The following is a 137,485-nucleotide window of genomic DNA, read 5'->3' as shown; positions in this document are numbered from 1 at the left end:
GTTTTCTAGTACTGGAGTCCAACCTTGGTCTTGACTTTTATGACGTCTTGGCCTTGTCTCTGTCTCTCCATCCTTCTCTGTGTTATCTAACAGTGTAGCTGGATGCAGAAGGTCGCGTCCTGCTGAGAGCCAACTGAAACAGGAAATAACCAAGCCAGGGGGATGAACAGCGACTTGTCTCACTCGCTTGCCTATTTTGACTCTGAGTTGTCTCGGTCTCAGCCACTATTGGATGTTGAATTGACTTTTTCACTCCTATATAAACGTGTAGAAAAAATGGGTAATTTTATTGATGTTGGTTTATTTTCTCCCCAGCACTACAACTAGTATGTAATGGTCCTTCTATTCACTGATTAGTCAATTCCTATGCATTGATTAGTTGGATGTTGAAGGCTGTAGTACAGAGTTTGACTTTGCAGTTAGATCTACATCTCTGTTCATCTTTAAGAAATTCCTTAATCATTATTTTTACATTTGGAAACTATCACCCTTTGGACCTGGTCTTGGAATTGACTTAATGGACTCAACTAATTTGGTTATGACTACAGCCCTGCATACACTCACGATTCCGCACGCGCGCGCACACACACACACACACACGCACACACACACTACTTACGCAAACACACACAGGATTTGACATTCTTATTTAACTGCTTTTTTATCAAATGGGGTAAAGTAAACATGGAATCCTGCCACCACAACCATCACTAACACACACTCTCTCTCTCACACACACACACACACACACACACTCAAAACACACACTGACTGTTAACACACACATTGAAACTGAACAAGTTAACAGTCAAGTTAATGATAACATTTGCTAATGGGCTAGTAGATTCTTGTCCTTAGACTGCAAGGTCACACAGTACACAGCAGCACAGCATTGGCCCAAAGCTATCAGCCTAATGAATATTCACGTGGGAGAGGTTAGCTCATTACCTGCGGTTATAGCAGCTACAACAGGAACATACAGACACTTTACATTGCAGTGTTTATTTTGGTCACTGTTACATCTGAAAGCATTACTACATCATGTGGTTTAATACGTTCTTACAGAGCAACATGACCTTCAGCCGCTTGTGCTTTGTCATGGAAAGACAAAACAGGAGTTGATCATTTACATCGTAAATGCACCGGCTTCTGAGTTTTCCCCGCTGACCACCACAGATTAAGCATTGTCACAGAGGAGTGAAATCAGCAGGCTACAGCAGAGACATAAATGAGTCTCGTTACAGTTACAGAGAGAACTTGACATAGATACGTATAGGCTACAGCTAACTCGCTAGCAACTCTACCAGTCTCTTACAAAGTGTTACAAAGTGATTCATTATTGATTTTTTGTCATTAATTTGTGATAATTCAAGTAATAATCTGACATTTTCATATAAATTAATGCCTGTTTTGCGTCTCTCTATCACATTTGATGACAATACAATAGTGAATCAACCTGTATACAGTTCATGAAAGCTTTTACATTTGCTGTTCTAACCATCAGGTGTCTGGTAGGTCTTTCTCTGGAAAAATCCTCTGGTGCACAGGGAGTAATGCGTTTTTTAGTTAGCATGATGACAAATAGCCAACATGGCTGAACAGACAAAGAAAAGAGCGCCACCTACAGAAACGTAAACTTCAATCCAAGGAAAAAAGATGGCACAATACCGGTTACACTATTTTACAGCACAGCAATGACCGCACCAAAGATGTCACCAAAATCAACAAAACAAAAACAAAGATTTTACCAGTTTAATATAAAAGGCATGACTTTACACCATTGTACATTCTGGAAACAGTTTGTATGACCAGTTCAGGACAAACAGACACATACAAACACAGAGGCATCAATGTCCAGCTGTGGTGTGAATATCTGAATCAGTATGTAAATCCTTCATTCCCTCAGTAAATGAATGGGCTGTATTACACTCAACCTGATGGACTGAGCTCACACAGCTAGCCCAATCCATATTAATAAGGCACTCAGTACACACACAAATAAGCACACAAACAGAGAAGAAACAGTGTTCAGCCAATGATAAGAGAGCATATTGAAGTTGCCGTCTCACCATCACACACCACACAGACAAACACTATAGATTCACATTCAAGCACATCCCTCCATTGGCACCGGCGCACATTAAAACACTACAGCACAACCAGAGCAATCGAGTCCTATTCAAAACCAGGACCAAAATAAACTATAAACAGTGTACATGTCTTTCCAAATGTAAAAAAAAAAAAAAAAAGCTTAAGGAGTTTCTCAAGGACCAGCAGAGATGTAGATCTGTCGGCAGGAGCTCTGCACTAAACCCTTCAACATCCAACTAGCAGAGGGTTTTGACTAATCAATGCGTAGAAGTTTGAGGACCATTACATACTATACACAGGCGTAATGCCTTAAATTGTTTGTAGTGCTGGAGGGAAAATAAACAAAGGTGGACCAGGTGGAGTAAAACTTATCTTTGAAAAATTTTAGATAGGTGGGAAAAAACTAGGCACAAGACTGAGAGAAGTCCAAGATGTCAGAAAAGTGATCTCAAGACCAGACTGAAGACCAAGAGTCAGGTACTACAGTCCTACTGAGAGGAATATTCACACAGACTTGTTCTGTTGCTTTCTTTCTCTCATACACATTTATCATTTACCCCTCCTATAACCTGAAATTAAATTTGTGTCATCAGTGGGCGCTGTTAGTGTCAGCATGTTCATCAAGCACAATCAACATCAAAAAAGTCAGATATAAAGATGAATCTGTCCTCCATACATGAAGTTACCCTCAAGAACTGCAGAATAAATTTGTCATATCGTATCCGTCAATCGTAATCCCCCATCAACGTAAACAGGGGAGCAGCGTTAATTAGGGTGCTGCATTTAAAGATGATGATTGTAGATACAAGCACATGGGAGGGGTGGGAACAGTGTTTATGTCTCTTTTGTCTTCATGCTGGATTACCATCCTCATCTCTCTCTCTCTCTCTCTCTCTTTGTGCCTCTCAGATGTGAAGAAATGAACAAGGAATGGGAGCGATGGAATGATGTCAGTGTGTGTGTGTGTGTGTGTGTGTGTGTGTGTAGGATAGAGGATGTGAGGGAGTCTGAGGGAGGAAGAATGAAAGACAGATAGCGTTGTAGCTGTGCTCAGACGGCGGCACACTACCACGTAACCTCCTGACCTTGTCACAAACTCATGAGCACACACAACCCATCTCATTACCATTACTCACACGGCCCAGTAACCCTGCTTCTCTGGACACACACACACACACACACACACACACACACACCATTCTGCTCTTGGGTTATTACAGCATGCTCCAGACGCATCAGACACATACATCCCCACTGCTACACACATCAAAAGATTTCACTGCTCATCAGAGACTCATGGACGATGCAAATGTTAGCTGACATGCCATCCTGGAGAGACCGCTGGCCTTGAGCCTTGGTATCATAAATAACCTCCGCAGACAACAAACACTCTTGTGCATGTAAGAAATCAAGAAGAAAGTCTTTGTTCTGTTGTACCAATAAGGAAAGTCGAGTTTTCTGGCGTGCACAGCCACAAATACAAACAGATTCCCTCCACATAATAAGACAGTTTCACAATCATTCCCCTATTTCCATTCACAGTAAAAATCAAATGTTGAAATCCACTTTTGCCTGGTTCACTTTCTATTCAAATTACACCAGCAAGTCATACCTGCCAGCGCTCTCATTTTCCCCATGCTTCTTCCATTTTAATGCCCTCTCCCTCTATTTCATTTCTCCCATTAATCTCCTGTATTTCATCAAAATAAATGTCTTTTCACCATGTTTGGACTGGTGAATTATGCATCACATTGTATTTTCCTGTTCCTCACATCGTAAAGAGGAATTAGCTTAATAAAAAAAGTATAAAATGAGTGTTGCACAGTCAGTGGTCTATCTCAGTGATGATTTTGGCTAAACCGCTACGATATAAAGTAACCACCAAGCTGTGATCTATAACAGTGCTGACAAGATCGCTCTCAAATGCAATAAAATGCGTTGATCTGACACATCAGCATGTGCCATAGTAAAACAATAGAATGTTAGCTTCACTGAAATAAGCATGAGTTGATTTAGACTGATTTGAAATACAGCAACACAATTCAACACAACTTGATTAAATATGATGGTTGAAACAGCGATTGAACAATGGTTGAACACACTCACTCACTCACTCACTCACACACACACACACACCCACACACACTCACACATACTCATACACACTCATTCTTATGGGCTCCTGACTCATTTGAGAAATCTGTGTATCTGGGTAGTTTCCAGGTCAAGCAGCAGAGACAGAATCAGACTATCTCTTGTCCTCCAGTTGTGCTTGTCTCATGACATCACTCACTGTCTGTGACACACACACACTTCTCAAATTCACGTCATCCAACCCCATTCAGTAGCTCTCGGGTTTCCACTGTACAGACATGCAGTAAAAGATAGGCCAGACGTTACAGATGTTATACCATAAATGGTCAATATACTGTAAATAAAAAACAGTAAACAACACAAGCAATCTCTTCAATTGATTCTGACAAGTTTTAATGTAGTCTCAGCTAGTTCCACTGTTTAAAATCTCATCCTTACATGTTGTCACATTTTTAAACTGCCAAAGTTGTGTTGAATTAGATTGAAATTGCATCTTCACCATCCACAACACAGCAGATATGAATGGTGATTGAAAAATGTGACACCTACTGTGACAAAATGATTGTTGCCATGAAAGAAAACGAAATACGATTGAAGTTATTTGTCATCTTTCTTGAGAGAGAGAATATTACTAGGGATTAAATCCTCTAAACTGACACTATTATGTAAGTAAAGGGTACTTACATAATAGTATCGGTTTAGAGGATTTAATCACTTGTAATATTTAAAATACTCAGCAAACAGTGTCTTTCCATATGGATGGTACTACAACATCACAGCTTTTAACATAACCACTGCTGTATCTACTCAGTTTTTGCCACTTCAGCCGAAAGTTGACAGAGCCAGCAGAGAGGGAGGAAGAGGGAGGGACGGAGGAGAAAACGGGAGATGAGGTTAAGAGGTTGAGTGTGGAAAAAGGAGGGGGGAGAGGGGTGTAAATGAAGGGGAGAGGGAGATGTGAGAGAGGGAGAGAGGGAAGGAGGGATTAAGGCATCAGAAGGTAGGCTATATTATACAGTGCAACATTAAATAAATGAAGGGTGGTTTTCAGAACAGTGAATTTAACTAAACTCCCACACTGACCTAAATTCACTCTAAACACATTAATAACTACAATTTCTTTCAATGTTGGTGGCATGTGTCACTCATGGTGTCAAGAACCATGTGGGTGATCTGTTCTCCAACTAAGGAGATCTCACAGTTTGAGTTTTGGTAATTCAAAAACACACTCTTGATTCTGACAAAGTAACCAATGGTCACTTATTTCAAGCAGTTTTAATGTTTAATCACTTAAACCTGGGCTATTTTGTTGTTTGGTGGTGTATTTTTTCTGATTCGCAAGGGCTTCTTTCTAGAGCCGCCATTTTGCACCGATGCTCAACAACCATACAGGGACAAATCCATCATAGAAGAGGCAGAGAGACCAATTTCTCCACCAACAGTGGCCTCAATAGACCAGAATGCAACGCAGCCACAAGACATGTTGAGTTTTGAGTAAAGGGTAATTTATACTTCTGCGTCAAAGTACTGCTGTTATATTTATATTGGGTGTATTAACTTTGCAATAGTTTACTGGATGTGACAAACTGAAAGCTTAATATCTCAAACACTGTCAGAAAACAAGCAGCCCCAGTGACTGAAGATTTTACATTTCCAAACTTGCAATTACTCACAGTGTTCCTCTGAAAGATGACGGGCTGGTGGCTGCTTCCACAGGACTGACTGGAGGAGTAATCCCACCAAATGGAAGAGTCTAACAGTCACTGAGAGGGATACACAGAGAGAGACAAATACACACACAGTCTCACTAACATACACACATGTGCCTGCACACACATCCACACGTACAAACACACAAACCATTTCTTGTTACAGAGAACTGAGCAGACGTATACTGAGAAATAACAAACAAATCAGTTGACATTCCTGAACGACTGAAAACTACTGAAAAAATAACAAAATAAATAGAAAACAGAAGATGCATAAACTGATATTTTGTGCAGGAGAAACATTAATTTTAGTGAAGTCCTCATGCATTGTTGATCACAAAAGACAATATGTCTGTTGACTAAATCTAGAAAATGCACAATTTCACACAGGCACACACACACAAACACACACAAACACACACATGTAATTCTGATCCTTGAGCATTATGTCATGCTGCAGACAAATCAAATGCATAGATGCATACAGATATTCCAGACACATACACAGACACACACACACGCATACACACACTGCATGGTAAAACCCCTCAGACTGCAGCAGGGGAAGACATTATGCTGTGGGGTGTCAGGTGTCCCCATCTGACCACTCCGACTCTGAGGCTTTCTATGCACATCAGCAAAACCCGGGGCTGTCCCGTCCCAGTCTGAGATTACATGACGCAGTGGCTGCTAGTCTCCTGCGTCTGCAGCAGATTTGTCCGTGAACTCGTCTGACCCTGCAAACACATCACCGCTCTGGTGAGGATTCTGCTGTGTTCGCTGGCACACAAACAATTAGACGCACATATACAAACAGAGAGCAAGAGACAGACAGCAGGGGAAAGAGAGCGATTGCAGAGAGAAGATGCTGTAGAGAGAGAGATGCTGCTAGTTCAGTGAATCCCACAAAGCCTCGGGACAACCCACAGTTAATCTGGCCAAATCAAATTATAGCTAAACAAGACAAGACATAATAGAATCCCAACATAAATTACACCATTTGATCCGTATTTGATCCGGCAGACTTGGCTGCACGGAGGTGAGGTCAAGACAGCTTCACTTTCTCTGAGCAGTAGCTGCTATTACCAAGTTAGAGCTTTTCTATCACCAATTTTTTTTTTTTTTTAATAAACACATAGTTGCATATAGGTACATACATACATCAAAATGTTATTCTGTCAACCAATGACTTGAGTTACCTATTATCCTTTGAAAAGTTATAGTTGTCCATTTTGTAAGAGTAGGATATCTCATCTTGAAATAAAACATTTGTTATAACATCCAGTCACTCTGTAAATCTTCCCTAAAAACAAAAAAACGACATGATATTGGTTTATTAGTATTCTCTTAGATTCATTCATTTGTCAGTTAATTGATTGAATGTTTATTTGGTGTCTCATTATGTGTTGTCAATAGTATTGCTGGTTATAGGTTTTGGTGAGGTATATGACCAGAATTGTTTGTGTGTCAAATTTGCTTTGTCAATAATCACTTTGGCATTTCAAAGCCCATTTGATATTGAATTAGTGAATTGATTTTCAGTTAGGGAATTTTACATGGAGAATGAATGCCTGATACATGTCTGAATTATTTACCATCATAAATAGAGAATCTATGTCTTCATTCCCACATGCACACACACACACACACACACACACATACACACACACACACGCACACACATATAGCTCTCTCACACACGTACCATCTCAGTCATGTGGGAAGAATCTCATAAGTGACGGCGATCTTTAGGTGGGTTGGGTCAAGCAGAAGACAGTTTTCCTCCATCTCACTAAACACAAACTGAACATGCGCTCCCCTTTACATAACGCTGCTGAGAGGAGATTCCCCATGGAGCTGCTGTCTGTGTGACATCTGTAGATGTGGTTGTTTAGTGTGTGAAATCCACTGTGAGGGTTTTGGTGCATGAAGGTTAGGAGAAGTATGTCTGTGGAAGTGGAAGATAAGGGGCTTGAGACTCTGTGTGTGTGTGTGTGTGTGTGTGTGTGTGTGTGTGTGTGTGTGTGTGTGTGTGTGTGTGTGTGCGTGTGTGTGTGTGTGTGTGTGTGTGTGTTTTCTGAATGGTTGAGAAACTGCCCACCTGATGACCTTTTTCTTTAACTGTTCAAATGAGTGAAGATCTAAACCACAGACCAAGCGTGAAACTGGTTTTACGGTCACAGTCAATGAGCAGCTATTGATCCTGCTAATGAGTGTCAATACAACATCAGAGCAGGTACAATATGGTTCAAGACTGGATAAAACCACACACAAACACAAACACAAACACACATGTGCGCACACACACACACACACACACATGCACACAGCTCAGTGCTTCGCTTTCATTTCATTATTGTCTATCCAATCTTCAATGCACATATACACACACATTACCATACTTGTGAGGACCTTCGTTGATTACATTATTTTCCTAACCCCTATCCCTAACCTTAACCCTCTCCACCACATGCCTACGCTTTACCCCAACTAAACCTAATTCTAACCTTATCCCTAAACCCAAGTAATAACCTGATCCTAATCCTAATCCTAAACCCAAGATCTAACTCTAAACTAGCTCTTTAAAGAAATGATGACTGGGAAAACGTCCTCACTTTGGAGGATTTTCCTCATCTTTCTCTCCTTGTGAGGATATTTGCTAACAGAGACACATATAAATAGAAGAAAACACACACACACACACACACACACAGCTCAATGCCTCACTATCATTTCATCACCATCTATCCAACCTTCTCTCTGTACCTGAAGGTGCTGTTGTCTCGCCTCTTCAGGGCAACACTGGTCTAATTAAAACAGGCTAATTGCTGTCCAGGACTAACAAGACTTGGGGCGCCACGAGTAATTATTATAATAACTTTAAACACCAGCAAGAGCACGCTCACGCCCATGCACACGCACTCACACACACATACACAGGTAGCACCAACTGTGAATACGAAGTACTGGATTACTGGTGAACATCAGCTGGAGAACAAAGGAGAGGCTTGGGAGGAAACATAGACACAGTATACAACATCTGTACAGACAGACTCCATGTTTAAGATGTGCATTTATGGTTTGTTCTTACACGGATAGATAATAAACTTTATTTATATAGCACTTTTCAAAACAAGGTTACAAAGTGCTTTACAAAACAAGATAAATTCACCAACAGAGTAAAAAAATTGTCATAAAACATAAGAGTAAAAAGTAAAATGTAGTTAAAAAAGAAAAATTTAAGAAAGAGAATAAAACAAGGATAAAAGAGAAAATAATATAATAAAATCATGCTATAAATTAATAAAAGAGAAGGAAAACAGTCACTCTAAGAATGCCTTTACATAAAAGTAAGTTTTAAGGAGTGACTTAAAAAATGATACCTATTTTGCTAGCCTGAGATATAACAACAAGAACACATTGCAAGCAACTGTTTATTATGTTGTAGCCACAGTGTATCCATAGTATTGTTGGCTAATGTTAGTTTAAGTGCCAAGGGCACTTAGGCAGTATTGGGCACCATCAGTACTGTGGATGGACCCAGTTACCTTTCCACCATAAGGCAGCCTCTCTAAACAACCTGTCGGCCTAATGACCAATTTTTGGGTATGGGGAAGGAAAGGATATACAGGTGGCAGAGGAGCAAGAAAACTTGCCGTTTTGCTGAATAAATGCCAGTTTTTAACTATGTTTGACCACATCAAGCTGTGCCTTCCTCTTTCAGATAGAATCCCTGAACACACTTTACTTCCCGAATCCTTCTCACAAGTGGATGAATAATTAAGCAAAATGTGGGGTGAATTGTATAATTCGGGTTGGCCAATTCAAAAGAATGCAAAATATGCGCATATTAGTCCAGTCCCAATTTCCTCCTTCATCTCAAACAGCGTGGGGGTCAGAGCCGAGACAGAGACAGGCAGGGGAAAGAAAGGAAAGGAAAAGGAGAGCAGAAGAAAAATCAGAGCAGTGGAGTGAAAGAGTGATGTAAGGAGTGAGAGAGAGAGAGAAGGAGAAGGAGAAGGAGAAGGGCAGGCAGTAATAACATTCTTTCTAGTCTGGCCATGGACACTGTAGAATTTCCATTCTCTCCGAGATAAAAGTGACCCTCTCTCCCTCTTCCACTCCTCCCTTCTCTCCTCCTCCCCTCCCCCAGTCTTCCCTCTCCTCCCCGACAAGGGCGGAGTGTTTGGCGGTATCATTCAGTCTGCTGGGAACCGCAGAACACTTCACACCTGAACGGCACATCTCGCACACACATGAGAGAGTCTTAATGGAAAACACACAAACACACACACACACACACACACACACACACACACACACTCACACACGAATGAAAAAAAAAACATCACAAATGCGTGAGATCGCATGGTGCGGCTATACAAGAAATTGACCTTGCACACAATAATATATGCAAACACACCCACTATAGAATGAACAATATCTCTGGACTGTGATACACCTCTTTCCTTCCTAGGATTTGAGTTGTTTGGCAAAACCAGTTCTCTCTCTTTCTTTCTTTCTCTCTCTCTCTCTGGCTCTCTCTCTCTCTCTCTCTCTCCTTCTCTCTCTTTCTCCTTTTTCTCTGGCTTGAATCTTTGATGTTTTGGTGTTTTTGCTTGTAAACAAAATGCTGCGTATCCCAATTTATGATCCGTTTTGTGATTCTGTTTTGTAAGCTGAAGAGGTCAATAAAGTAGTTTTTCAAATTCAAATTCAAAAATTATCTCTCTCTCTCTCTCTCTCTCTCTCTCTTTCTCTCTCTTTATCTGTCTCTCTGTCTCTCTCTCTCTCTCTCTCTCTCTCTCTCTCTCTCTCTCTCTCTCTCATTCTACCATTTTACCAGGCAGGTCGCTTATGAGCAAATTCGTATTTACACAGACGAACTGGCAAGAGGTTAGATTCTGGGGGAAAAGGGGAGGGGATAAAATAAAAACATACAAACAGTCAACACGGACATCACACTCTCCATCTCTCTCTCTCTCTCTCTCTCTCTCTCTCCATAGATATATCTCTCTATCTTTCACACTACTTCCTCTTTCTGCAACTCCCTGCTAAATATTTGCTTTGATAACATTTGAATGGGGGAATGAATTTACATAACTGTCTGCAGGGCAAAATCTGCATGAACACACTCTGGAGAGTAGAGGGAAGGGAGGAGGGGGGGGGGGGGGGACAATTCAAAACACAGAGGGGTGATGAGGCAGTTCTAATGCTATGCCTTCACTTGCCTGTGATCGCCATATGCGATATGTCTGCCGGTGACCATTCAGAAATTAGACATAGCAGCTTGTGCTACGTCTCTGGAATGCTGCACAAGGTCAGCGTCTGGGCAAGAGACTCGATTTCCAAATATCCACTCATCTCTGTCTCTCTGCCTTCCTTCATTCAGAAATCTACACAACAGCTTGGGTAAAAACCATAGCCATTCAAACCAGAAAAAAACACATAAGCGCGTCGGTGTGTAAAAGTGGGAGAGTTATGGGTCGTGCGGGTTCGGCAGTTTCGCCGAGTTCAAAGGTCAGACCCCCAGACTGCTGTTTGACAACGGATATGAGGGGAAATTGTAATGGGTTAAATAGGCCTGTGAGTCCCTCTGGGGTTATTTCTGCACACAGTGTAGCCCCGTCCTATAGCTACACGTAGCCTGTTCTGAACAAATAGGAGTTCAGAGCAAATAGAAGGGGAGAGTGTTTCAATTCTGAACAAACTGATTGATTTATATCGATTAGCCGTTTAAAAGACGTCTAAATGGTTATAGACGTCTAGGCTAAAATGAGGCTACATAGGGTCGAAAAGTGAAAGTTTAGTAGACTACATCTTAGACTACATCTTCTGGGGTAAATGACAAATTATCTTGCACATAATGGACTTCTCTGGACTTCTCTGGTGCACATTTTACAGCTGTTTATGCATTGTTTAAAAATGTAATCAAGTATTTACCGCTTGGTCTAAAACTGGGCTATACAATATGATGGGAGTGGGTGTTGATTGTTGATTACAGACCTTGTATTGTGTCTGTATTGTTTTTGTACTATTGTCACAGGTTGTGTTTTTATTTGTGTGATGTGTTTGTACCATGTATTGTGTGGTGTTTTTATCTGTGGACCCCAGCAGGAGTAGCTGTTACAATTTGTAACAGCTAATGGGGATCCGAATAAAATAAATTAAAATAAATATGAAAGCTAAAGCATAGACACGATGTTGAAATGACATCTAGTGCTCAGTGGGAGAGGGTGAAATCAGTGGCATAAACATGAGAGGGGAAATGAGCAGAAGAAAAAGGGGAATGGGATATCCGGGGGCTCCGCTCACAAGATCACATGACACGGCGCTGAGGGGTCAGAGGTTAGGTCACAGGGGCCTTGTAATTAGTCTGTCTACCAACCACCCATGTCTCACAGGACGGGCACCATTTATGGCATCTCACCCCTGACCTATGGCTCCTAGTCTCTAAAATATCCCCACAATGTCAGTGGTGGACGGTGCAGCGGAAGGTGAACTTTCACCCCAGAGAATAGAGGAAGGTCGCAGGGGAATAAGCACCAACACCTCAATAGGAGCATTCAGTCTAGAGTGCAGAATCTGTATTCATTCAGAAATGTGTGTGTGTGTGTGTGTGTGTGTGTGTGTGTGTGTGTGTGTGTGTGCATGCAGTTACTGAGATATACTGTAAGCTGCCCAATCCCCAACAAAATGACAGTCGTACCCTGAATCAAACAAACATCCTATGCTCATACAATCTTCCTGGGCCAACCACTGTTATGACTGCAATCTGTTTCCAGCTGTGAAGTGACAGTCACATTCCCCCGATCACATCTGTTCAACAGCTACACACCTAAACGGGTTTTCCATTTTTTTCCCAATGAAAGAGAAATTTTTACATCTCAAAATAAATCACCTATATAGATACAAGATGGGTGGGTGTGCGGTGCGTATATCATGCAGCTGTCAGACAAGTAAAAGCCTGTCCAGAATGATTAGCTGAGGCTGGGCCATACGTCTTCTTCTGCAGCCCCTTGGGGGGGAAAACGGTAGGAAGCCACCTCCAGAAATGTGACCACACTGGTTCTTGTCAGCAGTGTTGTGGAGCGCAAAGCTGGATGCATATAGACAAACACAACCGCCATGAGTGTTCACAGACGAACGTACGCCTACACACACTGACACACACATGCACACACACACACACACACTCATACACTATAGCAATAAAGTGCACTGTTCCCCACTTATGTAACTTGGTCGAAAACAAGAACCTCCACTGCTGAGTCATCTATCACTGAACACCAGAGAACTGTTTTACCTCCCATGGTGTGTGTGTGTGTGTGTGTGTGTGTGTGTGTGTGTGTGTGTTGGATTTCTGTTAATAGCAGGTCTCTTATTCCCTTTCTTTCTAACATACACATGCACACGCATCCGCACATGCACACAATGTGACTTTGTGTCAGTAACAAAAGGACTGAACCCTGTAGGACTGGTTCACCAGCACTTTTGGGAGGAACACACGTTTACCTTACACACACAGTAATTGTGCAATGTAAACCCCAAAGCAACGGCTACTACAGGAAGAATACGCCTCGAGCATCGCCAACCACCGAAAGCTTGGACATGTTGAGACCCAAATGACATCAGCTGAACATATATGCTCCAAGGCATCATATCATAGCTTATTTGTTTTGTGTGGGTTTGACCGATTTTGAAGAGCTATACTGAAGACAATACTTACACAGATGTTTTTGTCGATATTCTTAAATCTTTAAATTTGACCATTTACATGACTAAAAATTCCCAAAAATTCAATTTATTCAGTATTTCCAGCAGAATTAAAATCAGTTCAGGTTAAGATAATATTGACAAATTATGATAAATATGTAATCAATCAAACTGCATCATATCCATCATATCTGAGGTTAATGACACTGACTGGCTGATTTTTAATAAAAGGCCAATATTGAGCCGATATATCAGCAAACTGATAAATTGCACAAACCCTAGTTCATATAAATAACTAGTTAAAGCCAAACTAGTGTTGCTAGTTTAAAACCGTTTACCATCTATCATTTTTTTCCTGTAATGTCAAGAAATGGAGAGCTGATGATCATTCTATTCTATTCTATTCTATTCTATTCTATTCCATTCTAAGCTTCTACTGGCTCCCAATCAGTAGAAGCAGTTTTGTTGGTCTCTCCTGCTGTCATGGCCTCTCCTCCTCTACGGCAGCACCATTGGTAATCTCTATTATTCATCACCTCCACTCCCAGGCTATTTATACCAGCTTTTACAGTCAGTCTGTCTTTACGCTCCACTGGCTGCGTCTGTCCACACTAATACAGCTACTTCAACTCCTATACTAACTTTTGGGCTGCTTATGACTCCCTGGCCTGCAACATATGCACCAACTTCCATGCATAAAGGCCAACAGAAAAGGGAGTGGCTCTACCTTGTAAAAGGTTATACTTATATATCCAAAAGCCTTTATTAAGATATGGAAAGATTAAAACCAACACGTTACGACCACTATGGTCTTCATCAGGGTTATCAGTCATCAATCTTGTCATGTGCTAATAAAGGTTTTTAGATTTTGTATTAATGGCAAGAGTGCCTTGGACTTTCTTTTGATTTTTATAAAGGACAGTAGCTATAACCTTTACAAAGTAGAGCCACTCCTTTTTCTTCAATTGAGGTTGATCTTACCTTTTTTTTTTCTACATTTTTTTACATTTTCTAAAGAGCACCTGCAGATATGAATTCTCCAAATAAGACCAAAACAGCAAATCAGTTTTGCTATTATTTTCTTTTAATCAGTGTTGACATTCTGCTGCCTGACTGCATTCAAAGCCTTCAAAATTTACTGGTAATAGACAACCACTGTGATGACTACACACTAAACTTACCCAATGTAGGCTATCAAGTATAAAACACAAGAACAGAAACGTCCTGCTTGCATATTTATTAACAGATTTCCATGTATCTTGCCATTATAATTATTCCAATGCACATCTTCAATGCTCAACATTCCATCTATGCATTGCGACTGCACACACTCTCTCCTCTGCATTGCTCCCTGAGGCTCTGTCTCCATTGAAGAGCCTCCAATCTCTCATTTCCCCTGGAGAAGAGCGGGGAGTGCCAAGTCACTACACATGGGAGCATCCGCCATTCCCATGAAAAGGAGAGGGCTTTTGGAGCATGTAATTTCAGCAGCCATGCGCTGGCCATCTGTGTGCAAGGGTGTGTATTTGAGTGTATCAGTAAGTGTGTGTGTGTGTGTGTGTTTGTGTTGGCCAGTGCAGGCCACAGCTGTTTAGTCTAATATCATGGATGAAGAGCAGAGACCATGATTCCAATTTCAACCCAAAATTTTCCAATCATAAAACGCTATTTATTTTTCAGTAGGTTGGCCCCAGTGGCCTGTTTGAGATGTTCATGAAATTTCATGTTTTTATGTATGCTCAGTTGCAATGAATATTTAAAAGGAAATAATTCCCTACAAATGTAGTATCATAAGATTTATATGTTCAACACTACCGGATCCACATCCTGCTGCACACTTTCCACAGGGAAATCATGTTAACAGCATTAACTGGAGGACACTGTATCCCCTGCCACATGCTTGCACTGTAATACACCTACAATGTTAAAAATAGCAATGGTTTAAAAACCTGAAGAGAGCATTTCTGTTTTGATATGTGAAGGTGAACGACAAAAATCTGATCAGATCCATCCATACAGACTACCAGAGCCACGCATTTGTTAGTTTGAGTTACAAAGAGTTGCAATGCCCTCTAGAGGAAGATATGGTTTAACACACCATCCATATGAACACCGATCCTCCAGGGGGCCCTGCAGCTCAGCAGCATTTCAAAATATGACTCATTCCCAAGCCACAGCAAATTATCCACATTGATAATAGTCAATATGCAAGGTTCTATATTTTTGAATTGCAATGGCTATTCCATGACACAGAGCACCAATTACTTTGATCAAAAATGATTAGGCACCATCTTAAAATGCTATATCTGGTTTATTGGAAAGCTGATTTTTGTTGAATGTCTGATTTGAATATCTAAGTGTTGGAAGATCTAATAAAATTTGTGCAGCATGTCACTGAGCAAAATCCAACAATTAAATAATTTCCTCAGGAATATGAAACCTTGATGTTGACTAGGCTCTGATTTCTCTTTTACCACTCTTGAGCAGTGTTATCTCCTTCTTCCTGGTGTGTGTGTTTTGCAATATGTGCATTAACAATAAGATTGAGAGAGCTGTATGGTGCGCTTGAAGGACAACAGGATCCAGCCAGAGATCAGTCAGTAAATCATACACTGAGCAGATGAGCATCAATATCTGAAATTGAAAAGCCCTTTACACTTGTATCATAAGGAATTGTGCATCTTATAATTGTCTTTGTATGCCACATTTTCTACTTTTGTCTTTTAATTATATTCCTCCATATGGAAACAGGTTAACAGAATTACCCCACTTAGTTGTAATAAACTTGAATGTCTCCCTAATCTGAGGTTAGATTGCATTTAAGAAAGTTACAAGCAGCCAAGCTCATTTCCAAAACATTTTGGATAGGCATCGTTTTCCATAACTCCTCAAGGCCTGGGAAAGAAGTGTTTAAATTCCATGTCTATTCCATGTTTTCCAGTGGACTGTAAAAAACCCTGTATATACACACGTCATGACTGAACAGAAAAATCACACATCATCCAGATCAGCGAACAATTTATTGGTTAACTCTGTAAATTTGCTTACATCTGTATACAACTTCACTGAGTGCATTACCAATTATTTGGACAAAATAGATAAGCAGACTTACAAACACTCATATAGACAAATGTCCAAGAACGGACAGGGTAAAGCAAGACTCAACTAATCTCTTAAGTGCTTTTTTTCCGGCCTGGTCAATAAAAAGCCAGAGCATTTGAACAAAGGACAAACTGTCACATCAAGTAGCTATATTGGTCTTCTAAGTGTGGGGGGCGACAGTGGTTTCCAGTGCTCCTAGTGCGGCAGATTGGCGGGTGGGAAGGCATGATGGGGTTTACTGGGCGATGCCGATGACTCCACAGGCCAGACGCCCACCAGCATTGCCGGTCTTCAGACTCTCGTCGTTGCCTCCTTTTCCCAGGTCATCAGCCTTCTCATGGATCTACAGACAGGGTCGAGGGGGCAGTCAGAAAGGGTTTCGGGTCACAGCAACAGTCTTTACTTTAAAGAGTGATTAACATTTTGATTCTGAGCTCAACTTCAGTCACCCACCCCCTGTGTGTGTGAATGAACAACATACTGCAAGTACAGCCTACTAAGTGAGAGCAAGAAGACCAATCCCCATGTACAACAATGACACAGCAAAGAAATCCTACTCTGAAGGGTGATAGAAATGGAAAATGACCGGGCCCTTCTTCCTTACCACCATGGTTCTGCCGATGATGGAGAGAGGGCCAGTGAGGGTGAGCATCTTGTCTGTGATGTTTATCTTGGCGACATTATCTGCTCCCGCAGTGACGTTCCCCAGGTCTCCAACATGCCTGTTCACATAGAGAAAATGATTTGCATGAAACAAATAGAGATGAAGTTTGACAAGACTTAATCCTACAGTCTTTTATCTAAACTCACAGAATGCAAAGCTGCTTTCAACATGCATGAAAATTAACAGCTCAACTGACAGCTTTGGGACTGAGGTTCTCTGCTGTAATCAATACACCAGAACAGTTGCACTGAAAAGTACAAACAAAAATGGTTGCCATTGGAAGTTCAAGTCAAGACTAAACTGGCTTCTTTGATTGTGACTTCCACACAAACTGATTTGACCATGTTGTTGCCCCAGGGATGTGCATTTATGGCACTGTGAAAAACCCTCCCCCAACCCTTACAGATTTACGACCTCACCCTTTTGTCTCTCCAATAAACATATTTGGTATAACTGAAAACATCCACTTATCTTTAATTTGAACTTTGTTATATTTCTGTCTGATGAACAGTTGTCACTGAATCTCATGAAGTGCCTTCCCCTCACTTGCCCATTTTTTTTTTTAGGGCTGCAGCATTAATAATGTATTATAATCATATTGTTTTTATTTTCCACAATTAATATGTAAACATGCAATTTTAAGAATTCAGACTGTACTATTAAATCAAGTGTCTCATGAATGTTCCTCTGCTATTCACAATGAGTACTGAGACCAGTCACATCTTATGAGTGCACAGCATGTTTGTTTCTGTGTATATCCACAGTTGCACATGGCTTGAACAAGCAAGGACAAAACAGAAAGAAATGCAATTTGAATGTTGCTGGGAGGAGAAGCAAGCAGCCTTGTGCTTGACCCTCCAAGAGGTGAACAGCTAAAACTGAATGATTAACTAATTTTGGTCTAAAGGTCAGGTAAGAATGGATAAACCCAGAGAAGCAAATCTGTCCTTCAAACGTAAACAAAATCATATTAGTAGCCACAAAAGAATCATCTGTCATTTGAAAATATTGCCGTTACCAACCAGATGACATCAAAAAGAGGCACAGATACTATGCGGCCTTTGCCTTACAGTTGTTGCTGAACCTCAAAGTAATACGACTGATCTATTCAACCACAAAGAACGATCCTAAAATCCAGTGCAACGAGTGCAAGAGGGCCATGGTTGCTGCAGCATCCCATCCTTGTCCCCTCCCTGCTACACAAAAATCTATAACACCAGACTGCGAGCCTCCCATTTTGTTCCCAAATTCACTGCAGCCAATAATCGTGATCACAGTATTAGTCAAAAATGAAAATTATTGTTTGTGTAAGTGTTCTGCGATCCTCTTGGAATATTTCTTACAGTACTACAATGATTCAACACAATTATAAGTGTCCTTTAAGTGTCCTTTAGTCTCATGCAAGGGAACTTTAAATCTACAACCTAATCAATGATTTATTCTGATTTAGTTTTCACTATCTGAGACAACCTTTACAAATAAGGGGACTATAGGGCACAATGAATTGCTGAAGATTATAACGCTTCATAAGACTAAAGGTGAGCTTTTATTCAGACTGGACTCACCTCTCTTCATCCTTAGGACCAGCATGAGTCTTGTTGTGGGGGTTGAAGTGAGGGCCTGCACTGATGCACCCTGGGAAATAAAGAAATTAAGACACCTATGTTATGAAATGCTTACGATAGATAGTCTATGAACACAGCAGTGGGGAATGGTTATCCAACAAACACATTAGGTAAGCTAAGACCCAGCAATGCAGTGGAGGCTTAATTTGCCAAAGCCTGCAATTTGAGGACTCTGATAGGCCTACATTCACACACACAACTTCTGTCAGATGCTCACCATTAGTGTTGTCCCCAAAAGCATGGACATGGAAACCATGTTCTCCAGGAGTAAGTCCTGCGATTTCTCCTGTCAGCTTCACTGGGTCCGAGCCACTCTAGTAGATCAAGATAACATAAATAATGTTAACACAATTTAAGAGGAAAACACACACACCTACACACACACAAAGACACATGAAAGACCTGTCAAAGCCATGTGGAAAGAAGGACTTTAGGATTATATCTGTCCCGTTCTGCATCCCTAGGCAGAGTCACTCTAGAAGACTGACACAAGATAAAACATGCATAAAACACACCTTTGTACAGCTGTAACTTGCAGTTAGCCTACATTCTCTAGCCACTAAACGTCAAGCCGAAAATGAGACATTTCTTATCAGGCTCAGGAAATTGCTTTATCATGCCTGTAGAGGCCAAAATATTGCTGTCAAGTATCTGTGAATGCATCTACCTGTCAACACAAGATGGAAAATATTAAGTTGCATAACTGTTAACCTTAGCTCATTCAGTCAAACCCATTTGAGTGGCCACATTCTTTAGGTGGGAAATAATGCGCCATGGGCAGGTTTATTCCAACCAAACACTACACCAGATGACTTCACTGATTAGGTCCTCCGTGTCTGGCTGAAGGTGTGCCAATCAGAAATCACCTGGTGTAGTATTTGGTTGGAATGAAAACCTGCATACTCCTAGTCAGTAGACCAGTCCTGATAATCATCAGTCGTTGGTTGCAAGGCCAAATTCGAAGAAATGGCAACAAGAGCTGGAGCAGGCAATGACTCAGCAAAGATATGTAATCAGGGGCCAGCGTCTGGCTCACGAGGTTTAAATTCTGTCAACTTCTGTACATTTTTTTTGGCTGCATGCTACTGTATGTAGCCAGTAAACGCTAAAATAGTTGCTAGCTACAAGCAGAAATATTCCATGGCCATAGGCTGGCAAGGCTTGTTAGCTCGGTTGAAAGTTAGCTCGCTGTCACTACGCAACAGGCGTGTTCAAACCATGAACTGTTGACAACTACGCGCTGTCGATTATTAACGAATCGGATCAAGGGTGTATGCACAGTCGTAAATGTTCAAAGGTTACGACTTTATTGTCAAAAACGATAGACATTAAATCAGGCAAGCTAACGTTAGGCGGTTAAAGGACCACACGCTAATATTAGCCGTTTGTTTGAATGAAATCGCTAACAGTTAACAGTGGCTGCTTGCACTTGCTAAAGCTAATTGATGGAGTTTTGTAACGTGCTAGCAGCATCATACGTAAGGTGTTTAAAAGAAGTGGATTGTTCGAGTGGGCATCCTTGTCGATTTTAGTTCATTTGCAAATTTAGATCTAGTTCACGGCTACAATACAAACAAATTGCATATAGCTGCTTATGTCTTTGCTGAAAGCGACTAAACTGGTTTGTCTTATGAATGGAGAACTTAGCTTAGCGTAGCGGGGAGCTACCGCTCCCGGAAAGGTGCGTGCAAAGTCGGTACAGAAAACGTGTTACGAGGATTTTGATGAGGTAATTATTTTCTCGTCTGAAAGTAAGATGAGACACATTACCTCCTGCTCAAAAAATACTGTCCCGCTGACATCTCCCTTCAACACGCAGACTGCTTTCAGCACCATTTTTGCAGCAGTTTGACAGGACACCCAAGTTTCTGTCTTGCTGGAGAGACAACCAACACTACGATTATGTGACTGCTGGGTGGGCGGGCTTAGAGTTTCGCTATCCAATCAGTGCCAACGACAACTAAATACTCGGGGTTTGATTGGCCACTGACCACTTACGGTACACAGCAGCCCGCCCATCAGGTCAAATTACAACAAACAGTCAACTTCGCCCACATCAAATATTCTCTGCCCTCATATCCAAAACAAAGAGACAATCAGGGAATAGCACTAACTCATAATTCAAATACAGAGAGGAAAAGTGACAGCTAGCGCCCCTTCTAGTCTCGTTCATGCTAGACAAAATGCCCATTCAGTGTTCCCTTTGAGAATGCAAATTTGTTTTTCATCAATTATTAACTTAGGGATTTTAGTGATTTTAAGGTTTTAAATATTTCTGCACCGCACGTTAGGCTCATGTAACCATGTAAAACAAATCATCTACAGCTGCACCCATAGAAGTCAATATAATTCTTTGTATATGGAAGTGAAATTAAATGGATGCAACAGAATTACTGTTGGAACACATTTCATCATATCCATCAGACTCCTTGACATTTACTATAGGCCTATGTGGTATTTTGGACAATGCAGTGTATATGTGCAGTCTAATGTTCACTGTGTTGTGTTTGAGTATATGTGGACTCTTTTTCTACACTGTGTATTTTGTAATCATTTCATAAAGTGAATATCTGTGCCTGTGGACCAATTAAGTATTTTATTCTAATAGGCTACCCAGTATCCAATAATGGGCAGGCCAGAATTACACAGTCTTAACTTAATTTTTGATGTTGTTAGTTTAATTAGAACACAACGTGATGCAACTAGTTCTATTCCTACCAATAAAATTGCATCACCTTGACTAAATATTATCTGGCTATATTGTTGGATTTGATGCCATGCCAAATACAGAAAACCCAGCTCAGTTTCCTTTCTTGCATATTCTGTAGAGCTCATAATTTACCCAATATGTACAAACACAATTTGAAGCTCGAAGCATCAAACTGGCTTTTTATATGAATGTGAACAATTCAGTAAACAAAAACAAATTGTGTAGGCACATTAGGGCAGTGGAGACAGTGGGACAGCAGTTGGACTGGGAGATGTGAGCAGACATTAAACCAGCAACTTACAGTCCCACAAGAGATAGTCAGCACCAGACATGATCTAGTGTTGTGGTTCAATACTCAAGTTTGATTACTTTATAGAACTCACTGTGGCATGGAAAGATGCAACAGACGAAATATATGAAATAAAGAAGCTTAGATACACCAAGATAGCAGCTACAGCTCTACTGAGGGAGTTAGGGGTTCATGGTCAGGGATTACAGCAGGCCACAGAGACAGCTTCAGAAGCAGCCAGAAAGAGCAGCTATTGGCTCTGGCTGAAAAGAACGTATGCCAGTCTAAAATGTGTACATCTGCTCCATAAGACACAAGGTATACACCATATGATTGCATGGCTATGGTAGCAGGAGTGTGTTGTATATTGTTATACATTGTTGTTAAGCTCTTTGTACAATTGTCATAAATAAGCTTAGTTTGTTGATTAACTGAACCCTTTTCCTCCAATATCCAAACTAGGTTTCTACTCTTCCAGAGTGGGACGAGGGATAGTAAGTAGAAAATCCCCTGTACTGTAAATGTTACTGTCTAAATGACACCGTAACTACATAAATAAGGCAGATGGAATTTAAATTGCTACCATTATAGGCAATGTGTACCAGATAATAATGTACCATCTTTATCTTGCAGCATCTGGCTGGCAGTTGAAAACGGGTTAAACACTGAACATAACTACATGCAAAAGGATTTGGTACAAAAATAGTTTATTAAAAACAATTTCCTATAGTTGAAATATTGAAGATTTCATGTCCATGTCTTTTGTATTTTTAACAAATCATAGAAACATCTCTCAACTTTCAAACCATTAGGAGTTAAAAACATTAAAGCAAAGGGCCTCTTGGTTGTTCCTTCCAAGTCAATTTGTTTCTCTTTGATAAATGAACAAGGGGTTATAAACAACAATTATCATTACACCTTGGAGTCTTCAGTGACAAAAGCATATTTACAGCAGTGTGTGTCAAGCAACACTCTTCCATTTCATCACGTTACTTTTGCTCTTTCAAGCACCAGAGCGGGGCTTGTAGAATTTGGGCATCATAAGATATTAACTTGATTCATATCAGCCAGTTACAGTACGTTTTCAGTGAAATGTGCACTATACTTTTGCAAGCTGTGTGTATCAGAGAAAATGTCAGTTGCAATTTGAATTCAGCTACAGGGTTAAATTCCATACTTGGATGGGGCAAGGCGATTTGAATCTGAATTTGACTGGCTTACATGACATGAAACAGGACTAATTCAGCCTCTTCTTCATGACTCTGAGCCAAGACAGTGTCCCCTTCAATTAGTAAACACTGGCAACAGAAAGACCACCATAAACATAACGCTTATCTAGTCTGCCTGTTAGTTTGTGTTGTACGGACGCTCAAAAAAAAAAAAAAAAAAGCCCTGTACCCAGCGCTACCATGGCTTTTTCTGTGGTATAAAATATTTTTGAAATGCATTTGTTTGGGATTTTTGTGTTGGATCTATACAAGGTACTCTATTCTTTCTAACTGCAAAGGATATTCTACATATTTATGTGAAGGTGTAAACATCAAATAACAATAAGAATCAAGTTTGTAAAGGTATACACACATCCTTGTTTGATTTGAAATAAATTGAAATTTGTTCCAGATTTCACATCAATTTAGGATATTGTTTTTAAGAGTTTTGTAATTTTCCTTTCAAAACTGTTAGCAGAAATGCACCCTAGCGCACAGAGAAAGGTAACACTTTTGCACTTCTTGAACAGCTGGTTCTCATCTGAGTACAAGTTTAATTTCTTCACAAATGGAAGTAGCAAACGACGCTACACTCAGTAGCTTGTTAACTACATCAGTTAAGCTCAGTAGCTCCATTTCTCGTGCATGATGTACGTCCCTTTATTTTGGTGGCCACAACAATGCAGACTTCCATAACATTATAAAATTTTATGACAGCCTTCCTAAGTGGACCAAGGAGATCTACCATGATACACCAGGAAGTGCCCCTTCTTTCCATTCTTAAATTTTGTGCACATGTAATGTTATGATGGATAATGTCACATTTGAAATGCCTCTTGGCCTATCAGTCAGAGCTTTTGTAAAAAAAAAAAAAAAAAAAAAAAAATAATATTTCTGTAACCAAAGAGTTATATGCACACACAAAGAATTAAAAAGAACAACTTTTTTCCACAGTTGACAACTTTACTCCAAAGTAAATTCTGGAAGAGTATAGTATGATCAAAGAATGCAATGCTGTCTTGATTTTCTGAATCATATTAGAATCACAGGGAGTGTTACAGGTTTTTTTTTCCACAAGCAAGGGGCTTTAATGGCTATTATCAGTAAAATATGGCTACCAATTATCCCAGTTAGATTTAGAAAACTTGTGAGAATGAGTTCAACTAATAATCACTATTGTGGCTATAAATCCCAGTGCTAGTGAAATACATAATTTTTTATGAACTCTAACTTCTGTAATACTGAACATAGAGGGTGGATTTTTTTAAGGACATTAGGCATTGGCCAGTAAATGTTTGTGCAAGTCTCACTGATTTATCAGTTGCTGCACCAAGGTTTAGGCGGAATAAAGTCAATATTTTCTTAGCCTCCTGCATTTTTGATAAACGAGTATGGTTCAAAATGGTGTGAATTCAGGACTTACAATGAACAAAGGAAAGCGCAGCAATATTTTGTGAGCAAATGAGTAATTCTAGGTGATATTTTCACCCGAATTCAGAGGGATGTATTTTCTTCATTTTTGTTTAAAGGAAAAATCAGATGCCTTCCCTTCAACCACCTAAAAAAACAAAACTTGACAGCATTAGAGAGTTTCTGGCAATTCATACTGCTTAAAAAAACACATCATCACTTATGGATTTCAAGGCCACATTAGTCCTTACGAAGCTCTGCCTTGTTGGCTGCGATACTGCAGTACAACAGGCCATGAGGAGCCTACATGAAACATGAGATGAGATGAAAAAACAAAAATTAAGGGGGACCTAAGGCTTCTGGATATCATACCGCAAATGAATCGAGCATAAATGTTTGGGAAGATATTCAATGTTGGACATGGGATTTTGGCGCATTTCTAAAATGTATTAAAATGGACAGATTTACCTTGTTGGAATATTGGGGAGTACCTATCCCCCTGCCATACCACAGATGGGGCCATTGAGTAAAAAAAGAATTTTCTCTCTCAATAAAGTATTCTCTCCATCTGCAAACCAACTCGACAGTGAAAACGGAACTAAAAGGTAACCTCGATTCAGGGACAGACCTAAGTAACATGCATGCATTCCATTCATCCATCCATTCATTCGTGCCCAGCTATAGCTTAGCTTACAGGAGGGAGACGGGCTCCAGTTGACAGCTGATATTTATCTACTGCCATTTTTCCCCAACTCTGATTTTCATATGATCATGTTTCTTGATGCAGATACAATGCCTAATTCAACAATAGGCTGTGTAGCCTGTAAACAATTATTTTTCTTCTGCTAGACAATGTCTGGAGGCTGTTAATTTTCCAGACTTGTTGTTTTAACTGGCCAGGAACCATCAATTATCACATGCCAAGCCTCTGAATCTGCCAGGGGTTGAGGCTACAGTAGTGAATATTGTCTGTTTTATCTTTCATCTGTGGTTCAGAGCAGTCTCTGGCTGAAGGAGGAGTGAGTCTGCCTATGACTCTGTCTCCTTTGTCGTTTCTGTGGGGTCACTTTGAGCTGGACGTGGCGGCTCAGGGGGCGCAGGCTCTGCCGCAGCAGTAGTTACTTCACGGGGCGGAGCTAAAGGTTCTGATTCTGCCTTCTGTCGGGAAGGTTCTGTACTGGGTTCTTTACTGGTTTCCTCGGCAACAGCAGGAGCCAGACAAGGTTGTTCCGCGCTGTCAGAGGTCCGCAATCTGTCCATGTTTTCCAATTCCGCCAATCGGTCATCCCTGTCCCACCGCGTGCTCCTCTCCCGTCTTTCTGACCGCCTCGGCCTGTCCCCTTCTTTCCCTTCGGCTCCTCTCCCTCTTTCTCTGCTCCCTCCCTCTCCCCTCCCTCTTTCTCCTCCCTCCCCCCTCCCTCTTTCTCCTCCCTCTCCCCTCCCTCGTTCTCCTCCCTCTCCCCTCCCTCGTTCTCCTCCCTCCCCCCTTCCTCGCTCCCTCTCCCCGTCCTCGCCCCTCCCTCGTTCCCGGTCGCCCTCCAGGCTGCTTCGCCTCTCCCTCCAGTCCCGTCTGTCTCTGTCTCTCTCCCGGTCACGGTCGCGGTCTCTGTCTCGGTCCCTGTCTCTGTCTCTCTCCCATCCTCCTCCCCGATGTTCGCCCCCGTCTTCCTGCCAGCCTCCGAGCCGGTCCCTCCCGTCCATTCTATCACTGCCTCCTCCTCCTCCTCCTCCTCTCCCTCCGTCACCAAACGGACGCCTCCCTCCTCCAAAACCTCGATCCCTCTCTCTATCCCTGTCTCGGTCCCAGTCTCTGTCCCTCTCTGGGTCTCGGTCCCTGAATCCAGGTCTGTCTTCCCTGAATCCGGGCCTATCTCCCCTGAACGGCCTGCCATCCATTTCCTCCGGCGCCTCCTGTCCCCGAGGGCCCCCTGGTCTGATGAAAGGGGGAGGAGGGCCGGGAGGAGGAGGACCATGCCCATGTGGAGGGAAAGGACCCCTCAGAGTGTGGGGAGGGGGCATCCCAAAGCCTGCTGGAGGTGGAGGGGGTTCATGGTGCATCATTTGAGGGTGCGGTCCCCTGTGTAGCATCTGCGGGGACATAGGGGTCATGTTGGGGTGCGGGGGTCGTGGGCCGTGGGGCGGAGGGAAACGCTGCATGTGTGGAGGGGGGAGAACCGGAGGACGCTGGAGGGGGATTATGCCGGGCCGGGCCCCAAGCAGGCCACCAGACGGGGGCTGGATGTTTCCTGGAGGACCCCCTGGAGGTCCACCCACCTGGTTACCTGGAGGGGAAACAAATATGAAGTACAGCCTTAATTTTACACATTTGAGATTTCTCCTTAATCAGGTAAAAGTCAAAATAGACAGAGTACGTATAATTTATCATGGCACCTAAATAGCCATTTAAGCAATATTAATTATAACTGTAATTTCTAACATTTCATTTCAATATTACTGAAACTACACACCAAATGGAGGCCTGATGCCTTAATTGCAATCGTCCCCTGGTTCTACACAGACTGTTGCATTGCACTGACAACATTTTTGTCTCTTGACATCTATATTTATTTATATTTTCTTCATATTGACTGACTTGACTTCATATTGGCATAGCGTGTTTAGTAAAGTAATAACAGTTCAAGACTACAATTTGCTCAATTCACAGCCAGACCCTCTAATTTTGGATTCTTGGTAATGACCACCTGAACACAGTCATTCTACCATGGACAGGGCAGATCAAGACACTACAGATGTTAGGAAGCACATTATTGGCATGGTGAAAAGTCAGGAGAGGGTGATAAACTGACCCATAGGTCCCATCTGGCTGTTGAAGAGGTTGGGCCCCTCTGGGACCTCGTCATTTTTTCTGTTACCCAGACCTGCTGGGTCCAGAGACGGGTCCTCAACACCAGCTTTGGAAGGAGGTGGAGGGCCCAGTGGCATGGCACCTGGGGGAGGGAAACCTGGGAGGATGGGGAGAGAGAGAGAATGAGTTATTTTGTTTGTGTACAATAATGATGGACAGCCATCAAGAATGGGCAGAGTATGAAATTGAGAATAATGTAGGAAAGGCAATGCAATTTCTGATCTTTTTTGTCTCTGACAAGTCTGTGCAGAGAAAGAGGGAGAGAAAGACAGAGTGAGAAGTGGTTTAAGACTGCCTGACAGCAGTTGTGGGAGGTGTTACCTGGTGGCATCTGCATGGGGTTGAAGCCAGGTCTCATGAAGGGCGGAGGGGGGACGCCAGGGGGGAAGGAAGGCGGAGGCAAGCCCATAGGACCAGGGAAGACCGGAGGCTGGAGAGAACCGACACCAACCATTGGCTGCTGCATTGGAGGAACCTGGGGAGAAGATTTACAAGGCACATGTCAAATGAGCAAGCAGAGAGCAGGTAAGTGCTACATGCATGTGGCACTACAGTGACACTCCCTGACACACTGATTAAGATATAACCATCATCAAATAACATTAAAATCATCTTCTCATATCTGAGATGAATCCTCTATTCTAATCTAGGAGTGGGCCAGGCGGTTGGGAGAGAGAGTTATCGAGATAACGCATTATCATGAAATTGTGGCATCCTTTTGGCTGGCTTTCATAGATGTTGTGGCGGACTCAGGGGGCCAGTGGAGGAAGGCTGCCACCTGCCCGCTCGCTGGCTCCCTCAAGGGGATGCAGGAGGAAGTAGCAGCAGCTTACCTGGCCCCGCCCCTTAACCATATTCCCCTGGTTACCTGCCTTCTCAGAGTTGGAGCTGGGCTAGGTGGAGTGAAAGTCTCGTAAAAGGACTTGTTGAAAACTGACTCTCATGAGATGTAAGACTTCTCAGGACAAAATGGTTTACACTGGATTCTGAAGACTTCTCTCTACTGTACTGTTATCTGCCAGGACCTAAGCCTCAGCCTTGTTCTCTCTCTGTTTGGATCCAGCCAGTGCTTGGCCCAGAGACAGACCAGCTTGTCATGTTGTTTTATGTTGCCTCCCTCCTTATCCTTCTGACTGTTCCACAGGCCCACTGTACACAGGCACACACATTTACACTGAGCCCTGGAAGAGCAGCCAACACTTTGTGTGGGAGAGGAGAGAGGAAGATACAGATCTCATCAAACATAAAAAGTGTCTCATTTTGAAAGGTTTAATTTATAATTTCCATGTTAGCGGGACACCTTTGTTAGTCTTCCTCCAGTAAGCTTGAAAATCAAAGTAAACCACCAGTGAAGACAGAGCAATTACACAATTTAGTTTTCATCTATTCACATTATCCCAGTTGAAACTTGCAGGATGTAGAAATAAACTGTGCTTAGTAGCTAGTGTTACACAAAACAATGCACTCTGCAGCCACTGTGGCTTCAACCAGTCATAAAAAATCAAAATTTAAAAAAAAACACTATCCAGGGATCTGAACTGGTGACCTTCCAGTCACAAGCCCATTCCTCGAATATCTAGGCTACTGCTGCTCAAATCTTGACACTATACCATGTGGCAAAAAGCAGCCAGTCAGAAACAGGTTTTAATACGATGCCTTCCTTCTTGGTGATATAGAAAAGTCACTCCAAAGCTCTATTTCCTTCCCCAAATTATCTTACCAAGTCTCAGACATGGATGGCTTCATTCCGAATAAATGTAGTGCTGAAGTGTCCTAGATATTGAGCGCAAAACAAGCTTTTGAATGACATTTTTTTACATATGTTTTCTATAATCAGTAACAGTGACATCTTGAGGCCGTTAGGGCTAGATCAGCACATCTCTACTCTATATACACAAGAGTTTTATGGTCAGGTTACATCTTGCAGATAGACATTATTTACCTGTGCAGGAGGAGCAGCCACGGCAGCCACAGGCAGTACTTGTGCCTCCTCAGGCTGCTGTGGTTCGGAGCGGCCGTTGTGGGCGAGTTCCTCTGGGTTCTCCAGACTGTTCCTCACTCCTCTCCACTCTAGGAAACAAGATGCACAGATTCAGCTTATTTAAGAGGACACCAGTCAATGCACTTGTGAAAGTAATAACATCAAAATCGTTTTATTTACAATGAACTCTGTGCTTTTGCTTGTCATGTCTCTGCTGCTGCGTGCCAGTATGTCCGATTCCTTAATGCGTCTATGCTTGTCTGTGTTTTTACCTGGTGATAACGTGTCGACGTCCAGCATTCCTCCTTCCTGTAGCTCCTCCAGCTGGTCTTCTTTGATCTTGGACCAGGGTATGTACGTGACGCCCAGCTCCACGTCCCAGTACTGTTTAAACTCTGCCTTTATGCCCTTGTTCAAAGCCCAAGCAATCTGGCAAAATGAGACAAACAACAATCCTTGATTAAAACAGGAATCTTCCCGTTTTCTCTTTGAATAGCTGACTTTTTATTTAGTGGTGCAGTACAATGCAGCAATTTACGTTGCTCCCTCACCTTAATGGCTTTCTGGTTAACTTTGTAAGTCCCTCTGCTGAGCTTCTGCAGAGCCCTGAAGGCATCCTGCCTGTGCACCATGACAATATAGGCACATCCACGTGGTGGAATCATCTGAATAAGGGAGGAGAGAAGAAATAACAGACAGGTGAGGAAAAAGCAATGGGATTGTACTTTCCATTTAATTGGCTGAGTCTAGCCTCAAACACGTGTTGTTGTTCAGTATCAACAGGTGCTGTGTTTGGCAAAAGTACAGTTCTGTAACAACAGTTGTGTGAAATTTGTTCTTTTTAGTGTAAGCAAACATTCTTTTTACTAATCAATGCTGAATTAGATCAAAGCAGAGGCTGTCAGCTATTCATTCTGATTTTATATAGCTTACATGGGAAAAAAAATGTTGTTTTTGTGGCCAGCCCCCTAGTTTCGGCCGAGTATAAGCTGGGGGCAAACTAACTTCAAAAAACTTTAAGATCTTTGGGTGAGAAATACAAATTTCATGAGTACACAGCAAAAAAAAAAAAAGGTTCAGAAACTGGCCCCATACTTTTGCCACTGTCTTTCTATTCTGATGCCAACATAGGATGTGGTCAATCTAGGATCAGTGTAACCGATCTATGTAGGTCCACTTACATTGATGGAGTCGATCTGGCCAAACTCCTCCAGCAGACATGCAACATCCTGCTGTTGTGTTCTCTTGTCCAACTGGCCCACCCAGAGAGTCGTACTGCAAACTGAAAGGAGAAACACAACACACCATGCACAAGAAATTGAGGTGGAAATAAATAACTGATAATTTGAAGAACTCAGGGATGTAAGCAAAATAGTAGAAATTAATTTATCATACAACTATAAAACCATGCTGCCCATGCCTACCAAATAATTTCAGGTCCACGACTATCTGCTTAAGATAATATGTCCATAAATAGCTCATGACTCACCACTGAGTGTATCGTTCTTGGGCTGTGGGAGGCCTTTCTGCCGTCGCTCCCTCTCTTTCTCTCTGTCCCTGCGCTCCTGCGAGCGGGAGCGTGGGGAATGGTGCCTCCGGTCTCTGGAGCGTGAGCGGGACCGCCTGTGCCTGGATCGCCGGGTACGGGAATTGGAACGTGACCTCCTCCTCTTTGGAGACCTGCGGTAAAAAAAAAAAAAAAAGGCATTATAAATCATGACAGGTTAACCAAAAATGAGCACTGAGCAGCTCATCTGCATAAAACAAAAGATGGAAAAGCATGAATGACATTGTTTGGAAGGAAACCAGTAAGTGCCATCCAAACTTTCTTACCAATTTGTGATTATAATCTTATTTTGATGCAACCCATTTCAGATGCTTACCTGGAGCCTGAGTGTGACCTGCGGCCGTGTCTGCCGTCCCTCATAGCTGAGCGGTCCATGTCCATAGACATATCCTGATATGGTAAGGACAGGATATGATCACTATGCATACAAACTACTATAACTAAGGAAGTATCACATAATCCTCCATAATACACCTTCATTTGACTGATTACCACGAAAGACACCATGATGAAAATTCCCATACAACAGAATGTAACTCTTTACAATCTGAGGACATTCAATGTACATGAGAAACCTGGCTGGAAAGGTAGTGTGTGGTGATGAAGTGCCTTAGACTAGTAATTGCTAACTGGTACTTCAGCTACATTAGATCTGTTTTTAAATACTCACATTATGTATGCGTCTTTCAATAAATCATTAAAAGACAGTAGCATTGTGTCTGCTTACTGTTCCCCTGAAAACAGCTTGTTAAATGCCCCTCTGTTTTACATATCCTTTGTGCTATTGTTAAGCCTTACCTGTTGTTGCTGGGCTGCGTTGTGGGGCGGGTATCCCCCCGGGAAGCCCGGAGCCCCAGCAGAGCCAGGTAGGAGCTGGCCTGGCTGAGCCTGCCCCAAAGGATGCATCATGCCTGGAAAGCCTTGTCCTGGCAGCATCCCATAGCCCTGCAGCTGGCCGTTAGGAGGGAGAGGACCCTGGGAGACAGATGGCTGTGGTAACCATTGTGCATGTACAGATAGCACACAAAAGAGCATATATTGTGCGGCACAAGCTAGAATAATAACAGTGACAAGAAACTTAAATTTAATAGCACTTTCAAAACCAATGTTACATTCTACAGTAAGAACGAGATCACGGCAGAGAACAAGGCATTAGAAGTAGGCTAGACTTGTCAGAAAAGATGAATTCATTTATAATAAAGAAAGTTTATTCCTATTACCTGTTGTGAGGGGTCTTGTGACATGCTTATCATTTGTGGTTTAAAGTGCTCCATGTGCTGTGGGAAGGCTGGAGGCTGCTGCATACTGCAATAAAAATACACTCTTATCAGCTTCACAGTCTTTTTTTTTTTAATGTACACAGATTCTTTCTCTGCCTTACAGACTTGTTGTGGTGTGGAATGAATGGCGGACTTACAAAGAAGGCTGCGATGACGAATTCTCATCCTTCTTTGTTTCATCTCCACCTTCTGGCTCGTCATCGTAGTCAAAACGGTCCAGTAATTTCTAAGACGGAGATGCACAAATGTCAAGGAAGCACAGAATATACTAAATGTGCACGTTTTCAACAATGTGGAACAGCTTGTATGGCCTTAAAATTCATGGGCCGCCACTTTTGATGCATTATTTGATTACTCATTCACAGTGGCATTACAAATTCATTGTCCTCCACTAAAATGTATCCCACATGCTGTGTTCAGTTATGTCTAAACAGTGACTGACCTCTGCCACAGTTGCAAAGACCACTTTTCTGTTGCAGATGGCATACGCAAATAAAATAAACTTACTACCACCTTGTCAAAGGCCGTCTTCTGCTGGATGGGCTGGGTGGGCAGGGGAGGATGTGGGGCACCCATGCCCAGGCCAGGGGTGATGTTCTGGGCCTGGGTGTGGGTCTGGGTCTGGAGGGGGTGGGCAGGGGGTTGGGTGTGGGTCTGGGGCTTAACTGGCTGCTGCTGAAAGTTCTGGAGCATCTGTTGAAGCTAGGAAATGCCAGCGACAGATAGCGAAAGAAAAAGGCGCGTTAGAGAAGGCAGTAAGAAACGTGGAGGCAACGCTAGCAATACAGGCAGACTAAGGTGAGGAGACAGCTAAATACAGGCAAGCAAGATCCACACACACACACACACCTGTTGACCCTGTGAAGACTGGAAGAGCTGTGCCACAGCAGCAAAGGCATCAGAGTTCTGCAGCTGAGGAACAGATGTCATGGTGGAGTTTGCCGTTACTACAGTAACTGGCTCTTTGGCTGGAGATGGGGGAGAACCTGGGAGGATAAAGACACACCTATTACTAAACTGTGTAAAACACAGATGCATTCAAGCACACAGATCATTTGTGGATGATTCAGCATATCAGTATTACTAACTTAGCTGTGGTGTACTTAAAACTTCCAAAATGTCTGAACTACAAAATCATTAGTGAATGCAACAACACATGTAATGCAATCAGTCAGAGCTCATTGCTAGTTTAACAGAACAGCAGTTTTATTCCCCACAATTAGGTAGCATAATTTATCAACTTGTCTTGAAAAAGTTTGTAGGGGGAAAAAAATGTTGAACAAATTTGTATTGGTTATGCTGTACTGTAAAACTCCATTTACACTGACATGACAGTTATCACCACTGCCTCTTGTGTACAAACACTCACAAACACACACAAATTACCTGGCTCATCTGCGCTTGTGTACGCTGCAGCAGCACTACTAGAGCCAGCTGCCATGTCCAGGAGAGGCTGAATTACCTCAATCTTGAACACCCCATTTTTCTGCCACAGGTTCAACACCCGCACTATCTTACTCTGCACGGGAAACAGAATAGAGGGGAGGACAGGGGCCGGGAAGAAGGAGAAGGGGGCAACAGGGGGGTGATTTAGGTAAGATCACTATTGACATCAGAAGGGGCAAATGCTTCAAACCAAATGTTGCACTATTTGTTACTAAAACACTACAGTCAACATAATCATGCCAATATCCATCATCACATGGTCGTCCTCACCGACACTTTCTATTCTTACCCTATCTTCCATGGGGCAAAGGCAGAGGTTCTCAAACGTTCCAGTAATGTTTTTGGTGAACCTTGGGCCGAACACGTCCTTGTCTGCCCCAAACTGGTGTCTGGACTGTCTAACAATGGAGTCCACCACATACAGGCCTGCCACCTTATACTCAGGCTTACACTGGAGAGAGAGGGGAGGAGGAAAACAGATAATCAGAGAGAGCGCAAGTCCAACTGATCGGGGATATTCATGTTTGGTGAGGAGAAATGGGGTGATAATGGAATTAAGAGGGTCCTGCTCACCTTTTTGATAAACTTTTCAACAATCTGGACGACATGCTTGTATAGCTGAGTAAGAGAAGAGGCAGGTGAGCATGTTATTAAGCAAGCAGGCTAAAAAGATATAATTTTATGAATGCAGGTAATAATCCCTAAACAAACTGATCACATCAATAATATCAAACGTATACAAAAAATTTTCCCCAGTGGAGAAAGTACAGGTGACTAACTGCCTCGACACAAAGGTATGACAAACTCATTCTTACTTTCATAGCTTTTATGGCTGATTTGGTGATGGAGATCATCTTCGCCCGAGAGATCGGCGGCTTGGAGTCCATCAATGAGAATAACTAGAGAGAAGAAATTAGTGAAAAGTGAGATGGAGGGAGACAAGAGGCAAAAGAAGAGAGAGAGAGACAGAGTGAGAGAGAGAGAGAGACAGAGAGAGAGGAGGACACAAATCTTGTCACAAGTCTTCTCTATCTGAATGTGGATTGTTTCCAAACCTCTTACCCATATCCAAGAGCAACACATTCACATGACCAGCTTGAACTGAATGCTTTGGTGGCAAAAAAAAAGCTTTAAACAAAAAAATATTTGAGTAAAACCAGCACAAAACGTTTTGCACAATCACGCATGATTAAGTTCACATTAACACTCAATCTTTGGAGAAAAAAGCACACTAACAATTCCATGCAAACCTTAGTGTACAGAAGTGCCTTTTAAATCAGTCTTGAGAGGTTGATTGGCATTATAATATATAGCAATCCATTTCAGTGGTCAGTGTGTCTGTCAGTATTGGCAGATATATCAGATATCAGTAATATTCCTCCCCGATTACGGTCACCGACCCAGAAATCCTGTTTCGTTCTGGTCCCAGTAGGAGCAGCGAGATACTTCCCTGTACAATATGAAACATTGGCTACAATTCGATAATATCAGAGTTCTTGTTTTGGAATACACTCAGTAGTACTGTGACAAGTTAGAAGTGAAAGTGGTCAGTTGCAAATGTCTGAGGGAACAACATTGAAATACAACATGTTTACTCTTTCAACCACTGTCCATTTACAGTATGGCCAAGTATTCAGTAATTAACTGTCACATTTAGGTCATATGTGACAGTGATTTGCATCTGTAAACAAAGAAAAAACTACTTTCTCGGCTTGTGTGAAAGGCAGTAATTTTGGCCGTCCAAGACTGATTAAAAGGAAAAACATATTCAGACATTATTGACCAAACTGACATTCACAATCAATAACCTATGCAGCAATCAGCTCAACAAGCAGATACTGCTCAAAGCCCGAGGGTTATGCTGAATTGGTGCAGAAACCAAGTATCACCAGTATCACCAAGTATTACCAGTTGTCATACAATTTCAGGATTGTTTGCCACTCAGTCTCACAGGTGAGGCAACCCAGATTATGGGCCCAGGCACGGTAAACCACGCCTTCAAAGGTTATCTGTATTAAGTTATAAAGTTGAGTCATTTTTGTAACAGAGTAATTGCCACCAGCAGTAACAAGAAAAACCGAAAATATCAATAGTTACGTGACTGGTAACTAGTTTTTTTTTTATAGTAACAATAACAACCATCTCTCTCTGGGCTAACTAGCTTGTTGACTTTGATTGACTGACACAGCCAGTGCAAATCATGGAAAACAGTTATGGATGTTTTGAGTTGCAAGCCTCCACTGTTTATTTGCGGCCTACTAGTGAGGCAATGAGGATAGTTTGCTAGCTCACTGGGCTGCTTTACTAAATGAATAACCCAATTAAGCTAACGCTAGCTTCCACTATTGTAGCTAATTTGTTGGTTTGAGAACTTTATGCCATGTAAGTGCAACAACGTGAACTCACTGGCTAACGTTACCTAGCTACTTTGCAGCAAATCAAGTCATTTCTTTCACGAGCTACACAATTTATGCTGCAACTGTTCAACAACAACGCTAACTGCACTAGCCCTGAGCTAAGTAAAGTGTATATATGAAGCTAGCTTGTCGGGCCCCCCTACTCTGTCCTGCTGCCTGCTCGGCCTGCTCCGCTGCCTCCACTAGTAGCTCCATGACCAGCCTCCGCCAGACTCGGTGTGTTCAGGCTCCCAGCGACCCTGGAAGGCGGCTTACCTCATGGTTAAATGCGTTGACGGCATCCATGATTGCCCGACGATGCGAGACTTTCCCTAAACACCCAATTCCCCGTTCAAAGCGATGTTTATTCAGGGCAGGGCCGGTACAACATGTCCGCTCCGAATGGCTAACAGTAGCTAGCCTAGCATCAGTAGCTGTGGTCGGTACTCGGGTCGGCGGGCACGGCGCAAAGCAGGATGGGATTGAGTGTGTTATTCTACATCTGACCACTGAGTGGCGGAGTATCATTGGTGTAGACTTAGTACGAGGTGGTGTACAAGTCAAGAGTTCACTTGTAACATTTTGAGGGAAAATTACGTTTTTGGTTTCCTGGAGTATAATAGAAGCAACGACAAATACATGTATTTAATACATTATATTGTTTTAATGGCTGAATTAAAATAATATGCCCATTGCCTTTCACATTGTCGTTTTTTTCTGTATATGCCTACATGTGGTGCCTCCATGCACATATGCATATCATGTCCTGTACATGTGTACATTTAATATATTGATAAGGTTTTCGAATTTAGAATCGCACGCATCTGCATCTTGACGGTTCAGGTCCTTCAAGCTTGGTTGGCTCATTCATAACTTTTTGTAAGCTGCACTGACTGCATGTTCATGTAGTACAAAACACTTCCAATAGATGGTGGTAGGATACTTATATTTATGGCTCCCCGTCGGGGTGTCTGGTTTAGTGTCTAGGATGCATGGTCCAGTAAGCAACGGTAGACTGTACATGTGTAGGTGCAGTGAAACACAATGTATTCTTCTCACACTTTCCAGGAACACAGTCCAAGTCCAGTCTATCAGACAGCATTCAGTCTATTGCATCCGTTATAACGCAACAGAACCGGGGTTAACCTGAGCTGAAGCCAAATTCAGGATGATCAAGTCTCAGTAACTGTAAAAGCCCCTCCCTGCAGGTGGCCTCCTTAAACTAAATGAACACCGTTTTAATTAGGGCAATCAACACCTCAACATGTGAAGTGCAAAATACTCCTTTATTTCAGCTTCATCTGCTTGAACTGGACGACACCTTTCCATTGTTGGCCTGACACCAACTTCATCCTAATATAATATCCCAGCAATAGCCTGGACAGTTAATTTGGCAATGGACAACACATTGCCTGTATCAGTCAAAATAGTGCCGGTTATTTGAATAAAAACGGGGCTATCTCGCAGGGAAAACAAGTATTCATTTATTGGCACTATACCAGTCTATCCCTGTGTCCTGCAGGGTAATTAAGCCGCTGTTGAACTACCCAGCGCATGGGCTGAATACAGATAGGCGCACAGCCCTTTACGCATAACATGCCCAAATTCTAGTCTTTTTAGGGAACCTAACATCACGACGCAGACCGTCAAAATCATGCCCCGGGAGTACTAAATAAACTATTTGTACAGCAAGTGTTGCTGTCTCTCTCTGTTTCAGTGTGAATTCTTTGTTCATAGCTGTGAGGGTTTTGAGCGCACCATGCGAGACGACGGAGCAGCGGTACCGGGTGGAGTTGGCCCCCTTGTTCTCCCATGTGCTCCGCCCGCCGGCGCTGATTGGATTGAAAATTATCCCAGCCACCACCGAGTGAGGAGCTTTTTTTTTTTCTCACAATAAGAAACGCCCACCCAGATAACCGGGAAAGTCACTTCAAACTGAAGAACACGCTGCCTGCAACAGACTATTCAGGAGATGCTCATGTGTGGAGAAGGAGCGCTGCGGACCTCTGACTGAGCGACGCTTTCTTTTTTTATAACTCTCACATAAGTAGGCTGTTTAGACAAGTTGCGTCAGTTGGCCACTTTCAATGATTAAGCCTGACATTTTTTCTGTCTAAGCTGATACACGAATCAAAACGTGTGTCGGAAACTGCTGAGTGCGCTCACTGGATGCTTTGGGTGAACAGGTGGCGCAGGCTCCGGTTCCCTGTTACGTGTAATTTGTCATTAGGGACGAGGAAGGGGCAAGTCGCCGACAGACTGGAGTTAACGTAGGCTTCTTTCAAATGTGCGTAATTCACGGGACGCTTAGCAGTTGAAATCCACCACAAAGGAGGGCGAGAGAAGACCTGTGCGATTTTTTTGTGTCCCTTATTAAAACCTGACGGCGGGCTGTTATGCCAGTAGCTGACAGCGACATGGTAGTGGACAACAGCCACGGGTTGTATGAGGGTAAAACCCCAACTTCTGCCGGGAACGACAGCATCCTCCCGGCCTCACTATGCAGTCCCGCAGCGGACATCCTGAGGAACTTTTACCACACCAAGCGGGTTGGGAACTATCTTATTGGAAGGAAGCTGGGAGAAGGATCATTCGCCAAAGTTAGAGAAGGTCTCCATGCACTGACTGGAGAAAAGGTAAGCACATACTTCACAAGAGTGAGAATGCAACAGGATACGAAGTTAAAATTCTGTCTCATACCCATTTTGTAGTTTCTCAGATCATAAATATGGGACTTGGAAATAACTCAGGGATAATTTCAATGCCTGTTTTGCACATGAAATCTGCATTTTCCCTATATATTTTAGTCCTCGGGATTTCTTGGGCTTTATTTATAAATCATCAGTACTCTGATAGAAAGTAGACAATTTTCATTCAAAATGCATGCATTTTCAATCAATGTAACACTTTTCAATCAATGTATTATTTAAAATGCATTTTCAGCTGTGTGGTGTGACATGGTTTTACATTTCATTTCAACATGGGAATGTCAGCTGTCAGTCGGCTCTTTAAATTGGGGATGCATTCTTTTTTTGCGGAATGTCAACCATAAGAAGAAACTCTTCTCTTATTATAAATTAGCAGGTGCCTACATTTACTCAAGACACTTTATCTGATTATTATGAGAGGCAATCCAGGTCTTACTGATTAATTACCCCAGAGGAAAGTGATCAACCCACTTTGCATTGAGAGCCTTATTAATGAGCTCGTGCAGCATCACCAGGTGTTGAAGTCAACTTTGCACAGCAGGACGTGGTTTCTAGCCAAGCTCTAGTGACAATATTTACTTTGTGTGTGTGAGAGACAAAGAGACAGACAGACATACAGAGACAAGGAGAGACAGTTACTGCCTATACTGAACCATGTGCTTGATGAGTAGTCGTGCGCTCTCAACGCCTGCTTTGTCTACAGGCGGTGATCTCACTGCTGTGGGCGCGCAAGCCTGTGATAGGGGCAGAGAGAAAATTGCCCGGCCTATGAGAGAGCAGAGCCGGTACTTGCATATGAAATAATGTCTTTGATAAATGGGCTCCAGTCTCATTATGATTCCGCCAGCGCAGGGCTTTGATATGGGCTACCATTGGCCACTGGTTGCCTTTGTCTCTCCAGGCTTTTTGAGGAGCAGCCAGTACATTTGCATATGGGAAAAACAAGCACCCCTTTTTCCCCTATGTGTTCCAACATACGTGTCTGTCTGTCCATATAAACAACATATGTGTATGTGTGTCACTGTGTATGTGTGGCCTGAAATTCTTATTTAACATATTAAGGATTAGCTCATCTTACATCTACCCCCACATTCCCCCATTTCCCCCACTGTTGCTGTGAAGAGAATAGAAAGCACTCCTGTTCTCGGCTCTTCCCTCCTTCCCTTCCCTCACTCTCTTTGTTGAGGATGATGCAAACCCAGGCAATCACACAGCCAAGCACAGCACATGCCTCCGACTCTCTCTCCCCTCTCTTTCTCTCCCCTCTCTCTCTCTCTCCCCTCTCTCTCTCTCTCTCTCCATGTGATACATGGTTCAACAGGCACTGGGAGGGGGGAGGGAGAGAGGAGGCAGTGAGTTTATTCAAGCAATAGGGTAGGTAGGGGGCAAAGAAATAGAGGAGGACACACAGATCTTTTTTAGCATCACTAGAAAGTCGGCGTGAATGAGAGGACAGTGGGGTGGGGTGGGGTGGGGTGGCGGGGTATGGAGATAATTGGAGGTGAGAGATGGTACAGTCATGGTCAGCAGGGGATTGAAGGGGTGTTGGCGACCCGGGGAGGTCATATGGATGTGTTTTGATGTCTGTAACCCACTTTCCCCTCCGTACACACCCACCCCACCCCCCCTTTTCTGTCTGAGGGAAGCCTGATAAACAACTGAATCCCCCAGAAGCCCCCCGGCTGGGCGCACCCCTCCCCCCCTCTGGAGCCCCATCCCCCCCTCCCCCCCTATCCTCATATAGCCTACTGTAAATACAGCGCCCCATCCCCCCCCACCCCATATACACTACACCCCTTCTCTCACCCACACCGCCTGGCGTAAACAGGGGCCGTCTATTGTGACCGCTCAGCACACACACACACACACACACACACACACTCACACACAGCCACTGATATTAATTAGCTAGTGCAAAAAGGGTTTTTAGAGGTGAATGAATTATTAGAGATGAAAGGAGGAAAGGAAGACAGGGTGAAGGACAGGGAAGAGAGGAGAACACACACACCACCACCACACCCACTTTGTCCCTCATCATTACTGTAATGGATATGGTGATTAGTTCGACCGGTTATGCCTTATTGTGTCTGTGGTCTCTCCTTGAGATGATTTGCGAGGTATGGAAGGCATGCTCTTGAACTCACATTAATGGGACGGAAGGCGATGCGTGCGAGGGAAGACGCCGGGTAGATCGCTATCTATTCGAGTATAATCAGCTATAGAGGGAAGTCAGGTGTTTGTGATGTGTGCAGAGGACACAAAGTAAATGAGGCGAATTTGTGTGAATTGGGGAAAAAGACAGATTAGATGTATTGCGACTTATGTGGAGATTCTGTTAGTTTCTTCTTCTTTGAAGCTGGGATGAGAAACAAAACGTCAACCGGTCTGCCTGGGAATCTGTCCGTGGAAAATGAGCGGGCCCTAATTTAGCCCGCCTCAGACTCGGGCGTACATTTGTCGCCGCTCCTCAAGTGTGTTTGTCTTCAGTGGTTATAGCGGCGACTATGTGGCAAATGGGGGAGGGGGGGAATATTAACTGTCCATTTGGCCTTGGTGCCTGTGTGAGAGATAGGGTAACATTTGCTTTTCCCCCGGTTTATGATGGTTCAGTAACCCCTCCAACACACACTTGGGTATGCACACACACACACACACACACACAGACACTCACGCACACCCCCTCCCGTAGCCCTAGGGCCCTATAGTGAGAGCGCCTGGGTTGCTCCACATTGGGAGCAGCTGTGAGGGAGGGGTCAGTGTCGAATCATATACCCTGCAATGGAGACTGACTAGCCCATCACCTGTTACACTACAACTCTCTCTCTCCCTCTCTCTCTCTGATATTTCCCCCCTGAGCTACAGCAGTGCTCTATTCTCCATGGGGATTCTTCACAATATCATATCACACAGGGTTCAAAAGTCAAACTCTTGCTGGCAAGTCAGCACTGTCTAAAATAACACCCTCTCCTCCTCTGCTCTCTTCTATTCTCTTCTCTCTCTCTCCTCTCCTCTGCTCTCTTATCTTTCCCCCGAATCCTCCAGGTGGCGGTGAAGGTGATCGACAAGCGCAAGGCCAAGAAGGACTCGTACGTGACCAAGAACCTGCGGAGGGAAGGCCACATCCAGCAGATGATCCGCCACCCCAACATCACCCAGCTGCTGGACATCCTGGAGACGGAGAACAGCTACTACCTGGTGATGGAGCTGTGTCCCGGCGGGAACCTCATGAACCGCATCTACGACAAGAAGCGGCTGGACGAGAGGGAGACGCAGAAATACGTGCGGCAGCTGGTGATGGCCGTGGAGCACTTGCACAGAGCCGGGGTGGTGCACAGGTGAGGGGGGGAAAGCACTCGAAATAAGGCTGACAAACTCAAACAAACACACACACACACTCTGATCTCCAGTGTCACCAGTAGCATTCGTTTAAATGTCTCGGCAAAGGATGGACATATGCCATCTCTAGCTGTTTGTAGGTTAAAGCTGACTTTAAGATCTCTGAGGCAGACATGATCCTCTTTCGCAGAAGTGTGGGTTAAGCCCTTATTGCGCACATTACTAATAATCCACATATATCCGAACCCATCGACTCGATGACTGGAGTGTGATGCCGTGAGCGCTTTCCAAGAGAACCGTTAAATATTTTATAGACTACTATATACTATTTTATGGAAGGGTTTGGCTTACCCTTCACTGTGCAATAACTTTAAGATTAGGCAATTACTCCAATGCATTTGTTTGTCACAGATACTTCAGCATTATCATCAAACTTTTAACTTTGACTTCAGAAAAACAAATAATGCTGTATCTCTCAATCAAATTCCTAGACTAAAATAACCCATTTATTTCAATTCACAAAGCTTTCCCAAGAACTTTCTATTCTTTGTCGCTCTCAGAGCCTGGGAACTAAGTTTGTATCGTATTGAGAGCGATGCATGGTGAGATGCCCTATGTAGATAACTGTATAACAGGATTTATAAGACTGGGGAGACATCTGAGGCACACAATAGACCCTGAAAATCAGCCAGCGTGACCCACATTGCGAGGGTATGTGTGTGTGTGTGTGTGTGTGTGTGTGTGTGTATGCATTGGGGGTGGCGGGGGTGGACTCCACCCCTCCCAATTTCGTCGGGGGGTGGTCACCCACTAACCTCCCCTTCACCCTCCCACCCCTGCTTGTGCATTGTATGATGAGCGGTTTGATAAGTTATCTAATGTAAAGCCTGGCGCTGTGCAGAGCATTGACATCTCCTCTCTCTCTTTGTCTCGCAGGGATCTGAAGATTGAAAACCTTCTGCTGGATGAGCAGGACAACATAAAGCTCATAGGTAACTCAATAGCCCTCGCATTCGCCCAGCTCACATCAGCTTACTGAATGATAGTTGATCCAGAGAGGTCAATTCCCACAGCAGAGAGCGAGATAAGGATTTAACCAGCAAACAAAGAATAAAAGGCTGTGATGGCTGGCACTTTACAGTAGCAGGAACAAGATTTGCTCAGTTAGAGCAGAGTAGGACAGGGAGAGCAGGGAGGCAGAGTGTCATGTTGTCCCACATGTGGTGCGGGGTTAAGAGCAATTAAATATCCCGTTAAAACCCTAACGAGCTCTCACCATAGTGTCAATCTGCTTCTGTTTGTGTGTGCAACACTGTGGCGAGGCGACTCACTTAATGACCTTAAGTGTGATGGGTGGGCAGAGACGAAGGCCATAAACCCAGACACAAACACTCACCCCGCCTCTTCTGTCCTTCAGATTTTGGCCTGAGTAACTGCGCCGGCATCCTGGGTTATTCGGACCCGTTCAGCACCCAGTGTGGCAGCCCGGCCTACGCCGCCCCAGAACTGCTGTCCAGGAAGAAGTACGGGCCGAAGGTGGACGTCTGGTCCATGTGAGTTCCCCCTCTTTATCAGAAATTTAACAGATTCTTGTCGGTATATCAGTGGCATCAACATATTTGGATATCGGTTTTTCATAGTGATTTGAGTGCATCCCGATCTGAAGTATATGTGTATGTGTGTATTTTGGTTATCCAGTGGGGTGAACATGTACGCCATGTTGACGGGAACGCTCCCTTTCACCGTGGAGCCCTTCAGTCTCCGAGCCCTGCACCAGAAGATGGTGGACAAGGAGATGAACCCTCTACCTCCCTCTCTCTCTACAGGTACATACACACAAACACACACCTGTTTCTACATAGGTAAATACTAGATGAAAAGCTTTGTGCAGTACAAAAACACCCTATAAAACAACCCACTCATACACATGCACAGCACACTCATTTGTTCCTCAGGGAAGAATTGAATACCAGTGTCAAGTTTGCACGTATATGCCAACATACAGTATACACATGCATATCGACGTTTTTTTCAGGTAATGTATGCCCATGAAAGAGTCTTGTTGACACATATAGGTGTAGGGTAATGGAAACATACAGGTAATAAAGTTCTGCCTGTATTATGCCATTTTGTTTTATTGGAAAAGTTGTCAGTAGGCGTCTTTGTGGGTGTAAACAAACAGCAGACTCCCTGTTAATCACTCATCAAGGACGCGCTTGTTTGTTGCCTTATTGCCGTCTCATGGCTTTTTGTCTGTCTGTCCAACTGGTTGCCTGTCTCTGGGTAAACGAGGCCTCTCACCGTATTCACCGTCTTGTTTCAGCAATACAGTTTAGTAGCTGTTTGGTAAATGCCACCTTAAAAAAAAAAGAGACTGGAGGTGCTCAACTTTAAAATAAAAGAAAGACAAACTAAGGTGCACAAGGCTTTAAAATGTGCAAAGAAAGAATAGCCAGCCCTGTCAAAAAAAGGAATTACTTGTGTCTTTATTCAATCATTTTGACTTCTGAATAAAGACCCATCACCCAAACAGCACAGTGAGTTCAGTGAGAAATTAAGCAATCCAGTGCAGTCCAAGTCTCATGCAACACACAAAAAGGCTAAATGGTGATAAGCGTGTCTGAACAACAGATCTGGCAAGCAGCTTCCTTTTCATCTGTTCACCGTCTTATGTTCAGTGGAATGTGTGTGCTGATGTACAGTATTCACTGCAGCGCCAGCCACCACAACCACCTCTGGCGTGACAAACACCTTCACCGCATTTTGACAAACAGGTTTTTGTTAGGTGCTCCCTTTCAAACCTTATATGCAAATTATCCATTACTGGATTGGCGTGTGCCTCACAGACAACAACAAAAAGCCTCATTTGAACTTTTGTAGTAGCGTTATAAAAAGATCACCTCAGTCAGCTCAGAGATTTACATGCCCAGATATAGGACTTATATATATATAAGATGGACATACAGCATTAAATAAGTGGTATAATTTTATCATGGTACAAATTCTAGACCCTCAGTATCAAAGCAGGAGCGAAAAAAAGATGAGAGACATTTGGAAAAAAAAGTGGCAAATACTCTGGTAACATGAAACTAAATTTGATCAAAATTAAAAACGAATATAGGTACTTTGTAATGAATTGTACATAACACAAGTCCATAATTGCCTAAATGATAACCCTTTACAGTATGGATCATCAATATTTTAGACATAGTAAATGACAAACTTATGGTAATAATTTCCCTCCAAAGTGTATAAACATTAATAAACAGGAACAGAACTCTTCGAATATTCATTGATTTATATAATTTCTATCGTGGTAAAAAATGAAGAAGGAAGGAAACGTGCAAAATGGAAATAGGTCATGTACAAAGAGGCATACTGACCAAACAGCATTCCTTGTCAATCAAATGTGAAAATTCAGTTGGTGGTTAAATCCATACTTTGACCATGACATTTGCCTCAAAGGGATCTTGCCAAAATTCTCAAGTAGAACCTGTCAGTCACTATCAGGTTTCTTATGAAAAAAAAAAAAAAGAGGGAGAAAAGACTTACGCTCAACCTTTAATTTCAGTTTACATTCTATAGGCCTAGAATCAGTAGTACAAATTATTGATTCTACATAGCTTCTATAGACCAATATGAGTCAGTGAGATAAAACTCTGTGCCTCTAAGTAATCAAGACTACAATTTAATCATTTGTGTCCCACTCCTATTCGCTGTACCAATAGTAAAGAGCAGGTAGATTTCAGTGGAAAACTACAGGCTGACCCCCAGGCAGTTTGATTACACTTCTGTTGTTTTTGCCCGAAGCTGAATCCACAACAAGGTTGTCATCAATCCATGGAAGTGACGCTCATAAATCACCAGACTGTCATTTCGCGATGAGGCAAAGGAAGAATTGGCTTGACCTAGATAGTATAAGAATATAAGTTCTTATTAATGAAGCTTATGACTCAAGGCCGTCCCCGCATCTGCCTCCTTATGTAATGAGGAAAGATAAGAGAGGATGAGGGGGAAGTGTGACGCAGGATACGGTGTTTGGGGTCAGCTGTGTGTCAGGATGAGCTTATACCTCTACTTCCACTATTCATGGAGACGGTTCTGAATGGTTTCTAAGCCGACAGAAAGGAGGCAACGCTTCATACCCGCTCCTATAAAAGAGCAGTTACATTTCTGAAATAAAAGACATATAATGTAATAAGAATGTTTCAATGTACAGTATGTAAACCTTTGAATATTTCCAGTTTATGGATATTTATTCCCTCTCTGTCTCTGTTTCTCTCTCAGCTGCCATTTGTCTCCTGAAGAAGCTTCTTGAGCCCGACCCCAACAAGCGGCCCAATATCCACCAGGTGATGGCCGACTCCTGGCTACAGCTGGCCAACAAAAACACAGGAGCGCCGTACCTCAACAGGTGAGCCCACACACACAAACACACACACACACACACACACACATACATTTGAAATGCTTTAACTGAATTTAATAAATCATAAACGATAATAAACTTAGAGGATCAACATGGCACAAGGACATTTAAGGATACAAATGGAATTGTTAGCCGTCAGCTACATATTACTGCAGAGACTGAACAGTATTTTTCTTTGTTTGTGTCTTTTTCTGAAATGCAATTTGTTACATAAGGCTTTCCATGTAAAGCATTTCAAAGCATTAACCCCTCTTTCTCTCATTCCATCTCCCCTCTCTGTATTTAGGATCCACATTGAGGAAATCAACCACATGGTGTTGCTCCATATGACGGAGAGGATGGGCTACAAGCACAGCGAGGTGCTGAGTGCCGTCCTCACCAATCGCGCCTGTCACACCCTGGCTGTCTACTTCCTGCTCAACAACAAGATGAAGAGACTCTCCAAGGAATACAGGGTAAGGGGATCCCAGCTAACAACTAAACCCACGTCATTCAAAACACCCGGGAGTGAGGGAAACAATCTAGCCTTACACTGAGCACGTACTACCTGAGGGTTCAGCACAAGAAACCCAATTTAAAATACAAAGACCAAAGAGAGCAGCGTGCTTTAAGACATTCCAAAGAGTTTGAAATGAAGATTCAATCTGCTCTATAGAAAGACGCCAAGCAAGAAATAGCATCGAGACATTTTTCTGAGAATAAGGCACACTTGAATTCAATTTATTGGCTGAAAAAGGGGTTAAAAGAGTCCAAGAATTCAGAGGTAATACAATTTGTTGTGTAACAGGCTTTTCTAATGCCAAGAGCTGTTGTAACATGGTTTTTTTTTCTCCCTGTGGCTGTTTCAGGAGATGCAGTACCAGGAGAAAAAGACAGAGAAAAACGAATACTTCCAGACCCAGTGGAGGAAGCACATCGACAAGATCACCATCCCCCCTAAACAGACGCCCGTCTACCTGGCTGTCAGCAAAGGGCCCAGCAAGGAGAAGAAACACAGGACAGGTGAGGAATCGGCTACGATACACGGAGCGGAGTAGGTCAAAAAAAACATGGACAGAGGGAGATTTCAGTGAAGGAAAATGACAGACATTTGGAAAAAAAAGTGCCAAATACTCAAAAATACTCAAAAAAATACGCAAAATTAAAAACTAATTTAGGTACTTTGTAATGAATTGTAGGTAACACAAGTCCATAATTGGCAAAATGATAACCCTTTGCAGTATGGATCATCAATATTTTAGACATAGTAAATGACAAACTTATGGTAATAATTTCCCTCCAAAGTGTATAAACAGTTATAAACAGGAATAGAACTCTTCAAATATTCATTGATCCGTCAGATTCATTGTTTTAATTGTTTATAACTAAGCAACCCATGATGTTAATAGTAACCCAGCAGCATCAATTAACTTAAACTCTTCTTAACTAAGTGGAAATGTTAAAGTCTACTGGAGACATTTGCGGCTTGGATTGCTAATTGAGTGTGGTAGGTAGTGGGAGTCTGTCAGGTCGACCCGGCTTGACCCCTTAAAGGAGAATAGTGTAGTGGAGTAGTACTGGGGCCTGAGCTCCTTTCCCTCTCTTCCGGTAACCCATAATTTCTCAGAACAGCCCATGGGATATGCCAGATGCAGCAAGTTAGAACAGACAGGCACGTCTTCACACACAAAGAAGCGATACATAATGTTCCTGAACATTTACTTGCGAGTGTTATATGCTCTCAGATCATCATGTGCCTGAGAGGTATGTCACTGTTATGTAATATTTGCTGTAATTGCTATATGCTTCACTGTTAGGCAATATTTGCTATGTGTCACATGATCTATAGGATCTAGGCATTTACAGCTCTATGAACCCACAGGATTAAAATGAATTATAGCAAAGTTTAGATTTTGATCTGATATATATGAAGTTATATATATATACAATATAATGTAATGCACCTAAAAAAACAACCGTGGATAAACACAAAAAAGTCCAAGACTTATTTCCATTGCGGTCCTCTAGTCCAAGAAGGCTATGGGCATGACGGGCTGTTGCAGCAGTGTCAATGAGTCAATATAACAATAAAAATAACAACAGACCAGTAATACACAAATACCATATGTCTTATACAATATAAACGATTCATAAATTCTACTTAAAACCAAAAATGTCACCCATAATCAAATAAACTAAGATGCCACTAAAATACTGGAATAATGGAACAGAAAAAACAGGTCAGGTTCAAAAGCATAAAGCCACAAGTTGAACTGTTTATTTGACACACTTTCTATGCCAGCATTCACACACATATCTCTAAATAGGCATCTGTCGTCAAGTCAGGACACCTGCATGACTCCTGTGCAACCCAGTTTACTCAGACCTAAAAATGCCACTCTCTCTGCGTCTCTCAGGTTAATTAGGAAGCCGCACGACCTAGGTTACCAGCAGCTGACCTGGCACGCCCAGTGTGGTTATGGATTAAACGGCAAGCGGTTCGCTTCAAAAGAAACTCACAGATGTCAAATTGATGTCAAATACATTTCCCAGGCCTGGGGAAGTTATTAAAAATTATAAAAGGGAGAAAAATCATAAAATTTTGTATGTGAAGTTAATGGTTTTGAGTACTGTCAAATAGACTATAATAGACTTCCCTGTTGGAGGACTTGATTTTAAAGTGAAAAACAAACTAAGGCTTAAAGTTAGTGTAGCTGATGGTTACTTTTTAATTAATGTTTTTGGGGAAGTGTAAATTCAAATGGGTATATTTCATGACCAAAATGCCTATCGTCTCCCCTCAGGTCTCCTCCGTGCCATAACCGGCGGACATCGTAACTCCCCTCTGGCTCCGCCTGGCACTGTGGCCTCTTCCTCCATGGAGTACCTAGAGATCCATCCTCTCTTTCCCAACACGCCACAGCAACGCAGGCGCTTGGCCACCCTCCCACAAGTCAATACCAGCCCGGAGCACAACATTCCCGCCCCTCCGGCGCCGTCACCGATCGGCATGCATTCCTTCGACTCCCTCTCCAAAGCTGAGCAGATTGAAGACACCCCCGCCGCGCCCTGGTACAAGCTGACCAACGGGACGTTCTCCCCGCCGCGCCACGTCTCTGCCTTCCACCCCGACTCCTCCTACTTGAAGAAGGCCACCATCCCCAGCCCCCCCGTCCTCATCGTCAACCCGCAGCCCAAGAAGAGCACCTCGTCGGACTGGTGCGGCTCGTCCGACACCAGCGGCAGCCCCCCCAGCACCGTGGGAAGCCCCCCAGGAGGCTCGGCCTTCAGTCCTCCCAAATCGGCCTTCAGCCCCCTCAACCCCTCCTCGGCGTTCAGCCCTCCTTCCAGCGGGGGCAGCAGCGATCCCGACAGCCCGACGCACCGCAGCAAGTTCCCCTCGATGGGGATCGGGCAGATCCTGAAGAAGAAGGTCCAGCTGCAGCCGTTCACCTTCCGGGCGGAGCAGGTGGTTGAGGAGGTGGTGTCCCCGCCCCCCTACCCCATGCAGACGCTGCTCTGCGCTTCAGGTGCACTCAAGACTCTCTGCTGAGGCGTACGAGACAACAGAGCAAGACAGAAAGACTGATTTTGATCACGAGGCCCCTCTCAACATTTTTATGTAAGTTGGAGTGGTCTTCCAGAGCGGCCTTCTGAACTGTGAACTGTCCCTTTATCGTGACCAAGTCACTTTTTTTTGATAAAGTTGATAAAAAAAAAAGAAAGGAAACAGAAAAAAAAAGAAAGACATGAGGTTGAGTGGGAGTCTAAAAGATTTAATCTCTGTTACCACTCTCACAGTGTAATAAAGAGGTGAGTGATACTGAGAAGATGAGATCTGAAACGGATCCCTCAGCAATGACTAAACCCCGCTGTGTCCCAGATACAGTCCGGGCATGTAATATGGGCCTTGAGAACAAGGCATACACACACACACACACACACTGTATTATAGACTGAGTGAGAGATACACTCTCTTATGTAATATTGCTGTAACTGATTCCAAACTGAGCCGGAAACTGATTCACACCAGCTACTAGACCCTGACCCTGACCCTTACCCTGATTAGGTGTATTACTGTCAAAGTGAATGCTTTTTTTTTTCTCTGTGAAACTCTCTAAGATACCCACTAACCTCCAGCCAGCTGGCACTATATCCTCAATGCTGTCTGGATGAAGATGCTCACTGCACTATTTTTTTGAAAAACCAAAACCTATAGTAACAACAGGGTTCAACATCTGTTACCTCACTGCATTATTCATACATTAATGTCACAGCAGTAGATCGTGACGTGCTTGTGTGGATTTTGCCACATAGTTGCAGTGTTTCGGCAGTAGCGCCCTTAGAATCAACATGATAAAATAGAAATAGGTATCTAGAGTCATTCTCACACTTCATAGACGTAATATATCACTCAACGTTGATAATAACTTACAATTACAACTTTTTTATAGCGTTAGTGTTACACCACCTCTATGACCTACAGGCAAACTGGTGTATAATTTGTAACTGTAAATGTCTTAGCTACAGTATGTCTTTCTCACAGCAGGATACGCCTGTTCTTGGAGTCAATTCTAAAAAAAAAAAAAAAAAGTGTCAAAGCCTTATGAATCGTATCAACCTCGCCAAAGGCTGAAGGTACGGAGGTGGGAGGAACTGCCAGTGATTCACTTCCTATTGTCTTAATGCTGTAGTTTGTGCAATAGTCCTAAGTGTTGACTGCAATGACGAATATTTGCCAAGAACTTTTTTGAGAGCGATGTGAAATTTTGTGCTTGTAAATACAGTACGATTCCAGTATTCTTGTCACTTAACGGTGTTCTGTATCAAGGGATTCTTAAGTCTTCGTTGAACTAACATTTTCACACTCTGGTCGTTTCACAAATACTATATGACTCTATATGAAGGCTTCCACGTGCACACAAGGCTGCTCACTGTTAAGATAGAGTCTCTTTCTGTCAGACGGAAAACCTGCATGCAAACTTTTAGAAGTCGAAATGTATTGTCAACATTTGAAATGATGTCTTTGTACCTTTTTTTGGTTGATACTGAGATTGATACGGACTCGGGGGTCTTTTGTAAGATTTTCTAATGGATGGTTTTGTTTGAGTGTCAAGAGATTTCTATGCTGTATAAAATATTTTAAATATTTATACTGAATCCATTATGTGTCTGTCTGGTCCTTCAAATGCACCTACACACTGTCTGGTTCCATACTTGTACATCATGTACTTGAGGGTGTGTGTGTGTGTATACGCACATACCAATACACAACTTCTAATTAGCCAATAAATCAATATTAAATCATTACTAAGATTCAGTAATTCCACAATAATCCACCACATTAGTTATTTTATTAATTTCTGTAGAATTTACACATAGACTTAGGGGCATAATTTGTTTCTGGGGCTCTCAGCTCCTGGGGGAAATCAGCCTCGGATATGGAAGGCTGTGTCAGGACTTTACAACCTCGCCCAAATGTGCTGCTCCTCTCACATACCACACACATTTCCCATGAGACACCTGTGGTGGTAAAGAAACCCTCGCAACAGCTGAATGACCCTTGGCACTAATACACACACACATACAGTTATGCGCCCTCCCCACACACACACACACACACACACACACAAATCTAATCTACTGTGGCTCCCTAGTCCCGATCATAAACCTCTTTTGGTAACACTGCCCCGACGAGACAAAGAGGGGTGGGGTGGGGGGGGATCCCCAAAGCTGAGGGACAAACACACACGCACAGAACAACACAAACAGGGCTCTCCGATTAAATCGCCGTGGCTAAGCCGATAAAAGCCGAGGGGCAAGAGTGGCTCTAAAATGCATTAGAGACGGAGCCTTTGTTTATCAAAGACAGGCGGACAGTTAGCCAAAATCCCCGGGCGCTCAACTGAGACAAACAGGCTGTGGCAAGGAAAACTACGGCTTAGCCACCGTTTGGAGCGAAAGGGCAGCGCACACCAGAGGGCACAGGTTAAACTGTCCAGCAAGTGTAAATTGTGTAAATTGCTGCATTGGGTGAGACCTTGGGGTGTACACACACACACACACACAACAAAAACTACTGAAAAATATTAATGAGACAGTGGAGCCTCTCGTCATTATGTTTTAAGTAACATACACCAGTCAAAAGTTTGGACACACCTGATTGACTGTACTATATTTTTCATTATCTTAAAGCCATTTTGATCTAAATGCTTATGCTTAAATGCTTGAAATTAGTTTTTTAGACAAATATAAATAGTGAAGTTGATGCCTATGTATGAATTTCTTTCCAAAGCCTTTGCCTTTCCATCAAGGCAAAGGGCGGCTACTTTATAGAATCTAAAATATAAGATAGTTTTGATTTGTTGAACACTTTTTTGGTCACTGCATAATTCTATTTGTGTTATTTCATAGTTTTGATGTCTTTACTATTATTCTAAAATGTGAAAAATAGTAAAAAATAAAGAAAAATGTGTGTGTCCAAACTTTTGACTGGTAGTGTATGGAAGAATTGTTGTCAGGTCAGAGATATTGGTGGGGAATACCAGATGCAGTAATTATTTCACTTGACCACCTTCTGGGACACTCTAATATATTGGCAAGAAGTTAATCTATGTATAATCTCCCTGGACAGATATCCATATTGATGAGACTAAGACAAAAAAAATCATTTTTCTTCACACACAGATTACTCCAAAGTTAAGCTGTGTGTAAAGGGGTCATCTTACAAGGAAGAGTCTGTGACAAACACCCCTCCACCGTCCTGACACACACTCACACACACATTTAAATTGAGACTGAAACAACTGGAGAAAGAACTGTCTAGAAAGCAGGAAGCAAACAGATTTTCTTTGCCAACTTTATAGAGAAGATTGAAGATTGAACAGCCAATCCCTTTGTTGTATCCAAGGTCTGGAGTGAATGTGGAGTGTTGGGAGCAGTAAATGTTCAGCAGTGAATGTAAATTAACAGAAACTGTCCTTGAGCCAGCAGAAAAGTCATATTTTACGACTCAAATTGCTGGTGTTCACTTGTAGCGAGAGGCCAAACTGACCACTTAGTGTACAACAGGCCGTTATTTCTGTCAATCTGTTCAGGCTTAGATCCTGATGACACTAATCCTGTTTTCAGCCCCCTTCCCATCACATATACACACACACTCACACCAGGGTGTCGCTGGCAACAGGGTGAGCCTTTGTGTCTGAGAAAAACAGACGATTAACCTGCTACACTCTGACGGACACCAGGGGTGCGCGCCCACCACACACACACACACACACAACCTGAGGATCCTCATTCGACCACATAGACCAATATCTTTCTCAGCATCTCTCACACACGCAGAAAAGGAGAGAGTGAGCGAAGGAGGGACAGCCAGACTACCTGGCAGACGCAGGCGTACACAAAGACGGGGGGGGGATAAACAAGCAGATGTTTCTAATGAAGTAGGAGGCTTTGGGCACTCAGAGGGGATTTGGGTTATTCCGTCGGACAAGTCACTGACTGGCTGACAATATTGTTAGATCATTGACACAGTTGAAGGTGATTAATGAAATGAGAAGGCTGTGGCTTATCACAGATTTTACGTGTTCATCCAAGAGGCACAGTCAGTAAAACAGAACGGGGGTAGGTTTCCCCAATGCGCTTGTCACCAGGATCATCTTACACCCGCTGATCTACTGCGGCACCAAGCTGAACTCAGCGCTGAGATTATTTTCAACTTCCCAGATGAAAGGGTTTACTGGTTCCCTTCATCAGATAACTGATTGACCTGCTGTCTAGTCGGTGCGACACAAAGACGGAGATGAGACCAGACTTCTTAATGACTTTGAGGAGACAAAGCAGATTTTGGTCGGGCATATGTCAAGCAGCAAAGTAAGGAAAAGTAGGAGCGATCAACCAAGTCAAGAGTTGATCCCTCCTAAATAAATAAATAAAAAGTTATTTCATTTGCGACTGAAGCAGAAGAGTTTTGTCGTCAAGATTTTGCTGGTTTAATCAATCAGACATTAGGGGATTACCACAGATTTATTTAGATACTTGCACAAAGGAATCAGTAAAAAATACAAAATGCAATAAAAAAAAAAGAAAAAAACATTTAATATTAAAAAACAATTCAAAGTGAATTAATTTTGTTTAATGTGATCTTGAATTTGAGATGCACAACATAGAGAAAATATAAAAATATTAGAGTGCTATGAAAATCAAAATTGAAAGCAAGAATAGGTCAAAAAGCAACTATGAGCAACTGGTGGGGTGGGGTTCTTTTGTCAAGGGAAAATAAAACAGGATAATGAGATAGAAATAAACTGTCCAATATAATAGAAAAAAGGCACAGAAGGCATAGAAACAAGTACTGATTAAAATGGACACATACAGTTATGTTAAAAAGATGGGCAGAGATGAAAAAACGCTTTGAACAGTGCTTTTATTGAACTGAGGTTGCTTTTTGCCTTTTGTTAGACAAACACACAGACACATACAGTCCCAAAATATTTACTGGTGCCTGGTGCCTGACAAAGGGAAGACTGATTGCTCACTTTATTAAATATCCCCAAATGACAATGAATTAAGATCTCTTACAAACCTAAAAACCCAGCACAGCTTTCCTTCTCACAAAATATTATTTTTCATTTCATGGAGAAAAAAAAACAAACATATTTTGTAAGTTGGCACACAGGTGGCACTCCTTGAGATATTTTCCTCTCAAAAACAAGATCAGAAATCCAATCAAAGAGCAGAGCTCAGCCAATAGCAGCTCAGTGTCTGTGGCAACAGCAGCGTCAGCCCAAGCAGCCATTGGTCAGGTGTTTCTCACAGGAAAGGCTGTAATTGGCTGATTGTGCGCCGAGGCTTCATTGCCTCCATGGCAACATTGCTTCCTTATTGCTTAGGGAAGGTGAAAGGAGGGGAAGAGGGGAGGCGACTTTCACTCAGACACTACCTCTGCATTATTCATCCTTTGTCCCTGAGTGCTTGTAGAATGTGTGTAGATGTATTGACTGGTGTGTGTGTGTGTGCATTTCCATGCCAGTCTTGGCTTGGGTGGCAGTGATTGGTTGACTAGGACGGGGTGAATGGGTTGAAACCGCTGCAATAATTGCACTTCGGAGTGCAATGCATCCAGCAACACAACGTCTATATATAAAACAGCTAAATGAGTTCAGAGGCCAGTCAACCATTCACAGTGACTTAACACAGAGCTATTAGCCTTTAAGCTGTACTGATCTAAACGGACCAAACAAACAAACTGGGACATATTTTTTCCTGAATGACTCTGATGCAGAAGGCATAACAACACACATCTGGATAGTCGACTGCCGGCCGGCTTCCACCACCCGCTCTCTGCCCGGGGTGCACCCAGACAGCTCATCCTCAAGCGGGGATTGGACTAAGAGAACAAGAACACCCCCCCACACCCGTCACCACCACCGCCGCTGCCACCAACAAACAAAAACCACGCGGCTTATTTGTTGTTGTTTTGACTTTTTTTTTTTTCCCAGCAGTTGAGGGACGAGAGAATGAGATGGGAGGGGGGAAAAGAAAGAGAGGGAGGGAGAAAGAAGGGCGAGGGTGGGGTTAGCGGAGAGAAAAACATCACACAGAGATTAGGGAAGAGAGAGGGAAGAGGGGGGGCGGGGAGAGGGGGGGTTCATTCGGGACTCCTCCCCCATGTGTCCGTCTGAGCATGAGCGGGGGGATAACGTCTGTTGACAGGCATGTCGGCCGGCGAGCTGGCTGGCTCTTCCTCCAGCAGCGAACATGATGACGAGATGGCAACAGGCACTTAGCATAGCACGTGCTCTCAGTTGCCATCGCAACCTGCCCTTGGATACAGCGTGCTGGTTGGCCGTTTCTAACTGTTGTTGTTCTGCAAGGCTGATGAAACCTCGTGGGTGAGGGAGGGCGATCGGTACAGCATGTAGCCGCTTTCCCGCCTTGGTAGAAAGTGTTGCTAGGCACATTAGAGGTCAGTTGGTAAACAAACACAATCCTCTCAGTACATCAGTACATCAGCACACACACACCCCCACACCGAATCTCAAAGTCCCAAAACTTGCGGTTTAAGTCTTAAATCCAGGAGATACTTTTAACGAGAGAAAAGAGGCAAAGCAGGATGAACCTCTGATCCCTAACAATCTGAGCAGACAAGAAACATTTAAAAAGATTATCTTGATAGCTTAGAGTTGTTTTATTTGGTTTATTCCATTATATATAAATGACAAAGTTTTTTTAGATTTAGATTTTTTTGAATACAACAAAACATTAAATGCATTTCTTCCTCTTTTGAACATAGGATAGAATCATCTATTTTGCAATGATACTTAAAAAAAACATCCTTCCACTATCAATCAAGTCAAGAATGTACCACTTCCAAAAACAAATAACACAGAAACAAACAGAATAATTACTAGACAATGTAATAGCCATAAATGCTGTTCAGTATTCGCCAAAAATGTACAAGAAGAGCCAACATTCCTGTCAAGCTTCAAGGCTGCATGCATGAGGAAATGAACAAAGAAAAAAGTGTGCGGCTTCATGCGGCCAGATCAATACGGCAGTGTGCTGAGTGTGCAGCAGCCTGATGGAAACCTACACAAATAAAAATTCCGCTCATAGCCTACATTCACACTGCGCCCAGACATAAAGGAGAGGTATTGCCATAAACCGCAGGAGCCGAAGTGACAACATGATTGATTACAAGAGCCGGCAGTCTTTGTTTCACCATCGGTAATCCGGACAAAGCGGAGTGGAAGCCGCTGTGTGTGGATTTGGGTGTGTGTCTGTGTGTGCGCGCGTTTGTGGGCAAGGTGAGACCAGGGCGAGGGAATGTTGTGTGTTAGAGGTGGTAACATTAAGGTAAAGGAGAGGGGTGGGGGTAGCGGGTGTTGAGCCCCGCCCCCCACCTCTCTCTCTCTCTCGGACAAATCACCCACCCAGACAAATTTAAGTCCATCACTGTCAAGGCTCATCACATCCCTCCTGCAGGCCAGCCTCGATCTCCTCCAGCCTTTGCGCCATCGACACCACCAGCGTTTTCATCTGGGAGGGTGGAGGTCAGGTGGGGGGGGGAAGAGGAAATTTGGGGGGCAGAAGTGAAGCATAAGAAGCAAACAATGAGGGGAATAGGACGGAGTCAGAACAGTGAAGGAATGAAGGAGAAAGCGGACAGGTGGGAAATGAGGCGAGCAGCAGGAGGTAGAGAGGAAGAAAGAGGGGAGGAGAAGAGAGAATTGGAAGAGGGGGGAGAGCGGGGCAGGATGATGAAACCCAGAGGGGTAGTGGTCAGGGAGGGATGGGTAAGAGCGGGGGGAGAGAGGGAGGGGCAGAAGAGACAGGTCATTAAGTGTACAAGGTGGAAAACCCAAACAAGTGTCTGTGTGAGACAGACAGACAGAATACATTAACTATGGCGGCACGGCTGATGGGCTCCATCGCCGGATGCAACTGCAGACAAACAAAGGCTAGCTACAAAAACACTGAAGAGTTGCTCTTAAGCAAGAATTAAAAAAAAGGTAGTGTTACTTAAGATTCTGCTGAAAGATAATAACGTGACCTATGATTCACTGGAGCGTAAATTCAACCATTGAGAGCCGGCAAAACAGCTTTGGGCCCATATTCAAAAACACTGCTGATGGACAGTAATGACAGTACAGCATCAATGAACAGGCCTAATGGCTTATGCATACAGACGGCCGCATGTGATGATTGAAAGCACTGATTTCATTTCCTGATCCAGTCAAAGGCCTTTGTAATCTCATTAGGATGTGCCACTGGGCAGTGATGAAGTGGTGGCTATAAAACCACCTAAAATTAATACAATCAGTGTGTAACCTTAGTCAGATTAATCTACAGCCTCTCACAATGACTAAACACAGTGGATGACGAGGTGGATTTAAGTTGTAGCCTACATATTAATCAAACAAAATATGGGCTAAGCCCATTCATTTAATCATACAGTGAATTAAAGCACCCCTTTGTTTGAGCAGCACATGGCGTAGCTTTATTAATATGGCAATGACATGGGCTTCATTGTGTGAGATGTACTAGAGACAAGGAGAGTTAATTTAGTTCCATACATATTTGTTTGATAGGACATAAAGATGGAACAGAACAAAAAACAGCAAAGAAAATTGTATATGGAAGCGATCCAAGGCGCAGACAGAACAATGACTATACCTAGGTATCTTGCGCACACACACACACACACACACACACACACACACACACACACTCAGACATTTAGGCTCCACGGACGGGAAAACATATCTAATGTTTTGATGCTCATCTGTAATGTTTTGTTATTTTCTTACAAGCAGCAAAACCTGTTTGTAATATAACGTGCATAGATAATATCTCAGAAAGCAGTGGATCATTTGTCATCAAACGGACAACAGCAACATTATGGTAGAGAGTGAGTCAGAGACTTGGGCCAAGTCAGAAAAACAAACAAGCCATACTGTCACATACAACCTGCTATAGTCATAAACCCACAGACCTCATGATCAAAACATGTTTTTCCTCTAACAAAGATTCCTCAACATGCCCCCCATCAGATCCATTGTGCAAGAGAGTGGAAGGCACTATCACCACCTACTGGCCAATCTATAGTGTTGCGGGTATTTTCTTATATTGATAAACAAAGGATGAACTGGAATAACTTGGGGAATCACTAGGCTGTACTATTTCAGTCATAAATTCCAGTAGGCTGTGGATTTTCATAATATAGTAATAAATAGATATAGATAAGAATGTAATTAAGAGTTGAAATAGACTATTAGTGGAAAAGCTCGCTAATTGGTTCTTGATGAATATGCAATATTGGATCCTAAAAAAAATAATATTCTTGGATATCTAGTCTAATCCAAGCTGCTTTTTAACATTTTTGAGGGGTTGAACATGAAGAGACGAGACCATTGCCAGCTATTGTCTCATATAAGAGTCTGCCACAGCACTAAGGGCCTCCCACAACCCAGCTGATGTCATCAGTTATCCAGTACAACCAGTGCATTGATTCTCAATGAGAGGTGTCCTGGAGGAATGTGTAAGCACCAGCAACAAGACAATGCAACACAAAGAAATGTGACTTCTGTGGCAACTGGCAATGCGTGGGTCAGGTCTCTTGTCTTTTCACCCATTTCACACATCAGCAGTGTAATAGGACTATACTTCAGCTGTGTTTTGGACTACATTATCATCAGGTTTAAAGCTGTGTGGATAGGCATGTGTCATGTCCACACACAGTGCAGTGTGAACCTTGGGGTAGAGATTCTGGTGGTGGGATGAAATTGAAAACATCTCAAGTCATGGCAAGATAAACTGCAGATGAGAAAGACAAAGAACTGTATGAGCAGCAGTTTACCTCAGTCAGCTGTTGTTCAACAATGCCTCTGTACTCCAGTGTAACTGGCTGCTCTTTTGGGCCCTCTGCTGCCACCATCTGGTTTGCAGAGCCCAGCACATAACTGAAAGAGAGACATTATAATATTAGGCTGCTACAGAGAAAAATCCATTTCTTGGCAATTTGTTGCATAGTAGTTGAATGGCAACTTGTGTAATTGCGGCCAAAGACTCAGTGTTTTGGATTGCTGGAGACAAATGTGTTATGCTACAAGATGATATGACTTTTGGTCTTGAAGCCGCAGGCCTGAATCATAAATGCATAAATGTCTCAGAAAGGGAAGAAATAAGTTTCTAAATTAAGTCTTTTGAAAATCCTAAAAAATCTTGTTAGTAATTTGTACTCGTATATACACTACCAGTCTGGACACACGTGATTGAATGTACTATGTTTTTCATTATCTTAAAGCCATTTTGATCTAAAGGCTTATGCTTAAATGCTTGAAATGTGTTTTTTAGACAAATTTATATAGACATATAGAAATAGACAAAAGTTGATGTCTATGCATGGATTTCTTTCCAAAGCCTTTGCCTTTCCCTTAAGCTCCTTTAAAGAATCTAAAATATAAGATAGTTTTGATTTGTTTAACACTTTTTTGGTCACTGCATAATTCCATTTGTGTTATTTCATAGTTTTGATGTCTTTATTGTTATTTTAAAATATGTAAAAAAAAATTAAAATAAAGACAAATGCAGGTGTCCAAACTTTCCACTGGTAGTGTAGTTATATTTTAGTCCCAAAACCTTCCTTCCGCATGCAATTTTGTGTCCTGTGCTTTGTTTTGTTTCATTGTGTTGTATTTTGTCGCATACTGTATTGCATCATTGTGTTTTGTGATTGATTGTTGATTTAGTAGATCTAGGTAGGCTTGTTCTCTGTAAAGTCCTTTGATACATGCTTTTGTGATGAAGGGCTATATAAATATACTTGACTTAGAGATTCATCAGAGTAAAGTCCTAAACATTAAAATACTGGCTCTGTATTGCATGGCGGTACAGCAGCTGTTCATTACACTGCATGAATGTAAATCAGTGAGTGTTTCTTGACTTGTAAATGTGACAAAGACCACAGGTTCCTATTATTTAAAAAGAAAATGTTATTGTCCATGGCCTCAACTTACCTGTCAATGTCTGCTACGTTGAAACAGAAGGTAAATCTTTTATAGTCCAGGTTCTTGGGTGTGGAAACGTAAACCATGCCAAGCGAAGAGTGGCAGCCTCGACAGCTGAGATTCACAATCAGACTGCAGGAGGAAAAGCACAGAGAAGAAAGAAAAGTTTAGCCTCGAGTTAAACAGTGAGTTTGATTTAACGAATGGAAAACTCATAGGTTAGGTTTGTGCTTACCAGCAAGATCTTTTGGTTGGTTCATATAGTTGACTATCCTTTCCAACCAAAACGTTGTCAGTGACACCTAGGATCAAAACACCAATAACATGTCAGACATTACTCAACTTCCAATGTTAAGTGACATAAACAAGAATAAATGAACGGGCTAAATAGATATGCAAACAAATAATAGGCCTACATTCTTAAAAGTGAAACGTAAACAGTCTTTTTTTTTTTAAATCAAACTTAGCACAGTACACTGAAGATGTTAAGATAAGAGGATGCATGCGCTATGCTTCAGCTTTCAACACTGTTTTGAGTGTGTTGTACCTTTATTTGTCAACAACTAACGTATTTATGTAACTTACCAACAGAGGGGATGTAAGATATTTGAGAACACACACACACACAAGTACAACATGTCTACTATACTGCTAAACTGCAGACTAGACTCACGTTTCAAATGTATTTGATTTTGACCGTCTTCACTGCCAGCCCAGGACAGAGAGTCCCCGACGGGCAACTTGCATTTGCCGCAGATGAAGACAACGGGTCCATCGCCGTCTTCGTCGTCGTCTCCTTGGTGAGAGAAGTCTTCGACGGCGGTTAAGTCTCTGGTGGAGTCGTCAAAGCTCGTATCTTGAGTTTTCTGTCGGTGTTTTGCCATCGCCACCGTTGAGTTCCCTCTTCTCGTCGCCATTTCTGCTCGGCTCTCTCTCTCTGTAGATTAGCGACGTTGTTTTGAAGTTACGCGGGAGAGGAAAAGATCAGAGAGTATCAAGCCGAAGCGAGAGGTTTCACTCCTGTCTACTTCCGTCTTCGCTTAAATCTGGTGTGATATGTTGATGTCTGATGTCCAATTTAGCCACAGGTGCATTGGCTAGCTATCCAACTAGTTGACAATTCATTTATATTCAGATTTTAGATACTTGTAGGCATGTGCGAGATTATTCTCCGCCCCTGCGCACGCTGTTACAGTCAAGCGGACAAGCGTTTCCATAGGTGGAGCAGGACGTGAACTATCTTGACAGAAGCTTAAGATCTTTGAAGAGGAGAGCCGAAAGGAAACGTGAACCGGATAAACTTCATTTCAGTAATCTTTGTTGTCTTTTTCGTTTTGTATGTGGTAATATTTACCAGCATGCCTTTATTTTCTTCCCTTCATTACCGATTTTGTAGCTGTTCTTTATCTGGAAAACGTTTTGTTCCACGTTCTCATTGGCTGGTAACCAGGAAGTTATTTGAATAATTTGTGGGGCGCGAAACCAGAAAGAGAAAACTGCTTATAAAGTTAACGTAGCTTATTACTTTTCTTTGCGGCTGCTGAACCACTTAAGCATTTGAAGTAGTTGTTTAAGTTTTTCCCTGCCTTTCGCCGTCGCCATGTGTGAAAAGATTAAGAGGGTAATGTACAGTCTATTACTAACATTTCCATCTCTGTAATTGATTGTTTATCATCGAGTCTCTGTTGATCATCGAGTGTCTGTCGCTTCTCAGGTGAACAAGTGGCTCAGCTCGGTGTTTGGAGACCAGACTGTCCCTCAGTTTGAAGTAAACACAAGGACAGTGGACATACTTTACCAGCTTGCAGAGTCCAGTGAAGTGAGATGCAGTGACACGGCTCTTCTTATTGACGACCTCAAACAGAAAGCCGCTGAGTATCAGGCTGATGGTAAGAAACTCTGACAGCCTGGTATAGCAAGCATAAAAACAGTTCAACTGTATTTTACTTACAATGGTGTAGTAATAGAAACAGAATTAACTCAATGTATACGATACTTAATGGCCTCCCCTATGACATAAAGGGAAGTCATACCAGATTACTGAATGCTCCCCTATGGTTTCACATTTGTGACACCTGAAATTCAATTTAAAATTTGTTAAACTGAAGTTTTCATGATCCATGATTGAATTGTTATCAAAAGTGAATTTGTTTGTTACAATTTGAAATTAATGTCATGGTTTTGAAATTTGGCCAAAAATACATTTGTATTAATTTATGTAAACGCCAATCCATGTGTTTTAAATGTATAAATAGCCTTGGAAAAAGTGGAAAATCTATTTCAAAATGACACTCATGTACACACTTTTACCTGAAAGAGTTATTCCACCATTCACATAACTGAATCACCTGATTCAAATTCAGTTCAGAAATTCAGTTTCACCAACATCCTGAAACGAGTCAGAAGTTGATATCTAATCAAACTGCCTTCCAGATGAGTGGGACCAGGAAAATGCAGCTGCTACAACTGTATTGTCCATTTACTCACACCAGAGCTTTAAAGAAAAGGATGCAGTGTTGTTAAATCTATCTAGGTGACAGAATTCAGTGTGTTTCTGCTGTCTAGGTGCTCATCTCCAGGATGTTATTCTACAAGGAGTGGGTCTGTCCTGTGCCAGCTTGTCAAAGCCCGCTGCTGACTACCTGTCTGCTTTAGTGGACAACGCCATGGTGCTGGGAGTCAGAGACACATCACTGGGCAGGTACGTTGACATTGCTCTGTGGCGGGGATGGGACGATATATCAAAATTCAATTAGCGCATTATGCAAATGTGACAATACGTATCGTGGGGCAGAAAAATGGATCCTGATATTAGCTCCATTTTATTCTGCTGTAGTAATCACATTTGAGACGGCTTGCCCATCACAATTTCACAAGCTCTCGATATTATATTATATCGATATTATATTATTTGCACTTTGTAATGACATTTTTAATTTGTTGTTTACATTCAAGCCAATACTATTGCTTGAAAGATTTGTGGCTTAGAAATAAACATAATTCTGCACAGTCATACTTTATCATTGAACTTTTATTTATTACATTGTATCGTGGTTTTATCGAATCGTGAACCCCATCGAATCACATTGTGAGATAAACATATCGTCCCATCCCTACTCTGTTGTAGTCTATCAATCAAGTGCCCGTCCTTTTCTGTTCTCTCGTCAGTAGTTTCCCTGGTGGCATCCAGGAAAAGTTCCTAGCATTTGGCTGCCACAGAAAGCGGTGCCAACACTGATGGTTGGATGTTCTGTCTTGTGCAGCTTTATTCCAGCAGTGAATAACCTGACCAATGAACTTCTGGACGCAGAGAAGTCAGACAGGAGACTTGACAGGGAGCTGAAGGCCCTCAGGAAGAGACTTGGTGCCACTCTGGTCCTGCGAAAGAACTTACAAGAGTAAGAAAACGGGTGTGGAGGATGACAGTGGCATGTTGATATGACTGAATTTACAGCACAAGCAAGCACACAATCCTGGCCTGTCGCATACTGTATGTCTACACTTGTACAAAAAGTCAATCCAAAGATTTTCAGAAATTCATTCATTCAATGCAATATATTTGAAATGTAACTTGTGTTCATTTTCCTTAATTCCAGGGACATTAACAAAACTGTCAAAGCTCAGGAAGTGGAGAGCGCTAAAGCGGAGGAGAGACTCCTCAATATGGATTTTGTAACAGCAAAGTCTAAAGAGCTCAGTTACAGGAGGAAGAAGGCAGAGGTTTGTTTGTCTAATGTTTCGTACCTTTGTGTCTTCAGGGCAGATTAGCACAGTAATGGCAGTTATTACATATCTTAACTCTGTACACTGCAGTTCCCAAGGAGAGGCTGTAGCATTCAGGCATATGTTTACGCAGCAACTTATTTACCAGATGCATTTCAATATATCATTTACCCCGTGTCTCATTTCATTACCCTGTCAAGTTACTGGTTTTATTTTTGACCAGAGCCGCTGACTGAAGTTTGGAATTTACTGTTTTATTCTATTCTATCCATCCTGCAGGATCAGCTTGTATCCAGGAACATGGACAAGACTCTCTCCCACCAGGCTGTTGTGCAGCTCTCTGAGGTAACTTCAGGTGTTCAGATGCAACACAGTACCGAGTACCAGGGGAGATGAAAATGTAACGCTTGCTGTTTTCGGGTTTGAAGTGTCTGATCTTATTTTCCTCTGTGTGTGTGTCGTCTGCAGGAAGTCACCACACTGAAGCAGGAAATAATTCCCTTGACAAAGAAACTGGAACCTTACTTGGACTTGAGCCCAGTATGTTTGTTTTTAGTTTGTGACTAACTTGATTATACTCAACTGCCTTTACAGTTTTGTTCTTGTACACCTGTGTGTACAAGAACACAGTACCTAAGTCTGTCTCATTGACCACTAACCAAAAGTGCTTTCAACATGACAATTCTGCAGAGTTGTGAAAGGAGTTTTGCGTTTTGTGATTAATAGGATAGACTTCTAAAAATTAAAAAATTGAAAGTCATGTGCTGAACCACCCAGTTTAAACACAGATATCAGGCTGCTGACCTGAACATCTAAACACACACACACACACACACACACACATACAGAGCAACTGTTGTATTTTATATACTTCCCAAAAGTTATTTTAACATATCAGCTAATAATATGAGTTATTATTTTTATTTTATTATTATTGTTTTTAGTTTATTTGAACTAATAGTTAAAAACTTGTTGGAAGTAGGCAAAGTGTTTCATCATCTTCATTTGTGTAAGCCTGCTAGATTATGTCAGCGAATATGATTAAAATTAAACCGACCACCCATTAAATCAACTTGAGATGCTTGAAAACATTCAATATTTTGCCTTAAAATGTGTTTCCCCCCCTTTCTACAACAGAATCCATCTCTTGCTCAAGTGAAAATAGAAGAGGCAAAAAGGGAATTGGTGAGTGTGTCTGAAGTTGATTTCAGTGATGGATGAGATGCGGCTGCATACAGTTAAAATGTAACTTTAATGCTATATTCTTTCTTCACTTTCAGGCTGCAATTGATTCCCAACTTGAGATGAATGTTGATTTCACGCAGAAGTGAAGATTTTTTTTTTTTTAAATGATACATTCTCTGGAGTTTTGATCTGTAAATATTTTAGGCTTGAAGAATAATAAAGTGATTAATATTTCCTTACTGTGCATTCCTTACCAAAATGCTCAAACCAACCGCTGCATACACAGAAGTGGTGTAATATGTACTTTGGTGAACAATTGGCAACGGAGACAGAGATGAAGAAGCAGAGCGTCTTTGGCTGGAGGGAACGGGTCGATCTTGACGTGTGTTGGAGACAGGAGAGATGCAGCTCAGACCGTCATAATTGTTTGCTTTGAATTTCAATCTTTCACACTAAACCCAAAGCTCGTCCCTTGTCACAAATCTATTACACTTTCCTCTGATATTCTTCCCTGTTGCGTCTTAATGCAGAAGTTCTCTGACCACATTTATGACCACCTAATGTAGATCAGCTCTGACTTTGTCTCTACCTCCACTGAACATTGAATAATCATAGCAGTGCAAGCTAGGATTTATGTTTTTGTCCCAGGTAAATAAACCAATGCTCCTTCCACCTCTGCTCCATCATGAACGCTCCCTCCTCAGTCCTTTTCACCTTCACTCTCCCTGCAGCGAGTGTATATCATGATTGTTTATCACGTGCTCAAGGCCCTGCAGTCTCCTGCCCTTGAACAGAATACACACCGCCACACATGAGAGAGCTACGGCGACAGTTGGGTGTCCTTCTGACGCCCCTTTCATAAGGGAAGATACACACAGCCTCCAGACCACCAAGCATGTCCATATTCATACTACTGCATGTTCAGGTAACCAGGGATATTAGGTACCCTATTGTTATTTTTCACAATCCATTCCACTATCCACTATAGGGATGTGCCAAAACAGTCAACTGTTGTATGCTGATATTGATACCGGAGCACAGGAACAAACAGGAGTCGAGCTGATCAGATATTAATTTAATGTTTAATGATGCATCATTGGAGAGAAACAACATGCACGAAGTCAGAGAGGTTGTTTGTGAGGATGTGTGTCACAAGTTTTTTAATTCTTTTAAATTGTTGCCTAATCGTATGACAACATACATTTTCATGAGTCAAACTGCACAGTTCATGCTTGTTTTTAGGGTTAATATTAGTTAATAGTTATTTTTTGAAGTTATTTTGCCCACAGACAAATAAGCTTATATTGAATTTTTGGCATTTTGTATGCACAGACCAGTCGATTAGTTGTTCAGACAACCTACCAACAAGTCAACCATGAAAAAAATTGACTTTTGCACCTCCCTACTATCCACCCGTAGTGTAGATATGGCCAGCTAGAGCAGTATGAAGTATAAAAGCAATTATGAAGGATGTTACAGTGTTTTTCCATTTGACAAACCAAACAAGACTTTAACTTGTTTATCTTGTTGAAGAGATATCAAGCTCAGCCTGAGAAGAGCCAAACAGTTGTAAGCAACCAGTTCCTAATTAACATATTAGGACACACATACACACAATGTTCAGTCGTTGCTCTATTGTTATACAGTGCAATCATTTTCCAAGTTTACGTAGATCTACATGTAAAGTATGTCACTGCATTTTTATTTTCATGCCAGTGGATTTTGCTGTGAGATAATTATGCACCAGAAGAAAAGTTTCCATATTTTGATTTATGAGCAATTCATGCTAGTCTATGAGGAAATTGTCTTATAATTACACATGCCAAAACAGTCTGGCTTAACGTCATACCATTGCTGCCTTATTACCATTCATTAAACATTTAAAACATGATCTTTGCTTCCTTTGTTTGGACTTGTTTGGTTTGTTTTTTCTACTTCCTGTTTATAATAAAGCATCATTAACTCTAATCAAATGTTTTGTCTTTATTTTCTGGGAACAGCCACTGACACCATCTATGCTATCTTAACTGAAGGGTTGCTTTCACTGCCCAATTCCAACAACAGTTGCTTTAACAACATGCTTTGTGATTATTTTCCTTTGATCAACTTTATCTACCAAATGCATATTAATTACCCCCCTATAAACACACAGAGAGAGGCAGCATCATCTGAGTGACTTCAAGTCTTGATACATTATTTTCACAGTTTCTTCTGACAGCTTTGGAGGAATCCATTACTTTTTTAGAAGTAACTTCCCCACCATTTGTGTTTACAGTATTTTGGGATGAAGCACATTGTAACAGTAAACAGAGAACTTGTTTCATGTCCTTATCTCAGCTTCTGGCACCAAATCACGTAAACCTGTACTTTTATTTGTGGATTTTGTTTGTGTGTTTACACATTTGTTTTCTTGATTACATGTTATTTTTAGAAATAAGGGTGGTGAGTACAGCAACAGTAGCCTTTTAGTGGGTCATTCCTGCCTTTCTCACTAAAGGTCAAGGCCTTTACCTCATTAGTAGTAGCTTTGCTGACAATGAGCTAAAAGTAGCCCTGACTGTCCTAGTGCCTTGGACTGATAATTAAGGGGGGAAATGGTTAAATCAATTAATGTGTGAAGGACAATCTTTTTCACAAAATCATACATAAAATCTACATCAAGTAATTTCTACAAACAACAAACAACACTCCTGCTTTCTCTTCAACCAAATATCTCAGCACTCTTTCCCCCAACAACTGACATCATGACAGTATGATGCCATGAACACATTTACTGAAATAATATTTTACTTTTAACCTTCATGGTTGAATCTTGTCTTCAAAGCAGCGTGCAGGCCACTTAGTGTCAGAAATATTGTTTCGTTCTCCTGCAGTTTGACAACAAAATTCCACAGGCTTTGGCGGGATCACAGCACATGAAAGGGGTTTTGGAGCCGCTCCCTGGGCGCCTCCAGCTAAAGTGCAGAGAATGAAACCAACTAGGGGGCCTGTCTTCCAGTTTGTATGCAAAATATCACTCCTCAGCTCCTCCCCCTGCCAGTCTCCCCAGTGGATCAGAGCATGGGGATTGACCTCTCTGTCAGTTTGACTGTTGTAGCTCTGTCCTGTAGTCTGACATCTAGATTGACTGGTTACCATGGAGTGGAGTCATGGATGCGGACTGGAGAACAATTCACCAGATATATAGGCCCCTTCTTCATTCAACGGCTTTTGAAGCGCTTTGATTAAGGCATCAACACAGGATGAGGGGGAAAAATATAGGAACAAAACATGAACCTTGGAAATATCACACTTTTGAAATTGTATCTTTGTAAATGTAAAAAGAATAAAAAACATCACTGACTTGTCACTATAGTCTGAAGTCTCCTTTAAGAGGCACACAGATGCTCTTATATTGACTTACATTATTAACTCTCCCTGGGACAGGAGCTGAATACTAAACTTAGACAAAGTCTATACAGTAAGGCAACTGAGTATGGTGTAAGGAAGGTGATTCAGAAAAATCAGAGTTAGATTACATCAAGCAAAGAAAAATAAAATTCAAAGAAAGACACCCTAACAAAAAAAAATCACAATAAGGTTTTTACAATATTCCAGTTGGGGCTTATAGTGTTCGTGGCATTCAATAGTGAGTTTATATTAAGAAGAAGAAAGAACAATGAAAGCAAGGAAGAAAGAAAGACAGAAAGAAAGAAAGAAAGAAATAGGCCTAAAGAAAGAAAGAAAGAAAAAAGAAAGAAAGAAAGAAAGACAGAAAGGAAGGAAGGAAGGAGGAAAGAAAGCATGTTGGGGATAATCCAAAAAGTAAACATGTGTCCCGTGGGAAAAAGACTTGGCCGGTGCCTCATTCCATTCAGTGTCGACCCTCTTCCCTTTAAAATAGTTTGATCTGCCACGCCCACACCATAATTCCCACTCAGCTGTTACTGTAAGTCGCTTTCAGTTTCCACATGTATCCATTCACAAATCAGCGGTCTGAAACAGTTGAAAAGTTGGATCGGGAGTCTCAGCACGCGGCGGATTGTATCTCCTCGTCTGTCAGTTCTGAACAACTTGTTGCGCAGCTTCTATTTCTAGCCTCCTCTGCTGCCGCATACTGGAGCTGTAACTGCTGTTATTACTGAACAGGAGAGATAGGCGCTTTTTCTACTGTGCGTTCGTGTATTGATGTGTTTTGTTTTGGGAGGCAGATGATAAATCGGTGACTTTTTCCTCAGTAAACTTCTTTTAAACGCTTATTACACGATGCGGCGTTATATCGTGGCGTGGCCCCGCGGCATTTCACTCAGTATTTTATCTCAGCTTTATGAAGGCTTGTAGACCACACAGTGGATTTTGGAGCCCCCCTAATATGATCTCAGAGAGAGGGGATGCGAGCCATGAGCTGGACGCGTCCTTCCCACGGACTGGAGTGGAGCCACAGCCTCTTCTACCTGACCTTACTGCTGTGGACCAGGCGCATGAATGGACTGGCTGACTTCTCCAGTAAGATGATTATGATGATGATGTATGATGATGATGATGATGATGATGATGATGATATGGGTAAAGATGAGTGTAAAAGATCATGGGCTCTTAAACGTTTCCAAGTAAACAGATCTACATTAGAGCCCCATTAGATAAGATTAGATTTGTCCCATACCCCATCTGAGAAGATTTTTGTTATTAGTTATGATTTAGTATAGAAAGGCACACCTGTCTTTACTCTGGGTGGGGTTCAGGGTTGGGCCCATTCATGAACTGAACTGAGAAAGCATGGTAAATTCCAATTCAGTTCCTGGAATTGGAATTGGAATGTCACCCAGCTCTAAGGAAACAGAATTGGAATTGAATTGGAATGACAGGAAACAGAATTGAATTCCATGAAATTCCATGAAATTCCACTTCTAAGAGATTTTGTCTTGACTTGCTAAACATTATAAATCAAACATTATGAATCAAATAAAAGACAGTTAAACAAATCAAACACATTCAATCATCATGTATGTATTATGATTACATGTTGTGCATCAAATACCACCTGATAGGTTTCTTTAACAGTTTATGATATTCAGTATTGATAATATATAACACTATGTGTAATCTCAGTGGTAAGAAAAAAACAAAACAAAAAAAACATGGATTTTTTTCTGAATTTCATTGAATTAATTTCAACTTCCTGAAATTCCAATTCAATTCCAATTCTGTGTCCTGTAGGTTTTTTCAAATTCCTCAATTGAATTGGAATTGATTAGTTCATTCATGAATTGACCTCAACCCTGGTGGAGTGATAAACACAGTGGGGAAATCTCTGATGTGATGTGAATAATCATCCTTATACATTTTGATATTGTGCTCATTGTCAATTAAGTGAAACTGTGCGTTTTCATGTGGAAATAACCAATGTTTTTCCTGTGCCAGACTACCTGTCCAGAATCATCACCAGGCACTCTGCTGAAGCTTGTGATGGACAGCCTCTGCGTCTCCACTGCCCACGCCACTCCACCATCTCCATCCAGTCGGCCTTCTATGGGAGCGGCGAGGCTCGGCTGTGCGGCGCGGACCCAGACCCAGACCCAGACCCAGACCCAGACCCAGACCCACCGCTCCGAGCGCACAACCACAGCTGTTCAGCCTTTACTGCTCTACAGGTGTGTTTTATGTCTGGGGATATACAGCACTTTCACTCTCACTAGTTCAGTTACATGCAGTTTTGCACCTCAGCTGTCTTTTGGTTTTGTAGTTGAGTACCACCTCAAGCCTTTATTTGGATATTTGTTTTTGGGACCCAATAAGCAGGATGTAGTGACAGGTAAACCCACCTAAACCCCTAGCTTTTTATTTGCAGAATAGAGTTTACCCGACTTTTTTAGGCTGATATTAGTCTTTATGGCAGAAATTCATAATATACATCATAGTAAGTAGAATCAGACTGAAGTTATATGAGGATAGTATCTTTTAAGGGGGAAAAAAGCAAGAATTATTATTGTTTTTTTTTTTTATATATATATGATTGTTTTTGTTTATAATGGAATTGGTTGTTGTTGCCTTAAGATGATCACCAACTGATGGTTATATTTACCACTACATCACTGCCAGTAATCCTACATTAATCACAATGGAGAAGCAAAGAGCACTTCCCCATGTTTTATGTTGCTCAGAAGAATATATAAGCATTATTAATTTGCAGAGATTTTACAACCCTGATTAGGTGACATTTGTGGATTAGTACATCAGCCATTGGGCTTCAGTATGAACGCTCACTTTGGATTATGGCACAAATGATTGCAACATCAGATCCTGTGCGTTGAATGCCGACTCCTCTTGCCGCTTGCTGTGCAGAAGCTGCTGTCGGAGTGTCAGAGCCATAGAGATTGCCAGCTGCCTGTCAACCACCTGCTCTTTGGGAAGGACCCCTGTCCTGGGACGGCCAAGTACCTCCATGTGGATTACAAGTGTAAACCCAGTGAGTTCAGTCCATCCAACCCCACCTGTCCCAGACTTTTACTTTTAACACATAGATGAACATGGGATGTGCGTGTATGGTTTATAATTCCTTGCTGAACATTCATCATCCCTCCCCACTCTGCTTGTTTCCACATCACTTTCGCTCACATGTTTTTGGTGGATAAGCACAACTACACACAAGAATCTTCCCCCTTCCCCCAATTCCCAAACCCTCAATTTCCCCACTGTCATCATCACTGCCTCTTCTTTGTCCTTTGCTGCTCTTTTTCTCCTCACTCAGCTGAACACAAAAGACATGTGGTGTGTGAGGGAGAGACCATGGTGCTGCGCTGTAAGCCCCCCAGGGTGCTGAACATCTATGCAGCTGTCTATGGGAGAAGTCTGGCCCAGACGGACACCTGCCCCTCACACCTGACAAGACCACCCCCGTTTGGTGAGTCGACGACCGTTTCAGGGTTCTCGCATGCTGAGAACTGACATTTCCTATTAGAAGTGGAACAATAAAGCCAGGAACACAATGTTGGCGAAACTACTCTGAAAAAAAAGGGGTGACAAGTAGCAATGTCATCTTTGCATCAGGAGGTGTTTTTGGGAAATGTGGTCTTAATTTTGAGAAACACTAGCAATAGTAACACTGCTACTGTGAGATAGAGGCTAGACCTTGATATCTGTGGTCTCATTATTGTTTACAGTAATTATACTAAGGTATCACAATCAATTTGACCATGATATATTGCTGTTTAAAAATGCTAAACATAGCATCTTTAATCATTCATTGCAACGTGTGGAATAATTCACAACAGTTAAACCTAACTCATCACATTACGCCAGGGGCTTTTACAGGCTTTAGAAGCTAAATGAATTAGGTTGAATCAAGATGAAACATGGAAAACCGACATAGATGCACTGAGGTTACTTTCTGACAAAAATGTAATTGCTCTGCTCTGGAAAAAAAATCAGTAGTTGATTGCCGAAAACATAGAACGACTTCAATGGAATTAAACTACCACCAAACTCCTGCAAAATGTAGTTAAATTAATAGTTCAAATATTAAAGCTGAACACACACACACACACACACACACACACACTCAGAGAAAATGTAGCTTATTCATTGACTCACTCTCCATGTTTCTCTCTGCCCCTCCATCCAGAGTGTTTGAACCATGAGGCTGTACACACAGTGTCCAAGTCCTGCTACAGCAAACAGAGGTGTGCTGTTGCCGTCAGCAACCAGACCTTCAGGGACCCCTGCTTCCCAGGAACCAGGAAGTACCTTACTGTGCTCTACGCTTGTGGTAGGAGTCTCTCTGCTTCCTCATGCACAAGACTGAATTAAAAACCTGCTGATTGAATAGAGATAAGTTACAAAAGAGGAAAGATCTAACATGATACTCTGGACAGGACACGTCACATATGTTTTTGTTTTTTCCTTACTCATTATGTGTCAGCAACCCCTTCAGTGCACATAGTTTCCTATTGTGGATTCCTATCTGCTGATCTCAGCCATCACTTGTTCTTATCATATCACACCCAACAACACAGAGAAAACAGTACAAGGGGAAAAATAGACTGTGAGCTCAGCTTTGAGAGTTGAGGCTGACATCCTGGTAAACTTCCTGCGATTGGCACAAATGCCAGTGAGGTCATCGGGCAACATTGTTCATGTATCATAGTGCGGAGATTTGACTTCAGAATTCTCCTGACAGATGCTGTTGGCTCCATTTATGCACAGAACAATACGAGTTAACCTTGTAGGACAGTTACCAAAGCGACAGAAACTATTCACGGTCTGAGACAGAGGTGGAGACTCGAGTCACATGATTTGGACTCAAGTCAGACTTGATTTTAATCAATTTTAATTGCTTGAGACTTGACTTGATGCATGAAAAGAATATTTGGGACAGGACTTGACTTGACTTGGGTTCTGGTGACATGGGAGTTGACTTTGACTTGTACTTTGATGACTTGAAAAAGTTTCTAAAGTCTTGACAAAAGATCTTGTGTATGCATAAATTACTTATTACTATGAGAGGTTTGTTTCACCAGACGACTGAATTTAAACTCTGTTTTCTGAATTTGTATGGAATTATTGAATTTATTGAAGTTGAAACTGATAGAAATCAAACTCATGATGCACTTACCAAGTTTTTATCCTATTAAAACAATATTGCATTGAAAAGTCCTAGATATTTTGTTTTCTTTAAGATGTTAAATTGATACTGGGACTCTTGATTTGTTCTGACTTGACTTGACTTAGTGTTCTACATTTAGACTTGAGACTTGACATTAATGACATGGACTTGACTTGGTAATCTACATTTGGACTTGGGACTTGACTTGAGACTTGTTCCTCAAGACCTGAGACTGACTGACTTGTGAGTCAAGCAAAGTTGATTTGGTCACCCCTCTGGTCTGAGTGTAATTCCTTCTTTCCACTAGTTCCACAGACTCTACTTAAGGAGGCAGATCCAGACATATTCAGCTCCCCCTCATCTCCTAAACTGGACATAGGAACAGGTAACATCATCATGCCATCTAATGCAATTACAACTTTCCCTTGGCCTATTAACCCACATCATAATCCTTATTTTCCTGCCAGCAGTTCCTCCTGCAAATGTGGAGGAGCCTTCTTCCAAAGGCTCAAGACTGCCAGACAACTCAGGAGCTATGATGAGCAACTCTCTCCTCACCTACGCCTACATCAAAGGTTATTATACACATGCACGTGCTTAATGATCACACACACACACACACACACACACGTCTAGTCTGTGCTTTATCACTCCTCCTCCCCCCTCTTTCCTATACAGAGCACCCAGAGATGGCGGCGCTGCTGTTCACCTCCAGTGTGTGTGTTGGCCTGCTGCTCACACTGCTGGCTGTGTCTGTGCGAGTGACCTGCAGGGGGCGCCCACTCAAAGACTCACACAGACTCACAGCCAAGTCCACCAGCAAGACCCTCAACTGCCAAAAGGAGGACGAGGAGGACGATGAGGACGATGATGATGATGATGATGATGATGACGAAGAGGGAACAGACAGCTCTTTAATCTCAGCCGCAGACAGGAAGTCGATATACGGCTGGGAGGAAGTGACGTATGTGAGCGAGGCGGCGGAGCGGGCAGAGAGGATTGAGCGTAGGGAGATGGTGATACAGGAGATCTGGATGAACGCCTATCTGAACGGAACCTCCTGTGGACTAAACTGAGCTGACACCCATGGGTGGTGTTCAGCGCCTCCAGGATTTTGCAGGAGTCTCTCCAGCAGGTTTTCCTCCTGTGATTACTGACACAGCAAGAAACTTGATTTTGGATTGGAAAGCAGTATGCTGTGTTTTGTTGTTTTTACAGGACTGTTCAGTTTTCTAAAATTGCAGTGTTTTGTCCACATCGCAGTACGAGCCATTGCTAAAGGATTAATGGGGTTTTATGCTGTAAAAGGGAGGTCACTGGTCAATCTGTGACTCACATTCACCACCAAATTAACTGTATTTTTCTTAAAGTTTCAGGTTGAGACATTGTTTACTACTATGAAACGGATGAAGCCACTGGTTTTGACAGTGGTCATAAAGCTCCCATGCTCATTACAGGACAACTTTATTTTTTATTCATCATCATTGTGGGTTCAATCCCCATAGTGGCAGAATCTAAGTCAAACTGTTGAGCCACTATAAGCCAAAGTCAGGGAATGTGATCTGTCACAAAACTGGCTTAACTTCATCATGGCAGTCCACTTTGAACACTGACATGTTGCTTTTGCCTCCTGACTTAAATCCCTCTGGGGAGGTTGAACCCCTGAATCAAAATGCAACGTAACTTTTTCATCATGAATAAGTCAGTAGTTTGCTAAATTACAGGATCAGCTCATCTTTTCTTAACTCTGGTGAAAGCTGCAACATGTTTCAAAGTCCATCTCAACATAATTTTCAGTCAACAATAATTTGATTTATGCTAAATTAGGAAGCTAGTGATATATCAGTGCATCCTTACAGCATTAGTTGAAATGTGCAGCTGTTCATGCGACCCAAGCCATGTATTCCACTTTCACCTGCCCTAACTGATCACTCTCTGGTCAAAGAGCCATCTGAATAGGACGTAAAAAAAAAAAAAGTGGAATTATCCTTTAATTCTCTGCTCTATGTCCAGGATGTTTTTTCATGCAGTGTTCCCTGTAAGGAACCGTTGAAACCGGCCACACCTCTCTGAATCACAGCAGCAGCTCGGTCAGATGTTCCAGCTCATACAGATCTCCGGTGACTGAAACACACTCACCCTGAACTCTAGTCGAGGAGTGAGAGGAGTGAGAGTGACGCTCCGCTATGTGGCAACATCCTGCTTCTGTCTCAGAGCGGCAGCGGCTTTCAGAGGAGCGAGTGCCACTGACGGGGGACAAAGAGAGGAAAGGTGTAGCATCCTTCTGCCTGCACTCCAGGAGGTCTACGACTGGGTTCCTGTTGAACTCTGATTCTCAAACTTTATTAATGTCAACACTTCCATGTATGATATACACACTGCATACGAGATTCATGGGAACACTTTGGGTTTTTTTACACTCTGTATGAGAATTTATTGACGTTTGATAAGTCATATTTTTACATTTCATTTTATGTCTGCACAGCTTTAATAAAAGTTTGTCTTTACAATATGACAAAATGGGTAATGGAAAACAGGGAACAGATTCAAGTTTAAATAAACTGGGATTATAATGACATCAGCCTCAGTTTGACATCATTACAAATGAAACAATGTGTCTAAATGTCCTTGTCACATTTCAGTTCAGTTAAAAAACAAACAAAACCCCCCACAAAAACATGCTGGGCGTTTGGCCAGAAACTCTGAAAAACACCTACCCACAAGGCCACCATCTTTATGCACCTGGCCTATTCATATGAGCACAGTTGGTGTATAGATTATTCTCAGTAAGACTGCAAAGTAACAGCAGCAGTGAACAGTTTTCCAGATTCAGAGTTATTGAGAAGAACCTTCCTAAACACTGTGAAACAGCAGTCCATTGGGATAAGGCATAGTCAGCTGCATATGAACACTCCAGGGTTTTTGGTCTCTATCTCGGTCCCCATTTGATGTTGGTGAGGCCCTGAAACTGTCTTTTGAGGGCCTGTCTGTCTGACCACTCTGAGTCCAGGTGGCTGTCATCAACTGCCTCCTCCAGTTTCTGAAAACACAACCAGGAAAAGTTTTGAAACATGGTTTAAATGTATGTACATATTTAAAGCAAAAAGGGTCTGCAAATTCTTTTGTGTATGTGATGATTTTATTGTTGAGTCTTCTCCCACCTTGAGCTCCTCCTGCCTTCTGTAGTGATGCATCATCATTTGTTTCTGCTGCTCCTCAGTGACCAGAGGCTCTCTCGCTGGCGCCCCCTGGCCTCTCTGAAGGGAACAGCAACACATGGGCTACAGTTACTTAAAACCACTAAAACAAATAAAACAATTACACTGCCAATTATAAACCAAAAGGCCCTAACACAAGAAATCACTAAAAATAATAACTTCATTTTGGCAGACAGGTTCCTTACCTTTTGGATTTTGACTACAAGCTTGGTCTTCTCGTTCTTGCCGATGTAGTCCTGCAGTTTTTTCCCCCTCTGCATCTCCTTGGCAGCCCACCATAGCTGGCACTCATCCTCTGTGATCACCTGCAGAGAAGCCTGAGGGAAGGAGACAGATGGGGCGGATAGACAAATAGAGCCAGAAGAAGGAGAGAGAGATAGAGAGAGAGAGAGAGAGAGAGAGAGAGAGAGAACGGTAAAAGAAAAAGCTTATCAAGGAGACAGTGAAGACAGACTTTCATTTGAAGCGTTTCACTCCAGATAAGAGATCTACCATTTGAAAAAAAGTGACACCTACTATCATACCATTGACAATGCAACATTTACATTAATTGTGGTACTAAAGATAGAAGGTAACTGAAGTCCTTGGTTGACTGAATGCTAATCTCACTCCACCATCAGAGGTGTGGCTATGCAAGATCAACTGATAACTGATAGGAAACCACTGAAACGTTCACCTGTGTTCCTGAAAGGTCCTCCTGGTTCTCAAACTCCATCCTGATTGGGTCGTGAGGAGGCAGCCCCATGGGGTAGACGATCATGGCCGCCCCCCTCAGCTGGTCCAGGGCCTCCTTCACCATCTCCATGGTGACACAAACATTGGCCTGAACTTGTTTCTGAGGGACAAAGAGACAGCAAAGAGAAAGAGGCCGACTGAATCAGAAAGTGCCGACCCTTTTCATGTTGTCGTATTACATAACTTTGTGCATTACATAGTCTTTTAACCGCTGGTGTGAAAATAAGAGCTGATATTTTAGCGTTTACCGTCATACTCACTTTTGAGATCAGAGCCTTTGCTTCTTCCACTGTTCTCATCAACACCGCTTTCATCTTGTCATTCGGAGCTGATAGAGGGTAGATAGATGGATGTGTTTATTGTTGTCAGATGAGTGAAATCTTTTTTCCCTGCTTGCATACAAATAACTCTTACAACTCTCAACACATATTTAAATAAAAAGAAAAGCACACCAAAATGGCTATCAACATCTTCACCCTTCACTCAACATGTCAGAGTAGGGATGCACAATCAATTGGGGAAAGGGAAAAAATGATCAAACTTCCTGTATTGAACAGTGGAATTTCCAAATCACAAGACGTTAGGATTTTATATAAGAGGTAAGTGAAGTATAAATCTTTGTCCACATGTATCACAGTTCACGTTTTTTTGCCATTATTGTGCATCCGTAATTCAGAGCGACAACAACATACAAGAAAATGAATGCTAAAATGCACAGTGCAGCATCCTGAATCCCCAAGCTGAAACCAGGCTAATGCAAACGTGGTGAAGTGGACAGTCCAGGGAGGATATCAAGTGTCAGGGTTTGCAAAGAATCATTTTAGGTTCAGGAAGAAATTCTCTCCTTTAGCAAGCCTACAGTCAAGAGTTTGAGTCTCACCGTGTCCGTTCCTCCTCCCTATCTCGTCCTTCCTAAACACTGCTCCTCCACTGGGCACGCACTTCTCTTCCCATTCATCCTTCAGTTTCAGATCCTCGATCTGGTCATCTGTCAGCCCCTGAATGTTGGGCGGCAGTGTGATGCCATGGTCTGCCAGCTCTGGAATCTCTGAAGGTATAGAAATGGACAAAACAAAGTTGTGAATATGTTCAGGCTCATGAAATTGACATTGTATTGTACTTGACAGCAAGATACTACATACTAAGATACTATGATACTAACTAATATTACTATCTAATACTAATACTAAGATTACTATCTAATACTATCTAATACTAAGATAACATAAAGTCACAGAGTAGGTATAGTGGTATGGTATAGTGGAGCAGGAGTGTTATTGCGTACTGGAGCTTCCAGTCCTCACTCAGTGTGTGTAGAATATTTCATTATCATTTTTTTTTTTACCTGAACATATCCTGTCGACTTTGAGTCTCCCATTGTAAATGTGTGTAATTTGCTGGATCAGGCTGTCCAGAGGAACATCCACAGTGGTGCTGAACAGAAACTGGCTTTCATCCCCACGCTTCAGGTGCAGTTGCACCATTTTGCAAACGAATTCACCAAACGTTTAGCTTCCTAAAAGAGACGCGTAGAGGTAAAAAATAAACATGGAGTTGTTTTTAAATAAACCCACAACAAGACAGCGTATGTTTGTATGAGCAAGCGCCTACGGTCCTTCAACAAACGACGTAACCATGGCAACATTCCTGTGTGGACGCTTCCAGAAAACCTAAGCTAACTTTAGCTGAGATGTTTGTTTACATTGCCTCACACAGTCAATGTAAATAAGTCAATAAGTTATCACTTTGCAATGGGTGGGAATAGCTTTACATACCTGTGTAGTGAAACAACAATCACAATACAGTAACTCCACTATTCAGAGACAAAAAGTGGTATCACGCTGCTTTCAGTCAATGAGACTACTAGCAAAGTGAAACAGCAGAAGAATTCATCCCGCAAGTCTAGTCTTCTTCTCGCGAGGTTTGCGGCAGTTTAGACGCATCTAAGGCGCATTGTTGCCCTCTAGAGGTAATAGGAATACCTGTTCCTACACAGTAAGGGGACACAATAATAGGGCGACCTGCTCTCTCTATGCCATATGCAGAGCAGAGCAGGTGAATCCAGGTGAAAGCTGTGATTCCTTATCGATTTCACTGAAATCCACTAAATCCACTTTATTCATGAAGGTGAGATGCAGATGAAGGTGAGGGGAAGGGTTAAACTGAGGTTTTAGTCCTTTTGGCAATCTAGACCACAGTTACTGCCACACATCATGTCTAGACTGTATGCCTCTGTTAGTGACAGTTTTAGTTATACGTTTCTGTTCTTATAGAGTATAAATAGCCTTGTAAACTGCTGATAATTTGGCTTATGTTACCATTATGATTCTATAGCCATTTCAAGTATCCGTGTTATCCATCCATCCATTTTCTAAACTCACTTAATGACTTCTGAATTTAGCATTTGGGCTGTACAATATGGTGGCAAAACAAGTTTGTTACAGCAAAAATCTGGGTAGATGTCTATAACAAGTTACAGGCAGCTCTGTATATGATTCTTGGAACAAACTACATCAAACAAGACAAACAACTGCAGTCAAACCAACATTCAGGTCAACTGACATTTATTATTGCATACATACAACACAAATTGTTTCATACATAAATGTGCAATCAGCTGTGCACTTAAAATATGGAACCTTGGATATTACATGAATTGCAGCTTTATGTTTTCTCTTTAATACATACAGAATATGGTCAACAACACAGACTTTTATTCACTATGGATTATAATCATAAAAAGGGACACCAATCTCACAAAAGGAGCAGTTTGTTTCCTATAAAATCTCATCTTGAACATGACATGACACATAAAGCGCTGGCTAGTCACCTATTACTAATGCTTCTGATACAAGATCTACTGCACACATCTGGATAACATAATAAATGCATTTTAGAGATTACATCGACTCCAATTTAGGGCTGTAAGCAGTAGGCAATCTTACACACTTGCTTACAATACTACTGCTTTCAGTGCAGTGTGAAGCCTGAATCCTTGCAATGCGAACACGTTTATTTTTCTTTCTGTTTTTTTACATGGTGTTTGAACAAAGCGCAGTACATTAGAGAAGCATTAGTTAGCTGGTACTTTCTTAAGACCCTGATGGGTTTTTTTTCCTCCCCATCAAAACGCTTTCAAGACTAGACATTTCAGGTTGTTTGATAAAGTTTGAAGGTCGGGGGAAACAACATCCGGTTATATTAAAACAGTGGGCCTATGGTGGGGATTATCTTCTCACTGATCCTTTTGCAAAACAATTGCTCATATATATGCCAGTGCCCTCGACATCTACCTGTAAAACTCGACACCAGTGAAAGAGCAAAGTAGGTAGTACAGCAAAAAATACTGACACGTCACTTCTGACATCACCACACACACCTCATCAACGGTTACAAAGTCTGCAAGGTCCCGGTAACAATTTCTCCCAACTTGAGGAAGTGACCAGTGGATCTACGAACACTGAGAACGGATCGACACCCAACACCCAGCTCCACAATCCAAAACTAGTGTGTGGAGGAGAAAATAAATCACACCACTCTGTCTTGAATGTGGGCCACACTGCGCCTGGGAGGGAGGCGTTACAAATAGTCGTTTGGAAGTAGTTATCTAGTGATGCGTTTTGGATGCAAGCCTACGCTGTTAAACTGAGTTGAATCGTCATTTTCAGTCATGGTGGTGAAGAAATAATCGTCCCTTGGTAGTGCTACGGGGGAATTCTCAGTCAGGTGCTTTGGAAAAAAAAATCCTTTCAGTTTATTGTACTGCAAACATTTTCATATATACGATAAAGCCACACCACAGCTTCTGGTGGTCCGGAGAGCAGAAATACATTGTTGCAGCCACAAGTGAGTGAATACAGTGACCGTTCAGTTCAGAACCTGTGAGTAAATACGCCGTGCCGCAGGGGGGGGAAAAAGCTCCGGTAAACTCGATGCTTTATCCCGCTGCCAACCCTGTACACACACTCACATCCAAGCACAAACACTATCACACACGACGACAGACGATATGCACCTCAAACACAGCACATTACTTCTCACCACAGTATCAATAATAGATTATCAAGAGTAAATTTTCTTGGAAATAAAAAGTATCATTTTTGCAATAAACAAAAGTTTCAGTCAAAAAGAAAAAAAAAAAGAAGAGTACCCCCTTGTTGTGCACTGCATGTGCATCATTTACTGTCTGATATGCCCACAGACCCTGATCATGTTATCTTCGTGCTCGCAGTAACAGAAGCACACACACACACACACACACACACACCACATTCTTTGAATTTACAGTAGTATGGTTCGAAGCTTTGGATAAATCAAGAAGGATTACGGCACTCGACAGAGGTGGAAGCAGGTTAAAGCCCTCTTGTCTTGTTCAATCCACAGGCTCTCCCTTTCTCTGCCGCTCTGCCATCAGAGCCTCTGGCTTCAACATGAGTACGACCATGAGAACACACACAGCGTTTCAGTGCATATCCGTTACATTGTGCATACCACTGATACGGTCAACACGAATACATGTACGCACATTTAGCGAGTAGATTCCGTATTGAAAACATACATATATACATAATCACTATGTATAGGTTTTGATATAGAGCTACAAAACATATTCAGCTAAGCATAACGGCCCGTAGACAAAGGAGGATCACTGAACAGAATAGAGAGAGAACAAAAATGTCCTGACTGATCATCAAGTACATGAGATGATATTACAGAGCATCAGTCCTGCAGCAGTGAACAGTTTGACTGACTATGACACTGACTCATGCGGCTGTTGTTCACACTGGTGTCGGCAAGGAGGCAATGACAAAAACCCAGTGCAACATAAAGTACATTCATGAGAAAAGTAAGTGTTGCACTGCACCGATATGACTCAAGCGTTTCGATTTGCAACTCTGATACACAAAGAAATGAACAGATAAACTGTTAACAGACACCAAACTCTGCAAGTCCAAGTAATCTCTGATCAATGGTTATGGATAACAGACAGCAGCCATTTTGGGGCAAATGTGGCCACCTGCAACGCATAACCTACTACATCATATCAACTGACTACACCCGAAAAGTAGAACCATCTGTAGGTGTCTACTTTGAAAATCCCTCTATATGTCTGATGTACAGATGCTTGGCTACTGCCAACACCGGGTCTGTCAAAATGTGTGTCAGTGAATGTATTAGGTAATGCTGATCTCATGTGAAACCCTGCAGGCGACTGCAGTGTGCTGCACGGCCACAGACGTTTGATATTGCACAGGAGATTACACACACAGATTTGTGCGCATAGATATACTTTATATAACTATATAGACACAGGCACATGTTTGCTGCCATAAATAAAAATAAACATCAGAACCATTCATATTAAAATAATTGTTAATATCAGGGAACAAGCAAACAGGCTCATACATTTCCCATTTTACTGCTCAATTGCTTGGTGGAGATATATATCCTTTCATGTGATTCAGAAGGGGAGTGGTCTATACTTCTTAAATACTGTCTCTTTTGTACATACCATACACACACACATATACACATTTATCATAGATCTATACATATCTGGATATGCCCTATACATGTTAACTGTCATCCTATCTCTCTGTCAACTCCTTAGGGAAGGGGAAGCCGTCACTGGGTCTGTCTGGGAGCTTTGGGTTGTTGGGTGCAGTTCTGGTGGGGATTGGAGGAGGGAGAGACGGGAACACTGAAGAGGCGGAAGATGCCCAGTTAGGGTCTGAGTCAAACCCAGATTGGGAAGGCTGAGTCTGAGGCTGGGAGAGTAGGGAGGAGGAGGGGAAGATGGGGGCCGGTGGCGTCTTGGTCGAGAGGGGGAAGGCTGATTCGTCGTCAAAAGTGACCCACTGCTGGGCGGGTTTCCCTCCTGGGGGAGGCAGCTGGCGACGGGGCACGGGGGCAGTAGAGATGGAGCAGGGCGGGGCCAGAGGTAAGGCAGGGGCGCGGGTGAGGGGGAGATGAGGAGCAGGTGTAGGGGTAAGAGTGGACGATGGTCCTAACAGGGACATGGTCCTTTGGAGCTGGAAGATGGGCGGAGCTGGGGCCGGTGTAGGAGCAGGGGTGGGGATGAGGGGCTGAGTGAGAGCGGACATGGTCCTCTGAAGGTCGGGCGTGGGGGCCGGATGCTGGACGGTGAAGTCCGGGGTGAGCGAGCGGCGCTGCGGCTGCTGGATCAGCGGGCCGGTGAAGGGGTTGGTGCTGCTGGGTCGGGCCGGAACCGGGTCGGTCGGGAAGGGACAGGGGGAGGCACGCAGCGTCTCCTGGGAGCGACTACGAGACGGGACGGGAGGAGGGGGAAGCAGGGAGGAGGTGAGCGGCGAGGGGGTGGAGAGCGAGGAAGAGGAGGAGGAAGATTCAAGACCCTGCAGGGCTGACAGAGCGGAGGACTGGAGGGAGAAGGACGAGGGGAGGGTGTTGGAGGAAAAAAGAGGAGCAGGGACGGAGGGGGGGGCATGCAGAGATGAGCCTCTGGTCAGGGACTGGGTGTTCTGCCACGAAGATGAGGAAGAGGAGAGGAAGTCAGATGTGAGCGTGTCGAAGGGGTCAGGCTTCCATTGTGCTTCTCTTTGGATTCCATTCATCCCATTGGTCTAAGGAGGAACAAAACAAAGAAATTGCAATTCAGTGGTGATAACAAATGAGTGTGATGTGTGAACCGAGAAAAACTATGAGTTAATGTAACTGGAGTGTTATCTAGCCAGTTAGCCGTAAATGTACTGGTTACTATATACCATACAGTAGTTAATCAATGTGACAGATTCACAGACAAATTAATTTAACCAACTAATGGACCATGAAGCATTTTTATTATGTGCAAGTTCTTTAGCCCAGAACAAAGGTTAATCCTGAATCTAGAAAATTGCCAAAAATATGTTTTGTCTTTCAATAGGATTTACTACACTAACACTGACCACTTTTGACAATGGATATATACATCACAATCCACATATAGTCATTGACTAACTGTAATACACTGAACTAACACAAATGAAACAAAATGTAACTAAAATCATGAAGTCATTGCATATGTGCTCACTTTAAACAGCTGAACCACAGTGAGCAGATATGAAAGGACTAGTGGGGGAAAATGGCCAACATTAAACGTCACATTTCCTACAGGTTTTTCAGGTCACTTATGGTTTGATATGTTGACCAACAAAAAGAAGTGAAAACAAATAATACACAATTTTGTGAGCCTAACAGAAAACAACACACGGTTACCAGCCTTGCAATGGACTAAGAGACATCCAGGTTGAAAATAACTTAAGAGGAGATGTAAAAAATTGGGAAATCAACTAGAAAATGAAAGAGGAAGAGGTTACTGGGTGTAATGTATGAGTATGTCATACATCGGAGCAGAGGACTGTGGTGCTATGGAGAAAGAGACAGAGAGGTGGTTTAATATCAAGTACCTGTCACCCTGAGGGCTTCTCCGGCTTGTGAGAGAGAGACAAATGCATCAGAGAGACAAAAGCGCACAGCAGAAAGAATAACACAGACAACTAGGACACAGGAGCAGAAAGAGAGAGTTTTTTCCTATTTGTCGCATTCTCTATCTCTTAACCCCCCCAAAAGTATGCCCAAAACATTCTATCATTCTGGTTTGTCTAACAACTAAAATTTAAGTAAGAAAATCATAAAACATGACTTAGCTAAGCGCAGGTAGAAAATCTCAATGTGTTCTGAATTGATGATTACACATCAATGTTCTTTGTTCAATTGCTGAAATCAAAATAACTGAAGTCAAAAGTGAAAGGAGCGTTGGCACCAACCTGCGCGGCCGGGGCTGTCTCAGATTTGGCGGCGTCAGGGGGCAGAGCGTGAGAGGAGCGGGAACGTGGCGGGGGCTTAGGGGAGGCCAGACCCTGTGGGGGCCCAGCGGGGGCAGCGGCAGGGGCAGCAGCGGGGGGCCCTGCTTTAGGGACTGCGGCCAGCTGTGGCTGCAGGGGGGCTGGAAGTGTGGGCTGCATTGGCGGGGGGAGCTGGGACTGGACCGAAGGGGCAGGTTGGGGCTGCATGGGCGGCTGCATGGGTGACGGAACCTGGGGTCTCACTGAAGGGGGTGCTGTAGGAGGGGGACCAGAGGGAGGGGGTCCTGAGGGAGGGGGACCTGAGGGAGGGGGACCTGAGGGAGGAGGTCCTGCAAGAGGGGGGCCTGGGAGGGAACAGAGCAGAGATAATACTTAAGTCCGATGTGTCATTTCATTAACGTTCTAATGTCAATCAGTGATTTAATATCCTTTGTGTGTTGAGCACATATTGCTCACCCAGAGGCAGGTCAGCAGGTTTGGCCTGAGCGCTGGGCACAGGCCGGGGCGCTCCAGGGTGGGTGTCTGGGATGGGTCGAGGGGCCCCAGGATGCACCTCTGGAATGGGCCTGGGTGCTCCAGGGTGGGAGGGAGGCAGTGGGCGAGACTGGGGGGGCATACTGATCACCCCAGCACGAGGAGGGATATTCTGGAGGAAGAAGGGGGAAGGGAGAGTAGGGAGAGATGAGCAAGTTAGGTAAAATCAGCAAAGGAGCAGTGCTCCTCAAATGTCAGCTACTCAGATGTGGATATGAGCAGTAATCATAAACTCACTGGTCTGGGAACGCCTCCCGGTCCAGGACCTCCTGCTGCTGCCTGGCCTTTACCTGGAACAGAGATTTATGATTGACCAACGGCACAACTAGTTACATTCGGCAATGAGAAATCTCTGACACCTCCAGTATTTCTCAACATGCGGCGTGTGCCCCCTAGGGGGAGATGTAAGGAAGAACAGGAGGGTGGAGAGGGAGATGGGGAGTTAGAGAGAAAGAAAAGTAGAAAAGGAGGGGTTTGGCAGAATAATGTTTACAACTACAATGCTTAACCACACTGCAAACCTATACTACACTTGCCCCACCTCTACTCCCTGTCTGCCTATGTGAATACACAAACCCATCACAGACAGATCCCCCTATGGCTGACTCCATTATTAATGATGACTCAGCAATTCCAGGGCTGCAGGAGGTCTGGGAGAGAGGCAGGCCTTGTTCTGTAAGACAACGGCTTACCACACAGCTTGCATGCACTCACCTATTCTTTCGCTATTCTCTAGCCTAGCCCCTCTCAGAGCATGGGAACATGTTCCCACGCGACTTAGATTACTGCTTCTGTGTATTACTTCACTGTGCGGTCACCAAATGTAAGTCAACCCTGTTAACCACACACACACACACACACACACACCTTCTGTGATAGAGGGATTCAACTAACCACACACACACACTCCACAACTGGGCCAGGTGAAGACAGGCCAAGTCACCGATAGGTTACGCAACCAAACCCTATCCACCACTCTGGGACAGGCTACATTTTGTGTCAGGTGGTAAACTAACCCAGGACTACAGATGAAAGAGAGGGATAACCTCACCCTCTCCTGCCCTACGTCACTCCCATACACAAACACACAGAAACAGATTGCCCAGACTAAGATACATACTTCACATCTTCATACATACTGACATCATTAAGTAAAAATCTTTTGTCTTCATCATTACAGTAATGACCAATGAGGCTACTTCAAACTTTCTGGTACTCACCTGCAGCAGCGTCTGGCCGAGCAAGAGCAGGGCTTTTTGGTCCTTCGCAGCACAAAGGAAACCAGACCACATTACCGTTATGCATAGAGAGGAATATCTGTCACAGGATGCAGGTGCTCCCAATGACAACACTTTATAAGAAGCACTAGGATTAGCGTACGGTGATAATGGTGCAGCAGAGCAGCCATGCCCAAGATGTTGTGAGCCTGAATATCTACCTTCCCGAGGAGATAGGTGTTTGGTTTTCAAGACAGAGCTATAGTCAGTGATGCCTACAGCACACAGTACTTTTTGTATTTTATATTTTTTTTATCTGTACACTCATGAAATTCACGTATCAGACAAAAGTTGAATATGAGGCAAAAATTAGACTGCCACCTGTTGATCTGACATTTTATATCCTTATTCTGTATTACAGCAAGAGGCTGCATTTAAGGGCTTACCAGTGAAGGTCAGTAAATTAGTCCAAACACTAACACTACCATGACATTGGGGGACTAGCTGCAACAGTTCTAAAATATAAGCAAATAAATAGTTAAAATCAATAGCTGACAGTCTGCTGACAATCTATATCTTTCTATTGAAGTGATCATTATACATCACTGTCTCATTGCAAATTTCACATTTTAATCCTGCAAATTCACCAGGTGGATGCAGTGCTACTATTACATGGGTTGTGAATAATCCTGATGGGAATACACTCTGTTATGGTGGCCCAATGTGTTCGGATAGTCAAAGGGGGATGACTGTAGCTGCTTTCTCTGAATTTCAATAAGCTCAATTATTTTTAAACAAGACTAGCTCTACAAATACAAACTCTCTCTCACACACACACAGAACTAACTGTAACTTCTGATATAAAGGTTAGTTCACAATGACACAGGATTTGTCAACCCTGAACTATCAGTACCAAAAAGGCATCAATAACATTGACGACTGGGTGCAAGACAACAGGGATCAGATTATCGACATTTACAGACACGATCACTTGGAGCTACCTAAAGTTCACACTATTCCAAGGAGGCAATAAAAACACCAGACTGTACATTACAACTGCAGCTAAGCCAGTTACCTTCACTGCCTCTCCTATCAAGGAGTGGGCTGGGACATTCTCCACAGTCTTAGAGTCAGAGAGGGGAAACATAACTCTCAAAGTCAAAGGCTAGGGGGGATCATATCAAAGCAATAGATTTAAAAAATAGTGTCAAATAAGCATACTGTCTTCCCAACAATGTTCAGGACCATGAATGACAACACAGTGTTTACAGAAATACCAGAGAGGAAGGACAGACAAAAAGACAAGCCAAGAAATACTTCTAGAAAGAGTAAAGCATGGACTGCAGTGCACCAGTAAACTGTGCTTGTACAGTACTTGCCAACAGGTGGAGATTCTCATACAGAGCCCAGATGTCAAACATCAAGCCCCAGTTCAGTTTTTCTCTATAAGCCTGTTTTTGTGTGTTCGTTGGTTTGTTTGCGCATAACACTTTTTTCAGTACACACTGCTGAGGGGAATTAAGGTGTGTGCTCTTTAGGCCGTGCAGAGCCCTAAGAGCCCTGTATAAGGGAAAAACAGTGTGCGCTCATACACCAGGCATTATGGTAGAAGTCACACAAACAGCCGGCTCTAGGTTGGTGCACAGTACATTCACATTCCAAGAAGTAGCTTGGTGATATTCAAACTGTAGTGTCCGAGTTAGCACATGAATTGAATATTTTGTTCAGTGATTTTATGAATGATTTTTAGTTACAACACTGTGCTATCACAGCAATTTGGTGTTAACAAATGGAGTTTTTTGTTTCATTAACACTTACACTTGTTTGCTATATGTCCATAAGTCAAAAAGGTTCAAAACTCGCCCCTCATGGCATGATTTGAAATTCCCCCATTTTCACGAAAGGGCTGAAAAGTCTCAAATTATGGCATGATATGTGCCTATTGTTTTTTTAATTATAGTGGTCCATTATTGCCACCGATGATGAGTTATGAGCATTTTCTTGCTTTACAGGATGCAGAGAAAACTAAAATATGCATATGGGCTCCGTACAAGCAACTCCACCCATTAACATGTGATCACAGCTTACTGAAACAGCACTAGAGCTTCTGTGTGTAGTGCCAGATGGAAAATAGCAGCCACTACTGACAAATACTTCAGTAAGCAAACTGAAATGCTTCAGCAATGTAAACACACAAGCACACAATTCAACATCACTTTACCTCCTGCGTCCTTTCTAACTGGTAGAGGGCTCATGCCTCCTTCAGGAATGAGGGGAAGCAGTGAGATTAAGGTGACAATGTTAACACCTGTCTGCAGCATCATGTACTAATACTATACTGACAATCTAAATATTCATTTAGATGTCTTCCTATGCTGAGTTTCACTGAGTTGCACTGAATAACACTGCCAGCTAAATGACTGTGATGTAAATATAGCAAAATAAAGCATTAATGAACCGTTTAGAAGGTTGAGGGAGATACTGTACCTGAAGGGGGTGGGGGGCGCTGAGGGGGTGCAGGTCTGGCTGGAGGGGCGTTGGGGCGTGGAGGAGGCGGGCGTTTGGGCTCCTGAGATGTGGGGGCACCAGGCTGGAAGTCGACTGGAGGCCCTGGAAGGGTAGCAATGAAACAGGCACAGATTTATACACGGAAAATGAGTGGTTTGAGGAAAAACAATGTTCACCATTTGGCAATTTGTTTTTGCCAGAAAATGTGTGACTGTCCAATTCACACATATTGTGAGTACTTGCAAATTCACCTCATACAGAAAAATACTATTCTACTGTTTCACTCATTGTAATTTGCTCTGGATAAGAACATGACCTAATGCCTAAAATGTAAAAGGTAAATGTAGTATGAACAGTTGAAGAGAGTGAAAAGGGTTCTTTGCTTTCGACTAAACACTTTGTGGTCAAGTATAAATGAAGTGTCACTCTCCTATGAGTCACACGGGCAAACTCCTCTCAACACAATTATCCTGCAGTCTGGTCCTTGAGTACAGCTTGTGTACAAAGAAGGTGATATTGCACAAATGTTTTAATGCTGTATCATAAAACATGTTACAAGAGGACATTAGCACAGCTAGCTAAAGACACACTGCAAGCATTCTAATACCAAACATAGAGCAAACCATCACACATCACACATTACCTGGAATTTCTCTCCTGCATGGTGATTGGCTTAAACCTCCTTCCATGCATTATAAACAAAGCAAAATTACAGTTTAGCTTCCAGCAGGCAGGGACTGGAACCTGAGAGGATTATGGCACTGTGCTTTGTGCAACCTGATTACAGTTGTGTGTTCAGTGTTTGTGTCTTCAGGCACATATTTACCTTGCGACGGACGGGTGGGTTGGGGCGCACGGCTGGGCCTGCTGGGGGCTGCAGGTTCTCCGTGGGTGGGGGAGGGACAGGGACTAGTTCGGGGGGAGGGGAGGGGGGACGACCCAGGGCCGGAGCCTGCTCCAGGCTGCAGGTGCTGGGGAAGAATCTCCTCCACCTCGTCATCCACATCACCTGGTACAGGAGACAGAAGAGGGTTGGAATTTATCCCCGAGAAACTAGTAATGCATTAGCTGCAGCATAAGAATAACCAAATATCTCTAAAATTAGGAGTCAAGTGACAGCCAGGAGTTACCCCTTGTGGCTTTGTTTCCATGATAACATTCAATGGTCCATATTTATAAAATTCACCGGCATGGTTAATGACGCAGTATTGGGTAAGACCGTGGCGGTAAGCATTTTCCCTATTCCCTCCCGCTTCTGATCATTTGCATGTCATGTAAGCGATTCATAAAAGCACACTGCTGCACAACGCTGTTGCGAGTTTTATGAATACGGATCAGTGTCTCTTATTGTTAACTTTGGCAAATTGGGGAAAACTAAGAAACACTGTAATCTTTCAACAATATCGTATAATAACCAGTGAGACAAAATATCAAAGCGTTTGACCGACTATCACTTTCACCTGCAGTCCTCCAAATCAATCATTTTTAGCATCCACAGTCAGAGGTAGGACTCTGAGGCTTTTCGTCCTATTCTCAACCACCCTACTGCGCCACACCATGGCAGTTATAACATCCATATTCATGAGGATTGTGACTGCTTGTCCTTCACACGTCACCTTCCATATCGTAGTCATCGTCGCCCATGTCTGTGTCCTCAGCCAGCAGGGTGGAGCTGGCCGAGGTGGGGATGCTTCCACAGATCCTCTCCACACTCATCTCCTCCTCCAGACTCTTGATCCAGCCTGGACTCTTCAGACGGATGTCAATCACCTTACCAAGAACCTACATTGCAACCGAGAATGAGAGAGAGAGCGAGAAAGAGAGATGAAGAGAGAGAGAGAGAGAGAGAGAGAGAGAGAGAGAGAGAGAGAGAGAGAGAGAAAGAAAGAGAAAGAGAGAGAGAGAGAGAGAGAGAGAGAGAGAGAGAGAGAGAGAGAGAGAGAGAGAGAGAGAGAGAGAGAGAGAGAGAGAGAGAGAGAGAGACTACTTGGTATATAGTCAATTTAAAAAATGTTTCAGGAAAAACAGTTTCTCTGTTTGGTTTGTGACACATCGTCCAATATACCACAGAGGTGATTAAAGTTATATGACTGAGGGTTTATAAGGAAGAGGTTGATATTGTTTTTTTTATATCACTCATGTTAACACTATTTTATTATACACTCTCATACTGTTAAAGGAGGTCAGGAAAATTTATAATAGTGTCTAGACCATAGCGGTTTTATAATAATGTTATATGAGCATTTTTATAGCTTTGAAGTAATTTATATCGTCTGTGATGACTTACAGTGGAGGCGCTGAGAGACAGGGCAGCCAGAGCGGAGTAACCTTCCAGGAAGGTCACCCACATCTTCTCCTCAACAAACCTGTAACAACAAGGACATTTATCACTGCAATCCAACCATCTGTGGGCATACATGTCTGTCTGTGTACGGACATCAGGCTCACCGGATGAGGATGACCTCTCCGAAGTTAGCAAACTTGTCCAGCAGCTCGTCTATGAGTGCGTCGTCAAAGTAGTCGTCAGGGCCGGAGGTGCAGAGTGACACCAAGATGGTGCCGTCCGGCGGCCCCTGCAGGGCGATGACGTCCTTATAGACCTGGTGCCGGTCCTCCGGGTCTACCTCCAGGATCTCCACATCCATTATCGCCACCACAGGCCTGGACACAGACAGGGAGGAAGACAGTAGGAGACAATGAGGACAGTGATGTTTGATTAAAGTGAAACACTACATGAAAATGAGCATGTGCTCGAAATGTCACATGTGGTGGTAACAAACGCCATGGGAGCCATTTCTAGTGTGTGGACTCTATCTTGCAATAATTGACTGTTTTTCTGTCCAGCACCTAGTATCGGTTTGGATGTGCGTGCATTTGTGCATCTTTACTAAAAAGGAAAACACCTCCACCAAAGTACCAAATACTGCTTTGCATCATTGATATATGGTAGACTTTATGTGATCAGTCTGACAACTGTAAACCCACTCCATTCACTACAGTTTCACTTGATATATTTTGCATTTTCAAGCCATATAGCATCAGCACAGATGTGAAATAAGAAGTAGTAATGCATTTTGAGTTGAATTATACTCTTGAGGTATAATTCGAATTTCATTCATTTAAATATTGCAAATTAAAGACCCCATGAAATGGCATCTTTACTTCCTTGATTTGATGTATTTCCTGTTGAAACAGGATGTTGGGGCGGGGCATAACACAAGTGTTCAAAAGTGTAAACAAATGGGATATCAGTTAGGGAGAGAAAGGCAGTTGTATTTGATGGGAGGGGCGGTAGGACAGGATCGTTCAAAAATCGGTACTGGCTTTATTGGTTTATTTACGCCTCCTGGTGCAGCATGAGGTCACCATTAAAGATACATTGTTTTCCAGGATGGAAAAGTAATGGGAGTTTATTTCATGGCGACTTTAATATCAAACCAATCGCTGGTGAGTTACCTGTGGTCTGAGGTCTTGAGCTCAGCTCTGCCGTAGTACTTCAGAGTCCCAGCGCTCCAGGGCTCTGAATCATCCTCACTCTCCGCAGATGTAGAGGCTGCTCCTACTACATTCATCTCCTCAGCTGCAAAACAAGCACAAACACATATCATCACTATTCTTGAGCTTGAGTCATACAGGTGGGTATAATGAATGAAAGAAAGCAAGAGAGAAGGGTGTATAAGCCTATAAAAGTGTTTTTTTGGCAAAGGAATGTTATTCAGGCTTAAGACATATCTCAGTTTCTCCTAAGCTAAATCAACACCCTTCCTTTCGGGCCGCGCCCCTCACCAGTTCTGTTAAAGTTCCACTTCCTCCTCTTCCAGAGTACGCGGTCGGTCCAGGCTGGTGTGCGGCACTTCTCGCTGGTGTCATAGTCCTCTGAGAACAGGTCATACTTATAGGTGGGGGCAAAGTCTAGCACCCCTTCGATGAAACCTCGGAAGACCTGTGGAGGAAATATTTAGAGAGAATATTATAATCAACTAAAGCCATATGCATATTAATTATGTGTATGTTTATTATTATCAGTGCCAGAGCGCACCTGTCAGCTTCTTGGGACACAATATCCTGACCCATTATTTTATGCGCCAGTACAGATGGTAATAATTTCCCCTATGGGATCAATAAAGTGCAATTTTATCTTATCTTATCTTAATACAACCCAGGGACAATGATTTCACAGAATGCATTTATGATCTTGAGCCATTGTGAAAGCGCAATAATGTTTAATAAGTTTAATAATTAAAGTGATACATGGTGCACCGTTTCCTACTGAGAGGTAATGAACCCTTATAAAGCGTTACTTATGCTATAAATGTGCACATGTGTGTTTAAGGCCATACCATGCCAGCATTCTTCTGGTCCACTAACTGGTCCCCAGCCGTCAGGGCATCCCAGTTCTGTTGTCTGATTAGCTCTTTTACTTCTTCATTGGGTAGGTTGATACGATAATTGAAGTCTCCACACCAGAACACGTAGTCGTGTGAGTACAGCAGACGACCCTGGGGGGGTAAGATAGGAGAGGTTAAGTTTAAGTTAGACACACTAACATGCATTTAAAAAATTACAAAATTTGCTCAACGCCAGTGTCATGGTTATTAACATTACCATAGGGAAGGTGAGTCTGCGTGTGATCTCATTGTAGTCGTCGTTCCTCTCCTTGACCTGTGATTGGCCAGCAGCGAAGTGGGAGCACAGGAAGCAGATGCTGGTGGTGTGGAACAGCAGGCGAATGGCCACGCCCCCTTTATTGCCTGTAGCCCCACCCATTCCAGTTTTTACTGTATCTACAGCAACATCCCTGTGGCACAAGAAATACAACAAACTAAAGGTAAACATATTGGAAGGCAGGATATGTCTGTAATGAGATTTTGGAGATTACAAAAATTATAGATTCTATACAGTCCCACGGTGCAGTTGTGCAGTTACAGGCCTAAATGATTAGCAGTTCATTTGAATGTGATCTCAGCTCTCTGGCTGTCCTGAATTTGGCTCTTGAAGACCACAGCAACCACACTGTGGTATAAATGCATTTCCACCTCTTGTGTGTGAACCTAGAGTAAATCTTTGAAGTGTCTATTGTAGCAAGAACAGAGTTTCATACCTGATGAAGGGGGCATGCTGTGGGCGGATGAAAACAAACAGGCACACTCCCACAAGCTGCTCTGATGCAAGCAGCACATACTTATGGTCCCGAGAGATGTTCTTCTGAAGCTCAGCAGCCCACAGTTTCTGGTTAGTGGTGCTGAGAGGAGAACAGAGAGAGGGAAAACAGATGAGAGTGCAAACAAATTAACTTTTAAGATATGTGTTTGGGCATTGTCTTTATTCCTATTCAACACAATTGAACAAAAGAAAGCACATCTGCGTAAGGTGCCATATTAACAGTATCTGATCAGGCCATGGCTGTCCAGGAGCAAATTCAGAGTCACCTTTTAAATCAAATTACATTTTTATAATCTGTTTTTAACCATTTTATTCTCACTGTATTAATACATTTTATTATCCTATAACCTTAATTTTGATTCATGTCTGGCATTGTTTTATAGCACTTGAAAAGTGCTATACAAATAAAAAATTATGAATATTTTTATTTGCATTAGCTAAAGAGTATTCCCGATGGAGCACAGAAAAGGACCTTGGTTCCTGGTGCCTGCATGGCCCACAGGCGAAATACCATTTTTTATTGCATAAACGTCTCTGGATGCCAAAGTTAGCTTCAATAACCTTCCAGATGGACTGGGACACATACCTGGCACTGACAATGTTGCCAGCATTCAGTTCCACCATCTCCTCAAAGCCGATGGCAAAGATATCTATGGGGTTGGCTTTGGTGTCTGTGGGGAGAGAAATGACAGAAGCGCCTGTTTTACATCAAAAGAGTTTGTGAAAAGCTCGACAATCTGAAAACTTAATTTATTTAATCAACAACACAGATGAAACAGATGAAATACCCTGGAACTCAGGATGCCCCGCCTTCTTTGGAGCATCCAACAGCCAATCATTGAGCGTCTGGTTGCGGAAGGCAATGCTGCGGAACTGCTTGCCCCCGTTGACATTCCAGGTGCCGACACACACCCTGATCTGCTTGGGCCGCGTGTACTTACGGTAGTTCTGACACATTCCCAACAATACTCTGGGAGAGGCTGCAGAGGAGAGGAGAGTAGAATGAGTGTGTATAGAGTGTGCGTGTGTTAGGGTGGAATGAAGGGACACAAAACAAAAATAATAAAATTAAATAAAACCAATGAGAGAACATCCAAAATTCAAAGAGGGAGACCACCAAAATGTCCTCTAAAACATAGGGCATGATACAAAGGACACAAATCATAATGCTTGGTGAAATACCACTAACATTCAAATAATCAACCTTGGTAATGGTTCATTTCTGTCTGTAATTTTCCTTTCAAGGGCATGATGTCAGCCTAGCAATTACCATTGTGTGCACTGAAGTCTGTTTCTTTGCACAATTCACCATTCTTTTACTATTAATCATTATTGTAGGAGCCTGATGGTATGCGACAGAAAATGGACAAGAGAGTTAAACCATTACCAACATTGGCTTATAAATGAATGAACTAATGAGTGGGAGCACAATCACAAAGGATAAAACAACTATGTGACATGGGATGAAAAGAAACATCCACTGGGGGCAGGCTGTCAGTTACTATACCTGATTGTAAGACAGGCTCAGTGACTAAGTTTGTGTGCGAGAGCAGGGGGAGAGAAGGGAGAGAAGGGCGGGTTAACCAGTGCTTTCACAGATAATGCTAGCAGAGCAGTTGGTCAGCATTAATCTAACTTGGACAGAGAGCTGGCACAAGGAGATTACACCTCCCACTTGACACGGATGAGACAACCCGACAGTGCAGCTTGTGGCCAGCAGGGCGACAACAGTTACTGGATGAGACCAGTCTAAATACCTATCCCACAATCCTCCACTGATGAAGCAGGGAGTGAGTGATATTCTTAAAATTGGCCAAGATCCTGGAGTAAATGAAAAGACACACTCTCCATAATATCCACATCAACAATAAACTGCTAGCAATTACGAAATACACATGCTCCTACATGCTATATTAAGCAATAACTTAGACTTGCTACACTAATCGTAATCAAAGTACACTACTCACAATATGTGATCTGTCAATTCAGTAAAGAGAACATCATTGTACCTCATTAGTCCTATGTAATAATTTACACAAGCTGAAACAACTCTATACTGTTATGGAATTCATCCATGCTGAGAGGAATTACCGTAAAGACTGGAGGTGGTGAGCAGCGCCCGAGCTTTGTCTGCCAGATCACTGTTGAGTGTGGAGCCCAGCCTCAGGATGTCGATAGCCTCCTGCTTGGAACTGTCAAAGAAGTTGTTCTGGATGGTCCTGGTCACTGAACGAGCTCCGTCTTTTAGCTTCCCCGCCTATGAAGAAGAAGAAGAAGAAAAAAAAGACATTACTACCCATACATTTACTTATCATGCAAAAATATCCATACCTTCCCAATTCACCCATGGAAGTGAAGAAAGGACAAGATAAAAGTTTTTGGTCCATTTGTATAATTAGATAGAGATCTAAGAAATACAGCTTTTCCAGTTGACTGAGAAGGATCAAAATTGCTAGACAAGGAGATGGGACTCTACAATTACACTGATTGGTGGGCTACATTTTGATATTATTTTGGTTTGATGCATCTGATTTCATCCAACCAAGAAAGAATCCAACCAACCCGAGTATTTCATTTGTAACACCATTGCTACAGTGAGAAAATGGTCACTCAACAAGCAGAAGCATTGGCAGATTATTCTAAAATAACACTGACATATGATTTCTTTTTCTTTTTAAAAACATGTCCATTTGCTTTCAGTGTTTTATCGAGATTACTGCAGATCAGTGGAGAGATCTTCCATTTTCTCCCAGGAGCATTCTTGATCAGGAGAACCAAAGTCGAGACAACATATGCATCAGTGGGACTCAAGCGAAATAAAATCAGTCAAGTTTTATGGAAAAAAAAGAGCACCCACTAACCACATCCTGCATCTACATCATTCAACCCACACACATGGAAATCAACACTGCACCAGAAATAGACCCGCGGCTCAAAAACGACATCGGCTGGCTCGTTAACTTACCACACAGGTAGAGAGGTCCAGAGGACAGCAGAAAGAGATAGCACACAAGAGTTAAGAAACAGAAGCACACAGTTCTACACACAGAGAGGATCAACTGTTCATGCAGAGCTCCGTCAGTGAATGACATGCACAATTAACCTTTATTTTACTTATTTTAAATGCAGCAGTTATGGTTTCATGTGAAAAGTAACAATTTAATTCCTCAGCTCTGTCGCTACACAGGGCTAATGGCACAAATGCCACTACTGTGGAAAAAAGGCTTCGGCCTTTTTTCCACAGTAGTGGCATTTGTGCCATTTCTGTTTGTGGCTTCCTGTTTTCCCCCTTCTGTTTCCCCCCTTTCTGCCTATCAGATAAACCATGAATGGTTTATCTGATAGGCTACTGCTAGCATGATTCATCTGAGTTGAATGGGTTGCGGGGCAAGTGACAGCAGGTCGTGAAGGTTAGCGCTATATAGATGAAGTAAACGTTTGTTTGTTTTTTGACTAGTGTTTATCAGTTATGGGCATTTATGTAGATTGATTATTCAAGGGTTGCTGACTGCATACAAAACAACTATAAATCAAGCATTTCAAACACCAACACACATTTAATACTGAAGTTTAGGTGTCACATGCTGTCATTCATTGTTTCATGTAATCAGCCAATAGCCACGTTGAGCTATACTGTAAGTCTGGAATGAGCTCTGAAGCAGTCCCCAAAGTTATAAAATGTGACCAAATTGTTACATGCTGGAGCCCTGATAACCTGTTGTGCCAATTGTTACACTATGAATTTGTCCCCGAGTGTGTGTGTTTGTGTGTGATAAGTCTGTCCATTTGTATACCTTGGCCTTGCCATCCAGCGCCCCAGTGCCCGCGTAGATCTTGCTGACGGAGTCTCCGTTGACAGACCACATGGTCCTGAAGACTTCCTGGAACCTGGCCACCAGCTGGGGCTTCTCTGTTAGACCCATCTCCTCCAGCTGCTTTGGCAGCATCTAGGGGGAGGGAGAGGAGGGGTTAGATGCAAGCAACATCAATAAGGTCAGTGGACTTTGACAGATGAAGACTGAATGCCATTTTATAACAAATGAGGGCATAAGTTGTTCAGTTTTACCTCAAGGGCAAAGAAGGCCTGGACACTGTTGGTTCTATCCAGACAGTCCAGGCAGTTGGTCCTGATGGTCCCACTCTGAGTCCTGAGAAGACAAGCGAGAAGTGTGTGTGTTTGTGTGCATGCATGCATATAAGCATGAATATTCGTTGGTGGGTGGGAAGGGGAAGCGGGGTTAAGGAGATCAGGGTATGCAACTACAGACAATTTGAGGCAGTTGCCAAAATGACAATTATTACTCCTTCCTTCCTTTGTAGATGTGTATGTATGCATTTCTCACCTAGTGATACCAGTATCTCCAGAGTAGTAAAAGAAACCACACTCGTCTGTGAATTTGTTGAGCTGGGGTTTGAGGACGCTGTGGAGTTTCTCTGCCTTGCCCCCCTTCACCATCTGATGGTAGTCAAAGTTCACCATCTTCACTGCTCCTGAATGCTCTGATGCCTTCAGATGACTCTGAGTGACAGAGAGATGGAGAAGAGTTATTCTTGAGAATTCAAAGTACATGCAATAGTGTTCTGCATGCAAAGCCTGCTGACTGTACATAAGTAACTTGCATTAATTCATGCCAAACCACCTGCTTTAAAAAATAAAGAAAATACTAGATTGTAGCCCGTTTTGGTACACTGGACTAGGCACAGTTTAGTAGCTGTGTAAATTTAAGCAGATGGTTTGGTGTACTCAGCAGGGCGAGTGGCCTAGTGGTTAGAGAGATCATTCTGTAAACCAAAAAAGTCAGATTCAATCCCATCAACAGCCATGTGCACCATCGACACGTGTCCTTGAGCAAGACACTGAAACTCTAACTGCTGTCTTACTCAGCTGTTCTGAATGGGAGCGCCCGCTAAATGCCTAAAATATCAATATATAAAGGGCCAGAATGGTTCCTCTCACCTGAAATGCTTTGCTGAGCATGTGTTCCCCTTCCTTGCTCCCAAGCAGGTTGATGATCACCTGTTTGCCATACAGCCTCCGCAGAGCACTGAAGTGCCTGGAAAACACATATAAAACACATATACACTCACTTAATAAGCATCACTAAGGTCTAAAGCGAAACAATATCACAGCCTTGTGGCAGACCAACAGTGGCATTTGTCAATACAAGGTTAAAGTATTCATACTTTGTACTGGTGAAGCCCACAGATAGAAGTGAACACTAGTGCAGTACAATTCAGTGACAACGAAATGAAGTTCAGTGATTAATTCCACTGAAAAACAGAGGGGCAACATGCAGTTTGATCAAATGTGATCTAATTAACAAGCACATATTTTTCGTGATAAGCTGCAACCAATTTGGCTCTGTGAAACCAAATACAAAAGCCTTTTGCCAACAATTTGCCAACCCCAGGATTAAAACCCCAGACCCCCACATGAAAGTGCGCTGCCCTACCGAGTGAGCTAAAGCACCAGTGTATTTATTTGGCAGAGGTTCACCACCACAGCAAGAAAATTGCCACCACTGCTAGAGAAAATGTGAAATTAAAATTAGCATTGTAATTTAGTCCGACTATCATCTCAAACTAAAATAAGTGTAGTCCATATGTTTTAGAAGTAATGATTTTGTTATGATTAAAAGACATTTTTAGCACTAAAACCTCAACTTGAAACATAACCCAGCAGCGACAGATATAGGACAAAACTAGAATTATGCCCCCGAGCACCACAGCTGCATAAAATTACAGAGGAAACACCGGGTATTGTATCCCTGTATCCTGCAGTGGGGTTTTTGAATTTAGACCGACAGAGTGACTTATACTAGCTGCTGGTTGCAACTAACAAAAAAGGACTGTTGAGAAATTCACTAATTTCATAACAGTACTTCAGTATCCCCAAGTTCTCAAAAGTAAGTAGAACTAGTCAAATTTGTATTTCATCTGTAAAAGTAGTGTTGGTACACTAACAGAGCCAAATAACCACAAATAAAAGCATACATATCTTTTGTGTATCACAGATACAAAGAAGAGATATCATAACACTTAATCAACAGCACTACAGGTAACAGGGTGAGACATAACTGCAGAGAGCAAAAACAAAGACACTAATAGAGAGTATTTGAAATGTCTGAGACGAGTGTTCAGTACAGCAATGGTGACTCATCACAACAAGGTTCGCTCCCTTTACTCCCTAATTCCTACTGGAGCAACAAAGCAGCAGTTAAACACGTGATTAAGAGCTTTTGCCATAAAAGCTGTATCAAAGCATCTCCGATACCAGCTTGATAAATATGCACAAGGTCTCTTTGGTTCATCAAAAATGGCTAATCATGGCATTAAGCTGCTTTGTTCAGTACATGCAGCACAAGGTCCGTGTATCAGTTTTTCCTTTCTGTAAAAACTATGTGGTTTAAACAAAGCACAGCAGCACTGCAGTACCACAGTCAGAAAATAAGACAGAGGCACAGAAGACCCCAGACACAACTGGGCATCTCATTACTTGCCCACCATAAATCTGTTTAGCTATCTACAAGAAAAATATGCACAGTCCACCTCATTACTGTATGGTGATGTGACATGCCGTTCCTTTTCCACAGTACTGTGGAAAAGTACCACTGAAAGGTCTCCACATTTTATTGCCAGTTATGATGAGTTGATTGAGTCATCAAATATCCAATCCATAATTGCAGTACACCTAGTGACTGGATTTGAATGCCATCCATAAGTGAAGAACATTTTCCATACTTTTACACATTTTTTTTTTAAGTGCTTGAACCCATACATAGAAATTTCAAATAAATGCATTTTGAAATAACTTCATATCCCAACGATATGAGCAAAATGTCAAGGGAGTATGGGTATTTATTTAGCAACTGTAGCTGCAAAAAAGTGTCTGCAATCAATATAAAATACAAGCTACGGAGGAGGACAGACAGTTTAGGGCTACTGATGTGTCCTTTCCATCCCCTACAATAAACCAGCCTCCAAGGACACACTTCAATTAACATCTTCTCCTTGGAGTCTGAATCTGCAGTGCTTTTCTCTCATCATTTGGTAGTAACTATGGGAGACACAGCGTCCTGGTGTTTCCTCTGCTCCTCAGGGGAATGGTGATCTGTTGGAGGCCAGCCAAAGCAGCTGGATACTGCCACACACACATGCACACATAGGCGCATGCACCCTACACACACAATTTTAATTACCTTTCGAATGCTGGTGCATTTGCCTCAAAGCCCCTGGAGAGTTTGACACGATGAGAGCCAACCTGCAGGGAAGAGACAGCGAGAAAAGACAAAGAGAAACGAGTCACAGTGCTGTCCTTAACTAATGAGCTAATCCCTCAAAAGGAAAGTCGCGCAGACACACATGTTGCAGAGGGCCAGAAGACCTGGTGGCAAAGAATGGATTTGGGATAGCGATTTTGGACAATATTTGAACAGTGGAAAAGAGACCTTGATCATGACAACAAAAGAATGTCATAAAATGAAAGCAACACACAGGGGCAGCAAGGGTTTATTTGATCATATAGAGACAGTGAGCAACAGAGAAATTTTGTTTTCCTAGTATCTGTCATCTCTCCGTTTCTCACTGAGACCTTTCTTGGAACTTTTATTTCATCCTTTCCAGGTCTTTGCCTCTGTGCCTCACTACCTCTCTCCCCTTTCTCAAATTTTCTGAGTACACTGGTGTTGAGTGAGTCACAAGTCCAATTGCCTCAGTAAAAAAGAGACCAAAAACAGAAGAGCCTTTTACAAGTGTAGGCAGACATGCACACTCATGACCACACCTTCACAGGCTTAGCGGGACATTGATAAAACAATAGCCCCTATTGGCTGTTGCACAGACACCTACTCATTCTGCACTGCATGTCCCTGCTTGTGCCCGACCTATCTCAAACCATTCCTATTTTCATTCCTCTCTCCTTGCTTTTATAACCTTTCTGTCTCCAATGACCTGTCTTCAGTTAAAAGAAATCAAATGTCAGCATCCTTCCTGTGCCGTTGTGTTTCCATGACCACTCCTCCTCCTATTGGTCACTGAATTCAGATGGGTAACAAGCAACATACATCCATTCTGCGTCTGAACCAGTCATGCATTATCACCACTGCCTTTTCTCTGGGGATGTTACTGTTATCTCCGGAGTGCACTTGTACTGTCACAGTCTCCTTCTAGGCTCCTTTCTCCCTTACAACTCCTCTTTCTCTCTTTCTTTTGCACCGTCTATTCAACGTTCCCTTTGATTTGCATTCATTTGCTTGAATGTTTATATGCACATCTTTCAGCCGGGCCTGTGCTTGGGAGGGCTAGACATTTGGCTCCATGCTGCTGCCATTTTGTCACTACTTCCACTCTCTACCCTTGTGCAGGTCTGTGCTATGCATATTTAATAACTTCCCGAGCCAGTAAAAGAAAGGGCTCAGGTTACAACCATACTCCTCAGACCCAATCCTCTTCAGGTTCTACACTAACTTAGCGATGTTAAAGCGATTGAATTTCAGACAACAGATAGCTTAACACCTACAGCTTAAGTTTCACTTTGGTAATTTAACTTATTTTATCTTTTCTACACTATCAAAAGCCTTTCATGTTTTTATGATACTATGCTACAATTATGAGTCCTAGACTAATTCAGTTCCGTTTCTAACACTGACAGTAGACTTCTACGGAAACTGAGAGACTATCCATCCTGTTCAAGAATGATATCCTATTCAAGAATGAATTGGAGAGTACGGGGAGGAGAAAGTAAGCCTACAAAGCCACTAGTGGTAAAAGGGGCCAAGGGCTAAAACAGTACTTTAAAAGCAAGAGGACTACAGTTCTGTCTGAAAACAACCCCAAGCCCACTACCCTGTGTTTAGACCAAACCAAACACCTTGTGGACTGAATAGGCAAGTAATATGGTCATGGCTCCACTTGGCCTTCTAACCTTTCAACGACTCAGTCTACCATATTATTCATCTACACCTATCCAGTTGCCCTGGGAACACCAGCGGTCTAAGTGAAAGGAAAGGGGCTGGAGGATGTTTTCAGACCAGGCTCTCACCTGACCAAAGAAATCTGGGAGCTGAGGAAAACAGAGAAAAGGCCCTTTACCAACCACTACGTCTATCATCAACCTCCCCCACGTCAGGTCCGTTCCACCAGTCTGTGCAATGTCAGGACAAGGGTAGGAGAAACCCAGTAATTCGGGTTTATGGGGCGCTAGGGACGGGTGATCCGAGTTCTGGCTTTAATTACATTTCAGGGAGAGGTAGGTGGGGCAGAGCTGGAACCCACATCGGGGATCAGTGATGAAGGGAGAGCCTGACATTGGCCCCTGACCTTTGGCATTGCACAGAGTGACCTCTTTCTGCAGTATGAGAGAGCCAGCACCAGCAGAGCCGCAGAGCATGAAAAAAAATAAAAAAGTGTATGTTGTTATACCAGGTGGGGGTTCTCATCCATTCCATTACGGTGGCGATTCTCATTCAGGTGCAACAAAACACCCTTAATGGACTTTTTCTGAACACAGCACGGACAAAATGGGTTAAGACTAGCCTAAGGATTTGACAACCAATTGATGCAAACATGAGGAGGCTCTCACATCCCCCCCTACAATGTCTAACAGACACAAATGCCAAGCATATCTTAGTGAATGTTTTGTGCTTCTTTTGCAAGACCTCCACATAGGCAACATCATATAGTTAAGTGTTAAGTGTTGCGCTTAGATGTGTAATCAACCTGAGACTGAGTGACCCTCCTCTACACCTGCAGCATAGACAGGATGTTGAGGATTACCGATCTACACAAACTACAGGGCAGATTTATGATTTTCATATGATGTGGCTTAATGAAATCATCACATCCACCATGCAAGGCAGGTAGTGTAGCAGATAATTACCTGTATTCCTGGTTGTTCCCAGAACAGAGGAATGGACCCGCGGATCTGTATGAAGGATGAGACTTTATCATCCAGGAAAATAACCTGTTCAAAGCAAACAGAAGGTTTTGTTAGTTCATTTGCACAGTGATAAAACATAGATGCAAAGTGATAAAATAACACAAAGGAAAAAAAAATATGAATTTGTGCAGGTGAGATAAAAAACTGGGGGCTTATAAAAACATTTAACCTCAAAACTAACCAAACCAACCATCCAACAAACCAACCAACAAACATCAAGATAATATGCAAAGACACAAGTGACTTTGATGCCAGAATCTAAATGACAACAGAACACAACATGGTGGAAAATGACAAGACAACAAGATGCATCAAATGACAATGGAAATTAATAGGAATTTCCCTAATAGAGGAAATAAAATCACAGGAGACAGAAATGTTAATCCCTCTGTAACCTATAATGCAGACTGGGCAATGACTTCACACTGTGCAGCAGGTACTGGATTAAAAGCAACCGTGGGTGATGTAATTCTTAAGGCTCCCTGAGGAAAGGCGTGGCATGCTGTGTGTGAGTGTGTGTGTGTGCGTGAGTGTGCGTGCGTGCGTGTGGGGCCCCTGTGTCAGAACACTGAGGGGATGGGAAGGAGAAATCATAGCGACAGGCAGTGCGTCACACACAGAGAGGCTACATTTCTCTGTGCTGCGCTGACAGCTCGTTCTGAGGAACAGCTCTAGATGAGATAATATCACCAATGGCTGCCAAAGTGGCCTCATGTTCGTTTTCTGAGGAACAGGAACTACAAAAGGGAGAACAACTGGTGAGTCATTTTCCAAAATGGAGAGCAGAAAAGTAACTAAAAAAAAAAAATCTTCTGACAATGTGCAGACTTTGGAAAGCAAAAAAGTGCCAAGTACTGACTAGACTGACATAAGTTTACTTCATGAGGAACATATTCTGCTGCACAGTGAAAAGCTTCAGACTAGGGTTACACCAAATATCAGTTTGGTGATATGTTGGGCCTTTTATTATCGGATATTGTTGTCCACCTCCAATATGATGCAATTTGTTTAATTACATATTTATTGGATATTTTATCAGTACTACACTGGTTGTCTATGGGAAGCCCTTAACCTGAAGTGATTCCAATGCACCATTTTGATCAGATGCCACAAAAGTATACATTAATATGTATTATGATGATGATGATGATCATCATCACTACTGGGGTTCTATGGAGAGTTTTAGTGTGCCACACAAGTATGCCTATTTTAATGTCAGTTTTAATGTTATGTGGTCTAAATGCTGCTTTTCCACGTGCCAAGAATAAAATTCTGGGGGCAACACTGAATACTTATGCTGAATCAGCACATAACATTGGCTATCAGCAGCTTCAATCCAAAAATATTAGCAGCAGTTAACAGTCTTCAAAAGCCCATATTAGTCAAACCTCATGCCAGTTTCACATTTACGTTGAGTGTCTAAACAGCAGAATACATTGGAGCAACAGCATTTCACCATCACACTGCATCAGGTTTGCTCATCAACAGTCAATATGTAACCAGTGTTTAAATAGACTGTGATAACCAGGGTCATGTGACTCTACATAGGCAAATTTACAAATGACACATTATGTAAATATGAAATGGGCTGATGCCTTTCAGTGTGTGGTAGAATACTTAATTGTTGTGTGGACTATTGTTCCTGCTCTGACTGGCACCTGAGAGGAGTACTGCCATTCACAACCTATAGAAATTGACTTTACTATTAAATCAAACACATTTGTAATCGCCAGAGTTATTATGAGGCCTCTCAAACTAAAGAAGAGACCACAGTAAAACCCTCAGCGGTCTGATTCACCTGTTCAGTCTCCACGAAGTTGGCCACCTGTCCATCGTCATTGGTTCCTCGGACGTTGAATCGCGTGCCAGCTCGCTCTGAGCTGAGGCGAGAGATGATGCAGGCTTTGGCCTGTTTATGGCCTGCGTAGATGGTCCGAATCTCCACGCCTCCACACATCAGCCTCAACAGCCAGTCATCGCAGTTCACTCCATAGTGTTTCAGGTGGAGGTGAAGAGACTGGTTCCTATTGGTTTAGGAGAGAAGACAATTATAGAGACAGACAAAATAGACAATATACACATAATATATTCACGTTACATATACACAATGTATACACATACACAAATTTAACTTGAACTATGAATCTTCACACTTTAGCTGCACATTTTCACACAACTCCCTCTCTTCACATATGCAGAAGGAACTAGCCTATACATTATCACCTCAAATGTGCTGTGTGAGTGTACAGAATCTGTACTAATTCATATTTATTTATTTATGAGACTTAAATCTAAATCTACTCCAAAAAGCCAAATGCCTGTCATACACATATAACCCTGGAACGCTCATCATTTCGTGCTCCTACCAGAAGAAGCGGTTATCTGTGGTGTCTTCTAGGGTCCTGCGATGTGCGTTGAGACTCAGGTCCATGCTGACTCCAGTGGCAGACCAGGCAAAGTAGAAGTGTCCCGAGTTCAGGACCTTCCGCACTTCAGAGATCCGGTCCTCGTCTCCTGGGTCATTCTTCAGAGATATAAAGTCTGTCTGCGTGACCCTGAAAACCTCAGAGTCCTGGACTTTCCCCACAGAGCTACATCCCGTCACAACCACCAGGCTGTGGAGCATGGAGTCACCTGCCAGGGAGAAAGAGAGTGAGATGCGGAGGAGAGGTGGAGTGTGGAGGGGAAGATAGGGACATGGGAGAGACAGAGGAACAATGTGAGCAAAGGGAATAGGATATGTAGTGGGACGAAAAGTAAAACAGAAGAGAGGAAAGGACATGGTGCATTGATAGATGGAAAGTGATGGATAGATGGGGAAAGTACGCAAAAAAAATTGCATTAAGGGACAAGAAATGGTTAATTAAACTCTGCTGCTTCTGCTTTTGTTGGAAACCACCGGCCAGCCAAATCTCAGCCATCTCCCAGACTGAGCTTTAATCTTTCACACGGCTTTTTCCTTGTTGTGATAACAGAGCCTTCAAGGTCATGTAGAGGACAGGAGAAAGCAGCTTACAAGTAAGCAGTAGCAGGGCCACGAACCAGAGGTCCTTCACACAGGAAACTGGAAGCCAGAATCTGGGCCCGTTCTATGGGATCTGTAGGGAATTTTTGCAACGGGTTTCACTGCAGATAAGACATATTTCTGTAGCTTACCCAGGTTTAGGCGGAGGACTCCCAGGATTCCATAGGCATCAACAATCTTGGCGTATGTGTTTTTAATGGCCTCCTTCTCTGCTGCCGCTATGAGTCAAAAACAAAACAATACTGTGTAAGGAGAACAATCTTCATCCTCAAATGTTAGGGTTATTGCAGGCTGTGATTGAATCAATGCTTAGATGGATGTCCATCACTTAGCAGTCAAGAATATCTCTACATTTTAGTTGTATTCCCCTTGCAGCGTCCATAAAATTTGCAGTTAGGGTTCACAGAGTATCTACTGGCATATTTCAGTTAAATATGTACAACAGTTTAATTCGTCAAAGTGCCTTACATAGAACTGCAACAGCCCCCGACTCAAACATGAGGCATTCATCCCTGTTCCTAGTTTCCACTATGACACTGTAGGGGGGCGGGTCCAGCTTGTGGTAAATGCGATATCCCTTGCTGAAGGCCATCGTTGATCCAAGATGAAATAACCTATGTTATGACCTGAAAACCAACAAGAATGAATTACAGCAGATGAGACAAAAGACAACACAAATTTCACAGACAATATCTGCAGTTCGCAAGCTACTACTACAGTTCAACAGTACTAATGCCCACAGTCTACACAATACCAATACGTACTACCAGTCATGGTTCAGAATTCCTGTCTGAGAGATCACTGTGTGCATGTTAAAGCATGTTGCTGGTTAAGTATTTGTGTCAGATAGCCTTGTGTGTCATTACAGTGTCAGATACCCTGTTGGCTAATCTGATGGAGGGGTGGCCTAAGGCCTATGGTACCTGCCTTTGGTTTTTGGGATATTTTCATTACAAATAAAGACATATTTGCCAAATAATGTAAGCTTTGACTGAACCAAAATCAGTGCAATTATAAAAACAAACTTTCTAAAATCATAACCCCTCCTACTTGAGGATATTGCGAGATGTATGTTGATATTTCGAATCTCTAATGAATTTCCTGCTCATAAACGAAATGAGTAATATTAGGCAACACGTATTGCGTTGTTCAGACACCTGGCAAAATAACTTTTCTTGCAACATCAGAAACGGGAATTTCTCTCGGGCTGGTGGGACTGAGACGAACAACTGACAATTGCAGTGTTGCTGTCAGATATGATAATAATACGAGATTTCTGATTGCCTATGTAATAGTGATCTGAATTTCAATCCAACAGTAGTTAAGAAAAGAGTTAGGTTGGCTAATAGTGCTAACAGACTAGAAAAATATATAGATAAAATATAGATCTGAGGCCCACACAGCTGTCTAACACGCTAATTTAAATCAAAATTCAATGTTGCAGGTGGAGATTATGAGCAGCAGCGCAACAGAGCGGTGAACGTTAGGCCAGGGAACTGAGATATCATCCATCCTGATACAGGCAGTCACGACTTTAAACAGCGACAGCAGTTGACAAAGCTAACGCTAACCTACTAACTCATTTAATGTTAGCTTTTGTGTGCATGTGGTTGACAGCCTATAAAACGACGAGATAAAACCTTAAGGCGAAAAATAGCTCTCTTGTCTAACCTATGTAGCAGGTAACGTTAGCTAGCTAATCAGTAAGATAGCTTAGCTAACATTCGGTAGCTTTCTAACGAACGATATTTTGATGGTGCTGCTAGCCAGGAGTAGCTCAACGTCCGGGATGTTAAGCTGTCACCCACTGATGCATAACGATAAGCAATTTGGTGGATTAATACCAGTAAAATTGAAACTGCATTTGGAAGTCAAAGTTATTTCAAAATGATAAGCTTTATTTCAATTAACACAGAGGAAGGACATTGGATCTAGTCTTACCGTTTCCCCCGCCGGGTTTTCAGGCGGCTGTTCACTGTCACAACAAAATCCCTCCCGTAGTATTGGCAAATGGTACATTCCGACGCAAAACACTCTCTCTTCACGTTACCGTAATACCTAAAAACGATTGTTCTGTGTTTTTTTAATATGTGGTTTCAAGCAGTAACAGTACGCACATATTATACTGTTTAAAGCCAAAATCCGAGAGTAAATAATTTTAAAGGAATAAAAATACAAATCTACTCATAAAGTAATAATTAAGAGCCTGACACAGAAAGTCACAAAATGTTCTCGTCCGCATTACGCTTGATCGACAGCATCTCCGATCAAATAAACGCACGCTTGAAAGATCATTGTCCAATAGGATTACGTGAGGGGCGGGACCTCAGTATTTGACATTTCATAACACTCCCCTGCATACACATTTAAACGGACATCTAGGCAATAGAACCTCCTTGAGGCAAACACATAAATGAGCAGAATCTGTTATTGACCAAAACATGAACCGAACGGCTATCTAAAAGGTAGGTGATGTCGTTATGTGTTTTTTGCCTAAATGTGCATAGTCTAAACGTCCCAGAAGAAGAAAATGTCAGAGGCTAAGCTAATGTTATTTTCCCTTGTGTGTCACCTAAATATTGACCTGACCCGGCGGCTCACTTCTGCGACACATTTGCATGCAAGACAAGCATTAACGTTACAAATATCTTGCAATGAATTATGTGATATTCAGACTGTTAGATAATGTTGTGATTGGTGATGTAGGGTAAACTGTCATCACCAAAAGGCAAACAACCACCAGTGTAAACAAGTCAGTTAGGCTATACTTTCAGCATTAATTTATAATGCCATTTTCCCTCGTAGATCCTATCATCCTATAACCTACCTTACATCAGTTTTGTACTATTTAATGTGATGAATGCTCTGGATGTCATATGGAGAAAATGTCAGGCTAAATAAACACAGCTCTGCGAAAAGAAAAGTTGGGTAAAGTGAGTTTAGGTTGGTTTACTCTCCACAACACCTGATGATAAATGGTGATAATGTAGGATGTCATACAACAATCCTCTTAGTAAAACTATCCAATATCCTAAACTGTTCATTTAATAGTTTTTTTTTTTTGGTAAAACTAAGGTGTTACTTAGTTTTTAGTAAAATTAAGGCTCTATACCAAAAAAACAGCACTGTTAACTAGATTGATGATTGCTAGCACTAGCCTATTACTAGATGATAACTATCACTATGCTTTAAGATTTAGCTCAGATCTATATGTGTGGTTAATCAACTTGGTCTTTTTACGCTATTATCCTCTAATCATCAGCAGTGTTCACCTCTAAATATTTTCTCTTCTTTGTCTTTTTCAGGGAATTTCACAGTCCTTCATTCAAAATGAAGGGTCTCTTCCTTGTAGAGCCTATAATTGCCCTCTACGCTTTTGCCAGTTTTCTGATCTATCCTCTGGTGCAGCAATATGTTTACCGGCGACTTTGGCAGGAGCTGACAAACACCACCTATCCCATCTCTGACAACTCCTCCAGATGTGCCACCAACAGCAGCAGCAACCATTCAAACCACCATGAGGTTAGTCGTAATCACTGGGTGAATAAGAGAGCATGCATGCATTTTTTAAATAACTCAAAAGGTGTAAATGTTTTCTATACACATTGTTAATTCATGATTTTGTGCCCCCGGTGTATGTTAAAATGGATGTTATCAATTGCTTGTTTAATTTAACAAAAAAATTATATTTTTAGGCTTAGAGCAAATGTATTTTTCATTTTCTACGTGCGTAACATCTTAACAACAAACTCAAAATTGTGTTATTTCTGTTGATATATTTCATGGCATTCAAAACTGTTCCTATCTTCTGAAAAACTCTGATAAAGGGAGAGTGGGGTTATGTGTTTTTCTACACACTCTAAATCTATGTCAAGCTTGTCATATGATGATCTTAAATATTGAACTTTTTCTCATTGATTTCTTCACTGGTTATCCCCCAAAGCTAAGATTCTACCAAGTAAATTGATAGCATTTATTTCTGGTATTACTACTCTATTACAATATATGAATTAAGGTAATATGAAAGGCTGAAAAGACATACTTGTATGAATTGTACTAAATAATGAACAAATTAATTGTGCATTATTACTCATCATACCTGTACAAGTACTTGTCTATTTACTTATTTCCCAGTGCCACAAAATCAGTGATGTTACTTTTGTCCTTCACAGAAGGATTAATAGTAACATATCTCTTTACATTTGAGCTAAATTATGTCAAATGGACACTTGTACCAATATTTGGATTACATTTATAGTCAGAATAAAAAATGAGTTCGTTATGTCACAATTTATACTACTTAAACAGGATCTAGAGGGAGAGGAAAAACAAAAAATCTATAATTATGCCCCTGCTCTTCTTTGTGTTATCTGTTAGTATCCAACGTTGTAATCCATGTGACCCTGACGTGATTATTACCTTCAACATTTCTGTCATATGTTCTCTGTGTGTTCATAAAAAGAAATGGCTGACTTGGAAACAACAGGTAGGCTGACTGAAATAGCCCACGCTAACATAACGCTCTGCATAATGTTCTATGCATACTTCCAGTCTGCCACAACTATCTATCTCAACAACTATCCATGTGTGTGTTCAACTTTTACTGTCATGAAACAGCACAAACATGTCCCCAATCCCTTCTTATGCAACACAATACAGGTAAAAAAGAACCAGCTGATATCTGCTGTGCTGCCATATAGGCAATATGGGACTTGGGACTATGGTTTAATGTTTTGCAGTGTGACATCGCCCTGAACGTGTGGAAACAGACAGGCATAATAGCAACACTTCTATGATAAGATAAGCCAGTTATAGAGAGCATGTGATACTCAAAACTACACTTATTTTAAATTGTGAATGGTCCAGTGAGGATAAATAGGCCTTTACTTCACTAATTGTTCATTCACTTCCAGCACATAGGTTAAGTCTTACTAATGTCACATGTCAGCAACACACCTAGGTATGCTGTGAAAGAAAATGTATAAGAGGGATGCAGGATACATGTTTTCACTGAAAAGGGCACCAGAAAGAGGGAAGTGAGAACCAGCTTGTTGGTCTGGAAAAGCCTGTTTAATCTCAATACAGCCACACACACCTGTTGTGTTTTAGAGGCCTGGTTACCTTTTATGTTAAGAAGAAAACCCCACTCTCTTTCTTTGTTAAGACTATGGGCATTGTATCACTGTGAACATATTTTTATGCTGTATGCTTCCTCTTTTTTTACTTGTAATGAAAGTAATGAGAGTGAAGAGTCTGTTTCCCTTTTGTAAACAACTCCTTGTTTGTGCTTTCATGCTGTGTGGGTTTTACAGTCATAATATCAGATTATCTGTCATTCATTACTCATGTGTTTAACTTTGCCTTCTGAGACCTGATATTACTGATTATATCCAGACATCCAGGGACAATGGCAACTTTTTGGCTTTACTATGCTCTCTCTCGCTGTGTTTCCAGGAGGTACAGAGGCAGGCGTCCCTCTTCTCCCTTTACGCGGAGCTCTTCTCCTCGATTCCCTCGCTGGCTGTCACTCTCGTGCTGGTGGCCTACAGCGACCGGCGAGGACGCAAGATCACCATCATCATGCCTCTGATCGGCACGCTGATCTACACCCTGTCCTTCCTGATCGTGTCCTACTTCGAGCTGAACGTCTACCTGCTGATCGGTGCCTCGCTGGCCAGCTCGCTGTTCGGCGGCATTGGAACATTTCTGGGCGGCTGCTTCGCCTACATAGCGGACTTGTGCGAGGACGGGCGTCAGAAGACGCTGCGCATGGCCGGAGTGGACATGGTGATCGGTCTCCTGTCCGGGGTGGCCTCGCTGTCAACGGGCTACTTTCTAAGAGCGGCGGGCTTCAACTGGCCTTTCGTAACCTCCGCCTTGTGCCAGTGTTTCATCCTCCTCTATGCAGTGTTCATCCTGGAAGAGACGGTCAAGAGGGCTCCCGTGGATGCCGTCGCCCTGGACGGGTCTCCTCCACGCTCAGCCATGAAACAGATGGTCTACGGGATCTACCAGCTGTTTGCAGGGGCCAGCCGCACGTGCAACACTACCGTCGTCCTCCTGCTGCTCATCTTCACCACCTTCTCCTTCGCCAACGTAGGCGGGCTCTCCATGATCACACTGTATGAGCTCAACGAGCCGCTGTGCTGGAGTGAGATTCTGATTGGCTACGGCTCAGCGCTGTCCACCACTATGTTCCTGACCAGTTTCGTGGGTGTGTCATTGTTTACGTACTGCGGCGTGTCCCAGCTGCTCATCATCCTCATGGGGATCCTCTCCGTCGTCTCAGGCATGATCCTGGTGGCCTTTGCCAAGACCACCTTACAGATGTTTATAGGTGAGAAGGACACATCCATAATGATAACTGTGACTGCCTACTGCCTACATCATTAAATGTGCATTTGAGTGTCCAGTGTTAAAGCCACTCTCGAGTGACCTCACAAAAATTTCACACAAGCCTTTTACATCAGTGGTTTACAAGGCAAAGTACAAATAACATCTGACTCCTGCCAACTGAAACAGGTACAGCGGTGCATTTCTGCCCTGCTTCGCCTGTTTATATCGTTACAAATTCTGGATAGTTTGATGAGGACACTGGCAAAGGCTGAAGCTGCAAATATTTGAACCCCTTATGTCAACTATTGGGAATTGTGTGGTGAAATTGTAAACAAGTTTTGTGGTCTAAGCCTTGTCTCGTAACACTAATTAATATACCTCAGGCAGCGTTGTAAACCATTTTATATGCATGCAATATTTAACCTTGTAGGCGTAGCTGCACAAATTACTGATTGACATAGCCTTCTTTCACTATCACTTTTACATTGTTTATTGTACTGTAAGCTGATAAGAAAGTCGAATTAGTTTGAATTGTAATGTAGCCAATATCCAAATCAGAGGACTAAAACCAGCCACTTTAATACCGTTCTACTTAATTCCATAATTTCGACTTGAACTTTAAAAATGTCATCCCCTTAAACAACCATAATTTAAACATTTACTTTAATTCTGATGTATTTTACTATTTGTTGCCCTTACATTATTTTCCCTACATTATAATGTAACAAAATGTTTGTCATTTGTTGACCGCAGTGCGGGTGCCAATGCTTCTGGCTATCATGCCGTTCCCAGTTCTACGCTCCATGATGTCGAAGATCGTCTCAAAGTCTGAGCAGGGTGAGTGGGTTCAGGTCCAGACCGCTGGGCCCTACTGGAGCCACAGAGCCATGTCTCTGTGTTCATAGTATGAAGAGTCGCCTCTCCCAACCTCTTCATGAGGCACTTTAAGACAAAACACTCATAGTTACCGTCTTTCAACAAGAGGAATCTTGAAATTAAACTACTTCAGTATTATGGAAGCCTTGTCTTCCCCTTCAGTCTAACCTGTGTGTCATTTATCAGACCTTGTTTTCTCCTCTCCTGGCTGTGTTTTGTGCAGGTGCTCTGTTTGCCTGTGTGGCCTTTTTTGAGAGTCTCAGTAGCAATATATCAACCGCTGTCTTCAGCAGCGTCTACGCCGCCACGGTGGCGTGGTTCCCTGGCTTCAGCTTCCTGCTGGCTGCAGGACTCTGTGTCATCCCTATAGCCCTCCTAGGGTAAGTTCACTATGTTGCCAATGTACATAATGCAATATTAGTTAATCACATTATGATAATGTTAACTTAATCTCACTAACCGTTCACTGAAGAGTCATGCTGTCTGTTAACATCAGTCTCCACAGACTAATCTAGCCTGTGGAGAGGACTTTGCCATTTTAGGTTTATACATTTTTTATGTGATACAGCATTGATGAACTGTTCAGTAGGATACATGCAGCATTTGCCCCAGTGTTATCTATTCAAGGCTGAAATAAAACAGAAAGATTTATGCTGTGTGGATATGCTTCAGGTGTAGAGCTGTACTCTGGGTAGAGTTTCATTAGACAAATCTGTTTTTCTGCCAAGTCATTGCTTGCTAGTTGAACTATAAAAAGAGGGATGTTTTGCTTGTTTTAGACCACTGGCATTTGTCAAGAACCTTCACTTCCTCATTCCTGCATGCGTCACATCTAACCCCCCTGACTAAACTATTTCCATCTTCATGTCTAACACAAACGATGCATCTTTGTCATATAAATCTACAACTGTGTCTTTTCTTTTGTGTATTAGTCAAAATACAGAATAAAATCAATATAAATCCTCTATGCAATACAAATGGAGGAAAGGCCATGAAGGCATATGAATCTATGGTGAACTATCGACAAATGTTCTTACATCTGCTTTGTTATGCTAGACAAAATAGTGCTGAGTCAGTCTAGGGGAGGTGTAGCGTGAAAAACGATACTCCTTGAGCGACCGGTCACATGCAGTGCACCTGCAGTAACACAGTGGGTAGTTTGGAGAATAACAATGCCACTGGTTCACTGGTGTCTCAGCAGGATCACTATAAAAACAGGGCTCCTACTGTATAATCATGAAAAAGCTGGAAAAGTCCTGGAACAAAAAAATCCCTAATTTCTTTCTTTTCAACCAAGTATTTGATGTCAAGCCAGGCTATTGGTGCAGTAGATTTTGTTACCTTTGAAGGTACCCAAAAATGCAACATTTGCAGATAGACACTGACAAATTCTGGCTATGAAAAGTGTGTTTTATGTCAGTAAACTTGATTAGTACAAATGTAGTTGTAGGAAACTTTTGTAAATAATCCTGTCTCCAAAAAAGTGACTCCACCCAAGACAAGTTGACATATATGTGTGCAGAAAGAAGTAACTTGAAGCTGTCGAGAGCACAGTAGCCCAGTTTATTTTATGCACAGTTGGAGCTGGTACAGAGGCTCATGTCTCCCATGTTTCTCTTACATCCTGTTTCATGTCTCCTCAGGGTGTTGGGTCTGCGTGGGGTGGACGTTGCCAAAGAGGTCCAGGAGTCCGAGACCCTCATCTCAGGAGAGGAGGAACCTGCTGAAGATCAGAACGACAACAACGCTCTGCAGTGCTGAACCACAAAGGGATGACCAAAACCTCACCAGCACTTTCTTTGTTTGTGAAGGACATTGTACAGTACTGAGCATCAAGGCTTCACATACAAAACAACTGGAGACTCATTCCAAAAATGCTTGTATAAGCCTTTTTCAGATTGATACATTTATACACTTTAATTTAACATTCAATTTACAAGCTACAAGCTCCACACATTACACGTTACGTAGCCACAGAGGTGGGCAGATATGCGCTCCAACTTCAACTTTTATGTGCGGTTGTTATTTACACTTCCTTACATATTTTTAAATCTTTGGGGAGTTGTAGGCAAACAGGTTCTGTTGAGTAAAAAAAACTGTTAAAATTAATATGTACTAAAATGGTCACAGGCTGTACCAATGATGCCTTTAAAACTGGCTACTTTAAAAGACAGAATACAATTTATTACAAAGAAGCCTAAATTTGGCTCATTCTGTATCTGCAACAAGTTGATCTGTTACAGCTCTAGTAACATAAGTGGATTTGAGATTTTCTTTTAGCCCTGTTCCTAAATGCCTACTTTTTGTTGAAAGAATGTTAATTATATTTGAACATTTGGGTTTTTTCTACTCTGCCCACCTCTGCATATCAGCGACTCTGGGGTATTTCCTGTATTCAGTAGTAACACAGTCAGGTTAAATATTAAGCCTCTTGTATCTTGAGCTTAGTGAGGAACAGTGATGGTTTTATTCATAAGCTTTTTCTTCCAGTATATCTAAGACAGATATCTGAGGGTAAATGAGTCAGTTTTCTATGCATGGATATTAAGTGAAGTGTGCCAATTCTTGCAGGTCTTTGGTTGAGAACGATGATGTTCTCAGCTATTTATCTTACCTCAAAATGCTTTTGACTGTGAAATTGCTTACCTTCAAGATAACTGGATTTTTTTTTTTTTTTTTACAGTTTTAGTGTGAATTTTAATTTGAAAAATGTTTGCTTTCAATCTTTATGTGAATTGATTCAGGTCAGTTGGACTTTTTCATTACAGGTTATCTTTGTCTCTTTGTCATTTCTTTTTTTTGTTCAGTGTTTGGGTGTCTTCAGTAAGAGCTCCAAAGGTACATGTTTGTAAGAAGTGAAGCTATGCATTGCACCCTATCATGAATTTAATTGTCAACAATATACCGCAAAAGCAAAACGTTTTATTATATTTCCTTAAGATTTTGCTTTGCACACTTGACAAAATATAAAATTTATATGCATTTCATCTACTAAGAACCACATAGTGTCTAAATGCAACTGGCAAAGTGAGGTAAATCCTGTTCATAGCATACGTGTGTATAACTGATAACTGTTTGAACAAGAACATGGAATGAACTAAACTGCCAAGCAAGAAAACCAAAAAGGGAAGTAAGGGGTTTCTAAAAGGCACCCATGGGTGGGAAGCCTTAGTTATTGCTGTTGAGGAGAGAGAGCATATAGTCAGCAATCAGTTTCCCCACTTTAAAATTGCATGGGCAAGTCTCTCTGCTGCTTGCTGAAAAGCATCACTATGGAGACGTATGTGCTGTCTCTTCAACAGCAATATCTCCAATTAAGTATTGGCAAGGACGTTCCCCTGGCAAGCATAGGTGTTTTTGAAACCCTATATCCTGATAGGAAAGCCATCTCATGCATTAGAATTAGAATTGAGGTACCAGGCTTACACAGACAATAAAGGAAAACAGTTTCATATCGCTTTCAACCGTGACCACCACAGGGCAAGCATGATTATTGGACAAATTGGTTTTGGATAGTTAAACTTTGAGGATTCAGGGTCAAATCAAGTTTCAACATTACAAGACAAAAGCAGCTGATTGACGACTGACGGGAATGAGTCCACTTTTGAGCTTTAAATCCTTGGTGGGTTTGTAGGTAAGCAGGATGAGCACAGCCCTCTGCAGACAAAGTGCATCGGGTTCATTCTGCTGGAAAACTCCCATCAACCCCCTCAGAATGCCAGGATCAGCACTTTTCCTATACTTAATCTTTAACAAAAAAACATACACTTTGGAGTTACGTACATATGTCAAGAATTCATGACTGCATCCACTTCCAAGCCAACTTCACTTTAACAGTACATTTGACCTTAATACAGTAGATTTTTATTGACCCAACCAATCAATATCTTCAACTGATTAACCTATCAGTGGAAACAAAATGTAATGAAGCAGTGAAGGAAATCCTGCTTTGGTGGGAACGACATTTTATTATAAACTATTTTACTAAAAATTATTTGGTTAAATAATTTTTGTGTCATTTTCTTAGGTGGGCTGAAAGCTATTGGAGTTGCTTCAGGGTTTCTGTGGGTCGGGATTCAAAATGTTTTCAATGGGTTCCCACCTGGCAATCCCAAAACTGTCCTCCCGTGACTCATAGTATACTACTTTATTTAAATGAGGCTAAATCCATGGGAAATAATACATTTACTCACTTAAAGTCTCGGGCTGAAAAGATTTGAGAATGTCTGGACTAGGAATGAATAAGACTGTTTGAGGAACCTTGCTGTTATTTCTATATTGACCACTAGGTGTCACTCTTGATCCAGATTTTGAGCCTGACCGCTGATACTGACATGCTGTACACCTACAGTATGCTTGGCCCACATTATGGTGTTTTTTAAAGCCCTATAAGGCTCAAACAATCAGCAGTTGTGGACATGGCAATGAAGGAAAGATGTTGAGATTGTTTTTTTTTTTTTTTGTTTCTTTTCCTCTATTTCTGTTCTTTTGTAAGTGGTGAAATCATTAAAAACAAAACATAAAACAAAAACAACTCTGCAGAATCATTCAATTAAAAAAAATGATCACAATCACAATTGGTTTTTTCCTTAGCTATCTCAACAATCTAACTGTCCTCTTCCTCCTGTACATTCCTCTTCATTATACATGCCAAAGGGTAGATCATGCAGATTGAGAAGTTTTGTCCTTAACTGTAGATTGCATGCTTTACCTTACAGAGGGGCTATTGATGCCTCTAAGGCCATCCATAACAAGCTCTATAAAAGATAAGGTCACGCTTAGTTATGTTGTTAGTACAGCCATGATTTTATTTAATGGTCTTTAAGAGCTGTCTCCACACAATGTCATGGTCCCCAATGCAGGAAAAGTGGCTGATTTATGAGCAGAACATAAAGAATCGCAATCTGAATCATTTAAATCAGTGATTCTTTTTCATATCAAGGACAGATAATTAACATTAGGGCCACAGCCCCCCATTTGATGAGAATTTGTCTCTTGGACCCAAATCTGAGAATATTTTCATTGTTAGATATGATTTTGTCCAGAAAACCATGACTATCTGTATTGGATATAGAGAGATAACAACGGAACTATGATCAAAATAGTCATTCTACATTCTTTAATTGTGTTAACTTCTTGTAAATTAAATAATGGTGAAATTTAACAATTCATCAATTTGCTGGGGACCCCCTGGAACCCCCTCAAGGACCCCCTGGTGGTCCCCGGACCCCACGTTGAGAACCACTGACTTAAATCACCAAGTGCAATCAATGCACAGGTATTTATGTTGGTGACAAAGTCCTGTACATTATTTTTATTTGTTGATTTAAGAAAAAAAAACTACACCATCACATAAAGACCCTAATTTATTTTAAAAAATCATCATGTCTGCCCTTGTTTCCACTAATATACGTATGCAGCCTTCAGTTTTTACCCGACACTGTTCCTCATCCGCTTACCGTCTCACAGCCCTCAGTCGTTTTATTGGATTTTCCTGTACTGGCTTTCCAAAGTTCCCACCTCCCGTCTTTGTCCTCCGCGAAGAGAGGAGGGGTGTATTTGTGTGTACACGCATGTATGTGAGCGTATTTTTCTTAGACCCACCCTGTCTCTGGGAGAGATTTGAGATTCAAGTCAAAATGTGTATGCATGCAAGTGTGTGTGTGTGTGTGTGTGTGTGTGTTTTATAGATGATGAATGGTCATCAGAAATCCTGGCTGAGCTCCCATCAGATTGCATGGCTGCTTAGTTAGTGGGCCATGGGATTAGTGTGGAAACGGACAAACATGTTACCACTGTGTGCCACCACAAAAGATGGATGAGATGTTTTTGAGAAGGATGCATGACGACCCATGTAATATAATTCCCTCATGTGAATCTGCACTGAATATGCAAACACCACATCAAACCAGATTACACATGATGCATCACAGACTATAGTTTTTTAGCTCTGTTTGTTGTGCTGCTCCGTCGGCACAGTGATTCTATCCGTTAAAGTGAGCTGTGTTGAAGGTTGTTGCATCAAATCCCCTCGTGACTCACACAGGAGGAGGGGAAATCCCCATCAGAATGCAACAGACAGACACAGGCTGTGAAAAAGGTATAAAGCATGATGAAAGTATGGATGCGCTTGTACAAGATAAAGACTGAGCCAGTTCAGTCTGAAAACTCCTGTTGCAAGTTCTCACGATTCACTATTGTTGTAAAGCTCCTTGCTCTTGAGGGAGAAAACTCTTCTTGCTGGTTTTGAATGTTGTTAAGAAAAACAGTGGACAGGCTGGTGAAAGTGTGTGTGTGTTTTCCCTTTTTTTTCTACGTGTAGATGGCATGCTGAATTGGCTCGATGCACGGAAACCCAAATAACGTCTGATCATTCATAATGTGCAGTTATTTGATTTCCATCCTCAACTCCTGAGAATCGTGACTGCAACTTAATTGCAAGGTAATGTTGACACTGAGCGTGAATTAAGCTTAGCGCTGGAGGTTACATGGGGGATAATGTGTAGCAGGGCCTGCTTGGCACCGAACATGAGGTTTTCTGGTTAAATAAGAGATTGAGGTGTGGTGAGCAGTGACGATATAGGTTGCTGTGAGGAGACAGTTTCCCAGGGGTAACAAGCTATCAGGGGGATGGTGGCGTGTGTGTGTGTGTGTCTGGTATGCTTGGGGTCGTTGTGGATTAAAGGGAACTTTGAGTGAGTACGGTTGCGTATGGAGGCAGGGGGATCGGGGGTCTTTGGTTTCTGGTTTCCAAACTGGCTGAATCAGCAGCACCATCATCCGCACCACACCACATCACATCACCGACTCGCCTTCTCTGATGTTGATCCAGCAAGTTGTTAACAGTCCTCTCTTTATCTCAACCTTCTGCTCTCCGGGTCTAGATAATTTACTATAATATATAAACCCATTTGAGGTGGTTTGCGTGACTCAAGCTAAGGGTGAAGTAGGAGGACTACCCACATTCAATTGATTTGATTATCCGAGGGTGATTTGATCGCACCAGGATTCTCTGCTGGCATATATTTGAATTCTCAGTTTTCATAAACAGTATAATAGTACTGAGTTACTCTGATCAAGAAGGTTTTAACTAGATTGGTACGGTGACAATACATTTGAATGCGGTTTGATCGTCAAATACAAACAGAGTATTTCCTTTCTTAAACTTTATTAACCCAGGACAGATTTCGCTGACCACATCGGCTGTTTTTCAGCATTTCTCACAACTTCACCCTCTTTCAGTTGCATTCACACTTGGAAACTCCCTGTTACAACTACAGTCTTCTACAGCTGGCGACAAAGCAGCTCCATTGCAGGTTAAGCACCTCGCTCAAAGACACCTTGACAGTAGCTGAGGGAGAGGAGAGCGCTATTGACACACTTACCCTATTTTCCCAGGCTGTTTGTGAACTTTCCAGTCACAAGCCTGCTTCTCTAGTCCCAATATAGCCTAGAACTTGCTATAACTTGCTCTTGTGCCTCAACTGGGACTGTAGTAGTGGTCAAGCACTGGTCCATTTTAATGCATGTTTGTGTGTGTAAGCGTGCATGCATATACAGGAATTCACAGAGATAAATTGTGATAGATCTACAGTCCCAGACAAATATTGAACTCTTCACAATACCTTCACATACAGTGTATATGGTATTTTTTATGGAAACTCAAAGCTGGATAGAGTTAGAGCAAAAGTTTAGCCAAGACTAAGACAACCATTTCTGTGTATTCTTTTCTGTTTGGTGGCTCAAATGAGAAGAGAAGAAAGGCCATTGGCTCCCCTGCTGTCATCTAAACCATCAGCTGGAAGTCATTCATTCTTTTTTTTTCTCTTCCACCCCTTTTTCCTCCTCCAAAGGTCATGCTGCTGTGTTGGTTTTTCCCTCCTGGCAGGCCTGCCATGTGCTGCGGATGGTGTGTGTGTGTGTGTGTGTGTGTTTTCGCTGGTGCTCTGATAGAAAGCCCACATGCCGTGTGTTTGTGTGTTCGTACGTTTTTGTGTTTGTATGTGACGTGTGTGTGTGATGTCTGTGCGTGATGTGTGCGTGTGTTTGCGTGTGCACGTGTGTGTGTGTTTAGCTGCAAGTTTGTCAGAGGTCCAGCGCTCTGTCCCTGACCCATAATTACTGCCATTCCCTGCAGTGTTTTTTCTATGAAGGGTTATAATCACTTGTCGTAGGTTGCTACTGAACAAAACACACATTCCTCCTTGCATCTTCACTTCACTTTTGGAGTATTCAACTTTCCCCTCATTCCTACTGTTCTGTTCTCACTCTTCCTTGATTTATCCGTTCATATCACTGAGATCATCTTTTATCTCTGCTTCTTGCTGTCATACTCTGAATCATGTTGCTTTGTCCTCTGATCCACTCCTTCCATCCGTGTCTTCTCCCTTTCTTTAATGGGAATAATGCCTTTTTCCCATGATCCCATGCCCGTTCCCTATTAGCTCCTCCACGTAGTCCTCGTTTTCTCGCCACCACTTCACTTAAGAGAATTGACTGGCTTTTTATGATCTGTTTCAAATATAGATCTGTGACCGCCGTTATTGGCACACGCCTCAACCGCAGACCCCCTCTCCTCTCCTTGTCCTCCGCCCCTCCATCTCCACCCCTCCCTCCAGCCATGCTTTAGACTCTAGAAGTGGTTTTACAGTCGAATCGCCACCTCCCCCACTCTGCCTATCTCCATGTCTCATGCCGCTTCCTCTGCACACACACACACACACACACACACACACAGTCTCAGTCAGCCAACTGTCAGTACTGTCGCTCAGCTACTTCATGGCCTTTTGAAGTGCTATCACACTACACAGCCAGATGGATACTGTCACTTTCACAGGCATGAAAGATGCAGTGGTATTCACACACACACACACACACACACACACACACACGCACACAAACATTGGTCTGTCATTGGTGATTGATAACAATGTTAGGGAGCAAACTGAAATACTGTAGACTATAAAACCCTGATTTTCTGATGCTTTATTGATCCCCGAAGGCGAAATTACAGAACAGCGCCATGCCAGCGCTGATGCTTGCTGTTATGAGAGATTGAATCATTTGAAAGATGGTCTCCCTAATCACCATGCCACCCTGCTGATACCAATATGATTATGTTTTGGTGTTGTGTGAAGCCTGTGAACGTCAGCTGTGCAGAGCAGCATTCCTATCTTTAGTCACGTCGTCTGCTGGAGAGTCTGAGTCTTAAAGGACGACAACCCCCATCTCTCTGGAGCGGCGGCAGAGGAAAAGGTCACTGTGTCAATCAATAGGCTGTTCTCCATTCGCCTGGTTCTGCTTCGGTGGCTCCGACTAGTCAGCCTTCTGCTCAGTAGCCGCTAATCAGAGTGGGATGGAAAGAAGACGGCTTGACTGTAATGGGTGCGCTTGATATATGATATATTTTAACCAGGTTCAGTGTTCAGCCTCTTTCAAGGGATTATATTACTCATCATTCTGACGCTGCAATTGTCATCATTATCTTTGTCATGGATTTCTTTAAATTATCATCATCATTATCATCATCGTCATCATCATCATATTCATCATCGTCAATATCCGAAATAGACAAGCCCAGATTCTTCATTCTTTGGTCTCTGTTCTCTTTTCTTCAGTCTCACTTGGCCTCGTTTAGGTTTTATTGTCTCCTAGGGTCCATTAACAACACCACTTGTCTTAAGTGGGTTCACACTAATTGCATTTGGTGGGGGTCTGCTCTTAAACACACACACACACACACACACACACTGTATATACAGACTTAGAATGGTATCTCTGGTCAAATCAGAAGCTCGGCACATTACATTCGCTCTAACATTACAGTAGCCACAGAGGCAGTAAACCTACTGTTGGGGCGCGCTGGCAAACAGTAAGCCAGCGCAGCGCGGAGTGACGTGAGAGTTCACAGCGAGATGTGTATTTATCAGATTTTCTCTGGCCCAGCCCAGGCCTCTGTTCTGCCAGTGAGCTCATTTTTACAGCCTGCTGGTGGCTAAGTCTGGTTTTCACTGCTCTATTAATAGGCATTTTCATTTCAGTCTGCATTAGCGTGGTTTCCGCAGCACTCACTAGTGTCAGGTTTCTGATTATGACCTTAGAGTGGAAATTGTCAGTATTGTAATGTTTGTGTTGGTAGAGGCAAAACAAAATCAGTAGGCACGAGATATACAGTATCAAGCGATTATCTTCTATGAGAAATTCAATACTCCAGTATATCATAACATGGCTGACATACATTTAGTCTCTGTATCACACTACATATAAGCAAACAAACTCATGAATGGCTGCTAATATCATATGTCACACAATGAAATCAAGTAAGACCATGCTAAGCCCCCCCATGCTTTACATACGCTACAGTCATTGCTTTACACATGTCCACCAGAGGCAAAGAATGTGGGAAATTGTAATTTTAAATTCATTATTTTACTTCGCTATCTCTTAAATAACTTCCAATTAACACAGAAAACAATAGATTTTGTGCTTTTCTGAGGCTATCCTCGCTGTTTGTTGTTAAGAGAGATTCTAGCTGGACTGTTTGTTGTCAAGAGCATTTCTAGAAATATTGTATCCTCCATCGCAGCTTAGCCTGGTGTCAAAAGTTCCACAACCAACTGTCACTGACTCCTTAAATATTATTGTTTTACTTTCATTTATCTGAATTAAGCAAATCCCTGGACATTTAACAATGGAGTCACATGATACGGCCGGGCTACGGTTTAATGAAGGTGGTTATTTGAGATGTACTGTATTTTGTCTATCAGCCAACTGCCATGAACCCCAACAGGAGAGAGGAAAGGCTCCGTCAGATTTGGTAGGACGGTGGTAGACGGGTGGGGGTTGGGGTGGCGGGTGGGGGTGGGGGTTGAGGAGAGGATACAGGGATATTAGGGTGAATTTATTGTCCATGTAGACCCAAGGGAGTTCTCCTTCTCCCCTCTCTTCCTTTCCAGCAACAAGAGAGGAGGGAAGCTGGGAGGGAAAACAGCGCCCAGTGTGAGAAGCCACTGAAACGGCCTTGAGCCTCTCTTTGTTCGGACTGTCATCTGCAGGAGGGAAAGACTATGACAGAAACCTCCTGGTGTGTGTAAACCTTGTACTCCTCTGTAGCAGGGGCAGTCGCTGGGACAGATTGCCTTCCTACCAGCGGGGGAAAGTCTCAGGCCACAGATACTATCCCAAGGGCTATTTTGCCCTTATCTTCTTTTCAGATGTCTCTTCTGCCAGCTGTTAAGACTTATGTGTGTCTACTGGAACACTGCTAACATCTGTCTCATGTCTTCCTGTGATTGATGTCAGCCATGTGAGTGATATCAGCAAAATCACACACACACATATGAACACATGCATGTACATGAGAACACACATACACGCAGACAACCAGACATGCACACACACACACACACACACACTCCTAGCACACCAAAGCCTTTCTGATTATTCCCCTTCAATCCAAGCTCCTATGTTTATTTGCAATAGTTGGGATTCACACATAAATAATGTTGGTAATAAATCATCTGAGACATGCATCAAAAAGCAGAATGCACTCAAACAGTGTACACTAAACAATGACTGTTGAACATCCAAATCCAATTTGTTCGGAGATGAGTAAATCTATTTGTGAAATAGCCAGCTTTGGAGAAGTGTTGACAACTACAGAGATCATTGCCAAGAAGGCCACACACACTGTGCAGGGTGAAAATGTTTTTTTTAATTCACTCATTCATTCATTCATTCATTCATTCATAATGTCCAAAGTATTTACAGAATAGAAAAATATGGATCACGCTGAATTGTGCCCTTTTATTTACCTCAGAGCTGTTCAAATGAATAATAACGGTCTTGTCCTTTGGTTTGCGATTCCTTTTGGAGGGATAAAAGCGTCAGATGAAGCCGTAGGTGTGGTGAAAGGATAAAACAGATCATATGAAAAAAACAACGTCTCTGCCTGGAAAATGACTAGCACTTTCCTTCAGAACGGTGATTAAACTTTGTCGGCACTTCTTGGTGTTTAGGCTGGCTGCTGGACAAAATAAATGCAAATCCCCCAGCCAATCAGAATCGTGTATTTTGTTGTCTAGTTGTAGAGCTAAAAAACCTGAAAGATCATTTAACTTTTGCAGCCATAACAATGCCCCATAATGTCAGTCACTCTCTCCTCTGAAACTTACACATAGTCACCAAGTCCCTCATGCACCAGCTTGATACACTGTATACTGTATATATATATATATATATATATAGTGTTCAGTTTGTCTGGATGATGCCAAGCTAAACAGATGACAGATGGTGTTTCATTGTGGGATGCAGGAGAGGAAACCACTGGTCAAATACCAATCTATGTCAGTCTCCCAGCAGTATATGGTCAGACAACGGGTTCAAGAATACTCTCTAAAACCACAGACACACACGCGCGCATCCATGCAGCCGCAAACACACACACACACACACACACACACACACACACACACACACACACGCACACAAACGCATTGGCACTCTCAGTCTTCTCTAGGATTGTCTGCCTCCCTGATTCTCATTGCCCTTACTGTTGTATTCCAGGACAATATTTTCCTTTCCTTTCCCTACAAGGAAGAAAATGGAGCTGCAGGTTTCCTTCGGTCTACCCTGCACCTGGAGAGATACACACTCTGCCAAGATGTTTCCTGGATCTGAGCTGGAACATGCTAGCCGCCACGCTGGGGGGTCAAACTGCATGCTTTAAGCAGGACAATTTTATCCTTTTCTTCCGCCACTCTCACTGATAAAATGGAAAAGACCCCTCCGGAGAAAGCCAAGCGATCTCAATCATAAACTAAAATAAAAAAATCCTGATAAAATGTATGTGATCTGACCTTTTTCAGATTTTCTTTGTTGGGGAAAATTATCTTGGGGATTTCCACCAATTACGGTGAAATATTTTGCCCTAAAAGAATCTGGCTCCATGTCAGTTATAGACTTTACACGTGCTGCCACTTTAAAAAGTGAACTTATTTGACCCAAATTATCTGGCGGTGGACCCCGTCGTCTTACCAGTACCAGATGCAGCGTTTGTGATACAGTTTGCATGGCGCTGACTGTGATGTTTAGCAGTGATGCAGAATGGAGAGGCTGCTCTTCATTTGACCTTATTGATTCTCTCTTTATCAGCCTGGCCGACTTATATCTACTGTTTAGTGATGCTTTGGAGTAAGACGGGAGACGGAGAAGGGTAGGCTAATACAATGCAGCACGCTGGCAGAATGTAAAAACAGGCCTCTTCATCCTCCAGCAATGCATACAGTAAAAGGGAGAGAGAAAAGGGGAAAGACAAAGGGAAGAGACAAAAAAAGGGAGCGACAGGGAGAAAAAGAGAGGGAGACAGAGAAAAAATGAGACAGAGAGAGAGAGAGAGAGAGACTTTTACTCCCACTTAGCACATTCCATGGCGATACGTTGACCAGTGTGCTTTTAATCATTAGATCTCGCTGTCGTGCCAAACTCTCCATAAGGGAAGGGAAGGTCAGGTTAGCCAGGATAGAAAAGAAAAGCACTTCATGCCTTTGGTTTTTCCATTCCCTCTGCAGCACAATGGTAACGGTTTCATAAAATCAGCATTCCCCATCTTTACAAAAAAAAAAAAATCTTGAAAGTTTTGGAGCCGTGAACCCTTTGGTCCCCAGGCCAGTTCTGCAGAGGGACCGCGACACTATTGTTCTCTCAGATTTATGGACAATATGTCATCGACAGCCCAGCCTAAATATTTCCTTCCAGTTGGTGACTGTGCCTGGGTGAGCTCTCTCACCGGCTCAGCAGGCCTTGACTACATTATGCTAGACTCTACTCTACCAGTCAAAAGTTTGGACACACCTGATTGAATGTACTGTGTTTTTCATTATCTTAAAGACATTTTGATCTAAAGGCTTATGTTTAAATGCTTGAAATTTGTTTCTTAGACAAATATAAATAGTGAAGTTGATGCCTATGTATGATTTTTTTTCCAAAGCCTTTGCCTTTCCATCAAGGCAAAGGGTGGCTACTTTAAAGAATCTAAAATATAAGATAGTTTTGATTTGTTTAACACTTTTGAGGTCACTGCATAATTCCATTTGTGTTATTTCATAGTTTTACTATTATTTTAAAATGTGAAAAATAGTAAAAATAAAGAAAAATGTGGTGTGCCCAAACTTTTGACTGGTAGTGTAAATGGGCTGTTTTCTAAGTTATATGCATGTGTATTAAGCAAATCCCAGCAAACATTTCTCACGTTGACAAGCTACAACAACCTGTATGAATAAAATATCTTTCTCATGAATTTTTACCGTACCATACTATCATGATGTAAAGATGTTGTGCTCGCATGTTACCATCCGTCAAATGCCTGCTGGAATATGTTAAGTGCATATTGTCTTAGCAGAAACATTCTTTGTCCATGACCATTTGTAAAAATTTCCCTGTGTGCGTCAGTGTTCATGCGTGTATGCATCTGTGTGTATCCGTATATGTGTTTATAGAGGCTCTTTCGTGCGTGCACATGACCCTTGAAATACCCGAGGGAGTAAGTTTAGCAGGCAGCGAGTGTTTTAAACGGTAGTCAAGTCTTTGATGAGGTCTGCTACTGCCCTGTGTATTTTAAGCAAAAAAAATCCCAATGCCAAGCAGCTAACCAGCATGTTGCACATCGGCTATAAGCGCACATTTTGTAAATTACAGCTTATACATAGAGCTCTGTTAAACGCTAACACTTTCTCTGATGCAGCGTAATGGGAAGCAGACAGCTGGGGACAACCCTGCAGACACACACACACACACACACACACACACACACACACACACACAGACAAACACACATAAATGCATAGTGGACAAGGTCTACTGAGGTCAGCAGTGTTCGTATAGGATGTCCTGTTTATGTCACCCTAAGGATGAGGATGGAGTTATAGGAGGGAAGACACAGCTGGAGCTGGGTAAGTGTGTGACTTTGATCCTGACTACAGAAAACTATCAGCCTTTCTCCTGTTTGTTTGTTGGAAACCCCTGGCAACCCGCAAATTCCCCATTCACAGTTATCTCTCCAGTGTCAGGCTGACACCAAACATAGGACAATGTAATTCAAAGCTAGCTCGAGGTTTGCACAAACAAACTAATGACACACAAATGAGAAGAAAGAACGCGTTATTAAATATCAATACAGTTTTCGCTGGGGTCTTCTCTGCTCTTCTGGTCCAGATTAGATGTGTCTTTAATCAATTCAGGGTGAAATAAAATGAGGCACAACCGAAAGAATAAGCAAAGCCTGAAAAGTCTCCAGTTCACTGAGAATGGGCTTAACAGCCAGTGGAGTTTTTGTTGAGATAAGAAGCCCCTGACCCACAGGGAATGAAACCTTGACTGTCTGAGTTCACAAGCCTGGTTTTCTGCTGCTCTGATGAGTCCCTTGCTCGGTCCAACATGTTGGAATTTGGAGAAAGGAAAACCGAAACCTTGTGCTTTCTCTGATCATATTTATTCAATTCATGGTGTAAATATCTGTGAAGGTATGTATTGGCATCGTTGATAATGCAAAGTGGAACAGTCCTGCTTTCTCCATATGATAAATGTTGAAAAGTATCTGGATTGGGAATTTGACTGCAGAGGATGAACTTTTCCAGACCTTCTGGTCCTGTACAAAATAAGGGAAATGATAGAATGAGGTGAAGGAGACAGAATAAAGAGATGCTGAGTCCATGGTGTATGCATGTTTAAACCCCCAGTCTGCAATTGCAGTATGACAACCCCTTATGAAACACCGAAACCTCCACTCTCTAGTTGATGGACTGAGTTTAGATAGAAAAGCTAGCAGTATGTAAAAGCATAAGATGAGTAAAAACAGACCTGTGTTTTGACATATGCAGTTGCATGAGTTGAGATGGGCTATGGAATTTGCAAAAAAGCTTTTTTTTTCAGTGTTGAAGTCAAACTCGAATGATGAATAATTCATGCCAACATACCCAAACAAATTCTAGGTTGGGGTTTTTAAGTGCTCATACTGATGTCTGAGCTTCATCTGTGGAAATATGCACATATGTCAAAACACCCAAAAGGCTGCGGCACAGCAAGGTAAACTCACTTTTATCAATCTTTGAGGATAAGAAGATTTGAGAGGATTTTGCCTTTGAGCTACTGTGTGAGTTGTGAAGGTTTCAGGGCGGGGCTGCTGAGCCGTGACACTTGGAGAGACTGCCTTAAAGGCTGCTATGTGTAGCATTTTTAAAAATCAATATATCAATGTCAGAGTAATTGGTGTAATTACCGTAAACAAATGAGACCATGGTTGAGATAATTGGTAGTCTCTATCTCACACCAGTTGTATTGTTAGCGCTAGTGTTTCTCAAAATGACCAAATTTTCCATAAACCCTGTTTCTTCCTTTCACAAAGAGGGTCTTTGTTTCTTTGGTCAAAGGTTTTCTCTTTTGTTTTACTGAAGAGGATAAACATGTTGGATAAGTAAGTTGATTTTTCCATGGGTCTTTCTCTTGTTCCACCATCTACTATTGTGAGAAACTCAGGAAGCTTTAGCTCTGTTTGTGCTGAGAAAACAGCACCCTCTTCCTGGTTTGTACAGTAAAGCAATCTCCCTTTGTGCCATAAAGCAATACAGCAGGTTTCTAGTCAAATCCGACCCAGTGGTGCACAATGTAAAATGCAGTGTAGCGACGGATAGAGGCTGCCAATCTTCTCTGTAATGGTCTTGTTTGTTAATTGTAATTATACTAATGTTACACAATTAGGTTTCTCTGATAAAGCACTCAAAGTCCCTTACAAAAAATAGTCAAATTTAATTGTAGTATACTACTAAAGCTATGTATTAGCTTTGGTGAACTATTAGTTTACTTTAAGTGTACTGTTTTGTTACTTAAATTGGCCCACTTTTTAGTTTATAAAAGTGTACTTGTAGGTATACTTTAAGTTAACTTTAAGGTTTTATCTGTATACATTTAGTATACTTGAGGTAGTCTCACAAGTAAAGTGTACAAAGGTATATTTGAACTTCTTGTGACTTACAGTATCATTTAAAGTACAAGTAAGCCTAAGTATACTATTCTCAGTACCTTTTGCAAAAATGTAAAAAAAATAAAAAAATAAAAAAGTATTCAACAAGTCTTAGTAAGTACAAGTACAAGCAGTAGTATATTATCTTTATGTAAACCTTTTGCAAGAACAACAAAATGATACTCTCTTAGTTTTAAAGAAGTATACTAAGTGACAGAGAATCAGGAGACAGAAAGAAGGAGAGGTGGACAAAGAAAGGTTGGGAGGGTAAATGAGGACACAGGAGTAAGGTAATGTAGGAACAGACAACTAGAGGGTGGGGAGGGGTTCGCGGGCCAGACGAATGAAGACGACGAGAATCTGAAGATGATACTGTCGCTACAATGAAAACCACCTGCAAAATGAAAATCACTGAGGCAACTGAATCTTCTCCGTAGCCTGGGACTGATCACGCTGTCCTCGGGGACGTTATATTTTCTCCACTGAATCAGCTCCAAATTAGACTCTCTCACACCAGCAGACAGATAAACAACAGAAAACCAAAATCGTATCCAAATGACACTGCCGTACATTAACAGACACACGCACACACACACACAAAATGCACGCATGCAGACGCAAAGACACGCACACTCACACACACACGTGCACCTGCATACACACACACACACAGAACACAACATTCACAAAGTATGTTTTTTGGCACATTTCTGATTGCGTCCCTCAAGGTTTTCTAGACTCATTGCTCATTTGCCTCCTATCAAGTACACTTCAAAATCTTCTCTCTCTCTCTCTCTCTCTCTCCCTCTCTCTCTGTCTCTCCCTCTCTCTCGCTCTCTCTCTCCACCCACCCACCAGTTTAATTGCCCTCAGAGAACCACCACATCAGAGGGCTACAGATCCTGCAGCATTAGCCAGAACTGAGACAATGCTGGCGAATTCAGCAGTGTGACAGATGGACAGAATGAAAGAAAGAACAAGAGGAGCCACAAGACATATGAAAGGGCCTCGTAAAAATCACAGCCTCCTGCCATCTTTATTGGGCCGCAATCATCACGGCGGCCGAATAAAAGCACGGATGCCCGGTCAATCTTCTCGAGGAATACCGTGGCATTCAGGGAAATGGTTTGTATTATTCGTCCAAATTGATTGACATAAAATACTGTGAAATATTACTTTGTATTCTTTCAGCGAACAAGAACGCCTGTGTTCAGTGGTGCGAGTTTTATGGCCGCTCCGTCTAGCGCTGAACACCTGGACCACACTACGAGGTGCTTGAACATTCGTCTTCTGAGACCATCATCAAAGCTGCTCCAATAAGCGCGCCTCCAGCCGTGGATCTAATGGCGTACAAATGAGAAGGCCTGCTAAGCTTCCTCTCACACCCTCAACCCCACATGGCACCCATATTTCCCTTCACACACACACACACACACACATCCAAAGTGTGCATGCGCAGCACAATAAGCTCATAACTATCAAAGCCCTCCTGTTTTTTCAAACTCTTTCCCGTCTTTGTTCTTGGCCCCACCCCCAAATACTCTCAGAGGTACAGGAAATGAACCAGTCGGAGCACAGGTGAGCGCGTGTAGCCGCTCAGAGGTGATTAGCCTGTTATTGGGAAATGTGCTAAAGCTAATGGCAACGCTCAGCATTCGCCCGAGGCCTCATAGCATTTGGTCGCAATCTCTGTAACGCTTAACTTTGATGAACAACCTGAGAGAGCTGGGAGAAAGAGGGAAGGGAATACTGGGTTTATTTTTAGGCGAGTGGTGTGTTCAAGTGTCGGAGTCCCACTTTCCATTTAAAAAAAAAGAAGAGAACTGAGCTTTGTCTTTGATTTGATAAAAAAGACGATTTTTTTTTTTTATCAATCCTGGTATTTGATTTCTTTTTTTTTTTTCCTGGAAGCTTATCAGGAACAAAAAAACGATCCCGTGTTGAAAGAACCGTGTGCCGCATGGATGACTTCACGAGCGCAACTTAACGTATTGCCGGTTTCAACACTGACCTAATTCCTATTGAGATGATTTATTGCATGGTGATGTTATTCCTTGAATAATTTACGGCGCTATCGTTGATCAAGCCAGAGCATATTCTTTGTAACTGTTTGGCATGATTTACATACCATCTGCATACAAGCTTTGTGAGTTTACCAGCACTCGGGATCCTTTGTCTTACAAATAAGCTTTGACATGTGGTTATATAAAGTGGAAGGCAAAATAGCGTAGTTAATATATCCATCATGTAGTAGAATTTCATCACAATATAAAAAAAAATAAAACATTCCAGTGAAATAGAGAAAAAGATGCATGTCTTCTTCAATAGTTACCTACTGTTGAAATATTATGCTGAAATTGTGAATATTTTCTGCTGCTGTGGATAGGAAGCAGCTGAGAGACGATGTGGCAATGTCATGAAATGCATGTTGAGGTCTCCAATTGGAATCATGGCTTAGTTTGTGTGTGTGTGTGTGTGCATGTGTGTGTGTATAAGTAGTGTTTCATGAAGTGTATTTTGCTGACGCTCAGATAGATGGCACACATTCTGCCTACGTGTGTGATTGTGTGTGCGCATGTGTTTGTTTGTGTGTGGTGTACAGGATGTGGCGTGTGCGTGTGTGTGTGTGTGTGTGTGTGTGTACGTGTGTATGTGAGTACACACATGCATTTGAGGGGAGTCAGATTTAATAAATGGGATGGAACATTATATTCTGACAGTGTTTTCATACTTTCACTCATTAGAGGAGCTAATTGTTGAGTTGAACTGATTTCCATGGCAGTGGTGACCGCAATCTCTGTAACACATTTGACTTTGGGAAGACTTGAGATAAGTTTGTGGGTCTCCAACGCGTATGTGTGCTTGACGGAGCATAAACATTTATGACTATGTCAGCTTGTCATTACACACTGCTGATTAATAGAGCCAGTGAGGAAGCAGTCATCAGTTAGACATCCACAAATGGAGATGATTAAGTCTAAAGTAGGAGGATAAAATCGTTTTTTTTTTTTTTTTAATTTTATCTTATTTCAGCTTTTTTTAATCTAATATAAAAACCCTTCTTTGAACCTCCTTGTTCTTCCCAATAAACATATCCACACACAAACGTACACACTGGGACACCGCATGCGCGCGCACACACGCACACACACACACACACACACACACCAGCTCCTCCAGCTGCCACCACTCTCAGACAGTCACATCTAATCTTAATCTAACTATGTTTATTATTCCTTACAAGCAACTTCCACCCTCTCCATGGTAACGCTCACTATCCCCAGCAATTTGCTGTCTAATCCATAGTCAGATTGCACTAAAATAGTCCTGCGTACGGTGATTACAGAGCTCAGAAATCAGTGGTCACTGTGATGTGGACAGCCGGTGGGTATCCTAAGCGGTGCAGCAGATTTTCTGGTCGCGGTTACACACACAGACACACAGACACACACACACACACACCACCTTGCTTTTCCATTTAGGGCTATCTGTGTGTGCAGGGAATGATGGGAAACACAGTGACCACTCAGTCCCCATGTAAGCTCTGCTCGCAACAGCCTTTATGACACGGACACGATGCCGCGTGTGTTTGGTGTGCGTGTGTGTGTGTGTGTGTGTGTGTGTGTGTGTATCTGCAGTAGTTGAATAATAACTGACCCTGCCTAATGCATGGAAAATTTAGGAATAAAACAGTGGTTGCCTGGAAGAGAGACAATTGAAACCCCTTACCACAGCCCCAATATCCCCAAATCCCTCCTCCACTCTCCCGAACCCCTCGGCCGACACACTTCACCAACATAAAACAGACTGCCTCTGCAAAGCACAGTCATATTTCAGAGGCAAGCATCGAGCTTTGCCTCTGAGGCAAACTCCAAAAGAAAAGTAACAATTAGGTTAAGAGAGAGGGAGAGCGACAGCGGGAGAAAGACGGTGAGAGCAAGACAAAGCAAAAAAAGGAAGAATGCCAGCTGAGGTCGTATAACTACATGTTTTATATTTCAAATGTGAGTATCCCCAAACACGCAGATCATTTTGAGTTTAAAAACCTCTTATCCAAGGTGCAGGCGAAATGAAGTCATGATGAAGTCACCCTTTCTCCTTAAACCTGGCAACTCATTGTCTGTCTGATAGGCACCATTACTGCAATGAAGTCATGAAGAGTGCCTCATTAAGTTTCATGGATCGGGGATGGAGGAATAGGTGGATTTCTCCCAAAACACTTATGATAAACAATACTGTGACGGTTGTTTCACAAATTCCTCAAGTTCACTGCATCTGCCACAAAATGGTGAGAACACAGCACAACCCAAATTAGACCATATACACTTTTTAAAATACTTTTTGGCAAATAAACTCCTTGATCAACTTACTGTCATGCCCAGTGTTAGCTATGGTGCTTCTGAGATGATGTGAAGCTTGTTCCCTCCACTAATCATACACAGTCTGCTAGTGTTAGCATGCATTGTAGTGAACTAAACTGATACTGGACAC

General features: G+C 42.3%; 9 protein-coding genes across 14 annotated transcripts; 4 read left to right on the top strand and 5 right to left on the bottom strand.

The window, feature by feature from the left end:
* Positions 1-16,611: 16,611 nt before the first annotated feature.
* Positions 16,612-20,907, bottom strand: sod1 (superoxide dismutase 1, soluble). Its single transcript, XM_071902817.2, has 5 exons — positions 20,772-20,907; positions 19,219-19,315; positions 18,942-19,011; positions 17,317-17,434; positions 16,612-17,055 (listed from the first exon to the last, which is right to left on the bottom strand). Exons 1-5 carry the CDS (start codon positions 20,835-20,837, stop codon positions 16,948-16,950), a joined length of 459 nt encoding a protein of 152 aa, XP_071758918.1. The 5' UTR covers positions 20,838-20,907; the 3' UTR covers positions 16,612-16,947.
* Positions 20,908-23,351: 2,444 nt separating this feature from the next.
* scaf4a (SR-related CTD-associated factor 4a) lies at positions 23,352-36,561 on the bottom strand. Its single transcript, XM_071902819.2, has 19 exons — positions 36,431-36,561; positions 34,574-34,657; positions 34,332-34,376; positions 34,048-34,209; positions 33,699-33,831; positions 33,162-33,298; positions 32,820-33,014; positions 32,450-32,538; positions 32,253-32,337; positions 31,831-32,007; positions 31,349-31,422; positions 30,955-31,145; positions 30,647-30,747; positions 30,017-30,130; positions 29,738-29,894; positions 29,427-29,554; positions 27,806-27,959; positions 27,426-27,581; positions 23,352-26,900 (listed from the first exon to the last, which is right to left on the bottom strand). Exons 1-19 carry the CDS (start codon positions 36,458-36,460, stop codon positions 25,648-25,650), a joined length of 3,465 nt encoding a protein of 1,154 aa, XP_071758920.2. The 5' UTR covers positions 36,461-36,561; the 3' UTR covers positions 23,352-25,647.
* A 1,624-nt stretch (positions 36,562-38,185) lies between these two features.
* Positions 38,186-51,764, top strand: hunk (hormonally up-regulated Neu-associated kinase). Its single transcript, XM_071902827.2, has 9 exons — positions 38,186-38,790; positions 41,905-42,197; positions 43,135-43,190; positions 43,616-43,751; positions 43,897-44,024; positions 46,486-46,612; positions 46,914-47,082; positions 47,476-47,629; positions 49,411-51,764. The coding sequence occupies exons 1-9, from the start codon at positions 38,551-38,553 to the stop codon at positions 50,157-50,159; spliced, it is 2,052 nt and encodes a 683-aa protein (XP_071758928.1). The 5' UTR covers positions 38,186-38,550; the 3' UTR covers positions 50,160-51,764.
* Positions 51,765-56,979: 5,215 nt separating this feature from the next.
* Positions 56,980-62,033, bottom strand: mis18a (MIS18 kinetochore protein A). The gene is made up of 5 exons (XM_071902836.2): positions 61,793-62,033; positions 61,355-61,421; positions 61,129-61,251; positions 59,970-60,072; positions 56,980-57,649 (listed from the first exon to the last, which is right to left on the bottom strand). Exons 1-5 carry the CDS (start codon positions 62,001-62,003, stop codon positions 57,569-57,571), a joined length of 585 nt encoding a protein of 194 aa, XP_071758937.1. The 5' UTR covers positions 62,004-62,033; the 3' UTR covers positions 56,980-57,568.
* Positions 62,034-62,553: 520 nt separating this feature from the next.
* haus1 (HAUS augmin-like complex, subunit 1) lies at positions 62,554-66,261 on the top strand. Its single transcript, XM_071902832.2, has 9 exons — positions 62,554-62,740; positions 62,834-63,008; positions 63,685-63,820; positions 64,383-64,517; positions 64,716-64,839; positions 65,122-65,187; positions 65,311-65,382; positions 65,980-66,027; positions 66,123-66,261. Exons 1-9 carry the CDS (start codon positions 62,720-62,722, stop codon positions 66,171-66,173), a joined length of 828 nt encoding a protein of 275 aa, XP_071758933.2. The 5' UTR covers positions 62,554-62,719; the 3' UTR covers positions 66,174-66,261.
* Positions 66,262-70,060: 3,799 nt separating this feature from the next.
* On the top strand, positions 70,061-77,177 carry eva1c (eva-1 homolog C (C. elegans)). Of its 2 annotated transcripts, none has more exons than XM_071902834.2 (8): positions 70,061-70,512; positions 71,428-71,657; positions 72,349-72,472; positions 72,755-72,907; positions 73,628-73,771; positions 74,916-74,993; positions 75,079-75,183; positions 75,287-77,177. In XM_071902834.2, exons 1-8 carry the CDS (start codon positions 70,398-70,400, stop codon positions 75,682-75,684), a joined length of 1,347 nt encoding a protein of 448 aa, XP_071758935.2. In that variant the 5' UTR covers positions 70,061-70,397; the 3' UTR covers positions 75,685-77,177. The 2 variants fall into 2 exon arrangements, with proteins under 2 accessions (XP_071758935.2, XP_078142957.1); XM_078286831.1 differs by having other exon boundaries at positions 75,076-75,183.
* cfap298 (cilia and flagella associated protein 298) lies at positions 77,041-80,064 on the bottom strand. 2 transcript variants are annotated; one of them, XM_071902830.2, is made up of 7 exons: positions 79,907-80,064; positions 79,442-79,609; positions 78,822-78,889; positions 78,503-78,661; positions 78,012-78,143; positions 77,770-77,865; positions 77,041-77,648 (listed from the first exon to the last, which is right to left on the bottom strand). In XM_071902830.2, exons 1-7 carry the CDS (start codon positions 80,043-80,045, stop codon positions 77,538-77,540), a joined length of 873 nt encoding a protein of 290 aa, XP_071758931.2. In that variant the 5' UTR covers positions 80,046-80,064; the 3' UTR covers positions 77,041-77,537. The 2 variants fall into 2 exon arrangements, with proteins under 2 accessions (XP_071758931.2, XP_078142958.1); XM_078286832.1 differs by having other exon boundaries at positions 77,041-77,865.
* Positions 80,065-82,291: 2,227 nt separating this feature from the next.
* synj1 (synaptojanin 1) lies at positions 82,292-110,785 on the bottom strand. 3 transcript variants are annotated; one of them, XM_078286564.1, is made up of 30 exons: positions 110,710-110,785; positions 109,237-109,394; positions 108,900-108,986; positions 108,110-108,377; positions 107,542-107,767; positions 105,684-105,767; positions 105,227-105,304; positions 103,006-103,067; positions 100,764-100,860; positions 100,150-100,325; positions 99,873-99,954; positions 99,601-99,753; positions 97,898-98,063; positions 96,595-96,786; positions 96,393-96,477; positions 95,745-95,885; positions 95,249-95,441; positions 94,984-95,142; positions 94,430-94,586; positions 94,100-94,223; positions 93,092-93,304; positions 92,931-93,009; positions 92,260-92,425; positions 91,470-91,652; positions 91,287-91,325; positions 90,623-90,745; positions 87,156-87,208; positions 86,841-87,030; positions 86,346-86,728; positions 82,292-85,163 (listed from the first exon to the last, which is right to left on the bottom strand). In XM_078286564.1, the coding sequence occupies exons 2-30, from the start codon at positions 109,358-109,360 to the stop codon at positions 84,150-84,152; spliced, it is 5,097 nt and encodes a 1,698-aa protein (XP_078142690.1). In that variant the 5' UTR covers positions 109,361-109,394; positions 110,710-110,785; the 3' UTR covers positions 82,292-84,149. The 3 variants fall into 3 exon arrangements, with proteins under 3 accessions (XP_078142690.1, XP_078142691.1, XP_071758921.2); XM_078286565.1 differs by having other exon boundaries at positions 86,346-86,713; XM_071902820.2 differs by having other exon boundaries at positions 86,346-86,698.
* Positions 110,786-111,111: 326 nt separating this feature from the next.
* On the top strand, positions 111,112-118,769 carry LOC139914495 (lysosomal proton-coupled steroid conjugate and bile acid symporter SLC46A3). Of its 2 annotated transcripts, none has more exons than XM_071902828.2 (6): positions 111,112-111,233; positions 112,074-112,290; positions 114,223-115,105; positions 115,858-115,941; positions 116,204-116,360; positions 117,624-118,769. In XM_071902828.2, the coding sequence occupies exons 2-6, from the start codon at positions 112,099-112,101 to the stop codon at positions 117,739-117,741; spliced, it is 1,434 nt and encodes a 477-aa protein (XP_071758929.2). In that variant the 5' UTR covers positions 111,112-111,233; positions 112,074-112,098; the 3' UTR covers positions 117,742-118,769. The 2 variants fall into 2 exon arrangements, with proteins under 2 accessions (XP_071758929.2, XP_071758930.2); XM_071902829.2 differs by lacking the exon at positions 111,112-111,233 and adding an exon at positions 113,146-113,254 and having other exon boundaries at positions 112,186-112,290.
* The last annotated feature ends 18,716 nt before the right edge of the window (positions 118,770-137,485 follow it).

This window comes from Centroberyx gerrardi, chromosome 11 (assembly GCF_048128805.1).
Source record: "Centroberyx gerrardi isolate f3 chromosome 11, fCenGer3.hap1.cur.20231027, whole genome shotgun sequence".
Lineage (NCBI taxonomy): Eukaryota > Metazoa > Chordata > Actinopteri > Beryciformes > Berycidae > Centroberyx > Centroberyx gerrardi.
The sequence above is the reverse complement of the archived record's forward strand: the minus strand, read 5'-3'. Positions and strand labels throughout refer to the sequence as shown.

What these genes read in the sequence shown, in the direction of transcription:
- eva1c (XM_078286831.1), top strand. Translation starts at nt 70,398, where the DNA reads ATGCGAGCCATGAGCTGGACGCGTCCTTCCCACGGACTGGAGTGGAGC. An exon ending in GGATTACAAGTGTAAACCCA is followed by an intron (nt 72,473 to 72,754) that starts GTGAGTTCAGTC and finishes CTCCTCACTCAG; the next exon opens with CTGAACACAAAAGACATGTG. An exon ending in CACCTACGCCTACATCAAAG is followed by an intron (nt 75,184 to 75,286) that starts GTTATTATACAC and finishes TTTCCTATACAG; the next exon opens with AGCACCCAGAGATGGCGGCG.
- mis18a (XM_071902836.2), bottom strand. Translation starts at nt 62,003, where the DNA reads ATGGCAAAACACCGACAGAAAACTCAAGATACGAGCTTTGACGACTCC. An exon ending in AACGTAGCAGACATTGACAG is followed by an intron (nt 60,073 to 61,128) that starts GTAAGTTGAGGC and finishes TCTCTCTTTCAG; the next exon opens with TTATGTGCTGGGCTCTGCAA. An exon ending in TTGAACAACAGCTGACTGAG is followed by an intron (nt 57,650 to 59,969) that starts GTAAACTGCTGC and finishes CCACCCTCCCAG; the next exon opens with ATGAAAACGCTGGTGGTGTC.
- LOC139914495 (XM_071902828.2), top strand. Translation starts at nt 112,099, where the DNA reads ATGAAGGGTCTCTTCCTTGTAGAGCCTATAATTGCCCTCTACGCTTTT. An exon ending in CGTCTCAAAGTCTGAGCAGG is followed by an intron (nt 115,942 to 116,203) that starts GTGAGTGGGTTC and finishes TGTTTTGTGCAG; the next exon opens with GTGCTCTGTTTGCCTGTGTG. An exon ending in ATCCCTATAGCCCTCCTAGG is followed by an intron (nt 116,361 to 117,623) that starts GTAAGTTCACTA and finishes ATGTCTCCTCAG; the next exon opens with GGTGTTGGGTCTGCGTGGGG.
- cfap298 (XM_078286832.1), bottom strand. Translation starts at nt 80,045, where the DNA reads ATGGTGCAACTGCACCTGAAGCGTGGGGATGAAAGCCAGTTTCTGTTC. An exon ending in AGTCGACAGGATATGTTCAG is followed by an intron (nt 79,610 to 79,906) that starts GTAAAAAAAAAA and finishes CTATACCTTCAG; the next exon opens with AGATTCCAGAGCTGGCAGAC. An exon ending in CAAAGGCTCTGATCTCAAAA is followed by an intron (nt 78,662 to 78,821) that starts GTGAGTATGACG and finishes TTTGTCCCTCAG; the next exon opens with AAACAAGTTCAGGCCAATGT.
- scaf4a (XM_071902819.2), bottom strand. Translation starts at nt 36,460, where the DNA reads ATGGATGCCGTCAACGCATTTAACCATGAG. An exon ending in CACAAGACCCCTCACAACAG is followed by an intron (nt 32,008 to 32,252) that starts GTAATAGGAATA and finishes TCTGTCTCCCAG; the next exon opens with GGTCCTCTCCCTCCTAACGG. An exon ending in TGGCTGCTCCTCCTGCACAG is followed by an intron (nt 27,960 to 29,426) that starts GTAAATAATGTC and finishes TCTTCTCCCCAG; the next exon opens with GTTCCTCCAATGCAGCAGCC.
- hunk (XM_071902827.2), top strand. Translation starts at nt 38,551, where the DNA reads ATGCCAGTAGCTGACAGCGACATGGTAGTGGACAACAGCCACGGGTTG. An exon ending in GACTCTCCAAGGAATACAGG is followed by an intron (nt 47,083 to 47,475) that starts GTAAGGGGATCC and finishes TGGCTGTTTCAG; the next exon opens with GAGATGCAGTACCAGGAGAA. An exon ending in GGAGAAGAAACACAGGACAG is followed by an intron (nt 47,630 to 49,410) that starts GTGAGGAATCGG and finishes GTCTCCCCTCAG; the next exon opens with GTCTCCTCCGTGCCATAACC.
- haus1 (XM_071902832.2), top strand. Translation starts at nt 62,720, where the DNA reads ATGTGTGAAAAGATTAAGAGG. An exon ending in TGTGTGAAAAGATTAAGAGG is followed by an intron (nt 62,741 to 62,833) that starts GTAATGTACAGT and finishes GTCGCTTCTCAG; the next exon opens with GTGAACAAGTGGCTCAGCTC. An exon ending in ACAGGAGGAAGAAGGCAGAG is followed by an intron (nt 64,840 to 65,121) that starts GTTTGTTTGTCT and finishes TCCATCCTGCAG; the next exon opens with GATCAGCTTGTATCCAGGAA.
- sod1 (XM_071902817.2), bottom strand. Translation starts at nt 20,837, where the DNA reads ATGGTGCTGAAAGCAGTCTGCGTGTTGAAGGGAGATGTCAGCGGGACA. An exon ending in GGTCCTAAGGATGAAGAGAG is followed by an intron (nt 17,435 to 18,941) that starts GTGAGTCCAGTC and finishes CTATGTGAACAG; the next exon opens with GCATGTTGGAGACCTGGGGA. An exon ending in TCATCGGCAGAACCATGGTG is followed by an intron (nt 17,056 to 17,316) that starts GTAAGGAAGAAG and finishes CCCTGTCTGTAG; the next exon opens with ATCCATGAGAAGGCTGATGA.
- synj1 (XM_078286564.1), bottom strand. Translation starts at nt 109,360, where the DNA reads ATGGCCTTCAGCAAGGGATATCGCATTTACCACAAGCTGGACCCGCCC. An exon ending in GCGCCCCCCACCCCCTTCAG is followed by an intron (nt 87,209 to 90,622) that starts GTACAGTATCTC and finishes TCTCTGTTCCAG; the next exon opens with GTAAAGGCCAGGCAGCAGCA. An exon ending in CGGGAGGCGTTCCCAGACCA is followed by an intron (nt 87,031 to 87,155) that starts GTGAGTTTATGA and finishes TTCTTCCTCCAG; the next exon opens with AATATCCCTCCTCGTGCTGG.